The following is a 139547-nucleotide window of genomic DNA, read 5'->3' on the forward strand; positions in this document are numbered from 1 at the left end:
CATCTTCAAGCTTCTCATACTTAGGGCTGCTCATTGTGCAGATTTTTTAATTTTCCTTATCCTTCTCCTCTGCAAACTGTTGAAAGTGAAACTGTTCTTTCCTTCGCTGTTTCACTCCTTGATTTACTTTGAGGTGGCTTTCTCTTGAGATGAGTTGCACCTTTAATATTTTTACTTTCTTCCTTATATGAACTTCTATCTTCATTCGTCTAGATGCTTCCGTGTAATGCCGACTAACTGCTTTGCTTCACTGTTTATGGGACAGATGTATCCGTCCGTCTCTTCAAAGCCTGCTATTGACTTTCTCGGCCAAGAAGGATGCTGAATTCAGTAATGAATAACCCAGGCAGTCACATGGACGGTAGAAATGGCACTCATAAAGAATTTTATTACTTTCATCCTTCCCATGGGGATGGACAGACAGAATGCTTTCTCTTTGTCTCTCTCTCTCTCTCACCCCCCACACTTTCTCTCTCACACACATGTACAAACAAGGACATACCCCCATCATCATCATCATCATCATCATCATCATCATCATCATCCAGAAATAACACCATCAGAGTTACAAAAAACGGCAATATTAGGAACAGCATACATACTGCGCTGATATTTAACAGATACTTAGGTTTATGGTTACAATTTGTATCTGCTATATAATACCAGTGAATGTTTTTTATAATTTTGACTGTGCCTGGTGTTTTATAAAAACAACAACTTGCTGTCAAATCAAGTTTGACTTATGGTGATCCTTTTTCAGGGTTTTTCAGGTAGAGAATGCTCAGGAGTGGTTGACCATTCCCATGGGATTGTGCGCAGCTTGTCCAAATTGCACAGGCTGGCTCTTCTCCCATGAGGCACAGTGGGAATCAAACTCCCGACCTCTGGCTCTGCCCTCAGAGATCTAAATAACTGAGCTCTCCAGCCAGCTGGAGACAATAAACAGGCAATAAATTACAGGGAACCAGAAACATGAAATGAGAGATGTTTGAGGCAGATTGGAATGCATCTCTCTCTCTCTCTCTCTCTCTCTCCTCTTCTCTCTCACACACAGAAAGATGTGCTGGATACCTTCTCAGACAAGCGCCATAAATCTTGTTCCGCTTGAGCAAAAATGTGCAAAATTCTGTATGCTGGTCTCATGTTATGTGCTTGCTATGTAGGTATCAAGGATTAGATCTCTCTCTCTCTTTCTTTCTCTCTCTCTCTGTCACACACAGACCCAAACAGATAGAGGAATTCACTCAGATTTCTCAAGACTCAAGAACTTGTGATTTACAACTGCAGTCCTAAGCAGCTGACATGAGGAGGGCTGTTGTGCTGATGCCAGGCCAACTGAACTGTACCAAACCCAAACTCCTCTGAGCCGACAGGCATTAAAAAACATTAGTTAGGACTATCTTGTGAAGAACTAACTTTGTGCCAGTACTGTGGCTGCATTTATGGGCTAGAAACATCTCCCTGAAATCATCTGGCAGAAGGGCATTTCTGTGGCACATCAAATTTGTAACCCATTCTAAGCCTTTACAGCCAAGCCATCTTTGAGTAAGTATTGCACTTCCAGTCTTCTCTCTGTAACTCATAAACTGTAAAGTTCAACATTCTTTCCAGACCACATAGTTCTGCACGGTTGCCTCTAATATATTTTGATGTTTTGGTGAAATTCCACAGTCCTTCATAACTTATTTATTGGGAATCTTTCACGATAATGGTTTTCAACCACAGGTTCCCAGATGTACTTGGGAAAACACCCAGAAGCCTTCACCACTTAGCTGTGTTGGCCAGCATTTCCAAGAACATCTGGGGACACCAAGGTTGGGAACCACTGCTTTACAGCTCTGTGAAATTTAATCTTTAGCGTTATCAGCCTAGAAAGTCTCCTATCCAAGCATCCTCACTCAGCCCTACTTCTTTCTACCTGAATTTTTGTAGCTTTGCCATCCTATGTTGATCTCCACGTGTGTTTCTATCCAAGATGTAACAATTCCTTCAAGAAACCCCAGAAAATCTACTTCCATTCCAGAGCCTGGAAATGTTACCTCTTGGGCTGCAACTCCTAGGAAGTACAGCCTGAGAACCATATGTGGCCCCTGATGCTGTAACTTATTTTTGAAAAACATTTTTCCCCTCAAGATATCAGTTTGTACCCTTTAAAGCAGTCATTCCCAACATTGGGTCCCCAGATTTTGATGTTGTTTAGTCGTTAAGTCGTGTCCTACTCTTTGTGACCCCATGGACCAGAGCACGCCAGGCCCTCCTGTCTTCCACTGCCTCCTGGAGTTGGGTCAGATTCATGTTGGTCGCTTCGGTGACACTGTCCAGCCATCTCGTCCTCTGTCGTCCCCTTCTCCTCTTGCCTTCACACTTTCCTAACATCAGGGTCTTTTCCAGAGAGTCTTCTCTTTTCATGAGATGGCCAAAGTATTGGAGCCTCAGCATCAGGATCTGTCCTTCCAGTGAGCACTCAGGGTTGATTTCCTTCAAAAATGGATAGGTTTGTTCTCCTTGCAGTCCAGGTGACTCTCAAGAGTCTCCTCCAACACCACAATTCAAAAGCATCAATTCTTTGGCAGTCAGCCTTCTTTAAAGTCCAGCTCTCACTTCAATACATCAAGGTGATTTATCTGCTTTTTAAGATGCTGTCTAGGTTTGTCCCCAGATGTTCTTGGACTACAAATCCCAAAAATCTTGGCTGGTACAGCTAGTGTTGAAGGGTCCTGGGAGTTGTAGTCCAAGAACATCTGGGGACACAAGGTTGGGACCACTCCTTTAGATATTTCACCATGGTGTAGGCCTCCTCTATCTATCTCTGTTCCTGACCACCATATTTTGGACATTGAAGGGCAAGGGACCTCTTTGAATGTTAAAAATGACCCCCCCCCTTTTTTTAAATGATGATTGCGGTGGTGGGTCCTCAATGGCCAGGTATGGCCCTCTGTGGCTCTTGAAACTCTGGATGATGCTCCCTCCGGTCTGAATTAAAGCATATGGGCTGCAGAATTCAGTTGTGGTGGAGCTGCAGATGTTAACAAGGACCTGAAGATCTAAGATGACCCAAGCTGTAGCGCCATCACCATGGTGAAAATAAGTACCTTTAAGTAGTGAAGCCTGGGGGTATGAATAAAAACTTATTTTCCTATATGTTGGACTTTCTATGGGACATTCATACTGTGTCATTTACTGGAACCAATCAGAACCAATGTTAATGCACATCAAACTACACATTCAACAATGAATTGGTAGTATGAGTCTTTCTCTTCTTACTACAGATAATGTTTTTGTGTGGGCAATTTAGGGGCAGTGATCTATTATTAGGGTTCTTGCTCTTTGATCTTCTAAAAACCATGGTTCTCAAGCAGTGGTACATCCAGCACTGGTGGTACAGAGAAGTAAGCAAGGAAGGATGCAGTATTTTCCAATGAAATACTAAGAGGTAAGGACAACATGATTGGAATCTTCAGCTGTTGCGAAATAATGATTTTTTTGTTTTGTTATGTATACTCCCAACAGTACTGCTATAATTTTTAAATACATCATTACAATTTACAGTAAATGATCAGTATAACAACAGAATGCCTGTAGGTGTCCTTGAAGAAGAACACATTCTCTTCCTCTTTCTATCATGGCATGGCACAGGCTCTTTGACCGTGTGCCAAACGGGGAGGGGTGGACGGAAATCACAAAGGTTGAGATCCACAACTCTTGAGCTCCTTGAATCCTCTGCCAGCATGGTCAATGGCTAGGGAGTCCTTGAGTTATAAAGTCAAAGACATCTGGAAGATTGAATATTGAGAACCACTGGTCGAATAGATATAGATAGGTACGCCTCTCTGGTCGAATAGATATAGATAGGTATGCCTCTCTTTGTGACATGCACCCCAAACAGTTAAACATCCCAGATTTCTTTTTTAGTCACGTTGAGGTGGGTCTGAGCTGGAGGCACAAAACACTATAAAATCATGGACTTTCCCCTTGGAGCCAGTAGGAATTACTGCTAGCAGTATAACGTACAAGTCTGTAATAAAACACAAGTAAATGTTCACACAGACCCACTTAACTGTTTCTCTTGTTGAGAGTAAACTTGGAGAGATGATTCATAATTCTTCAATGACAAAACCCAGACAAAAGTAAAGGTTTAGCTGAATTTGAATAAATCCTTCGGTTGGTTTGAATAAAATAGTCAAGACCCTGTCCAACAGGGCTGTTTCTTTCTCAGAAGGAGTCAAAGAGTTACAAAAGGATCAGCACATTAGATTCTCTGAAAACAAACACAAGAGATTTTAGATACCTTTAATGAAGCTGACACCATCATTTCACTAAACAACAATGGAAATACATCTTTATTCTTTGCTTCAAATGACATATACACGATTCATTAAACAATGTGTGGTTCAAGGCTAAATAGGGCATCTTATTTCACAATTGTTAATCTGATGTTCTGTGATTAGTTTCCTTATTTGACACCATCCAATTTCTCACTGGCTCTCTTGACATGGCTAGACAACCCATTGCTCTCAGTGATTCCAGACTGCATTTCCCATAATCTCTACCTAGAGCTGGGAAAGTGACCTTTTCAATCTTGAGCTTCCTGTATCCCTCAGCCAACAACCGGGCATTCGAACTGGAGGGTTCTGGGAATTGTGGTCAAAAAGGTAATTTTTACAAGGCCGGTTCCCTAAGCATTGATCAAGCTAATCAGGATGACAGAAGCTTGGAGTTCAAAAGAACTGGAAAGCACTGGTTATATCTTCCAGTGCAAGTTGACGGCACTGTATACCACTGTGGTGCCATGATTAATGATTGCAAGCAATTAAAAGCAAAATATTAAATTTATATACAACAGGAAGAGGCAGAATATATTGAGTTCCCATGGTAGATCTATAGACGCACTGCAGTGGATAGTCAAGAACTTCAGACTGATATTTTAAAAATTTAAAACCCGTCTGCATTCTTTCCTAGTAATGCAGTTCCATGTATTTTTACTCAGAAGAAAACCCCACTGGGTTCAGCAGGCCTCTTGGAGAGTAACTTTTAAAAGAAGAATAATGATAGGGACATATAGTGAAGACATATGTAACTGTGCAATGATAGGATAATGCTCTGGGATCCAGCACATAATTATACCACTGCTCAGTTGATAGTTTCAGTCTGGCATTGTATTCATTTTTCTTAAAAATTCTTTCTCAAGTTCTGTTCCCTAATAAGTGCTTTCAGGATTGAGGCATCAGCTGGACTGTTTAGCTGCATGGATAGACTCCCCAGTCTTAGGGGGAAAGAGTCTTGCTCAGTGATTCCCAACCTCAGGTCTCCAGATGTTCCTGAATTAGAACTCTTGGAAATCCTGGCCAGCACAGCTAGTGCTGAAGGCTTTGGGGAAGTTTTAGTCCAAGAACATCTGGGGACCCAAAGCTAGGAACCATGGGTGTAGTTCTTCCATCTTTGTCTTTGCTTATTTTGTGTCTCTGTTGAAGCCTTCTCCAGATGGAAAGTGACCTATCGGCAAAGACCAACTCTGGTGGTCTTCTGTAAGCTCTACATTTGGTGAGTGTCTTTATACAAATCGAATTTCCTATTTACATTCTGGTAGTTTTGAAGTCTAGGGTCGGGTAGGACTCTGGTGTAAACTTTGGAAAGTCCAGACTGCAAGCTAATCATGGATGAAGGAACAGTCTGCTCTGTACTTCCAAGCAAGATTCTTTAAACATACAGCACAGAGATCTTTATCTTATTTTTACCCACTTTAATTTAAACATGCACAGTCCTGATCTGGCTCAGGGCCAGTATGTGCAGGGGAGTGAGACAGCAGAAACTGGGGGAAAAGTTTCAACTTTCTCCTCCAGGATATCCTGGTTCTCATCTGGATAATGGCTGCCCGCATTTACTCTACAGTAAGTTTCAAACCTCAAACACAGTATGGGGTTTGATTCCCAAGGTATAAGACAACACCCATCTGTCACTATTTTGTAGCTACACACACCACACTTGATCTTAGCCAAAAAGGCAGGAAGATCTGGTTGGAAAACCATGGGTTTCTCGTGAGAACAAACGGAACCTTGCAATTCTACCATCTGCCCATTTACAACAGTGGCAACGGCCAAGGGTGGAAGAGAGATCTGGAGACTGAAAAAATCAAAATAGATCCATGTTTTATGTTCCTGATAAATCAGACATGGATCCTCCACCCACAACACACAGTTAGTTGTAATTGTCTGTCTCTAAGAAACCATTCATGTTGAACTTTACAGTCCTTTGAAGAAACACATTGGACAGAATTGTCAATCAACTACAATTCATGGATCTAGATTGAAACATGTCAAGGAATTTTGCCCTGGAAGTGAAACTGGGGGTTATCATTGGCTGGACTGTGCAAAACAGACAAAGAAAGTGATTTGCTGATGTGCTCTGATGCAAAGTATGAACATGAAAACCAAAAGGGAAGGATGATGCCGAGAAGGAGCTGTTACATGGGAAGAAGTTTATTTATTCCCTTCCCTTCAAAATCAACGACTTCATATTTTTACTTCTTCAAAACATCTTGACTGCAGTACTTCCCAACCTTGGGTCCCCAGATGTTCTTGGACTAAAACTCACAGAAACCATGAACACTAGCAGTGCTGGCCAGGACTTCTGGGAGTTGTAGTCCAAGAACATCTGGGGACCCAAGGTTCGGAGCCAAAGCTCTAGAAGGCAAGGTGGAGTGTCTTCGCCTTGCCCTTAATGTATAAGCAAGTGAACAAATTCACATGAACATTAGGTAGCCATGCCCTGTAGCCTGCCATGACATGTTCTGAAACTGGGGCTTGTTTCGAACAGGCATTCATAGACGAAATCAATTAAAACTGTATATATTTTCCTGGCATTGTGTTTGTAGGGCAGCTATTTGCATTGGTGACAATGCAGAGAAAATGAGGATGGAGAATGACTGACTCTCCAGACATTGCTTGATGGCCACTCCCAGCATCTTCAAACAGTGTAGAATGATGGCAGTTGTTTGGCAATGTCAACCGGAGAGCCATCTATTGTCCATCTGTGGAACAGAACAGTGTTTAGGTAGCAATTTGTGCTATGAGAGCAGGAGTGCTGCAAACACACTTTTGTTTTCATCCGTGAAATATTGGCAAGCAAGAAGTCGTCCGAGGGAAGCCAGCGAGCCCAGACACGGGTTCAAAGAGCAATACGGGCGATCGAATACAGAGGAAGAGATGAAATACAGAAGGAGGAATCTACAACAGGAATTAATCCTGGGCAAGAGAATGAGAGAGGAGAGCCTGATCTATAAACCCATCTCAGGAATTTCATTTCAAGGGCTTGATCATCGATAGATCGCCACCGACAAGATAAGTGTCCTTAGGACTACCTAGCTGATCAAAGGGACATTGTCCAGCCACCCAGCTGGACCCTGCTTTCCCATTTGATCCTTGGTGCCCATCAATCAGCTTGTCTCCATGGGGTTGATTTTATTGGAAAGATTTAAGGGGACAAAACCACTGATTAGTTGCCAACACAGAAGTAGTTTTGAGAAGCTGTCACTTTTAGTGAACGTTGTAAATGACCACGACGAAGACGATGTAGAGAACGGTGAAGGCAAGCCCCACCCCGAGGGCTGTATGGGCCAAGATCCGTGCCATCCTGGAGTTCCGCTGTGCAGCTGCGCGATTTCCCATATGATTGGCTTCTCGGGTCTGGGGAGAAAGAAGTAACAAGTCAGAGGGGAAAAATGCAACCGGGTGGTCCTCAACCACTGTGAAACAGCTACTGATGTGTTGGTCAAGACAGCCCCGTTTTCTCTCGCAATACAGCACCTACTAGTAACCCAAGGGTCTACAGGTCGGGCCTTGGGAAATGCAGCCCCCCCCCCCCGGCTGTTTTGGACTAGGTTGCCCTTTGTCTTTAACACTCAATATATTGGCTGGAATCCCTGGAAAGCAAAGTTCAAAACATGTAATGAATAACAATTCTCTATCTTTAACAGCTGTGTGCAATGAGATATTTCCAGAAATAGAACTCGATGCACCAGTCACACACACTAAGATCTCCTTTTCTGTGTGCATTCAGTGCCATCAAGCCCAAAACAACTTACAGTGATCCATAAATAGAGCTTTCAAGGTAACTGAGATATTTAAGGAGTGGTTTTACCAGTGCCAACCACTTCCTCCTCGTGAGCTTCCATAGTGGAGAGGGGGGATTTGAACCCAGCTCTCCCGAGTCTTAGCCTGACACTCTATTCACTGCACTGGAATTATTTCTAAACAATTATTAAAAACAGAGGAATCCTGTCTTTCATCTTATGTGCCACATGAAAAATCTGAACTGTGTTCGGGGGCCGAACCAACTTTACTTAAAAATAAAATGAAACAGTGATGTTATGATTGTTTTTATTTCAAACTTGTTAATATTCACAAATACTAAAGAGGTTTTTTTGCGGTATGTTAAAGATAAGCAACTGATCAACGTTAGACAAAAAGCTATAAATGATTTTGATGTTCAAAACTGTCCGTGGGCCGGACAGGAGCGGCTCGTGGGCTGTACGTGGCCCGCGGGCCGCACTTTGCCCAGGTCTGCCCTAGTGTAAACCCTTCAAACTGAGATGTTAGCACTGGTAGTAGAGGATCTTTATGCCTTAGTTTCCTGCAATTTTTATTGCCATAATACAGTGATCCACCTGTTTAGGTGTGCCACTCTCGAGACGATAAAAACTGTGAACTGGTTCATTTTTCTGTGGGGTCCATAGTGGTTTGTGGTCCATGGTTAGCCGCAAACCACAAACCACAGGTTTTCCGGTTCATGCCGATTCCCATGTTATATTCTTGATCAAGCAGGATGTTTGTGTCGCTGTCCTTTAGCCTGCGTTAATAATCTTCTTTGCCCAGTTTCATATAAACACCTGTATTGTACGTTGGCCATTTGAGAACGTGGCTTGGCATGCACCAAAGCTTATTCTAAAATGGATCTTGGGCCAGAATTCTATACGTGTTTCCATTTGCATAATGTCTTGCAGTTAACTGATGAGATGTTGGGACACATCTCGGTTGTGCCATTGGGTGCATGGCCAGGCTTGCAACCAACATGTGCTTCAACACCACATTGATTAGTCATAGTGAACTGTGGCAAGTTCTGTAAACTTCATGCAATCGACTTCTTCCCTGTTAGTCTTAATAGTCCTGCAAGACTCTAGGGTTTGTTTGATTGAAACAAAACCATTATATACAATGAAATATCTTCCATTCACTTTCACGATGTTCAAGAACAGTACAAGAAGTATAAAAAGGCCTGGGAGAAATGGAAAAATGACTCTGGGAGCAAAACCCGGACTATCCTGCACGGCGTGCCCCAACATCAAGGAGCTGCAGAAAGTTACACAAACCTTGTGCAACTAAAAATGAGAGAGAAGTGGTCTTCTTGAGGTGGTAAATGGAGGCCTCTCCTCTCACTCCCACCCCCAATTGTGAGTTTCTTGAACTCCTGTTCAACGGTTGTTCGCTCAACACTCTCTGCTGGCGTAAATGCAAAACACAGTGGTGCCTCGCAAGACGAATTTGATTCGTTCCACGGTTAATGTTGTCTTGCGAAAAATTCGTCTTGCGAAATGCGTTTTTCCATAGGAACGCATTGAGATCTAATTAATGCATTCCTATGGGCAAAAAAAGTCAGAACAAAGTCAAATTTGGTTGACAAAGGGTTTATTAAGTGCTCTTTAAAGCCATACATATTGTGCAGATGATTTAAAAAATTTCAGTCAAAAAACCTTAACATTTTAAACATCATAGAAAAACGTTTTAAAATCAGCAAACATGAGGCAGGAACAAAAAAAAAACTGGAAATATTCCATAGGAACATTTCCATAGGCCATAGGAACATTTGTCTTGCGAGTCATCAACTCCATTGCCAAAACCATTTGTCTTGCAAGTTTTTTTTTGTCATGCGAGGCATTTGTCTTGCGAGGCACCGTTGTATTCTTACTTTCCCCACAATTTCTCCCACTCATGTTGGGCTTTATTCCCCTCCCCCACTTTACTGACTCCCTATTTCAATGCATGGCCCCCCTCCATACCAGGACTTCAATTGTGGTGGAAAGGCCCTCATTATTTCCACATAGCTGGGGATGATAGGAGTTGTAGTCCAACCATTCAGATATAAGGGAGAGGCAGCTTGAGAAAATGGCCTTTATTCCACTCCATGAAAAGTTTGGAGAGAAAGAGAGAGAGGCTGGTGGCCCCAGGGTCTGGCTGCACTCACTTTAGCCTTTGCCTTTTACTACATGATGCTCTTGAAGATCCCACCTGAAGGGAATATTAACCTTGACAGAACAGAGGTTCACTGCCGTGGACTAGATCAGTGGTTCCCAAGCTTGGATCTCCAGATGTTCTTGGACTCCAGCTCCCAGCACAGCTCATGATGAAGGCTTCTGGGAGTTTTAGTCCAAGAACACCTGGGGACCCAAGATTGCAATCCACTGCCTTAAAGAGATTCAGAAACTTTGCATCAAACTATTTGTCCTCTCCTGCCTGTCTTTTAAATACAGATGTTCACGGATCTCCCTGAAAGGTAAAGGATCTGAAATCCCCCTCGCACCCACCTGATTCCTGCGTGAGTCCCCTCCCCAGACATACACTCAGTCAGACGCCCGCAGCTACACCGAGACGTACCTGTATAGAATAAACCAAGGAGGCAATACCCAAGGGAAGGCAGCAGCAAAGCATGGTGAAGATGGAGTAGGCCAGGTAATCGGGTTCGTTGCTCGGCTGGACAGGTGTGACGAAAACAGACTGTGGAGGTTGAAGGACTGGGCCAGGTTGATACAAAGGTGGCATGGCAGGAGTCGCCCCATAGCCCACCATAGGGGCTGCTGGCTCGGGTCCCCCATAGGGCTGTTTTTCAGAGTAAGGTGGGGGTTCCGGCATGTTCAGCCCATCACTTTGAACCTTCTCATAGTTTTGGTTGCTCATCGTAGAGTCTCCTGCGTTCCTCCACTCCCTCTTGTTTCCAGCTGGGTAAGCAAAGTCTCTTCTCTTTGGTTCTTCCACGTCACTTAGGGACCTTATTCTTCTCTTCCTCTCTGCAGTTGAACCTCTGCCTTCCTCCCCGCTGGGCTGGTGCTTCTCCCACCCGTGGGCTAGATCTTTGTTGGGTTAGAGGCTTGCCTGAGCAAAACTGGTCGCCCCGCTCCGCTGCTCTGCTGGAAGCAACGCTGTGTATCGCTCCAGCTCTTGCACAGAATGCCTTTGTGCTGCCTTGCAGTCCAGTTCAACGAGGCGGTGGAATGAGTAATTGCATAATGAGTAACAGAGAAAGCTTGCATTCCATGTGGCAACTTCCGGCAAAAGTATACACTTTTCCAAACAGCAGGGGACTCTGTTTTTCCCCCCCCATTTCCCAGTTTTTGCTGTGGGAAGAGGAGGGGGCAGGGAAGGTTTTCTGAGGAAACCCCCTGTGTCTCTCATGACGGCTACTGGAGACCAAACTCAAGATCCTCCACACTATTCTATTCCTAATTACTCTATACAGGTGTGAAAGCTGGATAGTGAGGAAAGCTGACAGGGGAAAAAATCCACTCGTTTAAAACATGGTGGAGGAGAGCTTTGTGGACAACATGGACTGCTAGAAAGATAAACAAGTGGATCAAGCCTGAACTTTCTCTGGAAGCAAAAGATGCCAAAACAGAGGCTGTCATACTTTGGAGACAACATTACAAGGCAAGGCTTACTGGAAAAGGCAATAATGATGAGTAAATCTGAAGGCAACAGGAAAAGAGGAAGGCTGAATATGAGAGGGATTATCTTCATAAAGGAAACCACAGGGTTATGTTTTCAGGAGCTGAGCAGGGCTATTGAGGACAGGGCATTTTGAAGGGCACTCATTCATAAGGTCAACAAGTTGGAGATGACTTAACAAAATGTACCGTAATAACAACAATAACAGACTGCCTAAATAACTCTATCCTAGTTGCCACATGATATCCTGTCTTGGAAGAGTCTAAGAAATCTGATGGATGATAACAAAGATCTATAATGAACTCGTCCAACAGGTTTATGTCCCCTTGCTTGTCTAGGGCCTATCCCGTGGAATTCTGGGAACTGTAGTTTGGTGAAGTTCTTAGAATTGTCTGCTGTACTTCAAGGAAGGCGTTAGAACTCTGTGGCAGATAATTCTAAGTATTTCACCAAACTACAATCCCAGGATTCTGTAGGATTAAATGTTCAGACAATGTCATATAGAAATTGCCTTATGTTAAAATTCAACAGCATTGAAGAAAAACAAAAAATCTGTGTAGAGTGGTGCCTCGCATAACGAGCGCACTGTTTAACGATGAATCCGCATAGCGATGCGGATTTTGCGATCGCATAGCGATGTTTTATCGCATTGCGATGGGGGAACAGCTGTTCAGCAGTTCCAAAATGGCCACTGGAACACCCAAAATGGCCACCGGAACACCCAAGATGGCCACCGGAACACCCAAAATGGCTGCCAGAACACCCAAAATGGCCACGGCCGGATGGGGAAACATCGCAGAATGGTGAGTTTTGGGCCCATTTGGAACGCATTAAACGAAGTTTAATGCGTTCCAATGGGCTTTTCCGTTCCATATAGCGATGTTTCCCCATAGCGAAGGTTAATCCGGAACGGATTAACCTCGCTATGCAGGGCACCACTGTATATTCAAGACATGGACCACATGACTCTTTCACCTCCATTTGCATCACGATATCCTGTCTTAGAAGAATCTAAGGGTGTGACTAGATGGGAGAAGTTTGACGGATCTGGGTTGTGTTTAAATGCCCTTATCTTCAGTGTCTTCTATTTATCTCATACTAGAGTGATCCTTTCATTTCAATGGGAGATTTTCTTTTTTCTTGAGAAAGATCCAGAATTCCCCTTTCAATTATAGACATATCCCAACCCCATCTCTGTCTTTTGTCATGACTGTCATTCTGTGGGCTGCTTTGGTTTAATTTAGTGTGACACAGCGCTACAGCAGTACATCAATCTACCCTGGATACTCCCTTATAATTGAGATATTTAGAAAATTTGTGAGAATAAAGAAATAAAATAAAGGAGAGGGTTACTCTGCTGTTCTTTCTACTGACAGAACCATTGCACACATCACGAAGTTATAATTGAAGTCAACACCACCCACAGCTCTATTTGTGAGTGAATTAAACAAGCACACACAGACTGTTGAATGGGATAATCTGAAGCACTCCCAGTCACATTGAATAAAACTGCAGCCCTGGTGCTATGCCAGAAAGGAGAAGAACAGCTTGAAAAAGGGGTGTAATGGATTGCCTTTACTTAAAACACAAAAGTGGGCCACTCAGTCTGCACTAAAAGCAAAGCAAATAGTGAGCTTTATGCTCATCTGATCTCCCACGAAGAGACCTGAGGGATCCCACCCAAACTGGTATCAAACTCCTGTAACACTGCCGCGTAGAGACATTTCAGATGTGTCTGGGAAGCCTACAACCAGCACAAGAGTGCATTGGCATTCTCTATTTGTGTTCCCCAGCAGCTGATATTATAGCACATATTGCTTCCAATAGATCCTTTGTAATGATAGCTCAGTGGTTTAGGTTTCTGACTATGAAGTTAAAGGTTAGGAGTTCTGTTTCCTACTCTATCTCCTATACGTAGGGTCAGCCTGTGTAGCCTTGGGCAACCTGCACAGTCCCAGACTGCTCTCAGAAGGGAATGGTAAACCTAGAAACCCTGGAAAGGCTTGCCTTAAGTCAGAATTGACTTGACGCCACATGATGACGATGACTAATGATGGCAAAATAGTCCGTGTGAGAGGGTGATGCAGACAGTGTAGATTTCCTAAACAAATACGTGCACAATACACATATGCCCTATGGGCAGTTAAGAGTGTGGTAGAGATGCCGGTAGGTGGCCAGGCGTGAAGATCATCCCCTCCTTCATAAAATCAAAGTTTGTCCTCTTCCAGCACAGCTTGCTGTGAAATGATCTCCTTGCTTGGTGAAGAATCTCAGTTCCTGGAAGCTCCCTGAGGAGGCCCCACAACTCTAGACACAAGTAGCATTTGTAGTGTAGTGTAAAGGTCTCAAACATACACAGACCTTGTCTTTCTCTAAGGCTGAAAAGATTTAATGTAAGGCAATTTCTATATGATGCTGTCTGGATGAGTGGGGGGAAGTATCTTAAGCATTTCATTTCTTTTGAAAGAGAACATATTTTCATTGGATAATGGAATATATTCATTTGGTTCTATAATGTTTCACAAAATGTCCATTTTTCCTATCAGGGGAAGTTCTTGCGGGGGGGGGGGAGGGAAAGTATCCCCCATTTTCTACCTCTTTTCATCTCAGTTTCTTCCACCAGTTTGAACAGTCTGCAAATCTCATGCTTTGCACTGAACGCTTAATTTTATCTTTATGGCTATCCTGATACCTTTCATGATGATCACAGCAGAAAAGAGAGGTTTTACCAACTGGAGATTCAGCTGCTTTGAGAGGCACAGCTACAGGGGCCCACTTGATAAGCTGGCAACACTGTCTGTTGATACTCTTTTGCATACTTCAGTTTTTTGAGCATGTGATGTACAAAGGGGCAAATCTGGCCTTGGGAAGAGGTCACTTGTGAAGGCTTCTGTTGATTTTGTGATTTATTAATTATTTGCACATCTGTACCAACTGAGCATAAGGGGAAGTGAGGGTTGGCACATGAAATGGTGGACAGGGTTCCTGCATGTTTTCTTGAGAGAGAGAGAGAGAGAGAGAGTAGTTGGCTTGTACATTTCTTGCTCAGGACTCAGAACCTCTATCCATAAGTAGAGTTCCTTATACCATTTATGCAACTCTGACAAACCCTACCCTGACCACTGTCCATGCTTCTGTGTGAAATGAAACCTGTCACCCTCAATGTCCATTAATCATTTGCACAAATGTCGTTCACTAAACTTGATCCTCCCAACCTGATGGGTTATTATGAGTAAAACTGGGTTTGCATTAGAAGTGATGGAAAAATGTGCATTGTAGCCTCTCCAGTTGCCAGCTGCAGGAGATATAAGGTGGTTTTAAATTACTATACGCTTGGAAAAGTTCCTTTTTTGGATCCCCCAGAAGACCTCAGCTAAAGGCTATGCTGGCAATGGATTTCAGGAGCTGTGAACAAACAAAAGAAAAAAAGTTACCTCAGTATAGATATGGCTATAGATATTTACAAGTGAACATGTTGACCTGGGGAGAGAATTCTTCACATACCTGAACAACAGAGCAGGCACATGGCGCCAGCAAAATCTCAGAGCCCTGGAGCCGAGTGTCAACACTCTTGCACAGCAAAAATCTAAGATTCAGCCCCAAGATTTGCCATGCTCTGCAGGATTTCAAACAGCCGGACTGGGAGTCCATCTTCACTGGCACACTGCTCCCAGCGTTTCCCAGTCAGGGTAGCTAATATAGGCCGAGATGTCACCGTAAGACCGTCCAGTTAAACTAGTTCAGAGCAACAGTGTCTACTTTGCCACCTATGAGCTTTAAATTCTGAAAGCCATAATTTAAACGTGAAGAGAGGCAGCAAAAACAGCTGAAGGCCAGGCAGAAAGTTGGCAAGGAATTTGAACTGCTGACTGTCTAACAGGAGAATCAATTTAATAACACTCATTTTCCCCCTCAGGCATGGCTTGTAAACTGTGTGAGAGTATCTGCACGCTCTACCCCAAACTTTCAGGGGAGTGCCTGCATGATCTGGTCACAAACTACCTACGTCCTTCCCCAAATGATCCTGTTGAAATGAATGAAACTTTACGAAAAGCAGAAGTGGATTTTGTGCAAAAGGGCAGTGAGTGGCATTCTCTTTTGGCTTTCAAAACAACATTCCTGGACGCAGAGTTCTTTGCATATCTTCTGCACCAGGCTCTACCCGTTCCTGGATTTTGGGCTCCTATTAAAGAGGCCGGAAAGTTTATTTTCAGGCATGGACTTGCTCGTTCCTGGAGAATTCCTGCTCACCTGCCGCTGAGGGAATGTGCACATAATTTCGAGAGCAGGAGAGAGGGTGTTCTTCCACTGGAAAGTTTTGCTTGGTAGGTCCTCGACGGAGGCAGCCAAGCTTTGATGTTTCATTAATCAATGATTAGACTAAACTCAAGGTGGAAAGGTAAATGGGAGCTCAGCCAGCGGCTCAGGGCAGGAGAATGCCTTTTCATTTATCTTATCAACTCTATTCCATTATTGGAGCCACATGCGATTCTAGCTTAGCAACAATGCCAGGAGAGTGAGGGTTCAGGTTTGATCTTCTCTTTCAGGGTCAAGCTTTGCATTGCCGAGAGCACGTAATAACAAGATGTAATTTCTTAAGTGCTGGAAGAATTTGTAAATCACAAATTCGGAAATCCAGGGTCCCTTCACAAGACTCTCTCTCGTGCACACACATGCTTTTTCGTTCCCGAGTGTGCATGTAGACACACTCACATAGTCCAAATTATGCTTTAGCACAGAGGTCTCCAACCCCTGGATCATGGCCCGGTGCCGGGCCGTGGCTTGAGCCGGACTGGACCGCAGAGACAGACCTCCTGCCCCACCCCCGCATGCACTCACCCCCGCACAGCCTGTTTGCGCATGCATACCCGCTGCCATTTTTGCCTGCGCGCCTGCATGAGTGCCATGCTGCTGTTTGCACATGTGCACGTGCTTGTTCATGCAAGTGCATGAGCGTGGGGGTGCCCCACTTTCCCTGCCGGTCCGCGGGATGAAAAAGTTTGGGGACCCCTGCTTTAGCATAATTCTACCCTCCCTTCTCCTTAACCTGGCCTCAGCAAGTTCATTTGCAAAGCATGGGACACTGCAAACACACACACACACACACACACACACACACACACACACACACACACACACACACACACACACACACACACACACACACACACACACACACACACACACACACACACACACACACACACACACACACACACACACACAGACAGACAGACAGACAGACGGTTGGGTGGGGGAGGAGAGAAGCAAAAGCAGCCCGATGAGTGAGTTGCAGGAGGGCTCTTTTCTGGCTGTTAGTTAACATCTTGCACATGCGCAGACTGACAAAGACTGGGGTGCAGAAAGCCAAACAGCACCCAAGCTACCCTAAGCAGGCAAGCAGGCAGGGAGGCAGGAGTGTGAGAGGTTGAACTGGCTCCATCCACTATGAACGGAGCCAGTTCAGTGAAGCTGGACTAGATTCCTTCCTCATCCAAAGGGAAAGCAGTCTGAGGTGAGAGGGAAAAGCATATCCCTGTGAGATGCAAGGCCGGATTGTTCAGTGGTTTAGTATCTGGCTGCAAAGCCAGAGGTTGGGAGTTTGATTTCCCACTGTGGATTTCCATGGAGAAGAGCCAGACTGTGTGGCCTTGGAGAAGCTACACAGTCCCAGGACATCCCCCAGAAGAAGGGAATGGTCAACCACTTCCGAGTACTCTGTACCTAGAAAAACCCTGGAAAGGGTAGCCACAAGTCAGAATTGACTTGACAGCACTTCTTGTTGTTGTTGTTGTTGTTGTTGTTGTTGTTGTTGTTGTTGTTGTTGTTGTTAAAAACGCCAGGTGCAATCAAAATTATAAAAACATTGATTGGTATTACTATATAACTGATGCAAGTCTTAACCAAAAGCCTAAGTATCTGGTAAAGATCGACGCAGTATGTATGCTGTTCCTAATATTGCTGTTTTTGGTAGCTCTCATGGTGTGATTTCTGAGATCTGCAACTGCTTATAGTACTGTATGGAATTTCTTGATATTGTTCCCAAAGCCCCAATGACTGAGGGGACCCCTGAAGTGTGTTTCTTTCAGAGATGAGATGTTTCGATTGCCAGGTCTCTGTACTTTGTAAGTTTTTCCAAGTCTCTATTTTCAACTCTGGCATCCCCTGAGATTGCAATGTCAATGATCTGGACATCATCATCATCATCATCATCATCATCATCATCATCATCATCATCATAGATACAAAGTGAGGGCAGTTTTGAAGAGCCAAGAGCCTGCAGGTACCTGAGGGGAGGAAGTAGAAAGAGTGCTTAGGCCAGGTCAATAGAAAGGGACCTAACAGGCCCTGGCTTCAGGATAATGGCTAAGGCTTCAGCCCCAGGTGGAATGGCACAACTACACCACATGCTGCAGCGTCTGATTGTTTCCCCAGCAGCATTTCCCACCTCCTATGGTTTGCAATTTTACTTGCTTTTTTGTGATTGATGTTGAGGATTTAAATACAGGCTTGTCTTCAAGTTTGATTCGTTTGTCAAACATGGAAGTCTCCAAAACAAGGACACAATTTTAGCTAGAATTTAATTTTGAACTCTCCATTACTATCTGTGATGTAAAGGTTGGCTCATAATCTGCTCCGTGGACACTTCTTATTGCGCAAACCCCTGGGTTGGGCTACGCAGTGACACTGTCAGCGTTTTTTCTTTTCTTTTCTACAACTGCCAGCGTGTAGTTCCCTCTTCCCAGGAATTTCTGAAAAATCTGCTGCATGATGCATTAAGGAGAGACATTTTTAGTCATTGAAAATGTGTTCGGCTCATCTGTCTGCATAATGGAATAAACACTGCCTCTCTAGTCGGGATCGGAATAATTAAAAACCTGACTTGACAGAGGCTGGAAAATGAAGCGAAATGAATACAGTGGTGCCTCGCTTTACGATTGCCCCGCATTACAAGGAAACCGCTTAACGATGATCTTTTTGCGATGGGGGAATTTTGCTTTGCGATGATCGGTTCCTTGCTTCGGGAACCGATTCTTCGCAAAGCAATGTTTTTTGAACAGCTGATTGGCGATTTCAAAATGGCCACCGGGTGATTAAAATGGCTCCCTGCTGTGTTTAGGGACGGATTCCTTGCTGCACAGGCAGCGAAAATGGCTGCCGTATGGAGGATCTTCGCTGGACGGTGAGTTTTTACCCCATTGGAATGTATTGAATGGGTTTCAATGCGTTTCAGTGGGGTTTTTATTTTTGCTTTACGATGTTTTAGCTTAACAGCGATTTTCCTGGAATGGATTATCGTCGTTAAGTGAGGCACCACTGTACCAGGGTCAAGGCTAGTGGGAGCTGCAGTGCAAGGACATCTTAAGGGCCACATTCACCTTGAAATGGAGCAGTCTCTTGGAGAGGGGCAAAACCTGTGGAGCAATTCCTGAGATGAGAAAAAGTAACTTGGAAACCTGCTTTTTTTTAAATCTGTGATTCCTTGTGGAGTACAGACAGTACAATGAATAACTAAAGAAATACAGGAGGGCAGGAGACGGAGTAATTCAGAGAACAAGAAACAGAGAAAAAGCATGGAGGAAGGATTCCCAAACAAGTAGGACATCTAGGTAAGACAATGGCCAAAGGAAAAAGAGCAGTGGTTTCCAACTTTACGTCCCCAGATGTTCTCGGACTACTACTCCCAGAAGCCTTCACCACTAGCTGTGCTGGCCAGGATTTCTGGGAGTTGTAGTCCAAGAACTTCTGGTGACCCAAAGCTGGGGACCACTGATCTAGAAAAATGTGATCTAAAATTACCATCTAGTAATTTAAGAAGATTGCTCATGATATTTTACCATTGGCAGAAGTAAAACAATTCACATAGGTATCATTCAGCCATGAAATGGCCTCATGTTTCACTACTGGAGTCCATTCTATTCTTTGCAATTCAGTATGCAATGCTTTGCGCTCTGCGTGTTCCACTGCTGAACATCAATGCAAGTGGATGCATCAAATTCCTTAGGTGGATGGATGAGAAATCAAGTCTGAAGTGCATCCATTTTATAGGATTATCCAAACAGCGTGACGTCAACTCAGGATTTCTCTGACATGGTTTGGTGGTGCAGATTCTTAGAACATTAATGCATCCTCATGTTCTTTTCAAATTGGATGTTCTCTGGTTTCAAGGCTTCATCACAGAATTATCATGATGGACACGGTCCAGCACACAAGACCTACCCCAAAGACCATGTTGGCGAAGGTGCATGCCAGTCTGGACCTTTGCTTAACAGTGGGGATGTCTTCAAAGTTTTAATGCTTACTTATAAGGCCCTAAATGGTTTAGGACCTCGATATTTGGTGGAACGCCTCCTCCCACCAAGGTCTACCCGGATCACCCACGTGAGTCAGGAGGTGAGGCTGAGGAGCCTGACGCCGAGAGAGGCCTGGAAGGAGAAGACACGAAACCGGGCCTTCTTGGCAGTGGCTCCTCGCCTCTGGAACAATCTCCCTCCGGCGATTCGCGCGGCCCCCACGCTGCGCACCTTTAAAACCCAATTAAAAACATGGCTGTTTATTCAGGCCTTCCCTCCAGCCAACTCTTGATTTTTTCTTACTTTTCCTTATTATTTTTACTGCTGTTCTTGTTTGATTATTATGTATTTGTCTATGTTTTATTATTTGATTTATATTTGGAAGCCGCCTAGAGTGGTCCGGTGGGCCAGATAGGTGGGGTACAAAATAAATAAATAAATAAATAAATAAATAAATAAATAAATAAATAAATAAATAAATAAATAAATAAATTCGTTGCAGCTGGCTTACTTGAGTCTGGGAAGATAGAGAAAAGTGAAACAACTGAAGAAAGTACAGCAGAAAAATATTTCTTATCTTCTACTTTGGGTGAGCCCAGAGCTATAACTGAATGCCAAAATTTAGAGGGTCCAAAATTTTGCTATTGGAAATTAATGAACCCACTGCTTTCTCTTCTTCTTCATAATCTTAGAACTGCAGATTTGGAAGGGATCCTATGAATCATCAAGTCCAGCCCTGCAGGGAATCAAACTCCTAACCTCTGGCTCTGCAGCCAGATGCCTAAACCACTGAGCTATCCAGCAGTCCTTGTTGGTAGTTGTTATTAGAAGGGTGTGAAGCCATCTGACCCAATACGTATAACACCTCCAGCCACATCTCCCTAGACCACTGGTTCTTAACCTTGGGTTACTCAGGAGTTTTGGACTGCAACTCCCAGAAGCCTTCACCACCAGCTGTCCTGACTGGCGTTTCTGGGAGTGGCAGTTCAAAAGCATCCAAGTAACAAAGGTTAAGAACCACTGCCCTAGACAAAAGGCAGCACAACACAGGCAGGCTTCATGTGGAATCAATATGGTCATTGTGCACTTTGGCACAGGCATTGTTCCTCCATCCTCTTCCCACATATTTCAATGCCATGTGACCTGAGAGTAACTAATAGCGCAGCGAAGCCCTGAGCGCCAAGATTGCAAGTCACAGCACTGGGTGAACTCGTGTGTTGGCTAACAAAGATGCCCTTTGTCTCTGGCTGCTGGGCACTTTAAAAAGCAACTGATTTGTTTGCTACTGGAAGCTGGGAAAGGACATCAACAAGAAATACAGAACCAAAGCAAAGCAAAAAAAGATGTTGCGGAAACTTAAAGACTAACCGATACATTTTAATGTAAGCTTTTGTGGAACATGGTCCACTTTTTCAGATGTAAAAGTCAGAAAATACAGAGACTACATGGCAAAACATTAATGCATGGCTCTAAAATGAAAGAAGAGAGGTACAGTGGTGCCCCGCATAGCGACGATAATCCGTTCCGGAAAAATTGTTGCTATACGGATTTGTCACTATGCGGGACAAAGAAGCCCATAGGAATGCATTAAAACACGTTTAATGCGTTCCTATGGGCAAAAAACTCACCGTTCTGCGAAAATCCTCCATGCGGCCGCCATTTTCACTGCCCGGTAAGTGAGGAATCTGGGCAAAAACACTGGGCGGCCATTTTATTTACCCAGCAGCTATTTTGGAACCGCCAATCAGCTGTTTTAAAAACATTGCTATGCGGAAATTGGAAAGCGAAATGCTTACCGATCATCGCATTACCTAGTAATGATTTATGTTTGGTATTCAGATACCACAATAAACCTGCTATCGTCAAGGATCCACTGAAGACTACTATTCTGCCATGCTGAATCCGCCTCCTTACTCACAGGAAGAACCTGATCCATGGAAACCTTCTACTGTGCCAACACCTGGTTTGGACTATGCAGTGATCCTGCAGACGTAGATATGATTGGAACTGTTACCAGACACCGTAATAAACCTGACATCGTCAAGGATGCACTGAAGACTAGTTTTCAGAGCTACGCCTGGCAGTTTTGGCATTGGGGAAGTGAGTTTCATCACTTCCCCAATGATGAAACTTCCCCAAGTTTCATCACTTCCCCAGTGATGAAACGTGGATCACAGGAGACTGATGTACGAAGACAAGAGGGTGAAGGAAGGGAGAGGAACACTTGGGTCTAAGAGTGAGAATCCAGCACAATTCCATGCTGAGCCTTCCAGGTTTATCCTTCCTTTGCGCCACATGTAATGACTGGGAGTAGCATGCGCAATCAGCGTGGGTGGCTTCAACTCTTCCAGCAGCAAATCTCAACAGGCTCCAGCAGGCTCCAACCTTTTGGACCCTCTAAAATCTTGCCTCTGCCCCAGATACTTGTTTTTGTTGGACCAGGTTCCACAGCAGTTTTACCTAGATATCTGGAAAGGAAGATGAGTACTGTGCTCGGCACCTCTATTGCTAGCACATCGGACTAGGAATTGAATGTTAGAGGAATGAATGAAACGTGAATGAAACTCCAAAGCTGTAACTCTGTCCAATATTTTCTAGATTATTGCCCAACTGATAAGCTTCTAAGAACAGCCACTAATGATGAAGAAGACAGACTATCCCAAAGAACGAGATTTCGAGTCCTCTCCCCTCCCCCACATCTGTTGTGGCATTCTATCTATCTATCTATCTATCTATCTATCTATCTATCTATCTATCTATCTATCTATCTATCTATCTATCTATCTATCTATCTATCTATCTATCTATCTATCTATCTATCTATCTATCTGTCTGTCTGTCTGTCTGTCTGTCTGTCTGTCTGTCTGTCTGTCTGTCTGTCTGTCTGTCTGTCTGTCTGTCTGTCCTGTCCTGTCTGTCTGTCTGTCTGTCTGTCTGTCTGTCTGTCTACAGTGGTGCTTCACTTTACGATTGCCCCGCATTATGATGAATCCGCTTTATGACGATCTTTTTGCGATCGCAAAATGATGTTTCCTATGGGGGAATTTCGCTTTGTGATGATCGGTTCCCTGCTTCGGGAACTGATTCTTCGCAAAACGATGTTTTTTAAACAGCTGATCGGCAGTTTCAAAATGGCCACCAGGTAAATAAAATGGCTCCCCGCTGTGTTTAGGGAGATTCCTCGCTATACAGGCAGCGAAAATGGCCGCTGTATGGAGGATCTATGCTGGACAGTGAGTTTTAAGCCCATTGGAATGCATTGAAAGGTTTTCAATGCGTTTCAATTGGCTTTTTATTTCCGCTTTACAATGTTTTCACTTAACGGCAGTTTTCCTGGAACGGATTATCGCCGTTAAGCGAGGCACCACTGTGTTTATTTATTTATTTATTTATTTATTTATTTATTTATTTATTTATTTATTTATTTATTTATTTATTTATTTATTTATTTATTTATTTATTTATAGGACTTTTCTACTGCCCCATAAGTACGCAACACTATTCTGGCTATGTTGCATAAACAGAAAAATAAATAGAAATGCCTAAACAATTGGCAGAACTAATTGGATTGGGAATCATTTGCCTGTCACTTCTTGTGGGGGTGGATGAACACGCCCATGCACCCAGTGGTGTCATCTTCCATTAGAACACCACTGAGCACAACTGGGGCTGGCCTGTAATAGTTTAGAAGCATTGGCCCAAATCCTGTTGGTTATATCTGCTGGTGTAATGCAATTGGCATACATCTTGGTGATGAATTGCTTGCTATAAGCTAAGAAGTTAGCATAAGTGTTTTTATGTTGGTGCTCTTAGTTGTGTGATTTGATAGGCAACAGCAAATGCTTCTTACTCATGGCAGTTCATCACAAAGATTTATGTCAATTGTGTTAACGCTGATGCAAAACCTCAACAGGATTTTGGCCATAGATTTGTAATGCTATACATTGGGATTAGGGCAACATTCATGGGTCCATATGCAGGGCAGCTTGCAGGGATGCACTTGCTCTCAAAATTTTGGAATGGGATTCCCCCTGGTTTGACCATTGATGCCCCTTGTATAATGCTGGAGTTTATCTTTTTCAGTCCTCAAGAAATTGTAAAGTTGTTTTGTGAATACGATCAGCTGATCCCAGCAGCTGTAATCTCCCAAATGGCTAAGAAATAATTGAAAGGAAGAAATCTCTATCTTTCCCACCCACCCTGGTTGGTTTTCATTTCCTTCTTCCATCCTGCTGATTTAGGTTTTTGTAAACTAGGTGGACTGCAGTTTAAGTCTGAGTAAGGGATAAAGAAACATACAAAAGAGCTGAATTTAGCATTTGTACGTACTGTATCTTGAGAGGCTGCCTTTCTTCATTGAACTGTGTCACAGAATCAGTGAACTTGGGTTGTACAGTATTTAAGCGGTGGAGTGTTTCAGCGCTGTGTCAGCACAGAAGAGAGCACTGTAGGGCATAACATTCTAAGTTCCTCACCGCATTACTAACCTATCTTTAGGATGGAATCATGACAAGTCAAATTGTATCACACTGATATAATTGTGTAGTTCCACTCCGGAAGTGTGTGAGAGGTGCAACAGGAGGAAATGAGTGCCAACAGGACCTATCCAGTCACTTGCCCCTCAAACGAAGATCTGGCCCCAGCTAACTCCAAAATACCCTGGATGACATCTTCACATCCGACTGTCTGAGGAAGTCACACAGCATCCTGAGAGACTCTTCCCATCCTGCTTATAACTTTTTGGAACTGTTGCCGTCTGGCAGAAGATATAGAACAATTAAGACTCGGACCACACGTTTTCTGAATAGTTTTTATCCCAGAGCTATAATTGCACTTAATAATGAGCTTAAAGACCACCAGTAGTGAATAGTTAGTTGGACTGTGTTACTCGGCCTGCGGTGTAGATGTTTGTATTTTTAGTGGGGACTTTTAGTGGGTGGGGAGTGTTGGAGATTTTTTAGAAGGTGGGGAGTGTTTGAGGAATTTTATGTGTGTGCATGTGTCTGGTCTCTGGGTGTCTGTGAATTTCATTGTATGGGTATACTGTGTATATACTTACAATGACAATAAATAAATAAATAAAATAAATACTCCCCACCCAACTCCAGAACATCCTTTTATTTGAAAAGGGGTGGTTTAAATTGAAAGGCTCTCCTATGATCTCTAGTGCAGTGGTCCCCAAACTGTGGACCGGTTGGGGGTGTGCGGGGGAGACCCCCCATGCTCATGGGTGTGTGGGGCATGCTCACGCACATGCGTGGATGGATGGGGTACGCTAGAGGGTGGCAGGGTATCCATGTGGGTGGGTGGGCGGCCCTGCATGTGTGTGGGCATGGGGGGAGTGCATGCGGGGGGGGGGGATCTGTCTCTGCAGCCTAGTCCTGCCAAGGCCACAGACTGGCACCAGGCCGCGGACCGGGGGTTCGGGACCCCTGCTCTAGCGGACAAAAATATTTCTTTAAAAGATACTTAGTATGATTCAGGAGACCAGGATTCAAATCCCCATTTGACTATGAAAAATGTCCTGGTGTTTGTAGATGATAAACCACTCCCTAAACATTTCACATACTTGAAACCCCTTAGTTCCTCTTAATTCAGAAATGATTTGATTGCACAGAACAGCACAATAAATAAAAAATGATATTCATAGGCCTGAACAGAGGTTTGCTTTAATATGGTAGTTCTTTGTGTTCATTTAGCACACAATGATCCTGGGAAGTCAAGAGAAGCCTTTGGCTGACCAGCTCTGATCCTAGAAAGGAGGCGGGCAGGCAGAAAAGGTTAAGGAAGGAGAAGCCCAAGAAGGCAGACATATGCTCTTTCACTTAATGTATCAAAAAGAACTCTTATATTCATGTTTCTGCTTAACTAATGCCCATATTTTTAACCTTTTAGGAAATGCCTTCTTGTTGGTGATAATGTTGATGCTATTGCATCAACTGAGAGCGTTCAGTGGTGTAGTGGATCCAGGGCGTGTAGGATCAGAACACTAGGACTTTCTGATAAGCAGGGATCATCATCTACAACCTGTCCAGGCTGCAGTTCTCCTGGTAATTTGAGGGAGGCACAATCTGTCCTGGGTAATATATTCTCGCGGGCTGTTTCGAAAGTATTTTTTTGTTGTGTTTGATTTTTGAAGTGCAGTCAAAGTTGATTACCCTTGCAAAAGACGCAGCAGAAAGGAGAACTGCTAGAATAGGTATTGTGACATGTATCAAACTGCTGCCTGCAATTTTTTTACTTGAACTTGCTGACATGACTAGGGGAACTGTCATAATAGACGCCTGCTCTTCAGCATTTTCCATGGTGCCTGGTATTAAAATCTCTGAGGGGAAGGTGTGGTTGACTCCTCTTTTTCCAATACATGTGCAAGGGAATTCATACATGCTGTTTCTCATGCACTTTTGGCTGCAGATTTCCAAACCATTTTTTTCCAGCATCCCTGCTCATCCACGGGGGCAGCCATTTCCCCTGGCACTTAAAACATGCAGAGCAGGCTGTTGCAGATTAAAAGGACGAAGGAGACAAAGGACAGAGAGAGGTGGAATGGAGGGGGGGAGGGCTGGGCTTAGGCAGCAATTCTTGCTATGAAAATAGTGGGTGTGCAATACATGCATTTCTTTGTTTCCATCTGAAAACTGCTGGAAATTTTCGGCAGCAGTCCAAGGAAAGCCAGGGAGCCGTTGAGGGAGGGTTGAGAGATGGAACAGTTCAGAAGAATCAAAGGAACAGCAGAAAGGATTAAAGAATAGAAAGAGAGGGAGGGAAGAGAAGAAAAAGAGAAGCAGGAAGCAGCTGTTATGAACTTTTACAAGTTTAACACACCAACAAGAAAAAAGAAACAAAAAATGAGCGATGGGAAGGGAGCAAATTGGAGCCTAACATCCCAAAGTGAAGTTCTGATGTAACACAAGGCGGCAGTCATCGATTGGCACGCACACGGACCTTCAGCCCTATAAACATAATTAATAAAGTGTTTAAAAATAAAGAATAAAGGCGAAGCCCACAAGCAGTATGCTACACGAAGGCCCTCACTTCATACTGCAAGCAGGAACAATTAAATCTGTTGACCTCTTTGGATCTGTTGATAATATTCTGCTCAGCACCCAAGGAGATCCTGAATTCCCTTGAGAGGTGAAGCTATTTCTTCATACTTTGCTTCCAGCGGACTATTCTCCTTATAAGATATTGATAATTTTCTTTGCCTCTTTTTTACTCAGCTGTGCCATGTTTTTTTAAAAAATAATTTCCACATTTTTAACCCCACAAATTTTAGATTTAACATGCAGGTTCCATCCTAGGGTGTCGCTCTGTCCTGAGAGACCCTCGGGTTGTTTGCTTCACCTTGTGGTAATCCCAGAAACACACAAAGCAGCCCAGAGTTGGGTTAATGTTTCGGCATTTGGCTAATTGTGGTGCATATTCTTCCTAAAATCTTATATTCATTCTAGAAGCATCATAGAATAATTGAGGTGGAAGGGAACTAGAAAGCCATTGAACCCAACTCCCTGTTCAATGCAGGAATCCAAATCAAAGCAGATCTAATGGTTCTGTAATTTTCTCTTGAATCCTTCCAGTGTTGGAACACTTACCACCTCCCAAGGTAATTGGTCCCCTTGTTGTAACCTCCATTCCAAACTAAGCTGGTACCAGAATGTAAAGATAGGAGAGATTTACGTAGGCCTACTTCCCATTTGGTTTTGATTTGAATATGTTCATCTTTTTAACTTGGAAGTCATTTTAAGATAAAAATTAGTAGAGAAAAACTTCAAACTCCTCCCCCCTGTGAACAGAGATATCATTCTGGGTCACGTCACATGGGCTTAATTTAGAATAAAAAAGATTAATGCATAGCTCTCTATGTGTTTTTCATATGTGTAATATAATCCCCCAAATATCAATTTTGATAGCTTTGCAGATAAAAGATCTGACAAGTACCCTGTTTCCCCTAAAATAAGACAGGGACTTATATTAATGTTTGCTCCAAAAAACGCATTAGGGCTTATTTTTAGGGGATGTTTTATTGTTTTCATGTACAACAATCTACATTTATTAAAATACAGTCAAGTCATCTTCTGGTTTCTGCACAATGCTGGAGGGCCGGGTTTCACTTGACTAGGGCTTATTTTGGGGGTAGGGTTTATATTAGGAGCATCCTGCAAAATCCTACTAGGGCTTATTTTCAGGTTAGGTCTCATTTTCGGGGAAACAAGGTATCTTGCTTAGTAATTTGCATATTATTTCCTCATCTGCTAGGCTGGATGGAGAGAAGGGGAATTTCCCCTGAAGTGTGTCATACTTTGTACCTCCAGAGACAGAAGGAACATCATGGCTTCTGCTTGTAAAATGTAATGTGCACAGCTGCAAACCGGGCCCTTAGATTTTGATTCAACAAATACCATTTTGGACGACGCTTATTGGATTAGGGTGTTCAGGGGCTATCATACTGGGTCTTGAAAAACTCCCAGGGGGTTGATGTCACCTCTCAAAATTGGTGGTGAATATTGCATTTTTGCAGTCAGGTTATGTTGACTGCAGAGGCATGTAAACTTGTGCCCATTAATTTGCGCTCCTGCTTAATGAATGCATAGCCTTTTGTTTCGTGTGCTGGAGATGGGGGTCATTTTGGATCCTTGGTCACAGACTGGATGCAATCGTTTTTGTTTTGCAGATCTTCTCACTGTAACTTCTTTGGTATTTAAAAACTTGCAGGCAGGCTGATGTAACCTAAGCAGAAGTTGGCCATGCAATTTTTTAAAGGCAGCAACTCTCAAATTTCCCCACTTAGCATGGCCTGTCTGGAAGATTCTGGGAGTTGTAGTTCTGAGAATAAGGGAACATAGCAGAGTAATTGTGACAAATGGGACTGCGTGAGTGGTTCACCTTTTCAACTGCTGCCAAAACCCAGAAAAAAGAAACTTCTAGGACATACTGTACCTTAGGGCTGGCTCGGATTAGAAATACTGAAAACGGGTCTGGTTAATAAATAGGTTCACCTTTACTGTGCCGTAAAGTCAATCCTTTTTTTTTGGAGGGGGCAGCAGCCTAATACAGCAACCTGTTCCAAATTTACTGCCCAACAGTGAATACATGAGCATCCACCAGCCTTCTGTCTTTGGCTTCTTTCAGACAGAGAGCATTTGTAGTCCTTTAAATTCGTCATTAAGCACTGCTCTTAATGAGAATATCACCAGCATCTAAATGATGCTCTTTTTATCTTTGCATGTACAGGTTTTTTTTTGGTATGCATATGTTTGAGTTCCTCCCAACCCCTTTGTGTCACTTTAAACCCTTCCAAAAAGTGAACAGACCCGAAGCGAAAAAGCAGTTTATTTTGAGCTCAGAAATCATAAATGCATTCGTGGGTGCCCAAAACAGCTGGGAACCCAGAACAAAAGATAAAGGGTAAGGGTATAAAGCTGTCTTATACCCTTAGCTGGCATGATATTCAATCCTAAATCTACGTAAAGCCAAAAAACCCTTCCTGTCTTTTCTTACTTGTTGAGATTTTTTTTAAACTATCCATTAGGGGTCTGCACTATGTTACCTTGATACATGACATTAAGGTATTTCTTCTAATTAATGCAATGAGCTACCTTATCAGAAAAGACACTCCTCAAGATGTCTCTATCTCATATTCCAGTGGTTCTTAACTTTTTTGAAAGAAACGCCCCCTTGAGCCATTGAGGAAGTTATCATTGCCCCCCTCCCTGAGGTGATGATATTTTACCTACCTACCTACCTACCTACCTACCTACCTACCTACCTACCTACCTACCTACCTACCTACCCACCCACCCACCTACCCACCTACCTACCTACCTACCTACCTACCTACCTACCTACCTACCTACCTAGTCTCCCTCCCCACCCGGGTGCGAGGCAGCACTTCACGGGGCGAGGATGAGGACCCAAGAGACCCTTTCCTTCCACCCGATCCACATTCAGTGCTGCCCTGAAGGAAAAAGGCGAGACGTGGCAGGTAGAAAGAGCTGGATCATCTGGCGGCGGCAGCAGCACCAGATCTACTGCCAGCACTGCGGCTACAGTCGCCTTCACAGGTTTGGCTCACTCCAGCGCCCCCCTACTGCCCCCTCTGTTCTTTCGCCCCCACACTGCCCCTTTTCGTTCTACCGCCCCCCTGAAAAATGAAATCGCCCCCTGGGGGGCATTATCGCCCACGTTAAGAACCACTGTCATATTCTAAGAGGTAGAAACAACTACAACCAGTTTTAACCACTCCAAAGTAGGGGCTCAGAAATGGGGAAAAAAACTGTGTAAAAAGTCAAGATTTATGTATTCAGCTTGCTTATAGCTAATAGGTACCTGTTTATATATTTTGTATGTCTTATTCACTTCACAGCTTGGTTTATTTTATTCTGATTTGTGCCAAGGGTAGAGCTTAACACCTCCCTTCCCAATCCGAAGCCAAAAGGATCCTAGTGCTCTCTTGCTATATAGCTCAATATACTGTATAGCTGAGTGAGTTGGGTGTATGACTTGGGAGCCAGAATTTGGCAGTTTGACTGTGCCTCCTGGGAGAAAAGACAGCCTGGATCGTCTGAGGTCCCTTGTGCCGCTATGAGTTGCCTGCTAATTTCCAGGGAGGAAATGAAAGAAGGAACAAAGCCAGATGGCTGTCTGGAAACACAAAGTCTTCTGGCCTCCTTCAACTCCTCACAATGCCACCGTTCCCATTACAATTAATTTGTGTAATTTTCCCCATCCCATTTTGTCAAGTAGGGTAATGCACCTATGGATGTGAAATCCCAGTACATCCACCTAAATCCAGTGATCATCCAGAAAGAAGCAAATCAAAGGAAGGAGAGGAGGAGGAGCTATAAATGACCCATGTGCAACAATGACCGACTTTGCCCTTAGTTCTTTCTTCCCCCATTAGTGACCCCTGTTCTTTTTGCAGCACCCTTCCATTAGCACATCACATAAAGAACCTTGAAACTCATTGGTGACCTTGGACCTCTCACTGTTCTCTGTTTGACTTAACCTACAAAGTTGTTGTGATGGCTAGGAGGGGAGGAAGAGACCTCTGTATATCCCCATAGGCTTATTGAAAGAAGAAACCAAGAGATAGATAGATAGATAGATAGATAGATAGATAGATAGATAGATAGATAGATAGATAGATAGAGAGAGAGAGAGAGAGAGAGAGAGAGAGAGAGAGAGAGAGAGAGAGAGAGAGAGAGTCATTGCTCATGTAGAACGCCCAAGCCATTCAACAAAGAAAACATGAACAAGAATATGGTGATCATGTCATATTTATTATATTCCCCCAAGAGGCTTTCAAAACAAAATAAACAGAATCAGGAACAGCAATATTACAATGTCCACATGGTGGCATTGGCAGGATCACAGAGGCAGATAGCAGTTCACCCTCTGTTGTGGCCAAATTGAGTTTGGAAATTATAGTGTTGGCTTGATGAGACAGACAGGACTGAGGTGAAAAACAACACCATGAGGATGATGTACAGAATGATGAAAGCAATGCCCAATCCCAAGGCAGTGTGGTTCAAGGTCTGGGCCTTCCTGGAGTTTCTCCGAGCTGCTACATAGTCTCTGTTGTGGTTGTCTTGTCGGGTCTGCAGAGGAAAAGAAAGAAGAAGTGGAGGAATGAGAGATGGGGGGAAAGCAACAGAAGAACCTGTCTGATGGCATGCAGAAGTGGCCAGTCTGAGAAACAGATGCCCTTTCATCTCACACTTAGCAGTGATTGTGGGGAACCTTGAAGAACCTATCAAGACTTGAGTGCCAAGCTTGAGTTTCTGTGTGAAACTCAAGGATTCGTTGGGGCCAAAGCTTGAAAAAGTTCCTTTCTTTGGATTTCAGTTTCTGGAATTCCCCAACCAGAATAGCCGGGGAATACCAGGGGCCAAGATTTTTTTTTTAAAAAGAGGAACTTTCCCAGGCTTTGCCGAAATTAATCCTTGAGCTGTACAATTTCTTTGTTTATCTCAGCCATGCAAGATGGGGGCTGTCTATAAAGTACAACACGTTTTCAAAGTGGTTCCGTTATTTTATATATAGGGCTGATACGAGCCTTCGCAAACACACTCCTAAAAACCATAGGTCTACAATCACAAATCATATCTCACAAAATATCTTAAAATGCCGATGACAACAGATGACCAAAAATAACAGCAAACTCACAGTTGGTCCCACCATGTATTTTAATGTGTCACTGGAGAGTTTCCAGTGGAGACCAAGATCCACACTATCGTATTTCCAGTTGCCATTTAGAGGTGTGAAAGCTGGACAGTTAAGAAAGCTGACAGGATACCTTGGACTACCAGAAAGACAAATCAGTGGGTTCTAGATCAAAGCAAGTCTGTACTGTCTTTGAAGGCAAAAATACTAAAGCTGAGGCTGTCCTATTTTGGGCACATCATGAGAAGGCAGGATTCTCTGGAAAGACAATAAAGGTGGGAAAGGTGGAAGGCAGCTGGAAAAGAGGAAAACCAAATACAATGGTGCCTCGCATTGTGACGTTAATTCGTTCCAGTGAAATCGCTGTTGAACGAAAACGTCGCAATGCGAAATAAAAAAGCCCATAGAAACGCATTAAAACGCGATTAATGCTTTCCTAGGGGCTTCAAACTCACAGTTCAGCGAAGATCCTCCATAGCGTGGCCATTTTCGCTGCCTGTTAAGCGAGGAATCTGTCCCAGAAAACAGGGGGCGGCCATGTTTTTTCCCCCGGTGGCCATTTTGAAAACACCAATCAGCTGTGCGAAAATGGTCGCTTTGCGAAAATACCCCATGGGGAACATCGTAAAGTGATCGCTTTTACGATCGCAAAAAGTTTGTTGCAAAGCGATTTCGTCGCTAAACGGAGCGCTTGCTAAGTGAGGCACCACTGTACAAGGTGGACTGACTCGCTGAAAACTTGTGTTTGCAACAACTGAGGATGGCTGTTGAGGACAGGACACTATGAAAATCACTTGTTCATAGGGGCCCCATAAGTCAAGCACATAACAAAAAATATTTCTGGAGTCATCAGTGCAGGACTGGGTTTGTTGAAAAACAAATATTCCATCTGTTCAGTTGGTTGCTAAATATGAGTACTAGTGAGCTAAAGTAGAAGGGACTTCACCTATAGCATGATGAGGAGCTACACCCTGGTGTGCTCTCACTTTGTCACTTTTCCTCACTGAATGGGGGAAGAGTGATTAATTCTGGATCCTCCCATTGTCCTTGATGTTTGTCATAAAAGGTGGAGACAGAAGCCTTTGAATTACGAGAGGGTGTGTGCAATGGTGGGCATTGTGTAACCCTTGAGCTGTTGCGGGAATCCAACTCCAATCAGAATGAGCCATAATAGCAAAAGATGAGGGAGTAATGGGAACTGTAGTCCTGCAACGGCTGGAGGACCACACTGACATTTTCCAGGCGATTAATAAATGAAAATCTACCATAAGCTCATCATTTGCAGATGCAAGCCATACTTCCTCCATCTTGATCTTCTAATTTGCTGATTTAATTATGCAATTGTTTTATATATATTTTGATGATTCTATTTGATTGTATTTTATAATGTTTTATACTTGTTTGTATGCCGCCCCGAGTAGACTCTGTCTAGAGGGGCGGGGTAGAAATAAAATAAAATAAAATAAAATAAAATAAAATAAAATAAAATGAATGAATGAATGAATGAATGAATAAATGCGGATGATAGTGAATGCCTGGTTACTGCAAATATGGCTTTTTAGTTTAATATACTGTATAATATAATATTCACATCATATTTTTGCCTCTTCTTGATAATGATTTTGGTCAGTGGTGTGGCAGGATCCATAGCAGCATTGATAAATAACCATTCAGTGAATGAAGATCAAATGATAAAACACATGCCATCAAGTCAATTCTGACTTACAGTCACCCTTTTTCAAGATTTTTCAGTTGGAGAATACTCAGAAGCAGTTTACTATTCCCTTCTTTTGGAGATGACGTGGTACTGTGCAGCTTGCCCAAGGCCACCCAGGCTGGCTCTACTTTCAGGAGACCCTGTGCGGAATCGAATTCCCAACTTCTGGCTCCACAATCAGATACCCAAACCACTAAATAGTTAATTGAGTTAGGTATCTCGCTGAGGAGCCAGAGATTGGAGTTCAGTTCCCCTCTGTGCCCCCCAGGAGAGCAAGCCTGCGCAACCTATAAGTCAGAATTGACTTGACAGCACACAACAACAACAATATGAAGCAGGCAAAGACCTTTCTCTTGAGGCAGGCTTTTCCTTAATGACTAGTGGCCAGAGAGGGCTTTTTAAATGGATTGTTGTGCTTTGTTGTTTTAAATACTGTATATTTTAGTATTGATTTCATTTACCGTTTCTCATATAATACTTGTTTAATCCTTTTTTACTATGTGCATCCTTACTGTTTTTAGCTTTTAAACATTGTCTTTTTAACAATGTAAGCTGCCCTGAGCCCTTTTTAAGAAGAAAAGTGGAATAATATATTTTAACTTACTTGATAAATAAATAAATAAATGGTGATCTAATTCATCCCCATTCTTATTTGCAGTGAATGTCTCCCTATCGCCAAATTCCAAACGTAGAGAAGGTCGCAACAACGCTTGAATTCCAGGATAAGTTGTGCTCAAACAACACCCCGTCATTTGTTTGTGAGACAGGGTTTATTTTTGCACAACCTTGTATTGATTCTTCTTTTGAAATTCTCGTCCTTGTTCTGTGCTTGATAATTTTACCTTTGCCAAATGGGGTTTTGTTTTGGTCTGTTTACTTAGGACAGAGGTCAAGCCGATGAACCCCTCAGCATCTGTCATAGCCAATTAACTGAGATGGGCCTCTTTTTAAGAAATGTTTATCAAGTAAACCCTGGAAAGAGTTGCTATAAGTCAGAATCAACTCGACAGCACACAGTTGTTATTATTAAATAATAATTATGAGATTCAACTGAGAATTTAGTGAGAGGTTCCAGCCATTTGGGAGTACAAGGATTCAGTTCATCGTATGGTATCGCTCTGCAACACATACCATCGCTGGGTATCTGCCACAGACCAATAGCTTGTAACAGTCAGATGGTATATTTTCAGCAGTTATTTGGCTTTAAGGAATGGGAATGGAAAGAATTCGCAGTAACTAGCTGGTTGTGTAGGTGACAGGGACCGGCTACTTTCAAAAAGCCACCTCTCCAAATTTTCATTTTCACCCCTGCTCCAAAACTGGGCTTAGTTTTCTCTCAGGTTTTACTGCAACCACCCAAGGCCATAAGAACCATATTTTTCTACAGAACTATTCACTCCAGGATTCTGGCCCAAACCTATACATTTCCATCAGATCTTAGGGGGAAAAAATCATTTTTTTAAAAAAACTAGAACTCCCAGAACCCACCAGCAGCTTGTAGTTCAAATAGGCACCTTCTCTAAGCTGTGGGCCTTGCACATTTGAAACGTTCCCACCACCAGCACTTAATTCCTGACCTGAAGATTTCTCCAAGATGGAGCCTCCATCATCTGACACTGCTATAATAGTATCCTACTGTTTTCACTTTGCGCAATGTTTAATAAACAAAATTGATCTGTACTAGTTATGTTCTCTTTACATGGAAAGGCAGCTGGCTGGCCCGTCATCTTGCTTAATGTACTCACCTGTATAGAGAACACCAGGGCAGCGATACCCAAGGGTAAGCAACAGCAAATCATGGTGAATATGGAATAACCCAGAAAATCAGGGGAAGGAGTGGGCTCGGGCTCCGGGACGATGACCGTCAGTGGTACATGATGAATGGGAGGACCTTGGTTGCCTCCTGCACCAGGTTGGTTGTAATAAGGAGGATATTGAGGAGGTGGTCCGTAGCCCATGGAGGGGGTTGGCTCAGTCGGAGGTTGTAGCAAACCGGTTGTGGCCGAAGGATGTTTTTCATAGTCAGGGGGAAGATTCATCTTGTAGGTTCTCACTCCTTCCTTCCACCTGCAGTCTGTCCTCCTTTCTTAGTTGTCCTCGTCTTTGCTGGCAGAAGCAGCCTCTCTCCTTCTCTCTCTGTGGCAGGATCCGTCTTTTTCGTTTGCCTTCCTGCCCCAGGAATCCACAGGAAAGCTCTTGGTGATCTTCTTTCAGGTTGATGCTTGCTTGCTTTAGGACAGCAGCGACTTGGCTGTGGTTAAGGGACTCTTGTCAGGGGGACTTTATAAGTGGCTAGAATTAGGCAATGAATAACCCTTATAGATGGATTGAGGATGGGTGTGGCTGCTCAGGTTGAAGAAGCAGGAGGAGGTTTTCCTGAGCACGAATCCTTTAATCTCACTTCCACTAGGAATGCCTTCTCCTGCCATCTGCTACTTCACAGCTGGACAAAATAAACAGGCTATTGTTTGTTGTTTCATTTCATTTCAACTTATATACCAGACCATTGAGTCTCTGGGCAGTGTACAATAAGCAGGCAACAAGAAAAATAAATAAATACAAACAATACATACATACACATCAATAGACAAATTATTCAGCCAATCGGTCAGTCAAACAACTCTCCAGCTGATCTATCCTTAAAGGCAGCTTTAAACAGTTCTGTTTTCACTGCCTTCTTAAAAACTGCAAAGGAAGGAGCTTGGCCAACCCCTGCTGCACGTTTATTCCAGAGGTTTGGGGCCACATCTCTGGAATAAACTGGAAATAAGTACTGTATTCATAAAATGTGCAAGCTTCCTCAGTTACGTATTCTCAAAGGCTTTCACGGCTGGGATCTGATGGTTGTTGTGGGTTTTTCAGGCTCTTTGGCCATGTTTCGAAGGTTCTTCCTAACGTTTCGCCAGTCTCTGTGCCCGGCATCTTCAGAGGGCAGGAGTCAGAACTCTCTCTGCGCTCTGGTGCAGTTTGTTCAGATAGATGAGTATGTATAGGTGTGGGATCTGCTTTTGTCCTTTTCAGGAGATGGGTGCTTGTGGTGATCAGTGTTTTTTTTGTTATATGTGTATTGTTGTGATAAGAGGGAGATATTATTTGTCACTGTGATTGATGGGCATCATTAGCTGGTCACTGCACACAAAAGACCAACTAACGACACCCATCAATCACAATACACAATCACAAAGCTTCTTAGGGCAGCACTAAATATAAAACTCTACAATAATTGGACTGTACCTGCTGTATCTCCCAAGTATATTTTCCTCCTTACCAAATCCACTTTTGAAGGTAACCAGAGAGTCTTCACTCATTATCATGTTGTTCCTGCTGTCATCTATTACTGGAGATGATTCGCCCACCATTGTTGCTGTTTAGAAACTATGCCAGGGGCTCCAACACCCTTTTTCTCTACTAAGCTTCAATGCAAAAGATCTGAACATTGAACAGAAGTCACTGCCCTGTTGTGAAATACAGATGGACTCACACAATTTGCAACTTACTAACCAAACAACCACTATCTCTATATTTGGTGGACATGTATAAATGTATTAAAAATATTTGCCATTGTACGCCATTACAAAATGCTGTGCTTTCTGTTTTTTTTAAACCCGATTGTTTTGGTTTTTTAAGTAAGTAACTAGCTCACATTAAAATGTAACCGCTTTTAAGGTACCACAAACATTGTGTGTGTGTGTGTTTTAAATCTTTTGTTTTTGCCTGGAATTCTAAAAGCTAGTGAATTTTCAAGTAATTTTGTCTGAAACAGGTGGATTTTTCATGAAAATTAATCTTTCGGAATTTGGATATCCTGATTGGGTAGTTGAATTTTTCTTTCTAGAAGTCAGAAAGTTCATTTACACTCAGGAAACATTATGCCCGTTTCCTTGATTTGAAGAATTTTAATCTGTATTATCTGCATTTAGAAAACAATGGATGGCAAAGTGGACAACCATCAATCCCACACTTGTGTGGTTGGCAGAAAGGAAGGAGTGTTTCTGACGTTTTGTGTATCCAAACTCTTTCCTCCAGAGTATACACCCCCCCTTTTTTTAAAATAATGCCTACCCTTTAATTCAGCATAAGGCTGGCTGGATACTCAACAAGTTAGGTATCTGGCTGTGCAGTCAGAGGCTGGGAGTTCGATTCCCCAGTGGGCCTCCTGGGAGAATAGCCAGCCTGGGTCACCTTGGGCAAGCTGCACAGTCTTAGGGCGCCCCCTGGAGGAAGAGAATTGTCAACCACATCTATGTATTTCCTACCTGGAAAGCCCCAAAAGGTCACCATAAGTCAGAACTGACTTGAAAATGTATGATTGTTACTATTAGTTCAGCATGGCTGTCCATTTAAGCTATCCAGAGATGAGGTGTTTAGATCAGGGACACAGCTGGGGCATTTCTGAAGGTACATCTTTTTATTCTTTTTTTCCCCAAACTCTTCACTAATGTTTGCCAATTTTTAACTTATTTGCCAGAAATCTACACTGGTATTGTTCAGAAATAAAGCAGACGCCTTTAAAGCATGCCGACTTGCGAGCGCCAGTTTAAGTCTAGATTTTCCTAGTAAGCCTATCACAGCAAGCCAATTAAATTAAAAGGATTGTATTCTAAGAGGTACAGATGCATTTATGTACATTCACAGGCGATTCATTGTTTTTATTGATGCACACCCTTCCTTCTATTCAAGATTATATTGGAGTGGGAATAGCAGTATAAGTACCTGGATGGGAGGTGGGGCAGTTGAATATACACTGTTACACATATTCCATATGCCACAAAGCACAGGACAAGAGGGTTGTAAAAATCTCATTTAGATCACGGCCATGCCCATCCTTCCACCTTGAAAGTAGAAGGAGGTAGAATTCAAGGATACAGGGTGGGGAGGAAGATCCCATGATTCCACAGATTTTGCTGCAGTCAAATTCCCCACAGTGACTTGGGATAATGGGCACCGTGTTCTGAAAACATCTGGAGAAACACTGATTTTCCTCCTTGACCTCTCTGGGCAATATCCCATGAAACTTCCTGGGATACTCCAGGACTCTGTTCTAAATGCATTAATTTTCATCACTGTGTTCACAGGCTTAAATATCGGAATAAAAACAACCTTCATCAGGTTGCAGAACTTAGAAACAGAACAATGGCCCAAGTAGACCAGCATTCTTTTCACAGAGTGACCCACAAACAATGATGATTCCTGGGAAGCCACTGAACCAGTAGCCATGCCATTTTCCTTAGGTTCGGCAACGTCGTGGAGATAGCACCTTCCCGAAATTCTGTTGCACCCCTGTTTGAAAAGGAGATGATCCGCAGCCAGTTTGTAACCCAGCATTCTGCAACTTTATGCCTTCTCATTGTGCTTGATGACAACGTGCACCAGCCCCCATCAGCATGGTCAATTCCTATGCTGACTGGGGATGATGAGAATTGTTACCCAATGCATCTGGAAGATGGAAGGCTGGAAAGACTTGCCTAACCACTGAGCTTCCCTAGAAGAAACAGGTGTCTGCAAATCCCTAGGAAGGGTTATCTTCCAGTTGACCACTGTGCTGCGTAAGCTACCGTACCAGTGGGAAATGGGCTTGTGTGTTTAATCACCGATTATTGTAAAGGTTAATCATATTTAAAGGGAAACGTCAATTGGAATACATTGTTCCTTAGGCAACAGTCTGTGGTCACGCTGAGAAGTTGCTATTAATGTATGCTGTACTACCAGAAGTTGGAAAAGTTATTTTCCTTCCCCTTCAGGGGACTTTGAGAGATTTTGCAGATCAAAATGATAATCTCCCAGCCTACATGTTACTTATGCTTCTGCCCTATAGGGATCCTTAATTCTTCTGTGGATCCAGAATGTTTTCCAGCTGCTCTTTGTCCTGGAGGCAGCCGTCAGGCAGGGGAAGGGGTGGAGCGGCTGTGTCGTGGCCTTATTTACAGTGGTTAAACAAAAATGAATATGGCAGCCAAAATGCTAGAGAAGGGAGCAAAGAGCAATGCTGAAGTCTTTGCTTCCTGTTCCGTCTGCAGATTCATATAGGAGATGGAGATGTTACACAAGAAAGAGACTCATGAACTTGCTTCTGGTCGTATTGTCTTCCTGGAACACCAGAGCTACTGGACATGAGTCATACCACTTTCATCCCCCAAATTCCTGGAACCCAGGAGCTACCAAACTATGAGCCATTCCTCTGTTAGGGGAGAGTCATCCTGAAACTTTACAGAGTGACAGGTGGAATACCTTAAAAAGCATCCAAAGACACATAGGTAGGGTCGATAAAACAATTGGCAGCTCTCCTTCTACAAGGACACTAGATAAGGCCAACTTTTCTCAACCCAGCACCCTCCCGATGCTCTCAGCTACAAGATCCACCATCCCTGCCAGTTAGGTTGCTGCTGAAAATGATGGGAGTTGTATTACAAGAAGTCTGGAGAGGGCTGGGTTGGGGAAGGTTGATACAGACCACCATAATAGAAAAGAGAAGGGTGGGGAGGGGTCTTCTTTATCAGTATTTGATCAACTCAGATCTATAGGCATGTTTGTTGGCAACAAGATTCCAGATTGGAAAAATGGAAAGTGTGGAGTGTTGTCATTTATAGGTTATGGAGAGCAAGTATATATGTGTACACGGTAGATATCCCAACCTTATTCTACTGATGTTACTGCAAAGTTATAACACTTCCTAGCAAAATGATGGACAGTGGATCACATAATGTACTTTTTGTTCTGTCGACTATTAACTCGTCTTCTCAAAATCCACACAAGTAGCTCTTTGTGATCAGCAAATGGGCCAACATCCAAGGACATACACATAAACTTTTGGTCTACAGTATTTGTTCTGTGACTCCTCCATAGCACTCTTCAAGCCAAGAGGTGGGGAAGGGAAGGGCATCCCTAAGGGACTGCCCTTCTTTGGTTTCCTCTAATCTTGTGCAAATCGCTTCCTCCCTACACAAGTTTCTAAAAAGAATGGCTGGATGGCTAGTGTTCTTCTATCAAAACTTGGCAAAGTTTCTTTTCCGAAAGGAAGCACTCCAGAGCCTTCAGGCAGCATTGGAATTTTCTGAACTAGGGGATTCTGGAGGTTGCAGTCCAAAGATGCTTCTCTGCCAACCTCCTGGAACAACATGATGCAAGCCTGGGCTGTGCAACCCTTGTCACATTTCCAAGCGCCTTTGGGTGCGAGAGGATCTATGGGGGTTGGGTGAGGTGGTCACATACTGCCAGGTATGCAACAAGAGACAAAAGGAGGTGAGGTTTGGGTAAGACCACCTCCCAAAGTGAGCATCATCATCTTTGGAACAATAAAAAAAGAGATGCACACTTGTGATTGTTTTGGGGTTTTATGTGTGTATTATGTAGTGTCAAATTGGAACCAATTTGTAAAGACCCTAAAAGGGCTTTCGGGGTAGGGTTAGAGATTTAAGGAGTAGTTTTACCAGTTCCACTCATTCCCACTGAGTTCCCATGGCCATGCTAAGATTTGAGTCCACATCTCCCACTGTGTCTGTTGCTCTATCCACTACACCACAGTTCCCTGCTTTTCTGTTATGTAGGCAATATAAAACATTCCAATCACCTTGTGCGATGATAGAGTAATTTCCAGTACTCTGTCTCCAAGCCAGGAAATGATTCTTTGGGCTTCCCCTCTTCTGTCAGACTATTGCTCAAGATAAAGGATAGAGAGGCCAGGAAAATCCCAACCAATCAACTAAACACACTGTTGCAAGTGGAGACTTAGAGACAAATAGTAGTATTGCAAAATAAAATGAAGTTATACCCTTTCCATTTGTGGTTTGAGGTCTGCCTTCCTGCTGGAGTTTTGTTTGTAACCTTGCATGCTGTTTGTCGTTTGAGTTAATGGAAGGGACTTTTTGGGATGATGTTATTGTCTGTCTATCCAGCACTAATCAATTGTTCTTTCCAGCCTTTGAATTTGAAGAGAGACCACCTTTCTTCTGAGTGCTCTTTCCTCTCTCTTTCCTTGGTTGGAGGTAGTTGTTGGTTTGCTGCTGATCTGTTCAGTTGGTTGCTAAGTATGAGTGCTGTAAAGAAAGCACTATATAAAAGTTTGTAATTTCAAGCAACTGTAAGTAAAGAAACCTTTTTTATTCCTTCTCCTCCAAAACTCAGAGTGAGTTTTTGAGAATGTAAGTGCCAGTTAATAAGAACTATGGGATTCTGGAAGTTCTGGAATTCTGGAGGATTCTGGGGAACGTGTAGCTGTTTTCCTGTTTGGGTCTCTGTACTTCTGCAGAGCAAAAATAAAGTTTACAAGAAATTAAAAATTCTGCAAGACTTCCCTTGAATAACAGTCTGTTTAATGCAGACACAGATGTGTTTAACACTACACTGACTCAAAGCCTGTGCAGTTTAGCATCGACACTACTCCAAGTTACTGCAACACCTCATCATTATCCTATAGTCATACAAGCAATTCAGGAAACCAGCCTTTAACACAATGAACAGAGAGCCATCGTTTTTATACTGGAATGAGTCTATCAGTGACCTGGTGACCACAAGAGCTTTTCTGGTGAGGAAAATACGAAGCTTAGAGGCCATCACCAAAAATGCTTGGTGCTTGGTCTCTCATAGCTGCCAAGCCAATGAATCATGATGAGCATGTCCTTTGTACTCCTTCTTAAAATATGAACAGAGTTCTTATTTTTAGATCCTCCCTTTCTCCCTAGGCTGTTCCTTAAATGTTTTAGTCATCATCACCATTGTCATCACCATCACCATCACCACCACCACCACCACCACCATCATCATGTTGGAACTGCAGAGCTGGGAGGGATTCTAAGGCTCATCCAGTCCAGCCCCTATCAAGGAGGCACAGTGATGAGGATGCTGTGTCAAACGGAGTTAGCAGCACTTTTGTCACTGGCTTTAGCAGAGGGGTGAACAAAATGTGACCCTAGCACTGTTTTTAAGGCTTTCAGCCCCCACCTCTGACCCCCATACACTCTTCCCAAAGTTTCCTACCCTAATCGTGAATTTCTGAGCAAATTCACTTTTTAAAATAGACCGTATGTCCTTTCTGCTCTGTTTAGCATTACAAATTGGGACGTCTGAGTTATAGCCCCCCCAAAGCTGTTCCTGTCACAGAGGCAATGTGGCTAGAAATACACTTTTACTAATTTATAGCAATCTCTAAGGAGTGCAAGGCCTAAGAACCAGCATAAATGGTTACTATACCTTTTTTTTATTGCAACGACAATCCTGTGAGGTAGAGTTAGCCTGAGAAGTGTCACCCCTCTCTAGACTACCCAGAACACTTTATGGCTGAATGAAGATTTAACCTGGACTTCTCCCTTCCTCACTGGACCCTTAGCTGAACATTCCCCAAATTTTTGTCCTCCAGATGAGTTGGACTACAAATTCCAGCATCCATACAAGCATGGTATAGCTAAGGATGATGGAAGTAACAGTGCAACCCAAGCAGAAGGCCAAAAGTTAGAGAAGGCTGCTCTAATTCCTAGACCACACCAGCTGGCTTCACCTGTTCCCCATATGTCAGATTCTCTCATGAGCATAAGAGCAATGCTGGAGTTAAACAGTTGGCTGCCTTTAATTGCCACACTGAAAATGAATGACTGCCTGAAATAAATTACATCCTCTTGCAACAAACAGGTTCCCCTCTTCCTGCTTCTCTTCCACATCGCAGGAATGCTTGACATAAACCAAAGAGCCAGAAAAATCTAAACAAAGCCAGCTTTTTACAGCATTTTCGGGAAGCCTTGCTGAATCGTATGATTGATTACTTTCTTATGCAAATGATTAGCAAAAGCAAAGACTCCAGGACCTGCAACAATCCATGTGATATGTACGCCTTCCTATGCAAAGATGCCTTGAAGCACAAGGGTACAGAGAGTGAAGGAAAAAACGATCTTGGATTTTTAGGGCTCACTTCTGTATCTAACATTGTCCTTGAATATTGCTCAGCTGGACTGGTCTAAAACAAGGTCAACAGGATCGCATTTTGTGTTGGAGAACCATAATGTTGGATATGCTACAGTAATGGCTGTTTTATGGTTTATAAACACTCTTTTATGAGCACGTCTTAGAATTTATGAAGCCACAATCTGTAAACCTGTTCGATCTTCTAAGCATTCCCCAAATAAGGGTGTATTTCTCTCCTTTCCTTGTTTAATCACCCAACAGCTTACATTTTGTAAAGCAGGGAAATCACATGGTAGTTGCAATCTTGAGGTTATGAATCAAGTGAACACTTCCCAGAAATTTTCAGAAATTCAGCAGTATTTTACAAAGTTGGTGCAGTGGTGTTCATGGTCACAACTGACATACAGTGTCAAGTTAGTATCTAACAATATTTATGATTATGTGCAGCACAAACTAACATTTCACTACAGGTGGCAGGGAAAGCTAATGTGTTGAAAAACCAAAACGACTATATAGTCTTAAAATTTTATTTAAAACAAACAGACTCAGGTTCATACTGATCTGGGCACTGATCAGTTTCTAAAGTGATGTTGCTTCCCTTCGTCCTGGAACCAAATCTAATCATTTTAACAAAATCTGAATCCAGACCTTATGCAAATAGGTTCACATCAAGGCAATTAGGTTTAGGCTTCATGATTTGTCTAAATCCACCATACAGCCATAGATTCTAGGTATTTAAAAGGATCTGACATCAAAGCAATTAGGTTTAGGCTTCATGATCTGTCCGAATCCGCCATATAGCCACAGATTCTAGGTATTTAAAAGCATCTGACATCAAAGCAATTAGGTTTAGGCTACATGATTTGTCTAGATCCGCCATACAGCCCTAGATTCTAGGTATTTAAAAGCATCTGACAAACATGGAGTGGTAGGTAACTGTATTAAGACAGCTGCCAGCTTCTGAGGTCCCTGATTTTCTTACTTGCCAAGCAGAAGAATCAGGAAATTCTAAAATAACAATTAAAAAATCTCAGTGTTGGAAATTTACATTGAAAATGTAACTATGGCTTAAGTGAAAAATTCCCATGCAGACCCTTGAGTGGAAAATGGGAAAAGGATCACCTTATGAGTATTGTTAAATATTTATCACACATCGGGATAGCATGTAATGGGCAGGAAACAAACTATGAAGCAAAAAATCCCATGAATGGGGCCATTCTGTGATGTGTTTTGGGAAATGTTCAGGGAACGTTCCTTTTGAGAATGAAATGGAAAGCACTGGCAATTCATACACTTTGGGATTTGTGCAATTTGAGACTTCCGGGAGCAGTGGAATGGCCCCTGTGTGAATTAGAGGTGCCAAACTCACAGAGAGTCTTCAGCTGACTCTCCTCCCCACTCCCTCCAAGTTTGGTGAAGATTGGATTTGGGACGTCTGCATTATAGCCCCCTCCCCCCAAAGTGGTACAGCACTTTGCAGCACTTTCCTGGGCCACCTACTTTGGAGGGGTGGTATAACTTGGAACTCCCAAATCCAGCATTTGCTAAAAAATGGAGGTGATGGGGAGGAGAGTTAGCTGAAGACTTGTTTTGAGTCTGGTATCTCTAACTCACACAGGAGCCATTTTACTGCTCCCAGAAGTCCTCAGTCACCCAAACCACAAAATGGTTCATATTGTCAGAAAGTTTGTGGTTCATGGTTAATCAATAGCTAAGAACCAACACGAGCCACCATTTTCCCAGTTTGTGCCAATCTCTAGTGGCACTCAGATTCGTTGCAAATCTTCTTGCTAGTTCTGGTCTAGTGGTGGCGGCTTACCCTTGTTGTAATTCATTAAACCCAAAGCAGACACGGATTGGTTTTTGGGACCATAACATTTGTAGACATCTTTGAACTCCTCCCTGGAACGAGCAATGATTTTCTCTACCCAAGTACCTTCCAAGGGGATTGGACTACAATTCCCATCACTCCTAGCCAGCATGGTCTGAAAGTATGGGTGTTGGAATTCAACAGCATCGGCAAGGAAAGACTGGCTTCAAGAAACTAAATGCAGTTTCCATGCTGGTGCCCTTTGGTGCTTTTGATTCATTACTTTGCTGTAATTAATGCGAACAAGGCTTCAAAACATTGGTTTTTCACTACACTTAATTAAGCTTATTGATTCCTATGCTCCAGCAGGGCTGTGTAAGAGTTATTGCGCACATTATGGAGGGCCAACTTTAAATATCTACTATGGTGAATCTGAGCTGATTTTTAATTTCTCATCACAAACTACCTCACAGGGTCATTGTGAAGATGGAATGTGGCAACGGGGGATGTTCTACACTCATTTGAGTTTATTTAGAGGAAAGGTTGGATACAGACTAACAAAGAGATGCATACACAAGATAGTTTACAGTAAAACTGAATGCCAGCAATAATCTGCAATAATGAAAAGGGTGCTGGTGTGTCTCTTTATCTGTCTTTCTGTCAGAGCCATTGCTGCACGGCCATGAAACCTAGATATCTTAAAACCAACAAGTATACTAAAGGAACCCCAGGGGCATACACACAGGGGTTTTTAACAGGGATACTTTTAAGTTGAGGTTGTTCATGACTTTGTGTACCTTGGCTCAACGATCTCTGACACACTCTCTCTAGATGTCGAGCTGGATAAACGAATTGGCAAAGCAGCTACGAGTACCATGTTCTCTAGACTCACAAAAAGTGTATGGCTCAATAAGAAGCTGACGGCATACACCAAGATCTAGGTCTATAGAGCCTGTGTCCTGAGCACACTCCTGTACTGCAGTGAGTCCTGGATCCTTCATGCACGGCAAGAGAGGAAGCTGGACACCTGCCATATGCGTTGTCTCTGACAGATTTTTGGTATCACCTGGCAGGACAAAGTTCCAAATAGTAGTCCTAGAACGAGCTGGAATTTTTAGCATACAATATATACATTACTGAAACAGCAACTTCTACATTGGCTTGGGCATGTCATGACAATGGCTGATGGTTGGATTCCAAAGGATCTCCTGTATGGAGAATTAGTGCAGGGAAATCGCCCCAGAGGGAGACCACGGCTGCGATACAAGGACATCTGCAAGCGGGATCTGAAGGCCTTAGGAATGGACCTCAACAGATGGGAAGCCCTGACATCTGAGCTTTCAGCCTAGAGGCAGGCGTTGCATCACGGCCTCTCCCAATTGATAACCTTGTCCCAAAACTGGGAAAATCAGGGATCTGGACAGGGGACAGATTGGATTTGTCTTCAATGTGGAAGGGATGGTCACTCTCGAATTGGCCTCCTCAGCCACACTAGATGCTGTTCCAAGTCCTCCATACAGAGCACGTTACCATAGTCTTTTGAGACTGAAGGATGCCTAATGTGTTTTAAGTTGTGTCTATGTTTGGGGTTTGCAGTATCAGTGTCAGTTACTAGGTGGTGGACTTTTCTAAGTAGCTGATAAAGGTAAAGGTAAAGGTTCCCCTTGACATTTTTAGTCCAGTCGTGTCCAAGTCTAGGGGCAGTGCTCATCCCGTTTTTCAAGCTGTAGAACCAGCGCTTGTCCAAAGGCAGTTTCCGTTGTCATGTGGCCAGCATGACTAGGGAGCGCCGTTTTACCTTCCCACCGAGGTGGTACCTATTTATCTACTCACATTTACATGCTTTCGAACTGCTAGGTTGGCGAGGAGCTGGGACAAAGCAACGGGAGCTCACTCCGTCGCGTGGATTCGATCTTACGACTGCTGGTCTTCTGACCCTGCAGCACAGGCTTCGGCGGTTTAGCCCACATTTAAGTCAGAGGGAATAACATGAACCTCAGAGGGTTCATGTGAGTAAGCCTATAATGTTAACCTTCAATACCACAATTTTTAGGTGTGTGTAAATCCCTCCCTCATGAGACTATGAGATGCACCATGGCTGGGGCCATCCTTAAGAAAGAGCAGTTATGGCTCCCCTCAGAAGGAGAGAACAGTAACAGTTGCCACATAGTCTTCCTTGTTCAAAAATATGTCAACACCAGCTTCTGAATCACATCTATATCTAAATATCTATTGCAACTTTACCAATAGGTTGCAACTTTTTTAGAGGTTTTTTGTCCTTTTATCACTTCCTGTTGAATACTGGTGGTATTCATGAGAGATAACTAAGGATATGTGCCATTATTGCCTTATATTAAATGGCATTGCACAATTTTTTGCCCTAGAGTGTATTGCTCTCTGTTCTTCTTGTGTTTTTAAATTTATGTACCTCATCTATTTGAGGTCCAAAGTTACTGTGAGTCATTGTGGGCTTTACAACATCAGACTAGGAACTGGAAGACATAGGTTTGAAGTTTGAACCCATACATACTCTCTCTCACACACACACTACAAGCCAAGGGAAGAACAACGAGTCACCTGCATTCTTTTATACTAACCTACCTCATGTGGTTCATGGGAAGATACTTTTCATGGAGGTAAAGAGAGGCTAGAACAATGATTCATATGTGCCACTCTGAGCAACTCAAGGGAAAAGTGAGATAAAAATATAATTGACAACTGAAGCCCTTTGTAGGCTTCTGACGAATTTTATAGCTTCCCTTCCCTCAAGAAAACAGCTTTGCTCTTTGAACTTGTTAGTTGCTCATAGCCTACGAAATGAAATGATACCTAGGCAAACTTCCTGTTTATATTTTAGTTTAGGCAGCAGGGACCATGTGTGTTCTTCAAAGACTTGACGACAATGTATTGTCGTAACTTATAATGATAAATTTCCTGGTTAGGATTCAGACTCGTGCCGTTTGAGAAGGAATAGAAAAGAAGGTTCAGAAGAACAGTTGTCTAGCTTAATATGTATTGTAGCTGTATTAGCAAATGGTTATAAGCAGAACCCAGGAGACATGATGTTAAATAAGCACATATGGATTTTAATAATAATAATAATAATAATAATAATAATAATAATAATAATAATAATAATAATAATAATAATAATAATAATAATAATAATAAGAATAAGAATAAGAATAATAAGAATAATAAGAATAAGAAGAAGAAGAAGAAGAAGAAGAACAACAACAACAACAACAACAACAACAAAAACAACAACAACTTTGAATTAAAAAAAGAAAAAGAAAAATAGTTGTCGAACTTTCATCATCATTTCTGTCCAGCCCATGTCCTAGCAAGAAATATTCACCGTTTAATTAACTTGGAACTTAGAACGTTCCCTCTTGCAAGGGAACTGTTGCATCACTCATTACATCTTGACAGCTAGGTTGTCGTTGTTGTTATTGTTGCAGTGTTTGTCCACCAGCAAAACTAATTGGACATAAAGCTGTGCTCCCAAGGGTGCCTTGTTCTAGTGCAAAAATAGGCTCTTCTGCAGGTTATATAACAGCAAGGAGCGTCAATCAAACCAAATAAGCTTTCCCCCCAGAAAAAAGGGAGAGGTGGGTGGATGTTGAGTCCCAAGTCTTGAGTTGCCTGTGTGGCTTTAATTAATTAATTAATTAATTAATTAATTAGTTAATTAGTTAGTTAGTTAGTTAGTTAGTTAATTAATTAATTAAAGCCACACAGGCAACTCAAGACTTGGGACTCAGCATCCTCCCACCTCTTCCTTTTAATCAATCAATCAATCAATCAATCAATCAATCAATCAATCAATCAATCAATCAATCAATCAATCAATCAATTAGACTTCTACCGCACCCATCTAGACCAAAGGTCTACTCTGGCTAGCATTACAATCTTAAAAAACAGTGAAACCAATAAACGTATACTATGAATCCAAGATGGCAAAAAATGTCATCTTAGGTTCCACTTGGCAGTGAGTCCTGTGACCCAAGTCCTCCTCCCTGCCTATTAGGGTCATTAAATGCTGCTGTTATTTATATGCCACATTTTTCCCAACACGGGACCCAAAGCGGCTCACAACCTTAAAATCCACACAATTTAAAAATATAACATTAAAAGATAAATTAAGCAATGTATGATTTAAAATACAATTAAAAGATTAAAACCCGAAGACATGGAAAAGATTAAAATTATCTGCTAAAATGGGGTTCAGTTATAATTATGTTGGTTCTGACTTGGCACATAGCAACAAAGAAAGTTTGAGAAGCCTACGGAGGGCATATCTTTGGGCTAAAATTGGGCTAGAGATGGGCAATACTGTAGGTATCTTACTCAAAGGGCCCTTTCTCTCTTTGCTTTACTGAGGAGTCCAAGGTGTTAAGTTGCACCAAATGGAACAGGAAGAACCCCCTTCTCTGTATTCCCTGTGAGCACAGCAGTGCTATGTTCCTGGCTGAAGGCGGCAGTAGTGGTCAAGAAAAGGCCACGGCAGGAGGGACGGTGGAATGTGGTCAGAGGAACCGTTCAGATATAGAGACCTGTTTAGCCGAATGGTTGCACAGCTCTTTGGTAGACCGCATTGCTGGCTCTGAGCCAAGGAAGAAGGCTACGTCCTTCTGGGCGTAATGCCAGCTGACAGCTGGCTAGCTTTTTCCTGCAAGATGCCAGAGCAAGGAACAAAATCCAGGGCCCTCCCCGATTTCTTGATCCCGCGGTTGAATGCCGAAACGTCATTCTCCAGCGCTAGGATTGATTGTGCTCCCCCCACCCTACCCTGAAGGCTGATTTTCCATCTGATCTAGCCCTTCCTTGCTTATGGCTAGACCCCCCTGCCCCTCCCTTGTTTAGGAGTCCCCTTGTCTCCCTCCAAAAGGGACAGGAAAGCTAAACAATTTACGTCGGCTTGGACTCTGTGTTCCTTTTCCTCGCCCTGGTCCACTTCTAGAGAATCTGCGATTCACAGGGGCTTAATAGGGATGACGGGGAGGAGGATGCAGCTGGGCCGGGAAAGGTCACGTTTCTGGAAATGCTATTTTCGGATGCACATTAAATGCAAAAGGGTGAAAGGAAATTTAGAAAGTGCCCAACAAACAAGCCTGGAGGCTTAAGAGGGTAGAAGCCAGACAAACCGGGGCCAGAGTGGGGAGGGGCATGGATGGCTTGGAATTCAGCAGGTATAAACTGCCCTTGTTGAATTCCTGCCTGCATCCAGAGAAGGGGGAAAGTGGCAAATTTAGTGAGTGAGAAGGGGGTATTGAAATAAATGATTTCAGGTACACCTTTCCACATTGGATTCTGAAGATAACTAGGGTTAGCAAATGTCCTTATCTTCATCATCATCACCAGCCCTACCACCACCACCATCATCCTCATGTCTGCTCCTGTGGATGGTTCAGACCTTGTCTATAGCTTCCGTTTTCAGAAAACCTTTTTCAAATGTTGGAGGAGTTTCCTTGTTTCATTTTTCTGTGTCTTTAGCAAAGTTCTCTTATAGCTTTTCCAGAGTCTCTGTAAGATTCGGTAAATAGTTATATCCATTTTTGTTGTACTGCTATCAGATAGGTAGGTTCAGCAGCTGCATATTTTTTGGGGGGAGGGTACCACTTGGCAAAATGAGTCACAGGTAGCAGGAACACCTTGATAAACCATCTCTTTTTCTCTCTAGTAGAGATAGAAATCTTTGTAGACAAATACAAATATCTCTGTCCCAGCTGCACCGAATGCTGGTCCAGCCCCTGAAGCCGTCCTGTCCACTCAGGTGTCCTGATGTCACGAATGTCCCGGGGATGTGAGGACGAGTCTCTCTGCACAGCTGCTGAGTGACCAGCTGAGCAGGGTGACAGTGGAGCAGCTGCCTCAATTGGTGGTAAGAGTGGGACCTTCGTGGCGCTGGGATGCGTGGGTGGATGGGCTGGTTCTAGGGGCCAGACCCACATTAAATGTAGCTGGGATGGGAGATATTTGTATTCGTTTATGAATATGACTATCCCCATCTCTATTCTCTAGTCATGCCAGTCTCATATTTACTCAATTATAAATCCATTCCATCTAAAATCAGAGCCCATTTACTTTTTTAAAAACAAATGCATTAAAATCACAATCATTTTTCTCTGCAGCTAATTCATTCCAGATCACTTCGAGAGATTAATCTGGGTAGAAAAATGAGTTTCACTACAACTTTTTTTAAGCAACCAGGAGCAGGCAGCTTTTCTGGATTTATGGCAGATCCCTAGTAGATCCCAAATTACCTTTTGCCTGTGTGGGGGGTCCATGTTGTCAAGTCAGAACGGATTTCTAGTGACCCTAATAAAGCTTTCAAAGATAGCTAAGGAATCATTTTACCAGTTTTACTCCCCCACTGAATTTCCATGGCTGACTGGGGGTTCAAATCTGATCTCCAGAGCCCTCCTCGCCCATCACTCTATTTACTACACCACATTGAGAATCACATTATGCCCACCCATGGAAGATAGATCAAGCATCCAGGGACTTGGGATGGAACCTTTAAATACATGCTGGGTGGCTTCCCTATTCAGACCATGGACAGCCTATAGCTGCACTTAAACCCAGAGCCTGTTCAGGATCTGTTCTCTTCCAAAGATCTCTACATTTTTATTAAAAAGCATTAACATCTCCTGTAGAGACATCTTCATTCCATTAACATAAATGGCAGGAGGAAGCGTTGAAATGTGACTCCAAACATAAGGCAGGGATAACTGTACAGTCACCCTATGTGCCAACCACATCTCACAGGACATCCTGTTCAGCAATATTCAATATTCACATAGTAAAGGTAAAGGTAAAGGTTCCCCTTGACAATTTTTGTCCAGTCGTGTCCGACTCTAGGGGGCGGCGCTCATCCCGCTCTTCAAGCCATAGAGCCAGCGTTTGTCCGAAGACAATCTTTCCGTGGTCACATGGCCAGTGTGATTTAGACACGGAACGCTGTTTACCTTCCCACCGAGATGGTACCTATTTATTTACTCGCATTTGCATGCTTTTGAACCGCTAGGTTGGCGGGAGCTGGGACAAGCAACGGGCGCTCACTCCGTTGCGTGGATTCGATCTTACGACTGCTTGGTCTTCTGACCCTGCAGCACAGGCTTCTGCGGTTTAGCCCACAGCGCCACCACATCTCATAGTAGTCAAACCCATTTGAGGGTGTCTAGGAGCCAGCTGGATAACTCAGTGGTCTTGGTATCTCTTTTGGTGCCAGAGGTTGGTGTCCAGTTCCTCACTGTGTCTCCTGGGTATAGACCCAGCCTGTGTTGCCTTGGGTAACGTACAGAGTGTCAGGGTGTCCTCAGGGAGTGGTAAGCCATGTCTGAGTATTCTCTACCTGGAAAACCCTGAAAAGGGTAATCATAAGTCAGAAGACCTAATAGCATGCAATTAAGATCGGGCTGGATAGTTCAGTGAATTAGGTACCTAGCTGCAGAGCTAGAGGTTGGAAGTTAAGTTCCCCTCTGTACATCCCAAATTAGACAGCACGTGTAGCCTTGGACGAGGTGCACAATTCCATGGTGCCTCCAGAAGAAGGGAACGTTAAAGCATTTCTGTTTATCCTCTGCCTGGAAAACCCTGAAAACAGTTGCCGTAAGTCAGAATTGACTTGGCAGCACAGGAAAAAAAGAGGTTTAGGTATTATAGGCGTTGCTAGATAATAATGAATTATGATTGCCAGGTCAACAGCATCTCACTCGCAGAAAGTGGATGCCTGCAACATCTCAGGTGTGGGACCTGTGATTTCACACAGATGGACAGAAGATAAAGATTTCCCTGCTCCCAGGTTTTGTCCCACTGTTGCCACAGCTTGTGCAACAAAAAGTGTCACAGTGTCGGTGCTCTACTCTTTGTATTGCTCTAAATCAGCCCAACTTCAGCATAACCTGGAGACCCATCACAAGTGATGGAGACTTCGTCGGACGCCCTGAAACCTGGCAACCTTACCGGGAACAGTAACTCAGTACTGTACCAAGGCTGGCCCTACTATTTGACAGAATGAGTTGATTACCGCAGGCAGCAGATGCTATGGGACAGTGGTGATCGCTTGTATTGAAAGGATGGCTTGGGATGCCATACAGTCTCCCTAGGCCTCCGTAAATGAACCCTCATGTTTGGTGGAAAATACAGTCCTATATCAATTGTTGAAGTATGATTCCATGCTAGCCCAGTCAATTTCTGCTGGCAGAATGAGGAAGGGAGTGTCATCTCAAACTCTGCCCCAGGCAGCAAAATGTTTTGGGCTTGCCTGGCACACTACCTCAAATTTAAGATAGATCTATGTGGAAGAGTTGCTACGGCAGTCTAAGATGACCACATTGTGGATGTGTTAATTGAAAGCACAGAAGGGAGGGCCAAGTCTCTTTCAGATCCTTGGGAGCTATTTAAAACTGCAAGGAGACTCTAAGATAGAATGTATTGCCAGAGATTAGGGAAGTACACAGACAAACAAGCAGAGCCAAGGAAGCCATAAAATAAAATAAAAGGCTTCCTTTAAGACAGGGGTGGGGAGTCTGTGAATAGCAGACGTCGTTCAATTGTACCTTGTCTCACCCCTGGCCATTGGCCATGCTGGCTGGAGATGAGTGGAACAAGTGTCTATGAATATCTGGAGGGGCTGCAGGTTTCCCACCTTTGAGCAGTGGGAGTCTCTTTAAACCGAAAGGAGCCACAATGAAAACAGGTGTAAAAAAGAGAAGTGAAGAAACAATTGTGAAATGTATTGCTAATTTTTTTCCTGCAGTTCTTGGGATTCAAAGGTTTTCAGCCAATGCTGGCCGATGATTTCAACTGAAGACATGAAAATAAAAAATGTCTAGTAGACTGCGGGCATTCACGGCTAAACCCCGATAAATCCCAAGGCCTTACCCTGAAATTCCAACCACTGAGCCACGAGTCTCAGACTGAGGCCATCACATAATGTATTTCTTCCAGCAGCCACTCTGCCAGACACTTTATGTGAAAAGATCGGGAATGGTTTTATTGTTGTTAGTGTCTGTATCCATGTTGTTGCTCATGATCTAGCATTTGATTTTTGTTTTCTTTCTTATTTGTACTAATCTGTTTACTACAGGGATTTAGTATGTGTGGATGAATGCCTGCATTTCTCTTGTGGGCTTTGATTGGTTAGGTCAGAAATAGTGTGCAGTGGCCTGCCTTTTCTACCCCCCTTTCTGCCTTTTCTCTCTTTGTGATGGCCCACATCTCAATACCTGCGGACTGGTTTCCAAATCTTTCCCCATCTTTGCTACCCTTCTTTGTATTATTGCTATTATTGCTCATAGATAAAGTGATGGCGTAATTGATAAAAACAAAATATATTAAAATAACCAGGCCTATATTGATATACACTGGCTGGATAGCTCAGTGAGTTAGGTCTCTGGCAAAGAAGCTAGTGGTTGGGAGTTCAATTTTCTTCTAGGACTCCTTTTTAAAATAAGTTATCCACTGCTTAACAGAAACACAAAGCAACTGTCATAGCTGTTTTTCAACAAGTTCTCTAGCTACTGAAGCCTTGGGGCATAAAGCAATTCAAATGGGATTATAAAATGGGAAAATCAGGTGATATCTCTTTGCTCATTAGTCAAATGCTTAGATCTCTCTATTATCATTTTGACAAGCACTGTAATGATATTTCATCACAGTAACCATTAGTGAGTTAGTCTCTTATCATTTGCCAATTAAGAAGGAATGCATCCCATAATGGGAATTGATAATAATAACAGAATGGCAGAGATGGAAGGGACCCTATGGATCATTAAGTCCAGACCCTGTCAAACAGGCACAAGGGGGAAGTGCACTCCCAACCATTGGCAGATACCAAAACCACAGAGCTATCCAGGCATCTTTAACCCCAGGCCATGGTATCCAGCAGGTCCTCTGTGGCTTGCCTTTGCAAAGGGAAATAAGACTAGAAATACTGCATGCAAATTGTATAAACCTTGAGGTCTTGCTTGGGGCTGGGGGTGAGCAATCTTATTGGGCTTTGATACTCTTCCTGGAGGTGTTGGAATTTTTACAGCATTGTATGCTCTCTGGAAGGACAAACCCTGAAGCTGAGGCTCCAATACTTTGGCCATCTCATGAGAAGATTCCCTGGAAAAGATCCTGATGTTAGGAAAGTGTGAGGGCAAGAGGAGAAGGGGACAACAGAGGACAAGATGGATGGACAGGGTCATCGAAGCGACCAACATGAATTTGACCCAATTCTGGGAGGCAGTGAAACACAGGAGGGCTTGGTGTGCTCTGGTCCATGGGGTCACGAAGAGTTGGACACGATTTAGCAACCAAACAACAATGCTGTCTGTGATTTGTATGGCTGGGAAGAACTCATCTGGGCTAGGGTGATTGTCAGTCTACCGATTACTAACAAATTGCTCCTTCCTGCCTCTGAATTCAAAGACAATCCCACCTTTTTGCTGAGTGTTTATTTTTCTCCCTATTTTTAGTCTGTTGCATGTCAGTTTGTTGTTTGTTTGCTGTTAATCTGTTCTTGTAAGTAATCTTGTAAGTACAAAAAAGTTTTTTTATTCTTTCTACTATAGATGTCTCAAAGTGAATTATTGAGACTGTAAGTGCCAGCTAATGAGAAAAGGGGGTGGGCTATTGGGGGAATTTGAAGCTGTTCTACTCTGTGAGCCTCTGTATGTCTACAAAAGGAATTTAACAGAAATCCAGAACTTTGCAACAAGAGAAATCTCACCCAGTTGAAATGGATAAGAATGAAAAATTTAGATAGGTCTGTTTTTCACCTCTTCTGTGTGCTCAACTTAACATATGTGGTTTCACGTCAATATTGTTTGAAAAAGAAATTCACTAGCTTTCCAGCTCTACCTACAAAAATACACGTAGGCTGATTTCATATGGAACTCCTTCGGGAGTGGCTGTTATTAGGGCTGAAGATTCAGAAAACAATGAGTGATTGTTGTGATGCAAGCATTTTGTCTCATCTGTCCCAGGCGATTGGGGTGGGGGCTCCCTCAGGCTTGGATGCAGGACAGGTTGGAAAACCATTATCAGCATTTCTGGGTATGGTAAACACAGAGCAGAGGACAGCAAAGATAAATAAAGCATCTTAACACAATGGGCTTTGTCAGAAGAGAGAAACATCCTGTACTCTTCTCTTTTTTTAACGGTGCAATAACCTTGGTTTTATTGTCTTATCTATGAATCCACCACCAGATGTAAATGGACAATGAAACAAGGACCTTGGTGACACAAGGAAAAATGATGCCCTTGTAAATAAAGCTTGGTTTCAAATCTTCAGGAGGGGAAAGCTAAAAGTCTTGCTTCACCATCCTTGGACCTGTTTCTTTGCAAACCTGGAAACAAACTCTAGAATTCAAAATGGTGAAGGTCACCCTTGATTGTTCAAATGGCAATGCATATTTCTTGCCTTACTTCAAAATTCAGTAAGCCAGCACTGTTGTGCTTGGGAAATGTCCGGCAGCTTCTGTTGAGAGGAATCCTGAGCTTCTTCCCCCAAAGCACTCTCCTTATGCACTGACAACCACAGCGATTTCTGCCTAAAGAAACTTAGAAAAATATGGGGTCAGGGGACTGTGGCATTTTAGACCTGAAAGGGACATGAGGTGTTCTTCATGTCCAGGGAAGTAACATAGCTATCGCGTCCCAGACAGATGGCATCTGATCAGTGAACAGGCTGTTTTTCTGAATGTTTCGTAGATATATTCTTAATATCAATTAGGGGTTCTCAGACTGTTTTAAGATCAGCCAGCATTGGGGATTTCTAAGGTGGCTGGTGTTGATGATCTGTCTTCTCTTACATTTTGTCTCTTTCTTGCTCTGGAAACATTATTGTCAGAATACTTCTGTGGGCTGTTAGAGTCAGCAGCCTTGAGATCCAAAGTTTTCTGTATCCCAAGTGTACAGCTGAGCAAGCCTAAAGGTTCGACCAAAACGTACATTAAAATGTTGTGCCCTTGCTCATCCTTCTGTGTGTATGCGTGAAGAGTTAGTATTTGAAAATTTACACTCAGATGTATTTACTTCTGGGTGTGAAGTTCATCAGAAATCAAGCCTTACAAGGCAAAATGGCCAGCCATTTTCCACCTCAGCCCCTTCCACCCAAAGCAGAGAGCTGCTCTTTGGGCTCCATCTAGCTTGTCCCTTCAAGGAAAGCTTTCCTTTTCCACATTGCGTTCTATGGTTCTGGACAACAGCATATGCTCTGATTTGAGGTTCTGCAAGCCGCGGGGTTCACACTGAGTGCTGATGCTTGTTCACTCCCATTTTCAAGTGTTTTGCTTAGAACATAAATCTGTTGGCAGAAAGGGGACACTCTAGCTGCCTCCCTTACAGCTTTTTTAAGAAATCAGAGATGTTTTTATTAAAAAAAAATAGACAGGGAGTTCCTGATTAGCTTCTCTAAGCCATTGCAAATGAGCTGGTTAGACCTGGAGACTTGCCTTCTCTTGCCCTTCACCCCCCCCCCGCCTTTCCCTCCCCTTCTGGCTCCCAACTGCCACTTTCCAACTGTAGCTCTTTCCTCACCAGTGGCTGAGGGGAGATCAGGCTGAGAGGTGGTGGGGCAGCCCAGAGGATCATGAGGATCATGATCATGAGGAGGAATGAGGTGGTCCTGGGTGTTTAAATTGAATATGATCCTTTTCTCCCTCCCCAGCACCACAAAAATCAACTCAGCCTTGGGGCAGGAGAAATAAGGGCATCCATGGTGCAGATTATTTTTACAATAAGGGCATCCATGGTGCAGATTATTAGATCCCAGAAGAAGTGGATCTGGTTTTCTTTACAGTGGACCCTTGACTTACAGACGCCTTGACTTACAGACTTTTTGAGTTACAGACTTCTCTGGCTGCAAAATTTAGGTTTGACTTGCAGACTGAGATTTGACTTACAGACCAGAAAAAAACCAAAATGGAACAAAAACGGCCTGTTACGGGATTAATCGGTTTTCAATGCACTGTAGGTCAATGGAGACTTGACTTACAGACTTTTTGACTTGAGAACCACCTTCCAATACGGATTAAGTTCTCAAGTCAAGACCCCACTGTATACGGATCACCTGGAGGAGAAGGTGGCTGTTATTTGGGGGTCCCTCACTGCCTTTCCTGACACAACCCATGGACAGACCCTGTGATAACTGACAAACCACTTGCTTCCCTTTTAAAACAGCCAAGTAGTCATTCTGAACATTGTGTGTGCTTTGCATCCCAAAGGCTTTCTGTGCGTTGATCATTTATTCAAATTATCGGGACCTAGATGAGAAAAACTATGTGTTCTCCCACATGGAGATGAGGAAATGAACATGCTTTGGCTTTCAATGAATTGAGACACAATTCTTGGCATCTCTACGCTGGGACTCATAGCCCCCTAAGCTTGTTGGGAGAAGAATTAAATTGAGAAAGACAGAAATCTAGGGTCTTCTGTCCAGACTTGAAGTGATACATATAATTCAGAGTGGACAGTTTCCAGAGGGAGACCAAGAAACAGAGTAAATGAGATAAAAGGATTTGGGAATTTGTTGCCCCCATTGTAAACATCTAGTGCTAGAACCAAAATATATTTGGAAAACAACTCTCGGATTATCCAAAACATCTTTAAAATATTTCTTTTCTTTTTTGCACTATTAAGGATGGCTTCCCTGGCCAAGAAGGGCAAGTACTATCCCTCTGTCTCCTCCTTGGTTGTCAGTGGCGTGCTTTGGATTAAGCAAATTTGCAGCTCTCAGCCAAGGTAAAGGAGGAGGATTATTTCTCTTCTGCCACAATGCACTAAGCCAGCACTGTTGTACTTGGGAAATGTCCAGCACCTTCTGTTGAGAGGAATCCTGAGCTTCCCCCAAAGCCCTCTCCTTATGCACTGACAACCACAGCGATTTCTGCCTAAAGAAACTTAGAAAAATATGGGGTCAGGGGACTGTGGCATTTTAGACCTGGAAGGGACATGAGGTGTTCTTCATGTCCAGGGAAGTACATACAGTAGCTATCGCGTCCCAGACAGATGGCATCTGATCAGTGATCAGGCTGTTTTTCTGAATGTTTCGTAGATATATTCTTAATATCAATTAGGGGTTCTCAGACTGTTTTAAGATCAGCCAGCATTGGGGATTTCTAAGGTGGCTGGTATTGATGATCTGTCTTCTCTTACATTTTGTCTCTTTCTTGCTCTGGAAACATTATTGTCAGAATACTTCTGTGGGCTGTTAAGAGTCAGCAGCCTTGAGATCCAAAGTTTTCTCTATCCCAAGTGTACAGCTGAGCAAGCCTAAAGGTTCAACCAAAACGCACATTAAAATGTTGTGCCCTTGCTCATCCTTCTGTGTGTATGCGTGAAGAGTTAGTATTTGAAAATTTACACTCAGATGCATTTACTTCTGGGTGAGAAGTTCATCAGAAATCAAGCCTTACAAGGCAAAATGGCCAGCCATTTTCCATCTCAGCCCCTTCCACCCAAAGCAGAGAGCTGCTCTTTGGGCTCCATCTAGCTTGTCCCTTCAAGGAAAGGTTTCCTTTTCCACATTGCGTTCTACGGTTCTGGACAACAGCATAAGCTCTGATTTGAGGTTCTGCAAGCCGCGGGGTTCACACAGAGTGCTGATGCTTGTTTACTCCCATTTTCAAGTGTTTTGCTTAGAACATAAATCTGTTGGCAGAAAGGGGACTCTAGCTGCCTCCCTTACAGCTTTTTTAAGAAATCAGAAATGTTTTTATTAAAAAAAATAGACAGGGAGTTCCTGATTAGCTTCTCTAAGCCATTGCAAATGAGCTGGTTAGAACTGGAGACTTGCCTTCTCCTGCCCTTCCCCCCTCCCCCCCCGCCTTTCCCTCCCCTTCTGGCTCCAACTGCCACTTTCCAACAGTAGCTTTTTCCTCACCAGTGGCTGAGGGGAGATCAGGCTGAGAGGTGGTGGGGCAGCCCAGAGGATAATGGGGATCATGATCATGAGAAGGAATGAGGTGGCCCCAGGTGTTTAAATTGAAGATTATCCCTCCCTCCCCAACACCACAGAAATCAACTCTGCCTTGGTGCAGGGGAAAGCCAGTGGGTCCTTTTCTTACAATAAGGGCATTCATGGTGCAGATTATTAGATCCCAGAACAAGTGGATCTGGTTTTCCTTGTACAGGATCACCTGGAGGAGAAGGTGGCCGTTATTTGGGGGTCCATCACTGCCTTTCCTGACACACCCCATGGACAGACCCAGTGATAACTGACAAACCACTTGCTTCCCTTTTAAAACAGCCAAATAGTCATTCTGAACGTTGTGTGTGCTTTTCACCTCAAAGGCTTTCTGTGTGTTGATCATTTATTCAGATTATAAGGATTTAGATGAGAAAAACTGTGTTCTCCCACTCTCGTGGAGATGAGGAAATTAACATGGTTTGGCTGTCAATGAATTGAGAGACAATTCTTGACATCTCTACGCTGGGAGTCATGGCCCCCCTGAGCTTGTTGGGAGAAGAATTAAATGGAGAAAGACAGAAATCTAGGGTCTTCTGTCCTGTCCAGACTTGAAGCAATACATATAATTCAGAGTGGACAGTTTCCAGAGGGAGACCAAGAAACAGAGTAAATGAGATAAAATGTTTTGGGAATTTGTGCTGTCACCATTCTAAACATCTAGTGCTAGAACCAAAATATACTTGGGAAAAAAATCTGGGATTATCCAGAAGATCTTGAAAGTATTTTTTTTCTTTTTTGCACTATTAAGGATGGCTTCCCTGGCCAAGAAGGGCAAGTACTATCCCTCTGTCTCCTCCTTGGTTGTCAGTGGCATGCTTTGGATTAAGCAAATTTGCCAGCTCTCAGCCAAGGTAAAGGAGGAGGATTATTTCTCACCTCTACCTGCCCAAAAGGAGAGACCTTTCGAGTGGCAGTTGGGTTTTCTTCCATCTTCTGCCAAAATGGCTTGAGTCATTTATTTATTTATTTATTTATTTATTTATTTATTTATTTATTTATTTATTTATTTATTTATTTATTTATTTATCGAGGCGGTTTACAAGAATATCATAAAAATATCATAAAACGTCATAAAAACATTAAACAGTTAAATCAATCATTTAGTATATTCAAGACGAGAAAATGAAAGAAATAAAGGGAAAATAGAAATCAAGTATTGACAGGAGGGAAGGCCTGCCTAAAGAGCCAAGTTACCCACAGAGGGGTCAGGGGGGAGCAGGGCTTGGTTTTCCTGCTGGCCCTGTCTTTTGCCAGTGAGAGGGAGATTGCCTTCTCCAGGCAGCTGGTTGGGGTGTCCCCAGAGGACACCCCAAGAGGGATTGCTTTCCTGACATCTTCCTTGACAAGGAATGGAGAAAGAGGGGCTCAGAGGACATGCCACCCATGGGCTCTACTTGGGGACATGAATGGGGGGGCCCTGATTTGAAAATTGCATGGCACGTTCTGCGCTCCCCCCCGACTCCCCTTGCCGCTGTGTCCACATCTCTTCCTCCTTGGCTCTTCTATTCCTCCCCTCATTTCTTCCTCACAATCTCCACCCATCTGCTAATCCCGATGACTGGGGAGAGACACCACTTCGCCCCCACTATCCCAGTCGCCCGACCCCACTGTTACTCCCAGAGTTTGGTGTCTCAGCTAATTCTATTAAACTAAGGCCCAAGCAATAATAATAAGCAGACAGCTTTTTGGAGGAAAAGGTGACAGGTTTATTCATATTTATTAGAAGAGCCTCGTGGCACAGTGGTTAAACTGCTGTACTGCAGCCAAAACTGTGCTCACGACCTGGGGTTCAATCCCAGGTAGCAGCTCAAGGTTGACTCAGCCTTCTATCCTTCCTAGGTTGGTAAAATGAGTACCCAGCTTGCTGGGGGGGGGGGGCAATGTGTAGCCTGCATAATTAACTCGTAAACCGCCCAGAGAGTGCTTGAAGCACTATGGGGGCGTTATATAAGCAGCACGCTTTGCTTTGCTTTTAGATAAAACAAGTGTGCACTCGGGTGCCCATCAGGGTGGGGACCCCGAGATCAACAGGGTTAACGTTTTTATACATTTCTGAAAAGGAAAGAAAAGTATGCAGCAGTTCATTGGTCCTTGAGGACTATGTGCATTGGTTACAATTTCTCGCATCGCAGCAAAGCAGTTAGTTGGGGGGGGGGTCTTAATGGTGCTCCATTGCCTCCTCAATCTAGGAGTGAGAAGGAGGGAGAGTTTGAGGGTCAATCAGATGCCAACATGTTGCTTGGGAATTAACCTCACGAATATATATATACATGTTTTGTGAGTTGCCCAGAGTAGACTGTCTAAATGGGCAGCATATAAGCTGAATAAAAAATTAAAAAAAAATCCTCTGCTGCCCTCCCTTTCCAGCTGGTTTCCATCCCTCAAGGGCTGGCCGGTTGCCTCCTCCTGCATCTGCTCCTGCCCTTCCCCCCTACCCTTCTGGCTCCAACTGCCATTTTCCAACAGTAGCTCCTTCTTCCTCACCAGTGGCCAAGGGGAGCTCAGGCTGAGAGGCGATGGGGCGGCTCAGGGGGATGACCATGAGGAGGGAGAGCCCCAGGGGTTTAAACTGAAGATGATCTCTCCTTCCCTCCCTCCCTCCCCACCACCACAGAAACCGATCCCCCAGACTGGCTCATCGGATATGTCAACTGAATCCAAGAGGGAGTCCTCAGATGCCAATAGGGAGTGACACATGAAGTTGGAGTGTTATGGCCTCTGATGGGTCCTATCTGTCTCACTGGAACAGCCTGTGGAGGCTCTCGCGGGCCTGACAGCTGACCTCTTTTTTGGCATCTCCAAAGAGGATGCTGAGTTTGGGCACATACTGGCCCATCTGATGGACTTCCTCCCTTAGCTGGTAGAAAGAAAAAGGGCCCTTTTAAAGCACTTGGGAGGATTATTGCAAATCTCCCCCCTCCTGCTGCCGAGTCCTGTATACTTTCAGCAGCCTTAGGGATGACTGGGCTCTGAGAGGTCCCATCCGCCTCGAACCCTGTAGCCCTTCGGAAAGGAAACTACGCTGATCCCTCCAGTACTTACATCAAAGTCCCACAGCAGAACTGCTCGCCTGAGCAGTGTAGCCATATTCTGCATTGCCCAGGCCCTCTCTGTGCCTTTTTCTGACTGAAACCAAAGACGCAGATGCTGCAGGAAGCAGATGTGTCTCAGAAACAGGTCCCTGGACAAACACATGGCTTTCTGAAACCACATGTCTTCTGCTTTGATGCCCCCCAGTGCCAAAGGGGCTTGGAAGGGAGAGGGAGATCCAGACTCTGAGGGAAAGACTGGTGAAGGCTTATGTGCAAAAAGAGGAATTAAGCAGTCAGCTCTCTTGATAGGCTTGAGCAGTGGGGTGAGAACCACAGAGTGAATTTTTTAAAATAAATATTTTATTTTTAACAAAGGGTAACAGGAAGGAAAAAGGGATTGAGGTTAAAGGGAAGAGGAGAAACAATGACATACTAATATCCATTCTATGCATATTGCCATATCAACATTCCAAATTACTCTTTTTGCTCTTTTCTGCCTTCCAGATTTAAGTTCTCATTCTAATGCATGTTCTTCAAGCGATCTCTAATTACTGAAACCATTTGTAGAATAAGTCCCATCTTTCAGTTGTGTTTTGTAGAGGACAGTCCTTCATCACTTCTGATAAAATGTCCATTTCTGCTGTTTCCCGTATCTTCTGTATGAGATCTTCTTGTTTCGGTACCACTGGACTTTTCCAGTTTGTGGCATAAAGAATTCTAGCTGCAGTGATTATGTATATAACTATATACTTCTTTTCCTTATCTATGTTATCAGGCATCATACTCAATAAAAACAGTTCTGGGGTTAGTGGAACCTTACAAAGCGATATTTGTTGCAGCACAGCATATGCTCTTTTCCAATACTGTTTCGCTACTCTACATGACCACCACATATGGTAATAGATTCCCACATGTGCTTCACATTTCCAACACACATTTGATATATCTGTATACATCTTCGACATTTTTTCTGGAGTCATATTCCACCTGTAAAACATCATATATATATGCTCTTTAAAATCAACCGATCTTGTAACCTTTATATTATTTTGACATATTTTCAACTATTGATCAATATCAATATTATGCCCTAAGTTTTGTGCTCACTTAATCATACATTCTTTAACCATTTCATCTTGCATTTTGATTTGATAAAGAGCAAAGCATTTTAATTTACATATGATAAGAAGAGCTTTATTGGAAACTTGGAAAAAGATTATACAACAAATTTATCAAAAAACACCAGTATGGGTATCACCTATAGAGGCCTTTACACAACCGAATCTTATGATGAAAGCAAAACTTTTAAGATACCAGAACCACAGAGTGAAATTTGACAGGGAGAAGTGCAAAGTTATACACTTGTGGAGAAAAACTGAAACCCTCAGTGACAAGGAGGGGGAAACCTCGCTGAAGAATACTCTGAACAAGAAGGAATTGGGGCAGGCCACAAGCAACCCTGTCAGCCAGAAGTGTGCTGGGCTGAAGAAAAGAGAATTGCTTGGCTGTGGGTGGAATCATCCATGGTTGCCCTTAAATTCTTGCTGACATGAGCACTAGAACATGACAAAGAAAGATGGGAGAAGGGCTGAAGGAACCTCTCCTGGCTTGCTTCTGGTCGCCACACTGTGGTCCTTCTCCCCAGGGGCTTCTTGTGTGTACTGAATCTGTTTTAATACTTGATGGAGGTGTTGTTTTTAGCGAACCTTTTTAATGAGGTAAGCCACCTTGTCTCCTTTTCTGGAGAAAGGAAGGTGAAAAGGTTTGAAAGGACCCAATGCTTTTCCTTCCTGGGGTTCCAAAAGAGAAGGAGCCCTCCCCCGGAGAAGGGGAGAGGTGAGGAAGGTTTGGCCTCCCCAAGCTCTTCATCTAAACCCCGGCAGAGTCTGACCTGCCCGCCCCCTTCTGCCTGCAGGATGGTTCCCTTTTCAGCAGGATCCCTTACCTGGCCTGGCCTGGAGGCACTGGAGCGCCACCGGCTGTTTTGCACTGCCCTGGAACTTGGGCAGGTGGTCGCGCAGCTCGGCCTCGCTCATCCAGACCTGGAGAGAGAGGAAGGTTTCTTCACTGTCAGAGGTTTCCTTTTCACCCTTTCCCAAACGGACCAGCCCAAAGTCATTCTGCAACTTACCTCTGCCCCCAACAGGTCGTTTGCCATTCCAATGAAGGAATGGAAGAGGAGGAGCACAGGGTTGGAGGTGGGGGGAGCGGGCAGGGGGAGTCCCTGCCGGGCAGTCTCCAGGAAGGATGACTTCTCCACTGGAAACTGCTCCCCAAACACCTAGAAACAAAGAGAGGCAATTGGGGCCAGAGGACACATTAAGCCACACAGAGGTGGCCGTTATTTGGGGGGCTCTCTTTGTCTGCCTTTCCTGAGATGCCCCAAGGACAGACCCCGTGAGGGCTCTGGAGGAGAGGGGAAGGTCCGGAGATGATTTCACCTTCCCCTCCCACACCCTGGGAACCCCGAGGGGGGATTCCTAGTACAGCTGTACCTGCTGTCTCCTGCTGGCCATGAACTAGTAGACAACCCACCCTGACTGATCGTCGATGTCAATGGAATCCTGCCTCGCTCTGCCTCCTGTCCCCGCTGTCCTCTGCCTCCCGTCCCCAATGCCCTCTTGTTTGGACCAAAGAAATGATAGATAGCGTATCTATGAGATACTAAAAAAGGGTTTCCTGGTTGAAAAGATTTCATCTAGACAAATTAATGAAAGAAGGGGGAACAAAAGAAGGACAAGTTAGAGTAATGACCAAACTTGAGGAGAGCTTGAGGCCAATGTGGAAAATGGCAAGCAACGATAAGTTAAGATGTGAAATTAAGATTAGAAAAGGAATGATGGAGTGCGATGATTTTAAGCCAAGACGGAATTCAGTTTTGGTCCTCTAGAGAGGAGAGGGGTACGCATTGGGAGAAGAATCCATGTATTCCTGGATAGAAATGCAGTGTTTGGAATGATCAGAATGAAGAACATGGAAGTAGACCTGGGTGGGAGAGCAACAGCCAAAGTGGAGAAGAGGGGTTGGTATGCCATAAGGGGATCTAGGATAGCAATTTGTAAAATGTTAATTTTTCTACACCTATTTCCTCTTCCATTCAATAATCTTTTTAAAAAATATTGTTTTGATGTGTGCTCTCACACCAGATTAATTTAAGCATCTGTTTTTCTTAACCTGAGCTGAAATTTGGAAGCAGTTCTTCCTTCTCTGGCTAGTTTCTCTGGCCAGTGCATCTTCTTGCAGAGGTGGCTTTAAAAAAAGCTGCAGCTAATTGAAAAATGCAGGATTCATGCCTTGAATTCGTGCAGATGAGGGTTGAAGAAAAAAAAAATCAAGCCTTCCTTGTTCTAGGAAAGCATACCAGCAGGAGCCCTAATCCATTTCTCCAATTGATTACGAGTTTCTTCATAAAAATTATTGGCTAATTAGGCTCTTCCTTCTCATCAAGAAGGAGAAGAAGAGTTTGATGTATTCTGGTAGTTTTCCCTGTGGCCAGGGCATCTCCTCTGTTGTTTCTGGTTGAGCATCCAGCTAGCCATGGCCCCCTGCCACCCTGATGACCTTGCGGGTCTTACCTGGAGATTTGTGCTCCCCAACTGCTTGGGTGATGGGGGGGCAGCAGTGGGGAGGCCTCTGGTAGTTTTCCCCTTCAACCGATTTGTAGGGTGGACCCTCCTCTTCCTCCTGAAGCAGGGCAGCCTCTCCCATAGCCTCCTCGGTCCTTCCTCTCCTGATTGTTCTCTCCCTTTAAAAAGAGTTTTCAGCTTGGAAAACCTAGAACGGAAGAGGAGAAGAGGAGAATGAGGGTTAGGATTGGGGGTCCCTTACATTGATAGAGCCCAAGGCTCTATTTCTAAATTTATTTATTTATTTATTTATTTTATATCCCTCCTATCTGGTCGGGTCAGGACCAGTCTAGGCGGGTTGGATCTCTCACCACAGCGCCTTCTGCCACAAACATTTGAGGGTTTTTTTTAGATCAGGGGAGGGGGTGACCCCTTACCTTTGCCTGCCACGAGGCATCTGTACTCCACCGGCTGTTTTCCACAATCCCTGAACTTGTGGAGCTTTTGGGAAATGTTGGCCTCTGTCGCATGAGCCTGGAGAGAGTGGAAGAACTCATCACTTTCAGAAGCGCCTTTCTCTTCCCTCCCTATCTCCCTCCCTTCGTCCCACCCTCTCCCCCAAATGGACCACCCAAAGTCAATCGAAGGACTTACATCCATCCCAAGAAGCTCCTCTCCAATTCCCACAAAGGAATAGAGGAGGAGGAGCCCAGGGATGGAGAGTCGGGGAGACCGCTGGTGGACGGCCTGCAGGATGGTCTCCAGGAAGGAGGCTCTCTGTGGTGCTGAGAAGAGCTCTCCAAACACCTAAAAGGAAAGAGAGAAGGTTGAAAGTGAATTTCTCTTTCTCTCTCTCGGTGAATCAGCCTCTTTTGGCCCTGCACTCCAGCCTTGAGAAAGCGAAAGGAAGTTGAAGGGAAGGTTTGGATCCTTTCCCCCTCCATAAATTCGGGTACATAAAGGCACATGAATGTTGAAGCAGAAGGAGAAGAACCTGGCTCCAGCCCGCCCCAGAGCCAGTCAGGGGCAGCATCCGTACCTTTCCGACTCTGCCAATGTTTTTGTAAGAGGCCATTTCCCGATCCAGCTGCTTCTCGCTGCACCAGAGACGAGGGGCCTCCCGGGTGTTGATGCCTGTTGGAGAGAGAAGAAGAATCATGGCTGGTCTCACCGCAAGGCAGGTGGAGGGCAGGGTTTAGGCTACACGGCCCTTCCTGTCCTTTGACTGCCAGGGAACGAGAGGGATCCCAGCCAGCTTCTCTTCCATGTTCTGGCAAAATGCCTTGGCTCGCCTACAGAGAGGTGGGGGAGCCGCGCTCCTTTTCCTGCTGGCCCTGTCTTTCGCTTGCGAGAGGCAGATTGGGGGCCTCCAGGCAGGTGGTTGGGGGTCTCCCCAGAGGGCACCCAAGGAGGGATCTTCCCCGCCCAGGAAGAGAAGGAGAGGGGCTGAGAGGATGGGCTGCCCTGTGCCCAAATAACAAGGACACCTTTGTCTTGTCAAAGCCAAGACCAGCCACTAGGATCCTATATCCCTGGAAACGAGGGCTATTTGGGGCCCCACCACTTCCACGCAAGCCCCGCAGGCCCAGCCTTCCCAACGTCTGTACCTCTCTGGCGCAGGAGCAGCTGGAACAGCCTGTGGAGGCTCTCCCGGGCCCACCAGCCAACCTCCATTTCGGCATCTGCCAGCAGGATGCCGAGGTCGGCCACGTACTGGCCAACCTGATGGACCTCCTCCCTGAGCTGGTAGAAGGAAAGAAAAAGGGCCATTTTAAACCCATACAAGGTTTAATTTAAATCTCCCCCCTCCTGCTCCCGAGTCCTAAATCCTTTCAGCAGTCTTCAGGACGACTGGGCTCTGAGACGTCCCATCCGCCCCAAGCCCTGTGGAAAGGAAACGGCGCCGATCCCTCCAGTACTTACCTTGAGGTCGCGCAGCAGAACTGCCTGCCTGAGCAGCGCAGCCATTTTTTGCATTGCCCAGGCGCGCTCCGTGCCCTTTTCTGACTGAAGCCAATGATGGAAATGCTGCAGGAAGAAGAGGTCTCTCAGAAACAGGTTCCCGGACAAACACGTGGCTTTCTGCAAGCGCATGGCTTGTGCTGCAATGCCCTCCAATGCCAAAGGGCTTGGAAGGGGCAGGGAGACTCTGAGGGAAAGACTGGTGAAGGCGGATGCTCAAGAAGAGGGACTAAGCAAGCCGCTCTCCTGAGAGGATTGAGCAGTGGGCCGAGAACCACAGAGTGAAGCTTGACAGGCAGAAGTGCAAAGTGCTGCAACTTGGGGAGAAAAACCCGAAACCCTCAATGACAAGGGGGGGGGGGAAACCTGTGTGAAGAATACTATGAGGGAGAAGGAACTGGGGCAGGTCACAAGTGGCCTGTCAGCCAACAGTGTGATCGGGTTGCAGCAAAGGGAATGGCGATTTTAGGGCGCCTTAAGCGAAGGATAGCTTCCAAAGCCTGGGAAGAGTTCCCCTCTATTTGGCACTGGTTTGGCCTCCTCACCTGTTAAGATGGCTGTGGAGGAACTGGAACAGGTTCAGAGGAGAGAAAGAAGGAGGCGCTGAGGGGAGACCGAACGCCCTGGGCAGGTCTACCATCTCCCGGGGGCTTCTTGGGCCCCCACCTCCTCTCTTTTGTAGTTACGTCCAGGAGGGAAAAGAGGTGGCCGATGGTGGGGTCCTCCCGGAGCAGGCTTTGGAGAAGAACCTGCCAAGTTTGTGTGGTGTTTTCATAGAAGGTCTGCAAGAAAACAAAGGTGCCTTTGTGACATGGCTGGATTTGCTGCTCCACAAAGTATTCCTGGCCCAAGGCAGTGATGGGATGGCTGCTTTTCTCTGGAACCTGCCCTTCCCAGACCCAGGCGGTTTTGGGCTCTAGCCTGGCTGGGGGTGGAATCAGCCATGGTTGCCCTGAACGAGGACCTTCACTGAGGGACGGAGGAGAGAAGGCAACCCTTTCCCCCCCCCCACCGCTTTGATTTCTCGCTGACCTTGGCTTTAGCGGATGAAGGGAGAGGGATGGAAGGAGCCTCCCCGGCATTCCTGCTCAGGAGCCCAAGGACTCACCTGTTCCTCAGGGTCCTGGCTCAGCTCCTGCAGGCTGGCCAGAACAGGGAGGGCCAGACGAAGGAAACAGGTCTCCAGCTCCCTCGGGGTTTTGGGCTTCAGTCGGCTGTGGGGATGAATAAGAAAGGGTGAGACCATGGGCTAGGAGGGGGACGCCACTCACGGGTGAACGCTGGCCCCACAACTGGCAGGAGGCTGCTTTCCAGCCAAGGGGCAGCCCAGGGCGGCTTCAGGTCCCACACATCCCTACACATCCCTCTCCCCACCCCCACCCCCACCGCATCCACACACATCGCATTTGGACTACCTCAGATGGGAGAGAGCCGTCAGGGCGGAAGGCAGGATGCTTCCTGGCTTGCAGGGTGATTGATGGCGCTCCACCACCTCCTAAAAGTGACCAAGGAGAGAGAGGGAGAGAGAGGTTGATGTCCTTCGCCCAAGGCTTTCAGGGGGAAGACTCCTGCCCCTCCGTTCAGGTGCCCATCCTCACTTTCCAGCTGGTTCATCCGCTTTCTTCCCTTTCAGAAGCCGTTGAACCAACTGCAACTACAGATCAATCCCACCACCGGCCTTTTTGGGCTGCCCTGGTAAGGGGGCTGATGGGAGGGATGGTCAGGAAGAGGGCCCGGAAGCTCCAATGCAACAGAGACCCAAATTCACTCACCACAAGCGCAGAAACCATCTCCGCCTTCGAAAAGGCAACGTCAAGCTGGGCTTCCTTCTTTCTCTGGGCCTCCTTGCAGCTGGAAATCAGGCATTCCAGGAAATAGAAGGAATACTCAATTCCCAGCTGAACCTGGAGGTAGGAAAAGAGTCCGGTTGTTATTCAGAAGGGCTTTCTCCCTCTGTCCCTCTCTCTCCCTTTCCTGCCAAGCCCCAAGGAGGCATCCCGTGGGGGGGGGGGCTCTGGAGGAGAGACTGGAGAGGGCATCCCGGTCCCCTCCTGCCCCTGGAGACCCCAGAGCGGAGCCTGGCAGGGAGGAGTCCAAGGTGGTCGTACCTCATCTCCCTTCCCTCTCTTGTCCATGAACCACTGGACGACGCCGAGTGAATTCAGGGACTCCAGGGAAGGGTGCAGGGTGGACGTGCAGGAGCAGTCCACGGAGGAGTCCAGGGAGGTGTCTGCCGAGCCTGTCAGGGAGCACTGGAGGAGGCTCCTCTCCCCCACTGACCTAACACTTGGCATCTGTCCCAAGAAGGTCTTCTCCAATTCCAACCAAGGAATACAAGAGGAGGAGCCTAGGGGAGATGGCTGGTGGACTGCCTGCAGGATGGTGTCCAGGAAGGATGATTTCTGTTCTGCTAGAACAGAGAGAGAACCTAGAGGAGAGAAGGTTGGGTGCAAGTATGTTTCTCTCTCTCTCTCTCTCTTTCTCACTGTGTGTGTGCTAATGAGCCTCTTTTTGTCCCTCCCTCTCTCTGTCTCTCTGTGCAAATTAGCCTCTTTTGGTTCTCCACTCCAGCCTTGAGAAAGCTAAAGGAAGTTGAAGGGAATCCTCAAGTTTGGATCCTTTTCCTCCCCTCTCACTCTTCTTTCTCTATTGGTGCATCATCTCTAGCAGTGAAGTCAGGAGCTCCCCTTTAGGGCAGGAAGATTCCTGTCTGGATCCTCTGTGGAGGGCTGCGTGGGTGGCCAAGAAACTAAAAATTCTCCCCCTCCTCGTCCTCCCAAGCTATCCTGAAACCAAAGCAAGGAGCCTTTCCAGGAACGGCCTTCCAGAGTGAGCCCATTCCCCAGAAGCCAACAGTTCCCAGGGCTGACTTGGTTGCTTCCCAAGAAAGGAGAGGAGCCAGGATCAAAGATCCACACACCCAACCCTCCCCCAGTTTTTTCTCTCGTTTGGCAGAGGACACGTAATCTATGGAATGACTGAATGCACTGATGCCACCTTCTTTGCCCTTTCTCATTCAAACACCTAAAGCCACGTGAATGTTGAAGCAGAAGGAGAAGAACCTGGCTCCAGCCCGCCCCAGAGCCAGTCAGGGGCAGCATCCGTACCTTTCCGACTCTGCCAATGTTTTTGTAAGAGGCCATTTCCCGATCCAGCTGCTTCTCGCTGCACCAGAGACGAGGGGCCTCCCGGGTGTTGATGCCTGTTGGAGAGAGAAGAAGAATCATGGCTGCCCATGAAGCAGATGGAGGGCAGGGTTTGGGGGGCTGGAGGTCTAAGTGGCCCTTCCTCTCCTTTGACTACTGGGGAACGAGGGAGATCCCAATCAGCTTCTCTTCCTTGGCTCGCCCGCAGAGGGTTGGGGGTCTCCCCAGAGGGCACCCAAGGAGGGATCTTCCCCACCCAGGAAGAGGAGGAGAGGGGCTCAGAGGATGGGCTGCCCTGTGCCCAAATAACGGGGACGCCTTTGTCAAAGCCAAGACCAGCAGCTAGGATTCTATTTCCCTGGAAATGAGGGCTATTTGGGGCCCCACCACTTGCACACAAGGCTCGCAGGCCCAGCCTTCCCATCATCCGTACCTCTCTGGCACAGGAGCAGCTGGAACAGCCTGTGGAGGATCCCCCGGGCCTGACGGCCAACCTCCTTTTCGGAATCCGCCAGCAGGATGCTGAGTTTGGCCATGTACTGGCCCACCTGATGGACCATCCTCCCCAAGCTGGTAGGAAAGAAAAAGGGCCCTTTTAAGCACATGGCAAGGTTTATTTTAAATCTTCCCTCTCCTGCTGCCGAGTCCTGCATACTTTCAGCAGTCTTAGGGACGACTGGGCTCTGAGAGGTTCCCTCCGCCCCGAGCCCTGCAGCCCTTCGGAAAGGAAACGACGCTGATCCCTCCAGTCCTTACCTTGAAGTCCCGCATCAGAACTGCCCGCCTGAGCAGCGCAGTGATGTTTTGCGTTGCCCAGGCGCGCTCTGTGCCCTTTTCGGACTGAAGCCCAAAACTCAGATGCTGCAGGAAGAATAGATGTGTCAGACACATATCCCTCGGATCTGCGGAGGTTTCCAGGGAGCATCGGAGAAGGCTGGAAGAGGATGCTAAAAGGGCTGAAGGGAGACTGAGAGTTTGGTGAGGGGGCCATGGCTTTCTGCAACCCCACAGTTTCTACTTTGATGCCCTCCAGTACCAAATGGGCTAGGAAGGGGGGGGGAGGCAGAAAGAAGGATCCTCTGGAGAGTAGAAGCCAAGCCCTCAGAGGAAAGACTGAACGCCCTGGGCAGGTCTATCACCTCCAGGGGCTTCTTGGTCCCCCACCTCCTCCTCTTTGTACTTGCGTCCAGGAGGGGAAAGAGGTGGCCTCTGGTGGGGTCTCAGACTGCTGTTCCCAGACTCTCCCATTCCCAGACCACTACGGTATTGGGATATAGTCTGGCTTTGGGTGGAATCAAGAAAAGTTTCCCTGAAGGGGGACCTTCACTGGGAGAGGAATGAGGGAGGGCAACCCATTCCCCCCCCCACCTTGACTTCTGGCTGACGTGGGCACTAGTGTATGACAAAGGATGATGGGAGAGGGACACAAAGAGCCCCCTGTGCATTCTACCCTAACCCCCAAGTCACTGCCCAGAAGTGCCGAAAGAAACGATGCCTTTGGATAGTGCACATCCAGCAGTGGTTGTGTGCTGAGCTGGGCATCCAAGCAGAAGTTGGGGATGCAAGGGAGGAAAGGGATTTCATTTTTCACAGCCAGCTCAACCTAGAAATGGATAAAGAGCATCTCTCGGTGATTTTTGCTTTATGTTTGATGGCCCTTCTTTCTGCTGTGCCAATTCTCTCTCTAATTAGGTTCTTCCTTCTCATCAAGAAGGAGAAGAAGGGAAGTCGTCCTGAGTTTGATGTATTCTGGTAGTTCTTCCTGTGGCCAGTGCATCTGCTGCCAGAATGTCGTGTGGCCTGTGGGCTCTTCTTTGTCCAGTTAGGTGACTCAGAGTCCTGTTGAATTCCATTTGAGCCTAAGGGACTTTCTTAAAACTCGTAAGGGTTTTCTTTTCATCCTCTCCAGCCACTGTGGTGCCATGTTTGTGGTGTCCTTAGAGTGAATGGTCATGCATAAAAGATCCAGGAAATATGTGTTGTTCGAAGGATGAACTGATGGATGTCTCTTTGGCTTGAATGTAGCTGGTCTATTTTCTACATTGCTGACGTATTCCGAAAGGAACAATTGATTTATTCATCCTCGTCTTCTAGATCTTCGATGATGACATCACCTGAGTGGAGAGGAAAAGGAAGAGGGGGCCTCATTAGAAGAACTTAATTTCACAGAGGAGATGACTCCAGAGCAGTGTGTCTCACCATGCCTTCTGATCTATGACTGAAACGGAGACTGAAGTTCTTTAGTGTCAAATTTTCTATGGCCAGTGACTTTTTGGGAGTTCATCCCTGTCTTTTTAAATAATGTAAATGTAAATATTGTTAATGTCGATAATGTAAGAATAATGTATTGAGAATGATGGGTAAAAGGCTTTTAAATAAGCCAAGGAACACAACGTTGTTTGGGGTTCAAAAAGATAAGGACCCCCTCATCCAGGGCCGGAGGGAAGGAAGGCCTGGCTTCCCAAGGCTCTATTTCTAAATTTATTTATGTATTTATTTATTTTATATCCCTCCTATCTGGTCGGGTCAGGACCACTCTAGGCGGGTTGGATCTCTCACCACAGCGCCATCTGCCACAAACATTTGAGGGTTTTTTTTTTAATCAGGGGAGGGGTGACCCCTTACCTTTGCCTGCCACGAGGCATCTGTACTCCACCGGCTGTTTTCCACAATCCCTGAACTTGTGGAGCTTTTGGGAAATGTTGGCCTCTGTCGCCTGAGCCTGGAGAGAGTGGAAGAACTCATCACTTTCAGAAGCGCCTTTCTCTTCCCTCCCTATCTCCCTCCCTTCGTCCCACCCTCTCCCCCAAATGGACCACCCAAAGTCAATCGAAGGACTTACATCCATCCCAAGGAGCTCCTCTCCAATTCCCACAAAGGAATAGAGGAGGAGGAGCCCAGGGATGGAGAGTCGGGGAGACCGCTGGTGGATGGCCTGTAGGACGGTGTCCAGGAAGGAGGCTCTCTGTGGTGCTGAGAAGAGCTCTCCAAACACCTAAAAGGAAAGAGAGAAGGTTGAAAGTGAATTTCTCTTTCTCTCTCTCGGTGAATCAGCCTCTTTTGGCCCTCCACTCCAGCCTTGAGAAAGCGAAAGGAAGTTGAAGGGAAGGTTTGGATCCTTCCTCCTCGATAAATTCGGGTACCTAAAGGCACATGAATGTTGAAGCAGAAGAAGAGAAAACCCAGCTCCAGCCCGCCCCAGAGCCAGTCAGGGGCAGCATCCGTACCTTTCCGACTCTGCCAATGTTTTTGTAAGAGGCCATTTCCCGATCCAGCTGCTTCTCGCTGCACCAGAGATGAGGGGCCTCCCGGGTGTTGATGCCTGTTGGAGAGAGAAGAAGAATCATGGCTGGTCCCACCGCAAGGCAGGTGGAGGACAGGGTTTGGGCTACGTGGCCCCTCCTGTCCTTTGACTGCCAGGGAACGAGAGGGATCCCAGCCAGCTTCTCTTCCATGTTCTGGCAAAATGCCTTGGCTCGCCCACAGAGAGGTGGGGGAGCCGCGCTCCTTTTCCTGCTGGCCCTGTCTTTCGCTAGCGAGAGGCAGATTGGGGGCCTCCAGGCAGGTGGTTGGGGGTCTCCCCAGAGGGCACCCAAGGAGGTATCTTCCCCGCCCAGGAAGAGGAGGAGAGGGGCTGAGAGGATGGGCTGCCCTGTGCCCAAATAACAAGGACGCCTTTGTCTTTGTCAAAGCCTATATCCCTGGAAACGAGGGCTATTTGGGGCCCCACCACTTCCACGCAAGCCCCGCAGGCCCAGCCTTCCCAACGTCTGTACCTCTCTGGCGCAGGAGCAGCTGGAACAGCCTGTGGAGGCTCTTCCGGGCCTGCCAGCCAACCTTGTTTTCGGCATCCGCCAGCAGGATGCCGAGGTCGGCCACGTACTGGCCAACCTGATGGACCTCCTCCCTGAGCTGGTAGAAGGAAAGAAAAAGGGCCATTTTAAACCCATACAAGGTTTAATTTAAATCTCCCCCCTCCTGCTCCCGAGTCCTAAATCCTTTCAGCAGCCTTCAGGACGACTGGGCTCTGAGACGTCCCATCCGCCCCGAGCCTTGTGGAAAGGAAACGGCGCCGATCCCTCCAGTACTTACCTTGAGGTCGCGCAGCAGAACTGCCTGCCTGAGCAGCGCAGCCATTTTTTGCATTGCCCAGGCGCGCTCCGTGCCCTTTTCTGACTGAAGCCAATGATGGAAATGCTGCAGGAAGAAGAGGCCTCTCAGAAACAGGTTCCCGGACAAACACGTGGCTTTCTGCAAGTGCATGGCTTGTGCTGCAATGCCCTCCAATGCCGAACAGGGCTTGGAAGGGGCAGGGAGACTCTGAGGGAAGGACTGGTGAAGGCGGATGCTCAAGAAGAGGGACGAAGCAAGCCGCTCTCCTGAGAGGATTGAGCAGTGGGCCGAGAACCACAGAGTGAAGCTTGACAGGCAGAAGTGCAAAGTGCTGCAACTTGGGGAGAAAAACCCGAAACCCTCAGTGACAAGGGGGGGGAAAACCTGTGTGAAGAATACTATGAGGGAGAAGGAACTGGGGCAGGTCACAAGCGGCCTGTCAGCCAACAGTGTGATCAGGTTGCAGCAAAGGGAATGGCGATTTTAGGGCGCCTTAAGCGAAGGATAGCTTCCACAGCCTGGGAAGAGTTCCCCTCTATTCGGCACTGGTTTGGCCTCCTCACCTGTTAAGATGGCTGTGGAGGAACTGGAACAGGTTCAGAGGAGAGAAAGAAGGAGGCGCTGAGGGGAGACCGAACGCCCTGGGCAGGTCTACCATCTCCAGGGGGCTTCTTGGGCCCCCACCTCCTCTCTTTTGTACCTACGTCCAGGAGGGAAAAGAGGTGTCCGATGGTGGGGTCCTCCCGGAGCAGGCTTTGGAGGAGAACCTGCATACTTTGTGTGGTGTTTTCATTGAAGGTCTGCAAGAAAACAAAGGTGCCTTTGTGACATGGCTGGATTTGCTGCTCCAGAAAGTATTCCTGGCCCAAGGCAGTGATGGGATGGCTGCTTTTCTCTGGAACCTGCCCTTCCCAGACCCAGGCGGTTTTGGGCTCTAGCCTGGCTGGGGGTGGAATCAGCCATGGTTGCCCTGAACGAGGACCTTCACTGGGGGAGGGAGGAGAGAGGGTCACCCTTTCCCCCCCCACCACCACCGCTTTGATTTCTCGCTGACCTTGGCTTTAGCGGATGAAGGGAGAGGGATGGAAGGAGCCTCCCCGGCATTCCTGCTCAGGAGCCCAAGGACTCACCTGTTCCTCAGGGTCCTGGCTCAGCTCCTGCAGGCTGGCCAGAACAGGGAGGGCCAGACCAAGGAAACGGGTCTCCAGCTCCCTCGGGGTTTTGGGCTTCAGTCGGCTGTGGGGATGAATAAGAAAGGGTGAGACAATGGGCTAGGAGGGGGATGCCTCTCACGGGTGAACGCTGGCCCCACAACTGGCAGGAGGCTGCTTTCCAGCCAAGGGGCAGCCCAGGGCGGCTTCAGGTCCCACACATCCCTACACATCCCTCTCCCCACCCCCACCCCCACCGCATCCACACACATCGCATTTGGACTACCTCAGATGGGAGAGAGCCATCAGGGCGGAAGGCAGGATGCTTCCTGGCTTGCAGGGTGATTGATGGCGCTCCACCACCTCCTAAAAGTGACCAAGGAGAGAGAGGGAGAGAGAGGTTGATGCCCTTCGCCCAAGGCTTTCAGGGGGAAGACTCCTGCCCCTCCGTTCAGGTGCCCATCCTCACTTTCCAGCTGGTTCATCCGCTTTCTTCCCTTTCAGAAGCTGTTGAACCAACTGCAACTACAGATCAATCCCACCACCGGCCTTTTTGGGCTGCCCTGGTAAGGGGGCTGATGGGAGGGATGGTCAGGAAGAGGGCCCGGAAGCTACAATGCAAGAGAGACCCAAATTCACTCACCACAAGCGCAGAAACCATCTCTGCCTTCGAAAAGGCAACGTCAAGCTGGGCTTCCTTCTTCCTCTGGGCCTCCTTGCAGATGGAAATCAGGCATTCCAGGAAATAGAAGGAATACTCAATTCCCAGCTGAACCTGGAGGTAGGAAGAGAGTCCGGTTGTTATTCAGAAGGGCTTTCTCCCTCTCTCCCTCTCCCTTTCCTGCCAAGCCCCAAGGAGGCATCCCGTGGGGGGGGGGCTCTGGAGGAGAGACTGGAGAGGGCATCCCGGTCCCCTCCTGCCCCCGGAGACCCCAGAGCGGAGCCTGGCAGGGAGGAGTCCAAGGTGGTCGTACCTCATCTCCCTTCCCTCTCTTGTCCATGAACCACTGGACGACGCCGAGTGAATTCAGGGACTCCAGGGAAGGGTGCAGGGTGGACGTGCAGGAGCAGTCCACGGAGGGCTCCAGGGGGGTGTCTGCCGAGCCTGTCAGGGAGCACTGGAGGAGGCTCCTCTCCCCCACTGACCTAACACTTTGCATCTGTCCCAAGAAGGTCTTCTCCAATTCCAACCAAGGAATACAAGAGGAGGAGCCTAGGGGAGATGGCTGGGGGACTGCCTGCAGGATGGTGTCCAGGAAGGATGATTTCTGTTCTGCTAGAACAGAGAGAGAACCTAGAGGAGAGAAGGTTGGGTGCAAGTATGTTTCTCTCTCTCTGGAGGTCTAAGTGGCCCTTCCTCTCCTTTGACTGCTGGGGAACGAGGGAGATCCCAACCAGCTTCTCTTCCATGTGCTGGCAAACTGCCTTGGCTCGCCCGCAGAGGGTTGGGGAGCAGGACTTCTTTTCCTGCTGGCCCTGTGTTTCACCAGCGGGTTTGGGGACATCCAGGCAGCTGGTTGGGGGTCTCCCCAGAGGGCACCCAAGGAGGGATCTTCCCCACCCAGGAAGAGGAGGAGAGGGGCTCAGAGGATGGGCTGCCCTGTGCCCAAATAACGGGGACGCCTTTGTCAAAGCCAAGACCAGCAGCTAGGATTCTATTTCCCTAGAAATGAGGGCTATTTGGGGCCCCACCACTTCCACACAAGGCTCGCAGGCCCAGCCTTCCCATCATCCGTACCTCTCTGGCACAGGAGCAGCTGGAACAGCCTGTGGAGGATCCCCCGGGCCTGACGGCCAACCTCCTTTTCGGAATCCGCCAGCAGGATGCTGAGTTTGGCCACGTACTGGCCCACCTGATGGACCATCCTCCCCAAGCTGGTAGGAAAGAAAAAGGGCCCTTTTAAGCACATGGCAAGGTTGATTTTAAATCTTCCCTCTCCTGCTGCCGAGTCCTGCATACTTTCAGCAGTCTTAGGGACGACTGGGCTCTGAGAGGTTCCCTCCGCCCCGAGCCCTGCAGCCCTTCGGAAAGGAAACGACGCTGATCCCTCCAGTCCTTACCTTGAAGTCCCGCATCAGAACTGCCCGCCTGAGCAGCGCAGTGATGTTTTGCGTTGCCCAGGCGCGCTCTGTGCCCTTTTCGGACTGAAGCCCAAAACTCAGATGCTGCAGGAAGAATAGATGTGTCAGACACATATCCCTCGGATCTGTGGAGGTTTCCACGGAGCATCGGAGAAGGCTGGAAGAGGATGCTAAAAGGGCTGAAGGGAGACTGAGAGTTTGGTGAGGGGGCCATGGCTTTCTGCAACCCCACAGTTTCTACTTTGATGCCCTCCAGTACCAAATGGGCTAGGAAGGGGGGAGAGGCAGAAAGAAGGATCCTCTGGAGAGTAGAAGCCGAGCCCTCAGAGGAAAGACTGAACGCCCTGGGCAGGTCTATCACCTCCAGGGGCTTCTTGGTCCCCCACCTCCTCCTCTTTGTACTTGCGTCCAGGAGGGGAAAGAGGTGGCCTCTGGTGGGGTCTCAGACTGCTGTTCCCAGACTCTCCCATTCCCAGACCACTACGGTATTGGGATATAGTCTGGCTTTGGGTGGAATCAAGAAAAGTTTCCCTGAAGGGGGACCTTCACTGGGAGAGGAATGAGGGAGGGCAACCCATTCCCCCCCCCCACCTTGACTTCTGGCTGACGTGGGCACTAGTGTATGACAAAGGATGATGGGAGAGGGACACAAAGAGCCCCCTGTGCATTCTACCCTAACCCCCAAGTCACTGCCCAGAAGTGCCGAAAGAAACGATGCCTTTGGATAGTGCACATCCAGCAGTGGTTGTGTGCTGAGCTGGGCATCCAAGCAGAAGTTGGGGATGCAAGGGAGGAAAGGGATTTCATTTTTCACAGCCAGCTCAACCTAGAAATGGATAAAGAGCATCTCTCGGTGATTTTTGCTTTATGTTTGATGGCCCTTCTTTCTGCTGTGCCAATTCTCTCTCCCATCAAGAAAGATGAAGTGCTCTATGTATATTTTCGGGTGACCATAGCTGGAGGATTCTCTGAGGTGCTCACCAACTGTCTTTCTCCTCCTCGTCTTGAAGATCTTCAAGGAGGAGGTTGTCTGAGTGGAGAAGAGGGGGACCTCGTTAGAAGAGCTGTCCCAGGTCTGTCTTGGGACAGGGCACAGCCAGTTGGTAGTTCTTTGCAGCCAAGGCATCCATGCTGAAGGTTTTTACATCCTGGAAGAACCTGATGGTCAGTTCTTCATCCGGGATCACCTGGAGGTGGGAGGAGGAGAAGGTGGCCGTTATTTGGGGGGCTCTCTTTGTCTGCCTTTCCTGAGATGCCCCAAGGACAGACCCCGTGAGGGCTCTGGAGGAGAGGGGAAGGTCCGGAGATGATTTCACCTTCCCCTCCCACACCCTGGGAACCCCGAGGGGGGATTCCTAGAACAGCTGTACCTGCTGTCTCCTGCTGGCCATGAACTAGTAGACAACCCACCCTGACTGATCGTCGATGTCAATGGAATCCAGTGAGGAGGACATGGAAGGTGAAAGGGAGCACTTCATGAGGCTGTCCTCGGAGGAGGAATCCTGCGATGCTTCCAGGGAGCATCTGGAGGAAGATCCTGGTGGGGTTGAGGAAGAGACCCAAAGGGCGCATTAACCGGCACAGAGCATCCAGCTAGCTATGGCCCCCCATTACCCTGATGACCTTGTAGGTCTTACCTGGAGATTTGCACTCCCCAACTGCTTTGGTGAAGGGGAGGCATGGAGAGCCCTCCGGTGTTTTGGCCATTCGCAGGGTGGACCCTCTTCCTCCGGATGCAGGGCAGCCTCTCCCTTAGTCTCCTCAGTCCCTCCTCGCCTGATTCTTGCCTCCCCTTAAAAAGAGTTTTCAGTGTGGAAAGCCTAGAATTCAAGAGGAGAATGAGGGTTAGGAGTGTCCACATGACCTCTGGAGGTAGACAGTGGGGTGATAGGGCCCATCCAGCAGTGGTCGTGCCCTGAGCTGGGCATTCAAGGAGAAGGTGGGGATGCAATGGAGGAAATGTATTTCATGTTTCACTCCCAGCTCAACCTAGAGATGGGAGGAGAGTCTGGCTGGTATTTGGGGTTTTTTTTCCCTTTCTCTGCTTTTCCTGACATGCCTTATGGGTAGAGCCCATGAGGGCTCTGGGGCGGGGGGAAGGGGACGGTCAGGAGATGGTATTGCCTTCTCATCCTGCAGACGGAGACACCCATAAAAAGGAGGGGGGTATTCCTAGGATGGCTCTACCTGCTGCCTCCTGCTGGTCATGAACCACTGGGCTACCCATCCTGGCTCATCAGGTACATCAGCTGAATCCAGCAAGGTGTGGATGGAAGCCGATATGGAGCAGCTCATGAAGGTGGAGAGAGTACCTGACAGGGGGAAGACCCCCGCCCCTCGATTCAAGTGCCCACCCCTACGTTCCACCTGGTACAACTACCCTCTTTCCATGCAGAAGCCTTTGCACCCACTGCAAGTAGGGATCAATCCCACCCACCCCCTTTTTCGGCTGCCCTGGTGAGGGGAATTCCAAGAGGGATGGTCAGGATGAGGGCCCGGAGGCTCAAATGGAAGGGAGACCGGAAGTCACTCACCACAAGCCCAGAAATCATCTCTGCCTTTGAAAAGGGCACGTCAAGCTGCGCCTCTTTCTTCCGCTGGGCCTCAATGCCGCTGGAGATGAGGCATTCCAGAAAATAAAATTGGTGGTGTATTTCCAGCTGAACCTGGAGGCAGGTGGGGAGTCTGGCTGTGATTCAGGGGGGGCTTCTCTGTCTCTCTCTCCTGCCATGGCCCAGGGAGGCATCCCTTGGAGGCTCTGGAGGAGAGACCGGAGCGGAGCCTGGCAGGGAGGAGTCCAAGGTGGTCGTACGTCGTCTCTCTTGCCTCTCTTGTCCATGAACCACTCGACCACGCCGAGGGAATTCAGGGACTCCAGGGAAGGGTGCAGGGTGGAGGTCCAGGAGGAGTCCATGGAGGGCTCCAGGGGGGTGCCTGAGGATGCTGCCAGGGAGCATCGGAGGAGGCTCGAAGAGTTGGCAAGAAGGCCTGAAAGGAGACCGAGAGTATAGTGAGGAGGCCATTTAGGTCCAGCGAGTTGTGGCCCCTGGCCCCCTGGGCCCCCTTCATGGCCTTGTGGGTCTCACCTGGGGCCCTGCGCTCCGCCACTGATGGAGCGATAGCCACCACAGTGGGGAGGCCTCTGGTGTCTGCTACCCCGGACACTTTCGCTGGGTGAGGCTATGCAGCTGGTGATCAGGCAGCAGAGGAAGTAGAATTCGTGTTGAATCCCTGGCTGTACCTGGAGGCAGGTGGGGAGTCTGGCTGTGATTCAGGGGGGGCTTCTCTGTCTCTTTCTCCTGCCATGGCCCGGGGAGGCATCCCTTGGAGGCTCTGGAGGAGAGACCAGAGCGGAGCCTGGCAGGGAGGAGTCCAAGGTGGTCGTACATCGTCTCTCTTGTCCATGAACCACTCGACCACGCCGAGGGAATTCAGGGACTCCAGGGAAGGGTGCAGGGTGGACGTGCAGGAGGAGTCCACGGAGGGCTCCAGGGGGGTGCCTGAGGATGCTGCCAGGGAGCATCAGAGGAGGCTCGAAGAGTTGGCAAGAAGGCCATGAACTAGTAGACAACCCACCCTGACTGATCGTCGATGTCAATGGAATCCTGCCTCGCTCTGCCTCCTGTCCCCGCTGTCCTCTGCCTCCCGTCCCCAATGCCCTCTTGTTTGGACCAAAGAAATGATAGATAGCGTATCTATGAGATACTAAAAAAGGGATTTCCTGGTTGAAAAGATTTCATCTAGACAAATTAATGAAAGAAGGGGGAACAAAAGAAGGACAAGTTAGAGTAATGACCAAACTTGAGGAGAGCTTGAGGCCAATGTGGAATATGGCAAGCAACGATAAGTTAAGATGTGAAATTAAGATTAGAAAAGGAATGATGGAGTGCGATGATTTTAAGCCAAGACGGAATTCAGTTTTGGTCCTCTAGAGAGGAGAGGGGTACGCATTGGGAGAAGAATCCATGTATTCCTGGATAGAAATGCAGTGTTTGGAATGATCAGAATGAAGAACATGGAAGTAGACCTGGGTGGGAGAGCAACAGCCAAAGTGGAGAAGAGGGGTTGGTATGCCATAAGGGGATCTAGGATAGCAATTTGTAAAATGTTAATTTTTCTACACCTATTTCCTCTTCCATTCAATAATCTTTTTAAAAAATATTGTTTTGATGTGTGCTCTCACACCAGATTAATTTGGGCATCTGTTTTTGTTAACCTGAGCTGAAATTTGGAAGCAGTTCTTCCTTCTCTAGCTAGTTTCTCTGGCCAGTGCATCTTCTTGCAGAGGTGGCTTTAAAAAAAGCTGCAGCTAATTGAAAAATGCAGGATTCATGCCTTGAATTCGTGCAGATGAGGGTTGAAGAAAAAAAAATCAAGCCTTCCTTGTTCTAGGAAAGCATAGCAGCAGGAGCCCTAATCCATTTCTCCAATTGATTACGAGTTTCTTCATAAAAATTATTGGCTAATTAGGCTCTTCCTTCTCATCAAGAAGGAGAAGGAGAGTTTGATGTATTCTGGTAGTTCTCCCTGTGGCCAGGGCATCTCCTCTGTTGTTTCTGGTTGAGCATCCAGCTAGCCATGGCCCCCTTCCACCCTGATGACCTTGCGGGTCTTACCTGGAGGTTTGTGCTCCCCAACTGCTTGGGTGATGGGGGGCAGCAGTGGGGAGGCCTCTGGTAGTTTTCCCCTTCAACCGATTTGTAGGGTGGACCCTCCTCTTCCTCCTGAAGCAGGGCAGCCTCTCCCATAGTCTCCTCGGTCCTTCCTCTCCTGATTGTTCTCTCCCTTTAAAAAGAGTTTTCAGCTTGGAAAACCTAGAACGGAAGAGGAGAAGAGGAGAATGAGGGTTAGGATTGGGGGTCCCTTACATTGACAGACCCCCACTGAGAGAGAGGTGACAGACTGCAACTCTTTCCCCCACCAACCTTAAGTTCTTGCTGACATGGGCACTAGCGCATGCCAAAGAAAGATGGGAGAAGGACTGAAGGAACCCCCCTGCATTCCTACCCCCAAAACCCAAGGTCAGGAGATGGTCTCGCCTTCCCCTCCTGCAGACAAAGATGGAATCCTATAACCTGCTGTCTCTTCCTGCTCATGAGCCAGTCAATCATCCATCGTTTGAGATGTGTCGAGATTGCTGGAGGTCTGCCTGCAGGGCAGTCTCCACAAAGGTTATTCTCGTTTATTCAAGGAAGATCTCCCCAAACTCCACTGTCTGTTTTGCACAGTTCTGGAGCTTGTGCTGGAAGTGGGAAATGTTAGCCTTGGTTGTCTGGACCTGGCGAGACAGGAACATTTCCTCACCATCAGAAGGTCCCTTTCCATCCCTTCCTTCCTTCCCCACAAAATGGAGGAGCCCAAAATCATTCTGGCAACTTAACGTCCGTCCCCAACAGGTCCTTCGCCATTCCAGTGAAGGAATGGAAGAGGAGGAGCCCAGGGTTGGGGTGGGGGGAGCGGGCAGGGGGAGTCCCTGCCGGGCAGTCTCCAGGAAGACGGATTTCTCCTCCCCAAACACCTAGAAACAAAGAGAGACAATTGGGGGGAGTGAGTTGTTTTTGGGTGTGTGTGAGAGTTGTGAATGAGCCTCTTTGGGTCCTCTACTCCCACCCTGAGAAACCCAAAAGATGCTTAAGTGGATCCTCCAGTTTTGATCCTCTCCCTTCCCTTTCCCTGCTCTTTCTCCAGCAGTGAAACCAGAAGCTCCCCTCACGGGGCAGGGGTCTTCGTGTCTGCGTCCTCTGTGGAGGCCTGTGGGGGTGGGTGGGCAAGTGAAGCCAGGCAGGACTAAGCTACAGGCAAGGTCCCCCCTTCCTCTTTCTTCCAGGCAATCAGGCTGCCAAGACAAGGAGGCAGGAGCCTTTCCAGGAAGGGCCCTGCAGTGTGAGCACGAAATTGGAAGGTGGTGGTGGTGGGAGACACAAGTGGAGAGGGAAGCACCACAAGAGCTCCTCCTGGCTTGCTTCTGGTCGACACACTGTGGCTCCCCTCTCCAGGGGCTTCTTATGTGTACTGAATCTTGACGAAGATGTTGTTTTTAGCGAACCTTTTTAATGAGGTAAGCCATCTTGGCTCCTTTTCTGGAGAAAGCGGGGTGAAAAGAACCCAATGCTTTTCCTTCCTGGGGTTCCAAAAGAGAAGGAGCCCTCCCCCGGAGAAGGGGAGAGGTGAGGAAGGTTTGGCCTCCCCAAGCTCTTCATCTAAACCCCGGCAGAGTCTGACCTGCCCGCCCCCTTCTGCCTGCAGGATGGTTCCCTTTTCAGCAGGATCCCTTACCTGGCCTGGCCTAGAGGCACTGGAGCACCACCGGCTGTTTTGCACTGCCCTGGAACTTGGGCAGGTGGTCGCGCAGCTCGGCCTCGCTCATCCAGACCTGGAGAGAGAGGAAGGTTTCTTCACTGTCAGAGGTTTCCTTTTCACCCTTTTCCAAACAGACTGGCCCAAAGTCATTCGGGCAACTTACATCTGTCCCCAACAGGTCCTTCGCCATTCTAAGAGGAGGAGCCTCAGGTTGGAGGTGGGGGGAGCAGGCAAGAGGAGTCCCTGCCGGGCAGTCTCCATGAAGGATGCCTTCTCCACTGGAAACTGCTCCCCAACCATCTAGAAACAGATGGTTGGGGGGGGAGGGAGTTGTTTTTGACTGTGTGTGTGTTATTTAGCCCCTTCCTCTTCCTCCCAGGCAAGCAGCCTTTGTCCTTACCTCCACGATAGAAAGCAGGTGGTCTCTGCTTGGGTCCTCCTCTATCAGCCCCCGAAGGAGATGTTCTGCCATGTTAGTGGTGTTCCTGAAGGCCTCCTGCAAGAGAAGGAAGGTGCCTTTCTTGAGCTTCCTGGAGTGGCTCTTAGGTGGCATCTTTCCACGCTGAGGCAGCCGTGCGAGGGCTGCTTCCCAGAGCCCTGTGGTGTTGGGCTCTAGCCTGGCTCTGGGCAGAATCAGCCGTGGTTGCCCAGACCTTCCCTGGGAGGGAGAGGAGGGGGGCAACCCTTGGGTTTCCCCTTGATTTCTCAGGAGCCCCTTCCAAGGAAGGAAGGAAAAGGGGCTGGAAGGAAGCCAAGGACTGACCTCTACCTCCGGATCCTGGCTTGGCTCCTCCAGCATGACCCAGGCACGGAGGGCCAAGTGAAGGAATTGGGTCTCCAGGTCCTTTGGGGTCCTTGGCTGCATTTTGCTGTGGAGAGGAAAAGGAAAACATGAGATGGGGGGCTAGGAGGGAGGGAAGCTCGTCCTACAACAATTTCAACATTTCAGAACCCGGTGGAGCGCAGACTGTCTGCTTCAGCTTCCTACCATATGGTAACCCATCTTCCTGAATTTCACATAACCTTAGTAGGCATTTAGTCTCCTATTTGACAGTTATTTATTCTCAAGTTGATGGGAGAGGCGGAGCTTGTCACTGCATCAAGTCAATTCTGACTGAGGGGAGCCCTTTTCATGGGTTTCTGGGTAGAGAGGACTTAAAGTACCATTCCTTTCTTTTGGGGGCACCCTGGGACTGTGCCGCTTGCCCAAGGCCATGCAGGCTGGATCTTCTGACCGGAGGCACGATTGGGAATCGAACCCCCAAACTCTAACTCACCGAGCTATCCTGCCAGATGGACTGTCGGAGGGGATCCCTTACCTGGATTGGCCTGGAGGCCCTGGAGCGCCACCGGCTGTTTTGCGCTCCCCTGCTCAGCCTCACTCATCCAGACCTGGAGAGACAGGAAGGTTTCCTCACCGTCAGAAGTTTCCTTTTCACCCTTTCCCAAAGCGACCAGCCCAAAGTCATTCTGCAACTTACCTCTGCCCCCAACAGGTCCTTCGCCATTCCAGTGAAGGAATGGAAGAGGAGGAGCCCAGGGTTGGGGTGGGGGGAGCGGGCAGGGGGAGTCCCTGCCGGGCAGTCTCCAGGAAGACGGATTTCTCCTCCCCAAACACCTAGAAACAAAGAGAGACAATTGGGGGGAGTGAGTTGTTTTTGGGTGTGTGTGAGAGTTGTGAATGAGCCTCTTTCGGTCCTCTACTCCCACCCTGAGAAACCCAAAAGATGCTTAAGTGGATCCTCCAGTTTTGATCCTCTCCCTCCCCTTTCACTGCTCTTTCTCCAGCAGTGAAACCAGAAGCTCCCCTCACGGGGCAGGGGTCTTCGTGTCTGCGTCCTATGTGGAGGCCTGTGGGGGTGGGTGGGCAAGTGAAGCCAGGCAGGACTAAGCTACAGTCAAGGTCCCCCCTTCCTCTTTCTTCCAGGCAATCAGGCTGCCAAGACAAGGAGGCAGGAGCCTTTCCAGGAAGGGCCCTGCAGTGTGAGCACGAAATTGGAAGGTGGTGGTGGTGGGAGACACAAGTGGAGAGGGAAGCACCACAAGAGCTCCTCCTGGCTTGCTTCTGGTCGACACACTGTGGCTCCCCTCTCCAGGGGCTTCTTATGTGTACTGAATCTTGACGAAGATGTTGTTTTTAGCGAACCTTTTTAATGAGGTAAGCCATCTTGGCTCCTTTTCTGGAGAAAGCGGGGTGAAAAGAACCCAATGCTTTTCCTTCCTGGGGTTCCAAAAGGGAAGGAGCCCTCCCCCGGAGAAGGGGAGAGGTGAGGAAGGTTTGGCCTCCCCAAGCTCTTCATCTAAACCCCGGCAGAGTCTGACCTGCCCGCCCCCTTCTGCCTGCAGGATGGTTCCCTTTTCAGCAGGATCCCTTACCTGGCCTGGCCTAGAGGCACTGGAGCGCCACCGGCTGTTTTGCACTGCCCTGGAACTTGGGCAGGTGGTCGCGCAGCTCGGCCTCGCTCATCCAGACCTGGAGAGAGAGGAAGGTTTCTTCACTGTCAGAGGTTTCCTTTTCACCCTTTTCCAAACGGACCGGCCCAAAGTCATTCGGGCAACTTACATCTGTCCCCAACAGGTCCTTCGCCATTCCAAGAGGAGGAGCCTCAGGTTGGAGGTGGGGGGAGCAGGCAAGAGGAGTCCCTGCCGGGCAGTCTCCATGAAGGATGCCTTCTCCACTGGAAACTGCTCCCCAAACATCTAGAAACAGATGGTTGGGGGGGGAGGGAGTTGTTTTTGACTGTGTGTGTGTTATTTAGCCCCTTCCTCTTCCTCCCAGGCAAGCAGCCTTTGTCCTTACCTCCACGATAGAAAGCAGGTGGTCTCTGCTTGGGTCCTCCTCTATCAGCCCCCGAAGGAGATGTTCTGCCATGTTAGTGGTGTTCCTGAAGGCCTCCTGCAAGAGAAGGAAGGTGCCTTTCTTGAGCTTCCTGGAGTGGCTCTTAGGTGGCATCTTTCCACGCTGAGGCAGCCGTGTGAGGGCTGCTTCCCAGAGACCTGTGGTGTTGGGCTCTAGCCTGGCTCTGGGCGGAATCAGCCGTGGTTGCCCAGACCTTCCCTGGGAGGGAGAGGAGGGGGGCAACCCTTGGGTTTCCCCTTGATTTCTCAGGAGCCCCTTCCAAGGAAGGAAGGAAAAGGGGCTGGAAGGAAGCCAAGGACTGACCTCTACCTCCAGATCCTGGCTTGGCTCTTCCAGCATGACCCAGGCACGGAGGGCCAAGTGAAGGAAGTGGGTCTCCAGGTCCTTTGGGGTCCTTGGCTGCATTTTGCTGTGGAGAGGAAAAGGAAAACATGAGATGGGGGGCTAGGAGGGAGGGAAGCTCGTCCTACAACAATTTCAACATTTCAGAACCCGGTGGAGCGCAGACTGTCTGCTTCAGCTTCCTACCATATGGTAACCCATCTTCCTGAATTTCACATAACCTTAGTAGGCATTTAGTCTCCTATTTGACAGTTATTTATTCTCAAGTTTTCTATGGCCAGTGACCCTTTGGGAATTCCTCCTCCTCCTCCTCCTGTGCCATCAAGTCAATTCTGACTGAGGGGAGCCCTTTTCATGGGTTTCTGGGTAGAGAGGACTTAAAGTACCATTCCTTTCTTTTGGGGGCACCCTGGGACTGTGCCCCTTGCCCAAGGCCATGCAGGCTGGATCTTCTGACCGGAGGCACGATGGGGAATCGAACCCCCAAACTCTAACTCACCGAGCTATCCTGCCAGATGGACTGTCGGAGGGGATCCCTTACCTGGATTGGCCTGGAGGCCCTGGAGCGCCGCCGGCTGTTTTGCGCTCCCCTGCTCGGCCTCACTCATCCAGACCTGGAGAGACAGGAAGGTTTCCTCACCGTCAGAAGTTTCCTTTTCACCCTTTCCCAAAGCGACCAGCCGAAAGTCATTCTGCAACTTACCTCTGCCCCCAACAGGTCCTTCGCCATTCCAATGAAGGAATGGAAGAGGAGGAGCCCAGTGTGGGGGGAGCAGGCAGGGGGAATCCCTGCTGGGCAGTCTCCAGGAAGGATGACTTCTCCACTGGAAACTGCTCCCCAAACTGCTCTTTGTTGAGCTGTCCTGAGAACAATCCTTAGATACTTCCAGGGAGCATCTCATAAGGCTTCAGGAAGATCCTGCTGGGGCTGAGGAGAGACTCAGAGGGCGCATTAACCTGCAAAGAGCATCCAGCTAGCCATGGCCCCCTGCCACCCTGATGACCTTGCGGGTCTTACCTGGAGATTTGTGCTCCCCAACTGCTTGGGTGATGGGGGGGCAGCAGTGGGGAGGCCTCTGGTAGTTTTCCCCTTCAACCGATTTGTAGGGTGGACCCTCCTCTTCCTCCTGAAGGAGTGCAGCCTCTCCCATAGCCTCCTCGGTCCTTCCTCTCCTGATTGTTCTCTCCCTTTAAAAAAGTGTTTTCAGCTTGGAAAAGCTAGAACGGAAGAGGAGAAGAGGAGAATGAGGGTTAAGATTGGGGGTCCCTTACATTGACAGACCCCCACTGGGAGAGAGATGGGAGAGGGCATCACTCCCCCCCTCCCGACTTTGTTTTCATGCTGACATGGGCACTAGCGCATGACAAAGGATGAAGGGAGAGGGACGGAAGGAGCCTTCCCTGCATTCAATGGAGGAACTCAAGAACTGATCTGTTCCTCAGGATCCCGGTTTGGCTCCTCCAAGCTGACCAGAGCAGGGAGGACCAAATGAAGGATCTCTGGGGTTTTTCGGCTTCACTCTGCAGTGGGGATGAAAAGGAAAGCATGAGATGATGGTCCAAGAGACAGGGAGGCTCTGATGGGCTGAACCTTACCCTACAACTGGCAGGAGAGGCTTTTCCAGCAGGGGCCAGGGCATCCATGCTGGAGGTGGACAGGGCTGGTCATGGGGCTCTTTGGCAGGGCGTGAGTGCTTGCCACGCCATGGAAGCTCCTTGGACATGTGGACCCCGGCCTGAGGATCATGTGGTTTTCTCTGTTCTCCTCTCCCCCACTGACCTAACACTTTGCATCTGTCCCAAGAAGGTCTTCTCCAAACACGTGGCTTTCTGCAAGCGCATGGCTTGTGCTGCAATGCCCTCCAATGCCAAACAGGGCTTGGAAGGGGCAGGGAGACTCTGAGGGAAAGACTGGTGAAGGCGGATGCTCAAGAAGAGGAACTAAGCAAGCCGCTCTCCTGAGAGGATTGAGCAGTGGGCTGAGAACCACAGAGTGAAGCTTGACAGGCAGAAGTGCAAAGGGCTACAACTTGGGGAGAAAAACCCGAAACCCTCAGTGACAAGGGGGGGGGGAAACCTGTGTGAAAAACACTATGAGGGAGAAGGAACTGGGGCAGGTCACAAGCGGCCTGTCAGCCAACAGTGTGATCAGGCTGCAGCAAAGGGAATGGCGAGTTTAGGGCGCCTTAAGCGAAGGATAGCTTCCACAGCCTGGGAAGAGTTCCCCTCTATTTGGCACTGGTTTGGCCTCCTCACCTGTTAAGATGGCTGTGGAGGAACTGGAACAGGTTCAGAGGAGAGAAAGAAGGAGGCGCTGAGGGGAGACCGAACGCCCTGGGCAGGTCTACCATCTCCCGGGGGCTTCTTGGGCCCCCACCTCCTCTCTTTTGTACTTACGTCCAGGAGGGAAAAGAGGTGGCCGATGGTGGGGTCCTCCCGGAGCAGGCTTTGGAGGAGAACCTGCCAAGTTTGTGTGGTGTTTTCATAGAAGGTCTGCAAGAAAACAAAGGTGCCTTTGTGACATGGCTGGATTTGCTGCTCCACAAAGTATTCCTGGCCCAAGGCAGTGATGGGATGGCTGCTTTTCTCTGGAACCTGCCCTTCCCAGACCCAGGCGGTTTTGGGCTCTAGCCTGGCTGGGGGTGGAATCAGCCATGGTTGCCCTGAACGAGGACCTTCACTGAGGGAAGGAGGAGAGAGGGCAACCCTTTCCCCCCCCCCACCGCTTTGATTTCTCGCTGACCTTGGCTTTAGCGGATGAAGGGAGAGGGATGGAAGGAGCCTCCCCGGCATTCCTGCTCAGGAGCCCAAGGACTCACCTGTTCCTCACGGTCCTGGCTCAGCTCCTGCAGGCTGGCCAGAACAGGGAGGGCCAGACCAACGAAACGGGTCTCCAGCTCCCTCGGGGTTTTGGGCTTCAGTCGGCTGTGGGGATGAATAAGAAAGGGTGAGACCATGGGCTAGGAGGGGGACGCTTCTCACGGGTGAACGCTGGCCCCACAACTGGCAGGAGGCTGCTTTCCAGCCAGGGGGCAGCCCAGGGCGGCTTCAGGTCCCACACATCCCTACACATCCCTCTCCCCACCCCCACCCCCACCGCATCCACACACATCGCATTTGGACTACCTCAGATGGGAGAGAGCCGTCAGGGCGGAAGGCAGGATGCTTCCTGACTTGCAGGGTGATTGATGGCGCTCCACCACCTCCTAAAAGTGACCAAGGAGAGAGAGGGAGAGAGAGGTTGATGTCCTTCGCCCAAGGCTTTCAGGGGGAAGACTCCTGCCCCTCCGTTCAGGTGCCCATCCTCACTTTCCAGCTGGTTCATCCGCTTTCTTCCCTTTCAGAAGCTGTTGAACCAACTGCAACTACAGATCAATCCCACCACCGGCCTTTTTGGGCTGCCCTGGTAAGGGGGCTGCTGGGAGGGATGGTCAGGAAGAGGGCCCGGAAGCTCCAATGGAAGAGAGACCCAAATTCACTCACCACAAGCGCAGAAACCATCTCTGCCTTCGAAAAGGCAACGTCAAGCTGGGCTTCCTTCTTCCTCTGGGCCTCCTTGCAGCTGGAAATCAGGCATTCCAGGAAATAGAAGGAATACTCAATTCCCAGCTGAACCTGGAGGTAGGAAAAGAGTCCGGTTGTTATTCAGAAGGGCTTTCTCCCTCTGTCCCTCTCTCTCCCTTTCCTGCCAAGCCCCAAGGAGGCATCCCGTGGGGGGGGGGCTCTGGAGGAGAGACTGGAGAGGGCATCCCGGTCCCCTCCTGCCCCTGGAGACCCCAGAGTGGAGCCTGGCTGGGAGGAGTCCAAGGTGGTCGTACCTCATCTCCCTTCCCTCTCTTGTCCATGAACCACTCGACGACGCCGAGTGAATTCAGGGACTCCAGGGAAGGGTGCAGGGTGGACGTGCAGGAGCAGTCCACGGAGGGCTCCAGGGGGGTGCCTGAGGATGCTGCCAGGGAGCATCGGAGGAGGCTCGAAGAGTTGGCAAGAAGGCCTGAAGGGAGACAGAGAGTATAGTGAGGAGGCCATGAAGGTCCAGCGAGCTGTAGCCCCTGGACCCCCTGGGCCCCCTTCATGGCCTTGTGGGTCTCACCTGGGGCCCTGCGCTCCGCCACTGCTGGGTCGACAGCCCCCGCAGTGGGGAGGCCGCTGGTGCCTGCTGCCCCAGACCCTTTCGCCGGGTGGATTTTCCTCCTCCTCCAGCAGGGCAGGTGGTTCCTCCAGGAACGCCAGCCGCTCCTGCCTCCCTCCTCTCTCGCCTCTGCCTTTCCCTCCAAAAGCTTTCTGAGCTTCGCCAACCTAGAACGGAAGAAAAGAAGGTGAGAAAGAGGGCTTGGAGTGCCCACCGGGCCTTCTTCCTAAAAAAAGTCTAAAAGCGTATTTGTAACTGGAGGGAGGAGGTAGCGTCTGTATTGAGCTCCGCTCCCTATCTAAAATAGTTCTAACAGTTATAAATATTTGGAAGGCCTTATTTATTTTTATTTTAAATCAGTCCGTGTTTTATAGCTTTTTATAGTTAGCCAGTCACGACGGCAGTGGAGGCCGGGGCAAGATCCGTAGAAGGTGGTGAGCTTTTACTAGAGCATTCCTTCTCAAGGAGATGGGTGGTGGGGGTGATGCTGATAAAGAGGATTTGCTTTCCTTTCCTGCTTCAAAACAAACCAAGATAATGGACTTTTTGTACTGCAGAGCCTGAATTTACACTCCCCACTCACATATCCAACTCCTTTTCTCCTTTGGTGGAAAGTGATAACGAAGGTAATCAAAAGGGAGAGAACAACACTCAAGCAGCAACCTTGTTTGATATAGAGACGGGGCAGTTTCATGAGGAGGTAAACTCTCAAGAAGGACTCAAGACAACGCAAGAGGAACCCAAGGTAGGGATTGAACCAGCTGATATAATAAAACTGATGAAGAGAACTATGGAAAGAACTATAGACTTTATCCTGAACGCTGTTAAAGATCTATCCATATTTTTGGAAAAAGTCTCCTCTTTGGGGAAGATCTTTGATGGAAGGGAGAGCCTAACATCTGTGGGTAACAGTGCAGACCTCCTTGGAAAAATACCAGAAGTGACAAGGATCAAGAGTAAGGCATCCTCTACAACAATACCCTCCAATGTTCAACAGATTGGGCAGCAATTAGATGGAAGTCTAAGAAAAACAGGGGAGGAATTTAAAACATTTGCTCTCTCTTTGCAATCCCGGAAAATTTGCTTAACTGTCTGCCTCTATAAAGGAAAAGAAATAAATTGGTCTACCAAGAGCCAAGCAGCAAGACATCTAAACTTTCTCCTGAAGACTCCTCCCTTACTAAAGGACCTAATCTCAGTTGAACCCATAAACAAATCTAACCAGATACAAAAAGTAGTGCTACTGTTTCAAACCAAAAAAATATCATCGTTGATACTGAGGAAGAGACCCTTATTAAAGAAATTTGGAATTTTTCCAACTAGAATGTTCCAAAACACCAAGATTTATCCCCTCCTCCCAAATCTTACTCACAAGCCTCCTGATAAAGAGCCGGCAAGAATAACATTGCTAACACCGAAACCAAGGACAGAAACAGCCATGGAAACTGAACTAATCATGTGGCCAGACCTAACGGATACTGCACATAAAGAGGACAGCTATAGGGTAGATCCGGTGGAAACAGGGACATCTGCAGTTTTCCCAGGTCCGTCAAGGGAAGCACAATCAGAGATTCTGGACAGGCTAAAAGATCTGCGCTCATGACTCCAGAACCCAGTAAGACCTGTTAATGCACCAGAGGGAAATATACAGGACAATGTGGGCCCATATGACACAGAGGAGATCCCTTTAATCGATATGGACCAACTTTCAGCTAGCAGCGGGGGAGACACCCGCATGTTAGCAAATGGCACCACATGTGGGTTGGAGTTGTCAAACGTAAAGGAGGATAGGATACCGTTGTCCACACCATCGACAGCTATACTAGGAGCTACAGATCAAGAGTTAAATGGACAAACAGCTAGAATGGTGTCTCCTCCACCACCTCTTGTATTAAAACACAGCGACCCCCTCAACCGCAATGGATGTGTATTCAACGATGCCAAAAAAATCCTGGATAACATTGATAAAACAGAATGACAAATATTGACCTCCACGCTTAAGATACTCTCATGGAATGTTGCAGGATGGTTTCGCTGTTTAACAAACTCACATGATAATCCCTTTGTCTGCCAGAAATGGGATATTATAGCAATCCAAGAGACTTGGACCAACCAAGAAATCGCCCTGCAAGGGTACAATAACTATTGGGTGAAAGCCAGAAGGGGAGAGGCTCTAGGAAGGATGAAAGGAGGGTTGGCAATTTTAATCTCAGATACCCTAAATTTCAAATGTCAAGAGAAACCTCCCATGGATTCAAGGGCTATGGCAATACTCCTGGAAAGTAGGGAAGATAGCCTAATTTTAATAAATGTATATATCCTCCCATTAACTTTAAAACTACAAATAACTGAAGCATGGTGCTCTCTAGAAACATAGATAGCAAATCTATTAGTAGATCACCCTAAGGCAAAGGTGCTACTCTTAGGAGATTTTAATGCACGCCTTGGCCCTGATGGTACTAATCTTGAATCCAAGTGCAAGGAATTTTTCAGTGATCTGGATGATTTTCATAAACTTCTTCCCATCCCTAGGCTTTTCAAGGATTCATATTCAAACCTTGCAGGATTGTATTTGGCCAAGACAGCCTCCAAGATGGGTTTGTACCTTCTGAATGGCACTTTTCCAGAGGATCATCCCGCGGAGTTCACCTACATGTCAGGCCAAGGTTCCAGTACTATTGACTATATGCTAGTTTGTGCCTCTCTAATTCCGCTGATAACCAGCTTTCAAGTGTTACCTTATCTAGAGAGTGATCATTTCCCCCTACTGCTTCAGGCTAAACCTTTATTTACAACTCAAACTATGACTGATCAGCCTTCACATGAAGGCTCACAAACACTAACTCGTAGGGTGAGCTGGTCTCCACTAGTGCAACCCAGGTTCAGAGAAGTAATAGCTGTCAAAAATCACTGTACAGTGGTGCCTCGCATAGCGAGGTTAATCCGTTCCGGATTAACCTTCGCTATGCTGAAGCATCGTTAAACGGTACAGAAAAGCCCATTAGAACGCATTAAACATGGTTTAATGCGTTCCAAATGGGCCAAATACTCACCGTTTAACGAAGCTTCGTAATGGCCGGCAGCCATTTTCGCGCCCTCGCCTCGCTTAACGAGGGCGCGAAAACGCTGCGGGCGGCCATTTTAGGCCATTTGCCGGCTTCCGGCGGCCATTTTGGCCGCCGAACAGCTGATCGGCGGGGGTCGTTTTGCGAAGATCGGTAAGCGAAACGCTTACCGGTCTTCGCAAAGCGAATTTTTCCCTATGGGAAAAACGTTGTGCGATCGCATTAGCGATCCGAAAAAACGGATCGCTACGCGATTTAATCGTTATACGGTGCGCTCGTTAAGCGAGGCACCACTGTATTCTTAAATTTGAAAACCTGGACTATAATATACAGAATGATCCCATTAAGACTTACAACAGTCTAGTACAGGAACTAAAAACAAATTTAAATGAATCTAAAGACCAACCATTAACAACCTATAGGAAATCCAAACCCTAGTTTGATAAAGATTGCCTAGGAGCAAGAAAAGCCCTAACAGCTGTCTATTATCAGTTTAAAAAAGCAAACAACAAACAAAGACAGGAAATTCAACAGAAGCTTAGGGTTCAAAAAGCAGCATATAAACATCTAATTTATCAAAAGAAAAAAGAATATACGCACTCGCTATGGGCAGAAGTAATCCTAGCTGCGAAACAGAAAAATTCTTCCAAGTTCTGGCAATTGGTTAATGTTAAGAAACAAAACCTCTCTTGTCAAATTGATCCTCCAATCTCCCAGTGTAAATGGGTTGCCTTTTATAATCAGCTTTATAAAGACTTTCCTCCAATACTAGTCTCAGCTGGTGAATTTGATGTTCTACCAGTCTGGCCACCAGTTTCCCAAGAGGGAATTATATCCCATACAGTTGGCCCTCGACTTATGAACTTAATCCGTTCTGGGAGCAAGTTTGTACCCCGGAAAGTTTGTAAGTCAACCTACCATTTCCAATTGAAATGCATGGGAACAGAATTAATCCGTTCCAGCATTAAAAAAAACAAAACAAAAGAAAAATTAAAACAAAAAGAGCAAGTCCCACGTTGGGACTGCAAACACACACACACACACACACACACACACACACACACACACACACACACACACACACACACACACACACACACACACACACACACACACACAAACCACAGAAACATAAACCCCCAGTCCAAACCCTCCCTCCAAAACCCACACAGAAAAGATTAAAAAAAAGAGGACTTACCAGTTCGAAGTCGCGCGGTGGTCCCCTGCCTCCACGCGGCCGGGGGCGAGGGGCCAGGCGCCCAGCCTGCTCTAGCCGCCCGGCCCTCCACTGGTTCTGCTGCCTTTGGAGCTTCCAAAGGGCTTCCTCCGATGTCGGGGAAAGCCCTTTGAACCCTCTCAAGGCACTGATCGCGGCGGCGAGGACCCCCAGGAAGGCCTCCCATGGTGGCGTGCAAGCCCTGGGAGACCTCCCTGGAGGTCCCCACCACCGCGATGGGCGGCTTCGGAGCTCTCTGAAGCCAAAAAGGCTGGGAGAAAGCGTGGAGGGAGAGGGGAGGGCAAGAGACTCAGGCTGCCACCCGCCATCCCCCCTCCGAGGGCTCCCCTTTCCCTCAGAACCCCCCACCTCCACCCCGGGGAAAGAGCCCCCCTGCCCAGCTCCCCTCAGGGGCCCCAATTAAAGGGAAAAGAGCGAGAAACAGGGGGCCTCCCCGACTCACATGTCTCTCGCCTGCTGCGCCAACACAGTAGCCAGCAAAATGGAGCCTCTCAGGCCCACTCAGGGGAGGTCAGTCCGGACGCAGAACGTGTCACAATGGCTGAAGCTCCCTTAGAGTCCAGGTAGAGCCACCTCCATGCCCAGTTTTTGGGGTGGGTGAGCCATAACTCTTCTTAGTCTTTCAGGCTGGAAACGGTTTTTGGAAACTGAATATTGGTGTCTGTGTGGGGAATGTCTGCCATTTGGAGATTGCTAAAGACCAATATTCCTAACAATGCGACGATGGAATGAAAGCCAGTCTCTGGGTGGGGGTCTCAGTTCTCAGAGCCCCTTCCTGCTGAGCATCATCTGAACTTTCCTTGCGCCCATCATCCTGGTTCTGCCTCCATTCTGTCCACACAACAGAAGGGTTGACAGAATCAAAGCAGGTCAAAACACGGAACATTTCTGGATATTTTTGTTCTGCTTTGCTCTGATTTTCTCAGCCCTGGATCTGTTCACATGGGCCATGAGGGTTCCATGCATTTGGGAGGTGGGCGTCATGGGACGATGTTTCCTGAGGGCATGGCTGTCATTCTCCTAACACCCCTGAACCCCCTTTGGATGAGTAAAAAGAGGGAAGAGTGCCACTCTTGGCTACTGCTAAAATTTGGACCTCCAGGCTCAGTGTTCATGTAAAAAGAAATCCAAGTTCCTAGTCCACATGGATAAAAAAGCAGTGGACGGGACATTTCTGGATGTTTTGTTTTGAGTAAAAGGAGGGAGGAGTGCCATTGGTGGGAAAGGGCAGAGAAGAAATGCAAGAGGGGATGGCGTTTTACAGACCAAGTTGCTCAGATTCGCTCTCTTGTGGGCACTTTATTTTGCTGCTGTTTTGCACTTAGTCACCAGTGAAGCCTCGCTAAGCCAAAAACAAAATGACTTTATGTCTTGGGGAGAAAACCCAGGTCTGGATGGAATGGAATATCAGAGAGGAGGAGGAGGAACTAAACAAAAAAAGATCCATACTGCCACATTTTGTTGCAGTTCTAACTGATAGATATGATATTGGTAGAAGATTAGATGTTTAGATGAGAAAGAATTTTGTTGGACTCCATTGTCCTGACAAGAGTAGCCTTCTTACACCTCCTGCACTGATTTGAAAAAGAATGGTCCTCATCTTGAGTTCATGGGCGTTTCAGAGAGAATGCATGCAAAACAACATACTCCTTTTAAAACGTGAACAGCAAAAATGCATACCATTGGAAGAAATTGCACAAACATGGGTTAGTTATAGGAGGGAAAAACATGTTTAGGAAATATATGCACATGAAAAAAAATGTGTAAAAAACCACAGATTTCAATGCAGGAAGAATTGCTGGATAGCACTGTGGTTTTAGGGCTGTAGGGAGTTCAATTCCCCACTGATCCTCCTTGACAGGGGCTGGACTCGGTGATCCCGAGGGTCCTTTCCATCTTTGCAGTTCTAAGAGGTTGATGATGATTAAAATGAATGTGGGATCTGTGGAATGTGATAAAATTGACTCAGATATTTCCACATCCATATTTGCATGCAGGGCTACAAAATCTCTTGCGATCGAAGTAATGGAGAAAAATCTAGGGAATTTCAACTTGAAAATGCATAGACAAACGGATGCACAAGTGACAGCTCCCTTCCCCTTTTCTGACAGGTCATGCTTATAAAGCTTTTCTTTTCTCCTTTTCTCCCCCTCCCCACCCAGTATAGTTTCCTGCTCCAACCCCTTCTCCCCCTTATTTCCTGCCAAAGGGGTACAGAGGCGGATGGGAGGTTGAAATAAGAAGGGAGCTGCTCCGGATGGTGAGAGGGAAGCCTCAGAAGCAGCCCGAGAGGACCCGTTTCAGACGTCTGGTGACAAGTCCCAAGGAGCCCAGTTCCTCTACCCGACTTCATAAGATGGGGCCAGGGAGAGTCTTCATTCTGATTTTCCTCGCAGGTAAGGCAAATGGAGCAAAGAGTTCAGAACAGGTTGCCGAGAGCATTTCCAAGCTGCTGCCTAAGAGTCACCTAATCAAGCTGTGCCATTCCTATTGATTAATTTCAGGCAGGTTCCCCTGACCTGAATCCCTTCCATAGGCAGCAGGTCCTTTAATCTATGCCCACTTTGATCGCTTTGGCTGGAGCTGGCAGTGGTGGGGATGATGGGAGATCTGCAAGATCTCAAAAGGCATCAGGTTGGAGGAAGCCAATTGAAGACATCCAGTGGGAACTGCAACAAAATTTTTCAGTCTGCTCCATTACTTACTTTCTCACTCCAATAGATAGCAGAATAAATCTTGCTCATGATGACTCATAAGACTTCTATGTGCCTTGCAAATAATTTCTCTGCCTCCTCTCCTAATAGTTAATTAGTTAACAAAGTGACAGTATTTTGCTTGTTACAAATGGTTATAGATCTGGGTTTTTTTAATAATAGATTTTGGAGAAAAATGGCAAGGTAATACATACCTTCTCAGTTATTTGGGATCTTTCACTGCCGGTTTCTGGGGGGTGAGTGAAAATGTGTTTTGATTCTAGTAGGAATTTAGTTTCTTCTTGTTTTTGAATATGTTCTGTTTTGAGCTGCTGTTTAATTGTGCGGCTTAGCTTTGTTGTGAGGTAACATCATTGTTCTGTTTGATGTGCTCATGTACTGTAACTTGGAAATGGAAAATGCTGAGTTTACTTCTAATAACTTTCTTTCTCTTGCTGCTGCTAAAACTGGGAATTGAAATGATTTGTGCAACAATGCAGTGTCTCTTCTAACGGAAGGTGATGACTACACACATTAAGCTGACCAGACAAGACTTTTGAATAGGAACAGCTTGGTCCAGTTTTCTAATCTCAGATTTTGGAATCAGGTAGCTCACAAGCTTCCCCACATCAAGATGGAAGGCTTCTCAAATGATCCAGTCCTTCAGCTATTCTGCAGCTCAGTGGCTCCTAAACTTGGGTCTCCAGATGCTTTTGGACTAAAACTCCCAGAAGCCTTCACCCCAAGCTGCATTGGCTCGGATTTCCCGGAGCTGTAGTCCAAGAACATCTGTGCACCCAAGAGTAGGAACCACTGCGCTTGCTCTTGCCCTTATAAACTATTGTAGTTGCTGATTTGTTCATTTTGGGTGAGCTGTGATGATCTCAGAGGAAAAGACTTTACTTTTTGTTGAGAGCTAAACTTTTCCAACAGGTCTTTCTTCTTTCTCCTAGAGACCGCCCGCTGTTCCAGAGAAGATTTGGAGATTATTCCAAGCACGGGGGATGTGGAATTGGGCAAGAAGTCATATTTTCTCTGCAAAGGTAAAGGCAGATAATTGAACGTGTAGAGATGAGTGAGTTAGTTACCTGGCAATGATGCTAGAGGTTGAACCAGCTTATGTAGTCTTGGGCAAGCTGCACAGTCCAAAATTGCCCTCAGAAGAAGGGAATGGGGAATGTCTTTTGAGTCTTCTGTGCCTAGAAAACCCTAGAAAGGGCCCCTATTAAGTTTAAATCAACCTGATAAATGGCAAGTAAGTATTATCATAATTGTCATTATTATCCTTATTATTACAAGCATTCCTAAAAGCAGCTGTCTTGTTTTGCTCTTGTGGGTAGAGCAGAGTAGCAAGATATATGTTTTGCAGGTGGGGTTGGTTGACTACAAGGTGGATGGTTCTTTTAATTTCAGTTTCTCAGTTTTACAGTTTTACATCCATTTCCTCTTGTTTCTGTCTGTCTGTCTTTTCTATCTTCAATCTTACTTCTCTCTTCTTCCTTCTTTCCTGTTGCCAAATAAGACACCTGCAATTATAACTATGCATGATTTAAACTCTTCTATCTAACAGTGAGAAATGGTGGGGAAGCTACGTTGACGTGGCTTGACCCCAATGACAATGAAATTGATGCTGATTCCGAGCCCTACTATGAGAAAGCTGTTGATGAACTGTCCAAGGGGCTGGAGATGACCCTCTATGACCCAAATCTGGGAGGAATCTTCACGTGCACAGGACAATTTGATCAATCTGGAGCTACTGCTAGAGCCCAGATTAGAATCCGTGTGATCGGTAAGTGGCATTCTGTTAGGGACTCCGCAGTTGTCAAAGGGCCCTGTTGATCACAGTGTAGACCACGTTGCAGACAGACCTGGATATCCCAATATGGATTGGAATTCCAGGACTGAGAACTCTATATGAACCATGTGAAAGTCAAGTAGGTGGAGAAAGTTTTGGCCCTCACGCTCTCTCTCTGTATTTATGCATGCTAATGACCCGTCATAGCTTCTCTCAGTCGTAATGAGGTGATGGTGCTTGGACATAGGAATATAGCCCAATGTGGCCTATGTGCTTTAAATGCAGAGCCACAGTCTCAGTCCATTTCCCAAGTACAAATCTATAGGGGCCTCACCAAGTAGAATATCCTGGTTTCCCCCCCCCCCAAAGGGGGCATTTTCAGCCATTTAAATATGTAACATATGTGTATTTACTTTGCTCAATACTTATTCATTTTGGAGTGTTTAAAATAAATACAGTTATCACCCCTGCAGTTCAGGAAGTACAAACAAGTTTGAACTGGTCAGAGCTTGATTCTACTGGGTTTCCCCAAAAGTAAGCAGGATCTTATATTAATTTTTGCTCCAAAAACACATTAGGCCTTATTTTCAGGAGATGCTTTATTTTTCTGTGTGTGTACAACAACCAACATTTATTCAAATACAGTCATGTCATCTTCTTCTGGTTGCTGCACAAGGGTGGAGGTTTCACTTAACAGGGGCTTATTTTGGGGGTCGGGCTTATATTAGGAGCATCTTGAAAAGTCAGGTTCAGTTGTATTTTCAGGAAAACAGGGTACCAGAATCCTCCTGAAAGTGTGGAATTGTAGTATGAAAATTTCCCCCCATGTTCTGGATCTGTTGCTAGGCAACTTCCTACCTTCTCCCACTTGCAGTAAAACTAGGCCTTGCCTGGCGGTTAGTCTCCTGAGAATCAAGAAGCAAAGGAAGCATTGAAAAAAAAAGTAAGGAAACTAGCCCAGATCCCCCTCCTACCATCTTCACTGGACACCCCCTCAACCCATTTCAGCACGATACCCTGATTTCATACTGTAGTGATCCCTAACTGCAGCCTTTCAGATGGTGATTTTTTTTGTTAACCTCTGGGTGTGCTTTCTAGAGAGACCCACGTTTGTGACCCAAATGGAGCCTGTGAAGGACGTTCTTGAGGGCACCCAGGTGGATTTCAACTGCCAGGCTAAAGGCATCCCACCACCAATGGTCAGGTGGATCTTTCAGAATCAAGCTCTCAGTAATACTGGCGATGGTAAGTAGGAGATTTTATATAGAGGGACTGATAAACGAGGAGTGGGCAACGAGACCAGAGTCTTCTGACGCCATCTGCACTGGACCACCTCTAAACCATCCATGGACTTCATTGCGAGAAAAGTTTTAGTGGTGATTGGTTTTGCAGTTATAAACACAACAATTGTGACCTTACTCTATAGTACAGGAAATACCTGAGTGTTCTATAACTCCCAGAAGCCTTCACTGTTAGCTGTGCTGGCAAGGGCTTCTGGGAGCTTTAGTCCAAGAACCTCTGGAGACTCGAGGTTGGCGACCATTGACCTATACCACAGAGCAATGATTCCCAACCTTGAGTCTCCTGATGTTCTTGAACTAAAACTCCCAGAAGCCTTCACCACTAGCTATTCTGGCCAGGATTTCTGGGAGTTGTAGTCCAAGAACATCTGGGGATCCAAGGTGGGAAACACTGCCATAGAGCCATGCCAATGTACAATTCAGAACATTTCCTTCCCTTCTGGAAGGAAATTGTGGGAGGGAGGGGAATGTCCAGTGGTGGTGGTGGTGGTGGTGACAGTTTTGGTAGTTCAGTTGATCAGCAGTGGTAGTAACAAAGGCAGCCACGGAGATCGTGAAAGGCTGTATGTGGACCATGGACAATGGGCCATGTGCTAATGACCATCTCTCCTACTGATACAACATATCTCCTTTCTGCCTGGCAGGACGAATCTCCGTTGAAAAAGGAGCACTGGTGATAGAGAACGTCCAGCCCTCAGATGCTGGCGTCTACAGCTGTGAAGCCAGCATTAAAGAGCGGAATGAAGTGGCTTTCACAAATGTCTCTCTCAATGTTAAATGTAAGCACTGATCTGGCGTCTTGCTGTATCAACATAGTATATTAGTCTGTGTTGATTTGTGCTCAGGAGTGTAAGTGAGGAGGGATACAGATATATTCCATGTATGGCAAATATAGAATGGGTCAGTCTATTTACCTGAAAAAGAATGATATTAAGGTTGGGGGATCGGATGACAAGCCCAGATACCACTTGGGTGCCTGTTCCTTGCTGATGTGGTAGAAGGTATGTGTTGGGCATACCTTCAGCAGTCCGGGTGTTCAGGTCTACAACTTTCACACTCTCTTGCCATTGACACAGTACTATAAGCAGTTGCAGATCTCAGAAATCATAGCACCATCAGAGCTTCCAAACAGGGCAATATTAGGAACAGCATACATACTGTGTCAATATTTAACAGATACTTAGGTTTTTGGGTAAAACTTGTATCTGTTATATAATACCAAGGCCACATAGGAAACACAGTGGGGAATTGAACTCCCAACCTCTCACTAGGATGCTTCAACCACTGAGCTATCCAGCCAGCTCCATTGACCTTACTGTGTATGAACTTGAGTGAGGATATGAATTTCAAACAGCTGGAAGGCCGTATATTACCAGCCTGATATGGAAACAGTTGAATAATGGTGTGGAAAGGAACCAACAAGAAGGAAGTCATAAGAGGAAGAAAGACAGGTCTTCCTATCCATACCATTGTTCAATATGGAAGAAAGTTGAAGGCACCACACGGGACCTGCAATATATCCCTGATGTCTCAATCCAAGCCATCATTTTTTCCTTAACATCCTACATGTATGGACACATCAGCCACAAGGAAAGCATGTTGGCTAGGATTTACTCTGACATTCCCAGGGGAAATTCCCATCTTCTAGCTCCAGGTCTTAAAACCCAATTTCATGAGAATATTCAATAGTGGCTTCCAGTCTGTAGACCTTCAGGGGACCCTCGGTGTGTTTCTTTAAGTCCCTTAGCTTTTTGACCATCCGGCTCTTGCCTCTGGGTTTCCCATGTCAGAGTCATGACAGGGTTTTGGAATACATCGTCCTCCCATTCATTAATAAATCTTTCCAAAAAAGATGAGCAGTGGTGGGAAAGTTATATTCTAGAAGGTTGCTTTTGTGCCACTCCTGTCATTTTGTTTGGAGAACCTGTAAATGTTTGAGGAACCTCAGATTTGGAACACAACTTGAGAACTGGTGACAAGGATTCTTTTCGAGTAGCATTCTATGTCTAGTGGCACTATCTGTCTATTATAATACACATTTCATATATACTATACAAAGTGCAAGCAGCAGGTATACACAGGAAAGGAAGAACAAGACGTGAAGGGGAAGATGTCTCCTCAAATGCCAACAGCTAATCTGGTCTGCTTTCTCAGTCACTCCCAGGATACAGCTCCCTATGGCTGAAGTGTTGGCCACCCAGAGTGGGAATCCCACTCAATACAACTTCACCATATTGGCGAACCCGTCTCCTTCTGTCACTGTTTCCTGGAAGGGAAAGGTTTTTGAAGGTGATGATATCAAGGTGGTGGAAGAGGACCAAGGTACATATATGGTGTCTATACAGGTGAGATGTGCCTCTCAGGTAAAACCACAGGGATGGGGATGGGGAGGAAAGATCGTTAGATGCTAAAAGAATGGCTTCTACTTTCTATTTCACGCTAACAACAATCCCATTAGCCTGAGGCCAGTCTAGTCCCTAGTTAACTGAAGAGATTTGCTCATCTAATTCACAATCAGCTGATGATCAGAAAATGAGAAACGATCATTTGTGAGATGCAGAGATAGACAGATTTTTCCATTAAGAAAAAAGAAAACACCCACATAAAACTGGCAGGCAATGGACTTGCAGCTGGGAAAAAGCAAAAAGTCGTGGCAATGGTCTGGACAATTCTGCTTCTTCCTACTTCCAATTCCATTTATGAAGAAAAATGTGATTTTTTGGTAAGCCCATTTAACCCACAGATCATACCACATCCTCATCTATCAATGAGAGTTAAGTGGGAAAACTTATATGAAACCCATGAAGTTAATGAGTCTACTCTAGTTGGAACTAGAAATAGGTTACTGGCCAGAGGGCTGCGAGGCCATAACGATTTGGGTGAACTACAATGCAGGGGGAGATCTTCTCATATTCAGTGGATGCAATATCAGTCAGAAGAACCCTTCTGTCAGCAGAAGGCAGTTCCTAGATCCTCCTGGGTCTTCAGAGAAGCTTCTGCATAACGATCATTTTATGGAAATATCCAGGGATCTTGTTACTGGCTTCAGGGACGTTCCTGAGTACATGCTACAAATATATAAGTGGACTTTGAAACTTGTTTTTGCATAGTTTGAGGTCCCACATAACACACAGTCCTGTGTGTTATATGCTAACATTGAACCCCTCTTCCTAATTACAGTCTTTGGGTATCTAGAACGGTCTCATCTGCAAACAATAAAGAGGCGTGAACAGAACGAGCAATTTGAATAGAAATTCCCCTGATTTATAACCCCCCAAAACCAAAATGCACTTGAGCATAGTAGCCAGAACTTTAGAGAATTTGGTGATGCAGAAAAATAAACCCACTAATGTTGCCCTATTCCACAGGGATAAGGCAGTAAATATTTTTTCCTAAATGTTTGTTTCAGTTCATGCCAACATCACAAGAAGATATTTCTGAACTTCTCATAACAGCCATCAATGAGTTGGGCAACACTACGAAAAAGGTCACTCTTAAAGAAGGTAAACTATGAACAGGTAGCCTTCAACCAGTTGGCCAGAAGTCAGGCTGTCAGTCCCAGCAAGGTAGTGGAATCAGGGCTGGCAGGATCAGCTCCCTGGGACATACTAAGTACCAGGGACTACGACATCCCCTTGAGCTTCCCTGTTCCTTCTGAGCCCAGCTGCAATTCTCCCAGTTGCTGGGAAATTAATTGCAAGCCATCCCTGTTTGTAAAGCAAAGTATTTGAGGGTGGGTTGGTCCTGAATAGACCATGACAAGCCCTTAACGTTACAAAAAGCTTGCTCCTCAATTACTGATACAGACTGATCGAGCAGCCTGCATGTGTCGACTCCACTTATGGGGCAGGAATAAAATACCACAAAGGCTGAATTCATGTTGCTTAGTGTGGTAAGTCATACTAGTGAATGCTCATTAAATCAATGGTGAGTCAACTTCTCCAAAGTTCTATTGATTCAAAGGAACCTACTCTAGTTGTGACTAACTTTAGAACAGTAAGTTACTAAAGTAGAACTCTATGAAACAATGGAAGGTATGGAGGAGCTAACTAACTAGATTCCCACTTATTCCTGCACCTATTCAAGTGTGATTTACTATGCCAAGCAACAGGATTTCAGCCTAGGCATAAGACTCAGGCATCCTGGCCCTTCTTCCTTGGTATCTGCAGAAAAAAGTTATTCTCTTTCAGATTCTCCTGACAAAGGTTTGGGGACAGGCAGCATCCTGGCCATCATCTTAGCCATCCTCCTTCTATTGGTCTTGTTGGTGGTGGATGTCTCGTGCTATTACAGACGCCAACGTGGCTTCCTGATGTACTGCCGGAACAACATCCTGGGCAAAAATTCATCTCGGACAGGCATTGAAAGCAACGGGTGAGTTTGTGAGAGAGAGAAAAGGGCAGGCCTTGGAGATGATGCAAACCAAGGATTGATGATCCATGGATTAAGAATTTCAACTGATGTCGCTCACCAATGGTGTACACCTCTCCCTCTGTCTCTCTCCTCCTTCCATCAATCTAATCAATTGATGGGGCAGTTGGGTAGCTGCATATCAGTCTCATTGTTGTAAGATACAATGGAAAGATCAGGAGATTTCAATATGTGCCTCTTGCAATCTGTCACACGGCTCTATGCTACTGAAACTGGAACCTTATTATGAAGCTAATAATATTCTACAACTATTGTAGACAAAATGGGTTCAGCTGAAATTCATTCATTCCAGGAGTAGATTAAGGAGATTGATGGGTTACGTTCTAAATATGTTGGTCTAGATCCAACCCAAAGCTTTTAGGCAGGGTGTTCAGTCCAGCTGATCATCTTGTAGAACCAGTCCCATGGATTTGTTCTTCTCACACTTAAAGCTGAGTTGTTTTGTGGGGCAAACCAGAGAAAGAAACTGAGGAGGAGCCGGAGTCAAAGCATCTTCTGAAGAACCTAATTATTTCCCTCTTTCTACAGGAAAATGCTTTCCAAGTCTGGAAAAAATACAGTGGTCAATGTCTCTGGCATTGAGGCTTGATGAGTCCGAAGCTGTGACCTTGGACGATGAAGTCATCGGGACTATGCAGCAGGGGATAAAGAACTCCAAAGACCACTTCCACCTTACCACGTCCCCTTGACCCTTTGTTATGATTGTTAAGTGCCCAAGTAGACAATAAGAAGGAAAGCAGATCACCTGTGACTGACCGGTTTTATTGTTAGAATAGGATTTTTTGTTTCTGAAATGCACATCTCAGCAATTAAACTTACAAATGAAGCTTGTGTTTACCTTTCAGGGACCAATCACAGAAGAGAGCATACTAAATGCAAAATGCAGAGATGAGGCAGCAGAGATGCAAAGTGTATCATCGGGGTTGATCCGGATGCGCCCTGCCGTTCTAGAAACAGGGGCCGACAAAACCTCCGACATCCCAATTCCCAGCATTCCCTACAGCGATCGCCTTTGGTTGTCCTCTTTTTTTGGGATAATACTAGAATGCTTCATGTCCCCGTTCATCTGCCATTCCCTCGCTTCACCTAGGGTGCTTCTTTAACAATAGATCTTTACCATTGTGTGCTGTGTTCTCTTTGAGATTCCATGATTTCATTCACGGGACAATAAGGATATTCTGTGGCCCTTTCCCCAGTTTCTCATCAATCTATTCTTTTTTAAAAATGTAGTGTTTGGATGGAAAGTCCTCACTGTTCTTATTGCAACAATCTATTTCCTCATGATGGGCTTCAGATTGGAGGGCATGCAAGCCTGTAAAGTTATTGTGGAAGCAATTTGCTAATCAACTAAAAATTATAGGAAACGTGATGTGAACAAGTGTTTATGAAATGGCAAATACCATATATATATATGGTATAAATGTGTAATCCACACACAGTCACTATCTCATAACCTTTTGCCATAGGATAGTTAAGAAATTCCCTTTGAAAACTGGGGCTGAAATCAAGTGCTTTTCCAAGAATCCTGTGGGGGCAATTTGTGGCACATGATCTTGTATGTTTTTGATGTCCGTGTTTGCAGCAACCTTTATTAAGGTACTTGATCTGTACTTCTGTCATAGCTGGGGGGCAGTCTGGGTTCCAAGAAAGTTTATAATCCTCTGCCCCCCCACCCCACCTTCCCTTGTTCCACTGATTTTTTATCAAGTTCTCACAGCAATTGTGGATCCTGATGGCAATTTTTAGAGTGTATATTGTATTTTTCATTGTTTTATCTTTTTAAACTTTTATTTGTTGTAAGCAGCCCAGAGACCTTTGGGTAGTGTGGGCGGCATATAAGTTAAATAAAATAAAATAAAATAAATAAAATTCAGAGACAATGGACTTTCTCAGCAATAGTATATTGTTCTGAGCTATTCCTTTTGAAGTGTGAGATATTTAGGAGGTAAGTGCTTTGGTAGTGAACGGGAAATTAAGATCTGGGAGCTTTATAAAAGAGATGCTGGGGCTGGTGATGAAAACAGCTAGGTGTGGACATGGCTGTCCTTTACATACAAGATCTGTTACAAAACAATATAGTATATGGCCTACAATTTGTCATGAACCTATCCGAGATCTCCCTACACGTTATAAATCCCACCGTTTACCATTCATGTTCCTTTTATATCCTCATTTGCACCTCACCGCCCTCCAGGAGTATCACTATGGAATCGATAGGTCCATGTCAACCTCAACCTGTGGTTCAAAGCATCTGAGAAGCACCAGATTGACATACATGAACATTATGTTTCTAGTGGAGCCTTTCCTCGATCTGGTCCACAAATTCAGAATGGCCTGTTTTAATCAAAGCTGGTTGGGTAGCCCTTTGGGTTAGGCATTCGATTCCCCATCGTCCCTCAAGGGAGAAGAGCCAGCCTGGGTGGCCTTAGGCAAACTGCATGGACCCAGGGCACCCCCAGAAGAAGGGAATGGTAAACCTCACCATCAGATTAAAGAATAAGAATCATGGCTGGCCCCACCACAAGGCTGATGGGGGGCAGGGTTTGGGGTGCTGGAGGTCTACATGGCCCTTCCTCTCCTTTGACTGCTAGGGAATGAGAGGTGTCCCAGTTGGCAATTTGCCCTAAATTGTGGGCGTGCACTCCTGGCTACTGCTAAAATTTGGACCTCCAGGCTGAGTGTTCATGTAAAAAGAAATCTAAGTTCCTAGTCCACATGGTTAAAAAGCAGTGGATGGGACAATTCTGGATGCTTTAGTTTTGAGTAAAAGGAGGGAGGAGTTTCATTGGTGGGAAAGGGCAGAGAAGAGATGCAAGAGGGGATGACGTTTTACAGACCAAGTTGCTCAGATTCACTCTGATGTGAACCCCCTGTTTTCTGCAGGTCCGGTGGGTGCAGCTTCTGCTTGTTCCTTCAGGATAGAAAAAAGATGCTACTTTTCATTTTGTGCATCCAGAGGATGTGGCAAAAATGGACGGCAATTGTGTTAGGTGTGAGATACTGGGTGGCAATTCCAATAACGCTTGGAGAGGTGGTACTGGGGAAACCCAGTGCCTTCCAGTATAGCCGGTCACAAAGATCTTCCCCGTGCGTGGATGCTAATTGTAGGGTGACCTATTCCAGTCTGTCACCCAAAGTACCAGAATGACACACAGCCACCCCCAGAACAACTGGAGAAATGGCCACTGCATGGATGCGTCTCTCGTCTTGCATCAAGAAGAACAACCAGGAAATGGTGGCTGCAACAGCTTTCCGGCTGGACGTGGAAATCCACTCTGCAAAAACACTGTCGCTGGTGTCCTTGGAGGTGGTTCCTCTGTCGGTCCCCCTGTCTCTCGACCTTCCAGATGACCCAAGGTTGCAGCCCCTTTGCCTAACCCAAAGCTAACTCTGACCTCAGCTCCCACCCTGACCCTGACCCGGACTTCAGCCTCCGTCCAAACCCAAACCGAGACTCCAAACCCAGGCTCAGCCCATTGTGTCCTTTGGAAGCCCAGCCCTACGCCCTCCCCAAACCCCAGCCCTGACAGCCAGGCAGACTCCAGGGGATCTGGACTTGCTCCCCGGATGCCAGAAGACGAAACATGACCTCTTCTCCACTAAGGCAGCTGCGCATCCCTTAGAGAGCAATTTTGGGGTTATCCGGGATTTCAATGTACACCAACCGCTGACCTTGTGCTGGAGGTTTTATGAGAGCAAGCTTTGGGTGGGTTCTCTTTACAGCCGATCCAATTTCTTCTGTCTTGTTCGGCTCAGCTTTGGGGAAATATTCATACAGCTCACCTTTAGCACAACTTGCGTCCAAGCCCTTAACGGCTCGCCTGTCCTCTTCCTGGAGGCGAGAAGGACCACGGAGGGCTGGGCGTGTGGGGCAGCCTTTGTGGCTCTGTTGAGATGCCCTCTGTGAGGAGCAGCGACTCCCTTGATCTTCATCAAATGGATGGCCGCTTCCCTTATCCAAAGAGGAAAGGGACCCGTTCGTTTCTCTGTTCCTCTCAGGCTTTTGAAAGAGTCCACTGGGACCAGGGAGAATATTAAGAAGGTGGGTGGAGATGCCTCTGAAGCCCCCGAATCATGTGGATAACCTTTTAACCATCCTGGCTTAGTGGGAAGGCGTGGGAGGGCCAGAGTGGCTTTGGCCACGGGTTCAATATAGTTACGGGTGAATCAAGCCCATTGATGGGTGTACCAACTTCCCAGCTGTCTCTTGAGGGCCGTCACTCAAAGGGAAAAAGCGGTGTGTGATGGGCTTTGAGGCATGTGTGGGAGGGAGGGAGGGAGGGAGGGAAGGAGGAGCGCAACAAGACTCACGTGGCCTCAGTTGAAATCCTTGCTCAGTCATGGAAACTCCCTGAGGGTGTGGAACTGATAAAAGCGCTCTTGAAGTACCTGGAGATTTCTATTAGGGTTGCTAGAATCCAGTTCTGACTTGATGTGATGTAAAAACAAGACACGTGAACTAAACAGCTGGTACTTTTCGATCTTTTTCCACACTGGTGTGGCACTTTGGGGATGCCGAAATGGCTGAAATTTCATTCCTTAGTGGAACTAGAGCCTTAACACTCAAGTCTCCTTCTAGCCAGCAAATACAGAGCACGCTCCGGGGTTCTTGAGTCCATTCTTGGCCAGCCTGTGGATGTGCCCCTAAGAACTGCAGTGGTGGCACTTCCTTTGCTGGCTAGGACCAGACTCAAAGGTCAGCGAGAAGACCCATTGACCTCAGGAACGTTCAAAGTCTCTGGTCTCTAGGGATGACAGATGTGTGTTGATGGGGAACCTTTACTGGACTTGTTGCTACGTTCCTCCAATTGAGAACATCAAAGCAACCTTTCAGGGAAGGATTACAAATGCCAAGAAGTCCTTCCAAAGATTTTCAACGTCATACTTTGAGTGTCACCTCTACCCTTTCCATCCATAATGGCAGGCATGTTTAAAAAGCTCTTTCTGGGACACACACAGCTATCTTAGTGAAAAGCCTACATCTCCAGCCAGGTCAAGAGCAGAGACAAATGGGCACTGATACAAAGGGGCCAAAATGTATGCAAAATCTTTAATAAGAAGGCATTGAGGTGTGTAAAAAATGGGTTGATGAAAGAAACCGTCCTCACCTGAATCGTAAAGTAAAGTTTAGGTGCTTAAATAACAAGCCAAAATGATGTGATCTCTATGGAAAGCTTGATGAATGTGTAAAAATGTCAATTTCTGGCACACCTGGTGTTACGTGGATGTTGAAAAAATTTTCTTCATCAGAAACTTAAGTATTTCACCTCTCTGACAGCAACATTAAAATAAAAACCTCAACAACATTAGGTTTTGTTTTCAATATTGATAATATTTATTTATTTTATTTATTTAATTTATATCCCGCCTATCTGAATCACATAGGACCACTCTAGGCGGCTTACAGCAACAACAATTTACAATAAAATTAATACAATTTTAAGATAGAGGAAAGGCAAGAATGAAGACACAACACCAATAGAGATTTGCAACATGCATTTATATAAAGCTCAGCTCTGTAATTCAGACAGGTTCTTGAAAACAGGTGCTAACTGATGACATCTCTTTCCAAATACTCTTCAGTCAGCGTGACTGGCTGCACTATTCTGGAAGGGAGCATCCAAGACCGTCGAGGTTCCGGCCACGTCTTTCGTTTTTCAAAGGAATGCAGGTGCAAGTATCCTGATGTCTTGCCTCTGTGATTAAACAAATGTCATTGAAGAACAGAATACATACATTTCACGTACAGCTCAAAGAGAAGAGGATGCATTGTGTTGCTCTGATTAAACTACAATGAAACTTGTATTTTCGAAGGCTTTCACGGCCGGGATCCGATGGTTGTTGTGGGTTTTCTGGACTGTTTGGTTGTGTTCTAAATAATAATGGTTTGGGAGGAAAGTAAGGCATTTTTTTTAGGGGAGTAGCTATAAGATTTGCAGCAAAACAAAAAAAGAGAGAGAAAAAAGATAAGATTTTGGAAAATTGATTAGCCTCAGATGAGTTACAGTTGAAACAAATCCCGAGAAATACAGAATTGAAAGAGAAGATAAAGTTTGTACAACACCAGACAAATATATTGCTCACCGAAAAAACTGCAAAGAACCTTAAATTTGTAAAGCAAATTTTTTTTTGAAACCACAAATAAACTGAGGAGATGGTTTGCATATAAATTAAGGAAAGAGAAGGAGAAAACAATAATAACAAACATTGAAAGATAAAACAGGGATTGAGAAATTTAAATAAGAAGAAATAAGAAAGATTGCTGAGGATTTCTATTGGAATGTATACAATAGAAAGGAAGTTCAGTGGACCCTCATCTTACAGATGGCTCGACTTGCAGACTTTTTGAGTTACAGACTTCTCTGTCCGCAAAATTTAGGTTCAACTTGCAGCCAGAGAATCGGCCTGCAAACCAGAAAAAAACCAAAGTGGAACAAAAATGGAACAAAAACAGCCAGTTACAGGATTAATCAGTTTTCAATGCACTGTAGGTCAATGGAGACTCGACCTACAGACTTTTCGACCTGCAGCCACCGTTCCAATACGGATTAATTCCATAAGTAGAGGGTCCACTGTAGATAAAGAATCTGAGAAAGAATATGCATGGAAAGACAGCAAAATGAAACTGACTTGCCATCAGCCTTTGCTGATGACCTAGTCATTATATTGGAAGACCCAATGGACTCAATTGAAGATCTGAAGGAGATGCTGAAAAACTTAGGCGATATGGCAAGAATAAGAATAAACCAAAAGAAAACAAAAATACTTGTTAAAAATCTGAGAGAACAAAAACGACAGAAGCTAATAGAAAAGACGAACTTCCAAGAAGACAAGAGAGTTAGATACTTAGAGATCCAAATCACAAAGAAAACGAGCACATTATTCAAAGATAATTATATGAAGTTGATCAAAGAGATACAGATCAACCTTGAAAGATGGGACAAATTACAGTTATTATTGATAGGAAGAATAGCAACCATTAAAATGAATATTCTCCCTAAAATTTTATTTCTATTTCAGACAATTCCCATAATATTAAAACAGTTCTTTTTCAAGAACTTACTAAGATAATTATGAGATTTGTGTGGCAAGGTAAAAAACGAAGAATCAAAATTAAAGGAATGCAAGATGCCAAACAGAGAGCGGGTTTTGTTCTTCCAGATTGGGTTTTATATTACAGATGCTGTGTATTAGACTGGATAAAGGAACGGATAACCTTGGAAAAGGATAGACTACTCAATTTGGAGGGATATGATTTGCAGCTCAGGTGGCATGCTTTTCTGTGGTATAAAAAAGATACAGAGCAAAACATTTCAATTCCCATATGATAAGAAGAGCGCTATTAGGAATTTGGAAATAGATTAATCAAAAATTTACCAAAAAACACCAGTCAAGGTATCACCTATAGAGGTCTTTACACAACCTAATGTTATGATGGAAGCGAAGCTTCTAAGATATCAAGATTTATTGAAAAAAGACTGTGAGTTAATGTCTAAAGAAGAGTTAGAGACACAAAACATATATATAGACTGGTGGCCCAGAGCATAGGGGGAATCCAGGTACAGAAAAGACAAAATAGAGGGGTTTTACACAGAACAAAAAATATTTGATAAACTCCTGTTAGGCTTAAAAGATAAGAAAATGTATAATTATTTGTTAGAAATTCAAATGCAAATCGAGATCGTTAAAGAATAAAACATAGGGCATAATATTGCTATTGATCAATGGTTGCAAAAATGGCAAAATAATATAAAGCTTGCAAAATCAGTTAATTTCAAGGAGAACATACAGAACATGTTTTACACAGCCGGGATCCGACGGTTGTTGTAAGTTTTCCGGGCTGTTTGGCCATGTTCTTAAGATGTTTATTTCTAACGGGGAGGGTGCATCGGGGTCAGCTGGTTACATTGGGACGACCTTATGTCCTTCATCTCCTTTTCCCAAGCATGAGAATTTGTAGGTGAGGAAGCTCCATATTTCTAGGAGAGAAAAGAAGTTGTAGAGAAAATCAAACAAAGCTCAGCAAATGCTACTTATGCACAGGAAATTCAGCAATTCAGGAAATATTGCATCAGGAACACTTTGGACACATGAATAACCCTTTGCATGCACCATTCCCAAATGCTGAGTCATTCAGACCAGACGGGAAAACGACCTTTCGTTCAAGATGGCTTATCCCTAACTAATTATATTTTGGACTACAGAATGAAGGTCCCCCATTCATAGAGCATATACCTCTCTCGGGTGTATAGAGGTCTCTTCTGGCTACTAATAAGAAGAACTTCCACTGACTGAAAATTGAAAATAGAAGCAGAGATTTCCAAGAAGAGTGCCCCTCACATTTACCTGTTGCAAAATTGAGATCACAGTTAACAAAGCGTAGCAAAAAGGACCAACTTTCAGAAAGAGTGTCTGTCTCTGGTTCCAGTAACTCGCTAAAGTGGAGTTGAAAGATCCCCAAAGCAGTCAGCAAAAAGATACCTGCAAAGAAAGCACAATCAGGAAGTTTAGCAATCTCTCCAAATCAAATTCTTGACAGCAAGAAATGTGGCCATTCTCAAAAAACCGTAGTCCTTCTGCTTGGGCCATTCTGGGAACTGTAACAGAACTGCATCTACGGGCTGGCTAAACTGCTCAGGGGTTTTGGCTCCTGGCTGGAGATTCTGAGGTTGTGGGTTTGATTCCCCACTGTGCCTCTTAGGGAAAGAAGCAGTCTGTGTAGGTATGGGCAAGCTGCACTGTCCCAAGAGGTCCTCATTAGAAAGAAAGACCCATTCTGTGTATTCTTTACCTAGAAAACCCTGGAAATATTTGCTGCCATTGCCTTGAGAGCCTACAATTATTTTATTATAAAACTGATCGGCCATGTCTTCTATATTATATGGCCTGCACTCCTGGTACTTACCAATCTTGGTTTGAGATAACTAGGAAAATCCGGATGACAAAATTTCTACTAGGGGAGAAGCTGATCCTTCTATTCCCTATCTTGTTTTCATGATATTCTTCCCTCATATACTCGTAGCTTAGTATATGGTGAACAAGCCAAGGATGGGCTCCATGGCTCGTGGCAATTTAGCTTCCAAATGTGCATTGTTCAACTTTCGTATTGTTGACACCATTGCATCAGATGTTATGGTATTTCAAGCTGCCTTGGTCATATCACGTGTTGTACATGTAACCTATATGGTGAGAGAAATAGGGAGATGGACAGTTAAAGAGACAGAAAAAACAGACAGAAAGCTGAACTGATGAATACGAACTGCAGACAAACCATCGTCCTGAATTCTCCTGTTCCCATCATCCACAATTCTCACGTAGGATGTCGGTGCAACAGCTGTTTAGGACACTCAGCAATTTCTATTGGGAGAGTTAGAATTTCATCTCTCTGGCAGGAAGACTCCAAAGGAAATATTGGCTTCTCCGTTCAGTATTGTAGAAAGGCTCCACACCTGCAGAGGATTATATATTGCATAGGTATGAAGGTGAGCTCTGTAATTCAGACAGGTTATTGAGAATACTCGCTACTTAGAGCTGAGAAATGTAACTTCTTTGTTTTCTGTTTCCAAATACCTGATAGGGTTCAGTAGAAGACGCACCAGGACCCAGTCCAGAGCAAGGCCACAGGAACAAGGTAGAACCAGGCCCACAGTCCAAGCCAAGACCAACCAGGTAGGGTCTTGAGTCCAAAGAGAAGCCGAGTAGAAGGATAATGCAAATTGTAGCCAGACAGTCCAGGGATCAAAGCCAGGAGGAAACATATCAAGGCAGGAGCGTCCAGGGATGAAAGGAGAGGCAAGGCAGGAACCAGGTGGCTGGCAGGCCAGTCAGGAACAACCAGGCAATCGAAGGATCAATACCACAGTGTGGCTGGAGATCTTTGTGGTTGAGGAAAAGGCCGGCAGGGAAGGTTTGTTCTTATATAGCTAAGGCCCCAGCTTTCACAGGTGGCATTCCTGAGGAGCGGAGCAAAGCAAGCATGGACTCCATCGATTGTGGCAATTTAGCTTCTGAAATTGCATTGTTCAACTGACATTTTGTTGATACCATTACGCTGTATGTTATGGTATTTCCAGCTGCCTTGGTCGCATCAGATGTTGTACATGTAACATATATGGAGAGAGAAATAGGTAGATGGACAGTTAAACATACAGAAAAACCAGACAGAAAGCTGAACTGATGAATAAGAACTGCAGACCAACCATCGTCCTGAGTTCTCCTGTTCCCATCGTCCACAATTCTCACGTAGGATGTTGGTGCAACAGCTGTTTAGGAGCGCCAGAAACTTCTTTTGAAAAGTAAGAATTTCATCTCTCCAGGAGCAACCCCCCCTAGGAAATACTGGGTTCTCCATTTAATGTGGTAGAAAGGCACGGCACCAGGAGAGGAGTATAACATGCATAGATAATGCAAACCGTAGTCAGACAGTCCAGGGACCAAAGCCAGGAGGAAATATATCAAGGCAGCAGCATCCAGGGATGCAAGGAGAGGCAAGGCAGGAATCAGGAGGCTGGCAGGCGAGTCAGGAACAACCAGGCAATCGAAGGATCAATACCACAGTGCGGCAGGAGATCTTTGTGGTTGAGGAAAAGGACTGCCGGGAAAGCTTGTTCTTATATAGGCAAGTCTCCAGCTTTCACAGGTGGCATTCCTGAGGAGCGGAGCAAAGCAAGCATGGACTCCATCGATTGTGGCAATTTAGCTTCCGAAACTGCGTTGTTCAACTCACATTTTATTGATACCATTATGCTGTATGTTATGGTATTTCCAGCTGCCTTGGTCATATCAGATGTTGTACATGTAACCTATATGGAGAGATAAAAAGGTAGATGGACAGTTGAACATACAGAAAAACCAGACAGAAAGCTGAACTGATGAATACGAACTGCAGACCAACCATCGTCCTGAGTTCCCATCGTCCACAATTCTCACGTAGGATGTTGGTGCAACAGCTGTTTAGGACCGCCAGAAACTTCTTTTGAAAAGTAAGAATTTCATCTCTCCAGGAGCAACTCTCCCAAGGAAATACTGGGTTCTCCATTTAATGTGGTAGAAAGGCACGGCACCAGCAGAGGAGTATAACATGCATAGATAATGCAAACCGTAGTCAGACAGTCCAGGGACCAAAGCCAGGAGGAAACACATCAAGGCAGGAGCGTCCAGGGATGCAAGGAGAGGCAAGGCAGGAACCAGGAGGCTGGCAGGCGAGTCAGGAACAACCAGGCAATGGAAGGATCAATACCACAGTGCGGCAGGAGATCTTTGTGGTTGAGGAAAAGGACTGCCGGGAAAGCTTGTTCTTACATAGCTAAGTCCCCAGCTTTCACAGGTGGCAGTCCTGAGAAGCGGAGCAAAGCAAGCATGGACTCCATCGATTGTGGCAATTTAGCTTCCGAAACTGCATTGTTCAACTCACATTTTGTTGATACCATTACGCTGTATGTTGTGGTATATCCAGCTGCCTTGGTCATATCAGATGTTGTACATGTAACCTATATGGAGAGAGAAATAGGTAGATGGACAGTTAAACGTACAGAAAAACCAGACAGAAAGCTGAACTGATGAATACGAACTGCAGACCAACCATCGTCCTGAGTTCTCCTGTTCCCATCGTCCACAATTCTCACGTAGGATGTTGGTGCAACAGCTGTTTAGGACCGCCAGAAACTTCTTCTGAAAAGTAAGAATTTCATCTCTCCGGCAGAAACTCTCCCAAGGAAATACTGGGTTCTCCATTGAATGTGGTAGAAAGGCACGGCACCAGCAGAGGAGTATAACATGCATAGATAACGCAAACTGTAGTCAGACAGTCCAGGGATCAAAGCCAGGAGGAACCATATCAAGGCAGGAGCATCCAGGAATGAAAGGAGAGGCAAGGCAGGAACCAGGAGGCTGGCAGGTGAGTCAGAAACAACCAGGCAATGGAAGGATCAATCCCACAGTGTGGCTGGAGATCTTTGTGGTTGAGGAAAAGGCCTGCAGGGAAGGCTTGTTCTTATATATCCAAGTCCCCAGCTTTTACAGGTGGCAGTCCTGAGGAGTGGAGCAAAGCAAGCATGGAATACATCACTCATGGCAATTAATCTTCCAAAAGTGCATTGTTCAACTTACATATTATTGATACCATCACACCGTATGTTATTGTATTTCCAGCTGCCTTGGTCATTTCATGTCTTGTAACCTACATGGAGAGACAAATTGGTAGATTTGCAGTTAAACAGACAGAAAAAACAGACAGAAACCTGAACTGATGAATACAAACTTCAGAACAACCCTTGTCCTGAGTTCTCCTGTTTTGATCGTCCACAATTCTCATGTAGGATGTTGGTGCAACAGCTGTTTAGGACACCCAGCAATTTCTATTGAAAAGGAAGAATTTCATCTCTCCGGCAGCAACTCGGCCAAGGAAATATTGGGTTCCTCATTCAATATTGTAGAAAGGTACCGCACCAGCAGACGAGTATAACATGTATAGATATGAAGCTAGTCTGTGTAATTCAGGTACCCAAGGATACTTTCTGCTTGATTGCATGATAGTCTAGAGCCGAGAAATGTAACTTTTTCGTGTTCTGTTTCCAAGTACAGTGTTGCCCCACATAGCGACGATAATCCGTTCCAGAAAATTCGTCACTGTACGGATTCATCGCTATGCGGAACAAAAAAGCCCATCGGAATGCATTGAAACACGTTTAATGGGTTCCTATGGGCAAAAAACTCACCGTTATGCGAAAATCCTAAATACGGCCGCCATTTTCACTGTACCGTAAGCAAGGATTGGGTGCGAAACAAAGTGGACGGCCATTTTTTTTTACCCGAAACAGCTTACCGATCATCACAAAGCGATGCTTTACCATTTAAAACATCGGAATGCGATTGCAAAAACTATCGCCCCAAAAAATCGCTATGGGGATTCGTCGTTGTTAAGCGCGGCACCACTGTACATCACAGGGTTCGGTAGAAGGGGCACCAGGATCCATTCCAGAGCAAGACCATAGGAACAAGGTAGAACCAGGCCCACAACCCAAGCGAAGACCAACTAGCTAGGGCCATGAGTCCAAAGACCAGCCATGTAGAAGGATAATGCAAACTGTAGTCAGACAGTCCAGGGATCAAAGCCAGGAAGAAACATATCAAGGCAGCAGCATCAAGGGATGAATGGAGAGGCAAGGCGAACCAGGAGGCTGGCAGGCGAGTCAGGAACAACCAGGCAATTGAAGGATTAATACGACAGTGCGGCTGGATATCTTTGTGGTTGAGGAATAGGCCTTCTTGTTCGTATATCGCCAAGTCCCCAGCTTTCACAGGTGGCACTCCTCAGGACTGGAGCAAAGCAAGCACGGAATCCATCACTCGTGGCAATTTTGCTTCCAAAACTGCATTGTTCAATTTACGTATTGTTGATACCACTGATGAATACGAACTGCATCAAACCATCGTCCTGAGTTTTCCTGGTCCCATCATCCAGAATTCTCACGTAGGATGTCAGTGGAACAGCTGTTTAGGACACCCAGCAATTTCTATTGAAAAGTAAGAATTTCATCTCTCTTTTGCAGCGACTCCCCCAAGGAAATACCGGGTTCTCTATTTAATGTTGTCGAAAGGCACTGCACCAGCAGAGGAGTATAACAAGCATAGATATGAATCTGGCTTTCTAATTCAGGTTCCCGAGGATACTTGCTGCTTGATTGCATGAAGATCTAATGCCAAGAAATGTGTTCTGTTTCCAAATACATCACAGGGTTCGTTAGAAGAGGCACCAGGACCTAGTCCAGAGCAAGACCACAGGAAAAAGGTCGAACCAAGCCCACAGCACAAGCCAAGACCAACCAGCTCGAGTCTTGAGTTTAAACAACAGCAGAGTAGAAGGGTAAAGCAAATTGTAGTCAGAGAGTCCAGGAACCAAAGCCAGGTGGAACTGTATCATGGCAGAAGCATCCAGGGATCCAAGGAGAGGCGAGGCAGGAACCCCCCAGGAAAGTATGAACAAGGAGGCTGGCAGGCGAGGCAGAAACCTCCTTGGAAGGCAAGCACCCGAAGGCTGGCAGGCGAGGCAGGAACCTCTTTGGAAGGCAGGCACCAGAAGGCTGGCAGGCGAGGCAGGAACCTCCTTGGAAGGCAGGCACCAGAAGGCAAGCGAGGCAGGAAAACCCTTGGAAGCCAGGCACCAGAAGGCTGGCAAGCGAGGCAGGAACCTCCTTGGAAGGCAGGCACCAGAAGGCTGGCAAGCGAGGCAGGAAAACCCTTGGAAGGCAGGCACCAGAAGGCTGGCAAGCGAGGCAGGAACCTCCTTGGAAGGCAGGCACCAGAAGGCTGGCAGGCGAGGCAGGAACCTCCTTGGAAGGCAGGCACCAGAAGGCTGGCAGGCGAGGCAGGAACCTCCTTGGAAGGCAGGCACCAGAAGGCTGGCAAGCGAGGCAGGAACCTCCTTGGAAGGCAGGCACCAGAAGGCTGGCAAGCGAGGCAGGAACCTCCTTGGAAGGCAGGCACCAGAAGGCTGGCAAGCGAGGCAGGAAAACCCTTGGAAGGCAGGCACCAGAAGGCTGGCAAGCGAGGCAGGAACCTCCTTGGAAGGCAGGCACCAGAAGGCTGGCAGGCGAGGCAGGAACCTCCTTGGAAGGCAGGCACCAGAAGGCTGGCAGGCGAGGCAGGAACCTCCTTGGAAGGCAGGCACCAGAAGGCTGGCAAGCGAGGCAGGAACCTCCTTGGAAGGCAGGCACCAGAAGGCTGGCAAGCGAGGCAGGAACCTCCTTGGAAGGCAGGCACCAGAAGGCTGGCAAGCGAGGCAGGAACCTCCTTGGAAGGCAGGTACCCGAAGGCTGGCAAGCGAGGCAGGAACCTCCTTGGAAGGCAGGCACCAGAAGGCTGGCAGGCAAGGCAGGAACCTCCTTGGAAGGCAGGCACCAGAAGGCTGGCAAGCGAGGCAGGAACCTCCTTGGAAGGCAGGCACCAGAAGGCTGGCAAGCGAGGCAGGAACCTCCTTGGAAGGCAGGCACCAGAAGGCTGGCAGGCAAGGCAGGAAAACCCTTGGAAGGCAGGCACCCGAAGGCTGGCAAGCGAGGCAGGAATCACATGGCGAAGCAGGCAGTAGGAGGCTGGCAGGCAGGGCAAGAAACACCTGGGAAGGCAGGAACAAGGAGGCTGCCAGGAGAGGCAGGCACCACACCAGCAGAGGATTATAACATGAATAGATGTGTAATTTAGGTTCCTGAGGAGACTTGTGGCTTGATTGCATGATATCCTAGAACCGAGAAATGTAAATTCTTTGTGTTCTGCTTCCAAATACCTGAAAGGGTTCAGTAGAAGAGGCACCAGGACCCAGTCCAGAGCAAGACTTCAGGAACAAGGTCGAAACAAGCGACAGCTGAAGTTAAGACCAAACAGATAGTATCTTGAGTTCAAAACACAGCAGAGTAGAAGTACAATGCAAACCATAGTCCGACAGTCCAGAGATCAAGGCCAGGATTAACTGAATCAAGGCAGGAGTGTCCAAGGATGCAAGGAGAGGCAAGGCAGGAGCCACCAGGCAAGGCAAGAAACAGGACGCTGGTAGGCGAGACAGGAACCCCATTCGGAGGCAGGCACCACAAGGCTGGCTGGAGCTGGAGGAACCACCTTGCAAGGCAGACACCACGAGGCTGGCAGGTAAAGCAGGAAGCCCCTTGGCAGGCAGGCAGCACAAGGCTGGCTGGAGCTGGAGGAACCACCTGGCAAGGCAGACACCACGAGGCTCTCAGGTGAAGCAGGAAGCCCCTTGGGAGGCAGACACCATGAGGCTGGCTGGAGCTGGAGGAACCACCTTGCAAGGCAGACACCACGAGGCTGGCAGGTAAAGCAGGAAGCCCCTTGGCAGGCAGGCAGCACAAGGCTGGCTGGAGCTGGAGGAACCACCTGGCAAGGCAGACACCACGAGGCTCTCAGGTGAAGCAGGAAGCCCCTTGGGAGGCAGACACCATGAGGCTGGCTGGAGCTGGAGGAACCACCTTGCAAGGCAGACACCATGAGGCTGGCAGGTAAAGCAGGAAGCCCCTTGGCAGGCAGGCACCACAAGGCTGGCTGGAGCTGGAGGAACCACCTGGCAAGGCAGACACCACGAGGCTCTCAGGTGAAGCAGGAAGCCCCTTGGGAGGCAGACACCATGAGGCTGGCTGGAGCTGGAGGAACCACCTGGCAAGGCAGACACCACGGGCATGGCAGGTAAAGCAGGAAGCCCCTTGGAAGGCAGACACCATGAGGCTGGCTGGAGCTGGAGGAACCACCTGGCAAGGCAGACACCACGGGGCTGGCAGGTAAAGCAGGAAGCCCCTTGGCAGGCAGGCACCACAAGGCTGGCTGGAGCTGGAGGAACCACCTGGCAAGGCAGACACCACGAGGCTGGCAGGTAAAGCAGGAAGCCCCTTGGAAGGCAGGCACCACGAGGCTGGCTGGAGCTGGAGGAACCACCTGGCAAGGCAGACACCACGGGCCTGGCAGGTAAAGCAGGAAGCCCCTTGGGAGGCAGACACCATGAGGCTGGCTGGAGCTGGAGGAACCACCTGGCAAGGCAGACACCACGGGGCTGGCAGGTAAAGCAGGAAGCCCCTTGGGAGGCAGGCACCACGAGGCTGGCTGGAGCTGGAGGAACCACCTGGCAAGGCAGACACCACAGGCCTGGCAGGTAAAGCAGGAAGCCCCTTGGGAGGCAGGCACCACAAGGCTGGCTGGAGCTGGAGGAACCACCTGGCAAGGCAGACACCACGGGGCTGGCAGGTGAAGCAGGAAGCCCCTTGGGAGGCAGGCACCACGAGGCTGGCTGGAGCTGGAGGAACCACCTGGCAAGGCAGACATCACAGGCCTGGCAGGTAAAGCAGGAAGCCCCTTGGGAGGCAGGCACCACGAGGCTGGCTGGAGCTGGAGGAACCACCTGGCAAGGCGGACACCACGGGGCTGGCAGGTAAAGCAGGAAGCCCCTTGGGAGGCAGGCACCACGAGGCTGGCTGGAGCTGGAGGAACCACCTGGCAAGGCAGACACCACAGGCCTGGCAGGTGAAGCAGGAAGCCCCTTGGGAGGCAGGCACCACGAGGCTGGCTGGAGCTGGAGGAACCACCTGGCAAGGCAGACACCACGGGGCTGGCAGGTAAAGCAGGAAGCCCCTTGGGAGGCAGGCACCACGAGGCTGGCTGGAGCTGGAGGAACCACCTGGCAAGGCAGACACCACGGGGCTGGCAGGTAAAGCAGGAAGCCCCTTGGAAGGCAGGCACCACAAGGCTGGCTGGAGCTGGAGGAACCACCTGGCAAGGCAGACACCACAGGCCTGGCAGGTAAAGCAGGAAGCCCCTTGGAAGGCAGGCACCACAAGGCTGGCTGGAGCTGGAGGAACCACCTGGCAAGATAGACACCACAGGCCTGGCAGGTAAAGCAGGAAGCCCCTTGGGAGGCAGACACCACAAGGCTGGCTGGAGGTGCAGGAACCACCTGGCAAAGGCAGACACCACGAGGCTGGCAGGTAAAGCAGGAAGCCCCTTGGAAGGCAGGCACCACAAGGCTGGCTGGAGCTGGAGGAATCACCTGGCAAGGCAGACACCACAGGCCTGGCAGGTAAAGCAGGAAGCCCCTTGGAAGGCAGGCACCACAAGGCTGGCTGGAGCTGGAGGAACCACCTGGCAAGATAGACACCACAGGCCTGGCAGGTAAAGCAGGAAGCCCCTTGGCAGGCACGCACCATGAGGCTGGCTGGAGCTGGAGAACCACCTGGGAAGGCAGACACCACGAGTCAGGCAGGTGAAGCAGGAAGCCGCTTGGGAGGCAGGCACCACGAGGCTGGCTGGAGCTGGAGAACCACCTGGCAAGGCCGGCATCAGGAGGCTGGCAGGAGTGGCAGGAAGCCCCTTGGAAGGCAGGCTCCACGAGGCTGGCTGGAGCTGGAGAACCACCTGGTAAGGCCGGCATCAGGAGGCTGGCAGGAGTGGCAGGAAGCCCCTTGGAAGGCACCCACCACGAGGCTGGCTTGAGATGCCTGAACCACCTGGCAAGGCGGACATCAGGAGGCTGGCACCTGAGGAAGGAAGCCCCTTGGAAGGCACCCTTCACGAGACTGGCTGGAGATTCCTGGACCACCTGGCAAGGCCGGCATCAGGAGGCTGGCAGGAGAGGCAGGAAGCCCCTTGAAAGGCACCCACCACGAGGCTGGCTGGAGATGCCTGAACTACCTGGCAAGGCAGACATCAGGAGGCGGGCAGGAGAGGGAGGAAGCCCCTTGGAAGGCACCCACCACATAACTTGCTGGAGATGCCTGGACCACCTGGCAATGCCAGCATCAGGAGGCTGGCAGGAGAGGCAGGAATCCCCTTGGAAGGCACGCACCACGAGGCTGGCTTGATATGCCTGAACCACCTGGCAAGGTCGGCATCAGGAGGCTGGCAGGAGAGGCAGGTAGCCCCTTGGAAGGCATCCACCACGAGACTGGCTGGAGATGCCTGAACCGCCTGGGAAGGCAGGCATCAGGAAGCTGTTAGGTGAGGAAGGAAGCCCCCTGGAGGGTACACACCATGAGACTGGCTGGAGATGCAGGAACCACGTTGCAAGGCAGAGACCTGGAGGATGGCAGGAGAGGGAGGAACCACCTGGAAGGGCAGAATCAATCAGTTTTAAAAAGGAAGCCAAAAATAGTGTGATGACACAGGTGGGAAAACATATTTCCACTGGGAAGTCGCTCCTGGAACTTGGGTGTCCCCAAATTTATTCTCTTCAAATCATGACACTGGAGTCAGCAGAGAGCAGAGAGGAAATTGGCACTCGCGAACCTTGATCGCGGCTTGTGGCGTCATCTCTGCTCCGGTCATGTCGGTGGCGGAAAGCGATGTGAATCTGACTGTCCCAATTCTGCAGCACTTGTCAATAGCATTTGTCTATATAGCAGTGATGCCAAAACTGGTGGGATGCAAGAGAGACACATGAGAACAATATTTCAGAAAGGAAAGGTACGAAATAGCACTCTTCCATTTGCCTTGTAATTCTTCCTTCCAGCCGGTGCCGGATGCAAGGGCTGGGAATGGAGACATCGGAACAGGTAGAACAGCCCCACCGGGTTCACAACCCACGTGACTCAGGGTGGGAACAGCTGGGGACTTCGCCTGCTGTTTGGTCCTCGGAGGCGATAGACTTAGTTCAAGGAAAGAACGAAGGAAAAAAGGAAAGCAGGGACCATCTCGCTTCTGGACGGTAGAAGCCTTTGATGGCGAGGAACAGGCAAGGTTAAGAATGCTGCTTGGCCTTCGGGACTGAATGATTAGGCAAGAGAAGTTTCGAAGGGATATAGGATTTATTTTAAAATCAAGATGACTTTGCTGACCGGATATCATGAAGCACAGAAGTTCCACCTAAATGGCATCTGAAGGAATTTCGGAAATGACCCTGTGAGGGGGTGTCGACCCACACCCATAGCGAGCCATCTGGGCCCAGCAGGCAGGAGGGTACATGTCCGTGTGTGTGTGTGTGTGTGTGAGAGAGGGTAACCTTTGTCAGGATCAGGCCAACAGGTGAGGGAGAGCCAGTTCCCTGCTGAGGAAGAGCTGGAGGAGAACAGAAGAGCAGGACTGGGAAAGCATGGAGTCCTCGCCCCTCTTGCGTGGCAGGGAGGAAGCTGCCTGCCCTTGTCAGGTTTGCTTGCTTGGAAAAAGAGTCAGACGCCAGAGGCGGGTCCCTGGAGAAGGCTACGCTAGCCTCCTAGCCTCGACATCACCACTGCCCTGGAGAGGCAAATGACAGGCATGCCCCAGGAGGCGATGGGTAGGTACAAGCTGCAGAGCCCAACGTCTTCTGCTAGGCTGTACAAGCCTTCCCTCGAAAGGGGGGCTTCCTGGACCCAAGCTTTTCTCTCCTTCCTGCTTTCCAGAACCTGGACTCAATGGATTTCCAGTGAAGTTAATGGGGTCCCTGACAATGGCAAGAAGCACCCTAGGGTTTCAGCCCTATGAGAGTGTGGGATAAAAGGCAGGGGAAAGTGACCCTCTAAGACGAGGGGCATCATCTTTAAGGGACGGTTTAGGACCTCAATATCTAGCGGAACACGTCCTCCCGGCTAGATCTACCGGAATCCCTCATTCTAGCCAGGAAGGGCGGCTGAGGGGCTTCAGGCCAAGGGAGGCCCAGAGAGAAAGAAAAAGGAACCGGGCCTTCTCGGCAGTGGCCCCTCGACTCTGGGACAGTCTGTCCCCAAAAATGGGTGAAAAGAAATTGTAGAGGGAATTTTGATATTGGAAAATGAAACACTTCCTTTAATAAGGGTTTTTTTAAAATCTCTACAAAAAAAAAACCTCTACAATAACAGGGATGTTACAGTGCCTGACCTTGAAAAAGATAAAGGAAAAAATGAAAAAAAAACTTCCTCCTGGAAGCAGAAGTCAGGAGCAGGCAAGAAGGGGGATTTTAGAAACAGCAACATAGGAAAAGGCCTAATAAAGAAAGAAAATTGAAAGTAGAACAGGGGAAAGAAGTGCAACCGTTTAAAAATGAATAAGGGCTACAACTTCCAGAAATCCAGGTGAGAACACCTAGTGAGGAAGGCTTTGGGGAGTTTTCCTCCAAGAACATCAGGATAAGGAAAAGAAAGCATTACAAAAAAAGTAAGTCTATACAGTGGGGCCTCTACTTACGAACGTCCCTACTTGTGAAAATTTTGAGTTACGAAAAGCTCAGGCCACACAATTTTGCGTTGACTTACGGCCGGAGCTTTGAGTTAGGGATGAAGAAAGGCGGGGGGAAAGGGCAGGGAAATCAAACCGTTGGTGGCGAAGAGGCTGCTTCTTCAACCCAACGGTTAGGAAAAGGCTCAGCCTCCTGGGCCTCCAACACCGCCCCGACCACTGCACTGGATGCCGGTGCTTTCAAAGCCTGGAAAGCTGGCACCCACTGCGGCGGTTGAGTCAGCTTTCGAAGCCCAGGAAGGCGGCACTGAGCGCGGAGGTCGGAGAGGCTTTTGGCTTCCCAGGCTTCCTAAGCAGCACCCGCTGCGCTCTGCCTCCCATCCCCAATGCCCTCTGCCTCCCGTCCCCAATGCCCTCTGCCTCCCATCCCCAATGCCCTCTGCCTCCCGTCCCCAATGCCCTCTGCCTCCCATCCCCAATGCCCTCTGCCTCCCGTCCCCACAGCCCTCTGCCTCCAGTCGCCACCACCCTCTGCCTCCCGTCCCCACGGCCCTCTGCCTACCGTCCTCACCGCCCTCTGCCTCCAGTCGCCACCACCCTCTGCCTCCCGTCCCCACTGCCCTCTGCCTCCCATCCCCACGGCCCTCTGCCTCCCATCCCCAATGCCCTCTGCCTCCCGTCCCCAATGCCCTCTGCCTCCCATCCCCAATGCCCTCTGCCTCCCGTCCCCAATGCCCTCTGCCTCCCATCCCCAATGCCCTCTGCCTCCCGTCCCCAATGCCCTCTGCCTCCCATCCCCAATGCCCTCTGCCTCCCGTCCCCACAGCCCTCTGTCTCTCATCCCCACGGCCCTCTGCCTCCCATCCCCACGGCCCTCTACCTACCGTCCTCACCGCCCTCTGCCTCCAGTCGCCACCACCCTCTGCCTCCCGTCCCCACCGCCCTCTACCTCCCGTCCCCACAGCCCTCTACCTCCCGTCCCCACAGCCCTCTGCCTCCTGTCCCCACAACCCTCTGCCTACCCTCCCCACCGCCGTCTGCCTCCCATCCCCACCGCCCTCTGCCTCCAGTCCACGCCGCCCTCTGCCTTCTGTCGCCACTGCCCTCTGTCTCCCATTCCCACATCTGTCTGCTTCGCATCCCCACCAACATCTGCCTCCCCTCCCCACCGCTATCTGCCTCCCATCCCCACCTCCTTCTGCCTCCCATCCACAACCACATCATCCCATCCCCATCTCTCTCTGCCTCCCATTCCTATCTCCCTCTGCCCCCATCCCCACCTCCCTGTGCCTCCCATCCCCACTGTCCCCTGCCTATCCCCATCTCCCTCTGCCTCCCATGCCCTCCTCCCTCTGCCTCCCATCCCCACTGTCCTCTGCCTATCCCTACCTCCCTCTGCCTCCCATCCCCACATCCCTCTGCTTCCCATCCCCACCTCCCTCTGCCTCCCATCCCCACCTCCCTCTGCCTCCCATCCTCACCTCCCTCTGCCTCCCATCCTCACCTCCCTCTGCCTCCCATCCCTGCCTCCCTCTGCTTCCAATGCCCACCTCCCTCTGCCTCCCATCCCCACCTCCCTCTGCCTCCCATCCCCACTGCCCTCTGCTTCCCATCCCCACGTCCCTCTGCCTCCCATCCCTACCTCCCTCTGCCTCCCATCCCTACCTCCCTCTGCCTCCCATCCTCACCTCCCTCTGCCTCCCATCCCCACCTCCCTCTGCCTCCCATCCCCACCGCCCTCTGCCTCCCATCCCCACCTCCCTCTGCGTATCCCCACCTCCCTCTGCCTCCCATCCCCACCTCCCTCTGCCTCCCATCCCCACCTCCCTCTGCCTCCCATCCCTACCTCCCTCTGCCTCCCATCCCCACCTCCCTCTGCCTCCCATCCCCACCGCCCTCTGCCTCCCATCCCCGCCTCCCTCTGCCTCCCATCCCTGCCTCCCTCTGCTTCCCATCCCCACCTCCCTCTGCCTCCCATCCCCACCTCCCTCTGCCTCCCTTACCCCTCCCTCTGCCTCCCATCCTCACCTCCCTCAGCCTCCCATCCCTACCTCGCTCTGCCTCCCATCCTCACCTCCCTCTGCCTCCCATCCCTACCTCCCTCTGCCTCCCATCCTCACCTCCCTCTGCCTCCCATCCCCACCTCCCTCTGCCTATCCCCACCACCCTCTGCCTCCTATCCCACCTCCCTCTGCCTCCCATCCGGACCTCCCTCTGCCTCCCATCCCCACATCCTTTTGCCTCCCTTCCCCCTCCCTCTGCCTCCCATCCCCACTGCCCTCTGCCTCCCATCCTCACCTCCCTCTGCCTCCCTTCCCCCTCCCTCTGCCTCCCATCCCCACCTCCCTCTGCCTCCCATCCCTGCCTCCCTCTGCTTCCAATCCCCACCTCCCTCTGCCTCCCATCCCCACCTCCCTCTGCCTCCCATCCCCACTGCCCTCTGCTTCCCATCCCCACGTCCCTCTGCCTCCCATCCCTACCTCCCTCTGCCTCCCATCCCTACCTCCCTCTGCCTCCCATCGTCACCTCCCTCTGCCTCCCATCCCCACATCCTTTTGCCTCCCTTCCCCCTCCCTCTGCCTCCCATCCCCACTGCCCTCTGCCTCCCATCCTCACCTCCCTCTGCCTCCCTTCCCCCTCCCTCTGCCTCCCATCCCCACCTCCCTCTGCCTCCCATCCCTACCTCCCTCTGCCTCCCATCCCCACCTCCCTCTGCCTCCCATCCCTACCTCTCTCTGCCTCCCTTCCCCCTTCCCCCTGCCTCCCTTCCCCCCTCCCTCTGCCTCCCATCCCCCCTCCCTCTGCCTCCCATTCCCACCACCCTCTGCCCTCTGCCCGCTGCCCCCTGTCCCTGCCTCCCTCTGCCTCCTGTCCCCCTGTCCTCTGCCTCCCGTCCCCAATGCCCTCTTGTTTTGACCAAGGAAATGCTAGATAGCGTATCTATGAGATACTAAAAAAGGGATTTCCTGGTTGAAAAGATTTCACCTAGACAAATTAATGAAAGAAGGGGAAACAAAAGAAGGACAAGTTAGAGTAATGACCAAACTTGAGGAGAGCTTGAGGCCAATGTGGAAAATGGCAAGCAACGATGTGATATTAAGATTAGAAAAGGAATGATGGAGTGCGATGATTTTAAGCCAAGACGGAATTCAGTTTTGGTCCTCTAGAGAGGAGACGTGGTGGCGCTGTGGGCTAAACCGCAGAAGCCTGTGCTGCAGGGTCAGAAGATTCAGCAGTCGTAAGATCGAATCCACGCAACGGAATGAGCACCCGTCGCTTGTCCCAGCTCCCGCCAACCTAGCGGTTTGAAAGCATGCAAATGCAAGTAGATAAATAGGGACCACCTCAGTGGGAAGGTAAACAGCATTCCGTGTCTAAATCACACTGGCCATGTGACCACGGAAAAGATTGTCTTTGGACAAAACGCTGGCTCTATGGCTTGAAGAGCGGGATGAGCGCCGCCCCCTAGAGTCGGACACGACTGGACAAAAAAATTGTCAAGGGGAACCTTTACCTTTACCTTAGAGAGGAGAGGGGTACGCATTGGGAGAAGAATCCATGTATTCCTGGATAGAAATGCAGTGTTTGGAATGATCATAATCAAGACCATGGAAGTAGACCTGGGCGGGAGAGCAACAGCCAGAGTGGAGAAGAGGGGTTGGTATGCCATAAGGGGATCTAGGATAGCAATTTGTAAAATGTTAATTTTCCTACACCTTTTTACTCTTCCATTCAATAATCTTTTTTTTTTTTAAAGTATTGTTTTGATGTGTGCTCTCACACCAGATTAATTTGGGCATCTGTTTTTGTTAACCAGAGACATGTCAATTCCATTCTGCCCTGTTTGGGCTTTTCTCTGATTCCGGAAATTGATGTAGTTCCTAGATAGTGGTTTGAGTCACAGGCCTGTTGCTTTTCATCTGAGCTGAAATTTGGAAGCAGTTCTTCCTTCTCTGGCTAGTTTCTCTGGCCAGTGCATCTTCTTGCAGAGGTGGCTTTAAAAAAAGCTGCAGCTAATTGAAAAATGCAGGATTCATGCCTTGAATTCGTGCAGATGAGGGTTGAAGAAAAAAAAATCAAGCCTTCCTTGTTCTAGGAAAGCATACCAGCAGGAGTCCTAATCCATTCCTCCAGTTGATTAAGAGTTTCTTCATAAAAATTATTGGCTAATTAGGCTCTTCCTTCTCATCAAGAAGGAGAAGAAGAGTTTGATGTATTCTGGTAGTTCTCCCTGTGGCCAGGGCATCTCCTCTGTTGTTTCTGGTTGATCACTCAATAGATTATGATGTGTAGAAGTTAAAAAATACAGTCCTTTCATTTCAGGTCCTTCCACTTGAAGTTTGGCAACCTGCTGCCAGAACGTCGTGTGGCCTGGGGACTCTTCTTTGCCCAGTTAGGTGAGTCAGGGTCCTATTGGATTCCATGGGAGCCTAAGGACCTTCTTAGAATTCATAACGGTTTTCTTTTCTTCCTCTCCAGCCACTGTGGTGCCATGTTTGTGGTGTCCTTATTGGTCATACATTAAAGATCCAGGGTATATGTGTTGTTCGAAGGATGAAGTGATGGATATCTCTTTGGCTTGAATGTAGCTGGTCAGTTTTCTACATTGCTGACATACTGATTCATTCATCCTCGTACTCTATATCTTCAATGATGACATCATCTGAGTGGAGAGGAAAAGGGAGAGGGGGCCTCATTAGAAGAACTGAATTGCACAGAGGAGATGGCTCCAGAGCAGTGTGTCTCACCATGCCTTCTGATCTATGACTGAAACGGAAACTGCAATTCTTTAGTCTCAATTTTTCTATGGCCAGTGACTTTTTGGGAGTTCATCCCTCAAGTCAATCCTGACCTCTGGCAAGCTTTGTCAGGGTTTCCTAGATAGGGAGGAGTCAGAAGTGGTCTACCATTCCCTTCTCCTGGGATCATCCCTGGAGGTCCAGTGGGCAACTGAACGCCCAGCCTCTGACTCTCCAGCCAGATCCCTCACTCACTGACTGGTCCAGCCAGCTTGGCTTCCGAAGAGGAGTTTTAAAAGCAGGATAGTTTCTATTTTGTTGCCTTTAATTTGTTTTAATCACACTTTTATTCAACAATTTTAATTCTGTGTTTATTGATTCTCTTTTAATAGTTGAATAATGTGTTGTTAGCAGCTGTCTTTTTAAATAATGTAAATGTAAATATTGCTAATGTCGATAATGTAAGAATAATTTATAGAGAATGATGGGTAAAAGACTTTTAAATAAGCCAAGGAACACAACCTTGTTTGGGGTTCAAAAAGATAAGGAGCCCCTCAAATGCAGGATGAAATGGTTAAGGAATGTATGATAAAGTGGGCAGAAAACATAGGGCACAATATTGATATTGATCAATGGTTGAAAATATGGCAAAGTAACATAAAATTTACAAAATCGGTTAATCTTAAAGAGAACATATATAAAATGTTTCATAGGTGGCACATGACCCCAGAAAAACTGTCAAAGATGTATACAGATGTATCAAATAAGTGTTGGAAATGTGAAACACAAGTGGGAAGTTATTATCACATGTGGTGGTCATGTGGAGTAGCGAAAAAATACTGGAAAAGAGTACATACTATGTTACAACAAATAATCCTCTGTAATGTGCCATTAACTCCAGAATTGTTTTTATTGAGCATGATACCTGATAACATAGATAAGTCAAAGAAACATATAGTCATGTATATTGTTACGGCAGCTAGAATTTTATATGCAAAAAATTGGAAAAGTCCTACGATACCGAAGCAAGAAGACCTTATTGAAAAAATACGGGAATTAGCAGAAATGGACATTTTATCAGAAGTCATGAAGAACTACCCCCTACAAAAGGCAACAGAAAGATGGGACCTATTCAAAAAATGGACTAAATTAACAGGCAACGTGTAAATAGCTTATACTGAAATGAGTGCTTCATCTAAAAGGCAGAAAAGAGAAAACAGAACAATTTAAAACTATGATATGGCATTAAGTTTAGAATGGTTGTTATGGTCTCTCTTCTTCCCCACAAATTCCCAAGTCCCCTTTTCCTTTTTGTCATCCCTTATCTTAAAAATAAAATTGTTAAAAAAAAAGAAAAAAAAGATAAGGAGCCCCTCATCCAGGGCCGGAGGGAAGGAAGGCTTGGCCTCCCAAGACTCTATTTCTAAACCATAGGAGGGTTGGATCTCTCACTGCAGCGCCTCATGCCACCAACATTTGAGGGGTTTTGTTTTTAATCAGGGGAGGGGGTAACACCTTACCTTTGCCTGCCACGAGGCATCTGTACTCCACCGGCTGTTTTCCACAATCCCTGAACTTGTGGAGTTTTTGGGAAATGTTGGCCTCTGTCGCCTGAGCCTGGAGAGAGTGGAAGAACTCATCACTTTCAGAAGCACCTTTCTCTTCCCTCCCTCCCTTCGTCCCTCCCTCCCTCCCTTCGTCCCTCCCTCTCCCCCAAATGGACCACCCAAAGTCAATCGAAGGACTTACATCCATCCCAAGGAGCTCCTCTCCAGTTCCCACGAAGGAATAGAGGAGGAGAAGCCCAGGGATGGAGAGTCGGGGAGACCGCTGGTGGATGGCCTGCAGGACGGTGTCCAGGAAGGAGGCTCTCTGTGGTGCTGAGAAGAGCTCTCCAAACACCTAAAAGGAAAGAGAGAAGGTTGAAAGTGAGTTCCTCTTTCTCTCTCGGTGAATCAGCCTCTTTTGGCCCTCCACTCCAGCCTTGAGAAAGCGAAAGGAAGTTGAAGCGAAGGTTTGGATCCTTTTCCTCCCCATAAATTTGGGGAAGGAAAAGGATCCAAAACCCGGCTCCAGCCCGCCCCAGAGCCAGTCAGGGGCAGCATCCGTACCTTTCCAACTCTGGCGATGTATTCATAGGCGGCCATTCCCCACTCCAGCTGCTTCTCCTTGGGCCAGAGACAAGGGGCCTCCCGGGTTTTGATGCCTGTTGGAGAGAGAAGAAGAATCATGGCTGGTCCCACCGCAAGGCAGGTGGAGGGCAGGGTTTGGGCTACGTGGCCCTTCCTGACCCTTGACTGCCGGGGAACAAGAGGGATCCCAGCCAGCTTCTCTTCCATGTTCTGGCAAAATGCCTTGGCTCGCCCACAGAGAGGTGGGGGAGCCGCGCTCCTTTTCCTGCTGGCCCTGTCTTTCGCTAGCGAGAGGCAGATTGGGGGCCTCCAGGCAGGTGGTTGGGGGTCTCCCCAGAGGGCACCCAAGGAGGGATCTTCCCGCCCCCCAAGGAAGAGGAGGAGAGGGGCTGAGAGGATGGGCTGCCCAGTGCCCAAATAATGGGGAGGCCTTTGTCTTTGTCAAAGCCTATATCCCTGGAAACGAGGGCTATTTGGGGCCCCACCACTTCCACGCAAGCCCCGCAGGCCCAGCCTTCTCAACGTCTGTACCTCTCTGACGCAGGAGCAGCTGGAACAGCCTGTGGAGGCTCTCCTGGGCCCGCCAGCCAACCTCCATTTCGGCATCTGCCAGCAGGATGCCGAAGCTGGCCACGAACTGGCCAACCTGGTGGACCTCCTCCCCGAGCTGGTAGAAGGAAAGAAAAAGAGCCCTTTAAAACCCATACAAGGTTTACTTTAAATCTCCCCCCTCCTGCTGCCGAGTCCTAAATCCTTTCAGCAGCCTTAGGGACGACTGGGCTCTGAGAGGTCCCATCCGCCCCGAGCCCTGCGGAAAGGAAACGGCGCCGATCCCTCCAGTCCTTACCTTGAAGTCCTGCATGTCAACTGCACGCCTGAGCAGCGCAGTGATGTTTCGCGTTGCCCAGGCGCGCTCCGTGCCCTTTTCGGACTGAAGCCCAAACTGCTGCTGCTGCAGGAAGAAGAGGTCTCTCAGAAACAGGTTCCCGGAGAAACACGTGGCTTTCTGCAAGCGCATGGCTTGTGCTGCAATGCCCTCCAATGCCGAACAGGGCTTGGAAGGGGCAGGGAGACTCTGAGGGAAGGACTGGTGAAGGCGGATGCTCAAGAAGAGGGACGAAGCAAGCCGCTCTCCTGAGAGGATTGAGCAGTGGGCCGAGAACCACAGAGTGAAGCTTGATAGGCAGAAGTGCAAAGTGCTGCAACTTGGGGAGAAAAACCGAAACCCTCAGCGACAAGGTGGGGGAAAACCTGTGTGAAGAACACTATGAGGGAGAAGGAACTGGGGCAGGTCACAAGCGGCCTGTCAGCCAACAGTGTGATCGGGATGCAGCAAAGGGAATGGCGATTTTAGGGCGCCTTAAGTGAAGGATAGCTTCCACAGCCTGGGAAGCGTTCCCCTCTATTCGGCACTGGTTTGGCCTCCTCACCTGTTAAGATGGCTGTGGAGGAACTGGAACAGGTTCAGAGGAGAGAAAGAAGGAGGCGCTGAGGGGAGACCGAACGCCCTGGGCAGGTCTACCATCTCCCGGGGGCTTCTTGGGCCCCCACCTCCTCTCTTTTGTACTTACGTCCAGGAGGGAAAAGAGGTGGCCGATGGTGGGGTCCTCCCGGAGCAGGCTTTGGAGCAGCACCTGCCAAGTTTGTGTGGTGTTTTCGTAGAAGATCTGCAAGAAAAACAAAGGTGCCTTTGTGACATTTGCTGCTCCAGAAAGTATTCCTGGCCCAAGGCAGTGATGGGATGGCTGCTTTTCTCTGGAACCTGCCCTTCCCAGACCCAGGCGGTTTTGGGCTCTAGCCTGGCTGGGGGTGGAATCAGCCATGGTTGCTCTCAAGGGGGACCTTCACTGGGGGAGGGAGGAGAGAGGGCAACCCTTTCCCCCCCCAAACCACCGCTTTGATTTCCCAGTGAGCTTGGCTTTAGCGGATGAAGGGAGAGGGATGGAAGGGGCCTCCCCGGCATTCCTGCTCAGGAGCCCAAGGACTCACCTGTTCCTCACGGTCCTGGCTCAGCTCCTGCAGGCTGGCCAGAACAGGGAGGGCCAGACCAAGGAAACGGGTCTCCAGCTCCCTCGGGGTTTTGGGCTTCAGTCGGCTGTGGGGATGAATAAGAAAGGGTGAGACCATGGGCTAGGAGGGGGACGCTTCTCACGGGTGAACGCTGGCCCCACAACTGGCAGGAGGCTGCTTTCCAGCCAAGGGGCAGCCCAGGGCGGCTTCAGGTCCCATCCCAGCCCCAGGAAGACTGGGGAGCAGAGGTGGGGGAATCCCTATCGGAGGAGGACAGGGCTGGCCAGAAGTCCTGGCTTGTTGGGACCTCTTCCTTCTGCTGCAAGAGCTGCTAGCCCACAGGCTCTCCTTGGGCCTTTCCCCTGGACTGAAGGTCAGGTGTCTGTCCTCCCCTCCACTCCTGACCCCCTACTCTGATTTCCGGCCCTTTCCCCCTCTGCCCTTTTCCCCCCTCACCTTCCTGACCTCCCTTCTTCCTCATAACCCCCACCCACCTGCTAATCCCAAGGGCTGGGGAGAGACACAACTTTACCTACACATCCCTCTCCCCACTCCACCCCCCACCCCATCCACACACATCCCATTTGGACTACCTCAGATGGTATAGAGCCGTCAGGGTGGAAGGCAGGATGCTTCCTGGCTTGCAGGGTGATTGATGGCGCTCCACCACCTCCTAAAAGTGACCAAGGAGAGAGAGGTTGATGTCCTTCGCCCAAGGCTTTCAGGGGGAAGACTCCTGCCCCTCCGTTCAGGTGCCCATCCTCACTTTCCAGCTGGTTCATCCGCTTTCTTCCCTTTCAGAAGCCGTTGAACCAACTGCAACTACGGATCAATCCCACCACCGGCCTTTTTGGGCTGCCCTGGTAAGGGGGCTGCCGGGAGGGATGGTCAGGATGAGGGCCCTGAAGCTACAATGCAAGAGAGACCGAAAGTCACTCACCACAAGCGCAGAAACCATTTCTGCCTTCGAAAAGGGCACGTCCAGCTGCGCCTCCTGCTTCCTCTGGGCCTCGACGCAGCTGGAGATGAGGCACTCCAGGAAATAAAACTGGTGGTGGATTCCCAGCTGAACCTGGAGGTAGGAAGAAAGTCCGGTTGTTATTCAGAAGGGCTTTCTCCCTGTCTCCGTCTCTCTGCCTTTCCTGCCAAGCCCCAAGGAGGCATCCCGTGGGGGGGGGGCTCTGGAGGAGAGACTGGAGAGGGCATCCCGGTCCCCTCCTGCCCCTGGAGACCCCAGAGCGGAGCCTGGCAGGGAGGAGTCCAAGGTGGTCGTACCTCATCTCCCTTCCCTCTCTTGTCCATGAACCACTGGACGACGCCGAGTGAATTCAGGGACTCCAGGGAAGGGTGCAGGGTGGACGTGCAGGAGGAGTCCACGGAGGGCTCCAGGGAGGAGTCTGCCGAGCCTGTCAGGGAGCACTGGAGGAGGCTCGACGAGCTTCTGAAAAGGCCTGAAGGGAGACCAAAAGTTTAGTCAGGAGGCCATGAAGGTCCAGCGAGCTGTGGCCCCTGGACCCCCTGGGCCCCCTTCATGGCCTTGTGGGTCTCACCTGGGGCCCTGCGCTCCGCCACTGCTGGGGCGACAGCCCCCGCAGTGGGGAGGCCGCTGGTGCCTGCTGCCCCGGACCCTTTCGCCGGGTGGATTTTCCTCCTCCTCCAGCAGGGCAGGTGGTTCCTCCAGGAACGCCAGCAGCTCCTGCCTCCCTCCTCTCCCGCCTCTGCCTTTGCCTCCAAAAACTTTCTGAGCTTCGACAACCTAGAACGGAAGAAAAGAAGGTGAGAAAGAGGGCTTGGAGTGCCCACCGGGCCTTCTTCCTAAAAAAAGTCTAAAAGCATATTTGTAACTGGAGGGAGGAGGTAGCGTCTGTATTGAGCTCTGCTCCCTATCTAAAATACTTTTAACAGTTATAAATATTTGGAAGGCCTTATTTATTTTTATTTTAAATCAGTCCATGTTTTACAGCTTTTTATAGTTAGCCAGTCACGACGGCAGTGGAGGCCGGGGCAAGATCCGTAGGAGGTGGTGAGCTTTTACTAGAACATTCCTTCTCAAGGAGATGGGTGGTGGGGGGTGATGCTGATAAAGAGGATTTGCTTTCCTTTCCTGCTTCAAAACAAACCAAGATAATGGACTTTTTTACTGCAGAGCCTGAATTTACACTCCCCACTCACATATCCAACTCCTTTTCTCCTTTGGTGGAAAGTGATAATCAAAAGGGAGAGAACAACACTCAAGCAGCAACCTTGTTTGATATAGAGACGGGGCAGTTTCATGAGGAGGTAAACTCT

General features: G+C 47.3%; 6 protein-coding genes across 15 annotated transcripts in view; 1 reads left to right on the forward strand and 5 right to left on the reverse strand.

Annotated features, from left to right (window-relative positions):
* Window positions 1-4276: 4276 nt before the first annotated feature.
* LOC110089087 (proline rich transmembrane protein 1B) lies at window positions 4277-11263 on the reverse strand. The gene is made up of 2 exons (XM_020811882.3): window positions 10647-11263; window positions 4277-7682 (listed from the first exon to the last, which is right to left on the reverse strand). Exons 1-2 carry the CDS (start codon window positions 10944-10946, stop codon window positions 7533-7535), a joined length of 450 nt encoding a protein of 149 aa, XP_020667541.1. The 5' UTR covers window positions 10947-11263; the 3' UTR covers window positions 4277-7532.
* A 52659-nt stretch (window positions 11264-63922) lies between these two features.
* On the reverse strand, window positions 63923-90916 carry LOC140701940 (uncharacterized). 10 transcript variants are annotated; one of them, XM_078380268.1, is made up of 8 exons: window positions 89808-90916; window positions 89646-89718; window positions 89066-89171; window positions 88703-88798; window positions 88466-88602; window positions 88279-88375; window positions 88049-88082; window positions 63923-65288 (listed from the first exon to the last, which is right to left on the reverse strand). In XM_078380268.1, the coding sequence occupies exons 3-6, from the start codon at window positions 89165-89167 to the stop codon at window positions 88366-88368; spliced, it is 345 nt and encodes a 114-aa protein (XP_078236394.1). In that variant the 5' UTR covers window positions 89168-89171; window positions 89646-89718; window positions 89808-90916; the 3' UTR covers window positions 63923-65288; window positions 88049-88082; window positions 88279-88365. The 10 variants fall into 10 exon arrangements, 9 of the variants coding, with proteins under 9 accessions (XP_078236394.1, XP_078236393.1, XP_078236396.1 ...); XM_078380267.1 differs by lacking the exon at window positions 88049-88082 and having other exon boundaries at window positions 63923-65322; XM_078380270.1 differs by lacking the exons at window positions 88049-88082; window positions 88279-88375; window positions 88466-88602; ... (2 more) ...; window positions 89646-89718; window positions 89808-90916 and adding exons at window positions 85879-85975; window positions 86066-86202; window positions 86303-86398; ... (1 more) ...; window positions 87222-87294; window positions 87384-87979 and having other exon boundaries at window positions 63923-65322.
* Window positions 67495-72129, reverse strand: LOC140702039 (maestro heat-like repeat-containing protein family member 7). Its single transcript, XM_078379974.1, has 10 exons — window positions 71219-72129; window positions 70883-71014; window positions 70526-70605; window positions 70219-70324; window positions 69797-69892; window positions 69072-69176; window positions 68756-68891; window positions 68188-68282; window positions 67803-67955; window positions 67495-67682 (listed from the first exon to the last, which is right to left on the reverse strand). Exons 1-10 carry the CDS (start codon window positions 71402-71404, stop codon window positions 67557-67559), a joined length of 1215 nt encoding a protein of 404 aa, XP_078236100.1. The 5' UTR covers window positions 71405-72129; the 3' UTR covers window positions 67495-67556.
* LOC144584318 (maestro heat-like repeat-containing protein family member 7) lies at window positions 72690-94464 on the reverse strand. Its single transcript, XM_078380266.1, has 13 exons — window positions 93198-94464; window positions 92923-93098; window positions 92588-92719; window positions 92231-92310; window positions 91924-92029; window positions 91502-91597; window positions 76349-76453; window positions 76033-76168; window positions 75484-75578; window positions 75099-75251; window positions 74882-74978; window positions 73013-74370; window positions 72690-72826 (listed from the first exon to the last, which is right to left on the reverse strand). The coding sequence occupies exons 2-12, from the start codon at window positions 92947-92949 to the stop codon at window positions 74330-74332; spliced, it is 1068 nt and encodes a 355-aa protein (XP_078236392.1). The 5' UTR covers window positions 92950-93098; window positions 93198-94464; the 3' UTR covers window positions 72690-72826; window positions 73013-74329.
* Window positions 94465-99698: 5234 nt separating this feature from the next.
* LOC140701938 (neural cell adhesion molecule 2-like) lies at window positions 99699-109640 on the forward strand. The gene is made up of 9 exons (XM_072979447.2): window positions 99699-99934; window positions 101185-101274; window positions 101802-102020; window positions 103125-103271; window positions 103972-104106; window positions 105482-105672; window positions 106737-106830; window positions 107518-107701; window positions 108287-109640. Exons 1-9 carry the CDS (start codon window positions 99796-99798, stop codon window positions 108345-108347), a joined length of 1260 nt encoding a protein of 419 aa, XP_072835548.2. The 5' UTR covers window positions 99699-99795; the 3' UTR covers window positions 108348-109640.
* A 22528-nt stretch (window positions 109641-132168) lies between these two features.
* The window catches only part of LOC140702038 (maestro heat-like repeat-containing protein family member 7), an 11654-nt gene continuing 4275 nt past the window's right edge, over window positions 132169-139547 (reverse strand). The window contains exons 1-12 of the mRNA XM_078380277.1: window positions 138809-139547; window positions 138534-138709; window positions 138199-138330; window positions 137852-137931; window positions 137238-137343; window positions 136820-136915; window positions 136096-136200; window positions 135780-135915; window positions 135228-135322; window positions 134866-135018; window positions 134637-134733; window positions 132169-133040 (exon numbers count right to left, since the gene is read on the reverse strand). The exon at window positions 138809-139547 is cut by the window's right edge and continues 4275 nt beyond it. Coding sequence (XP_078236403.1) covers window positions 133000-133040; window positions 134637-134733; window positions 134866-135018; window positions 135228-135322; window positions 135780-135915; window positions 136096-136200; window positions 136820-136915; window positions 137238-137343; window positions 137852-137931; window positions 138199-138330; window positions 138534-138560 — 1068 coding nt within the window. The 5' untranslated portion in view covers window positions 138561-138709; window positions 138809-139547 and the 3' untranslated portion in view covers window positions 132169-132999. The remainder of the gene's footprint in view (window positions 133041-134636; window positions 134734-134865; window positions 135019-135227; window positions 135323-135779; window positions 135916-136095; window positions 136201-136819; window positions 136916-137237; window positions 137344-137851; window positions 137932-138198; window positions 138331-138533; window positions 138710-138808) is intronic.

The sequence above is a fragment of the Pogona vitticeps genome, chromosome 9 (genome assembly GCF_051106095.1).
Source record: "Pogona vitticeps strain Pit_001003342236 chromosome 9, PviZW2.1, whole genome shotgun sequence".
Taxonomy (NCBI): Eukaryota; Metazoa; Chordata; class Lepidosauria; order Squamata; family Agamidae; genus Pogona; species Pogona vitticeps.

Coding starts and splice junctions, on each gene's coding strand:
- LOC140702039 (XM_078379974.1), bottom strand. CDS start 71,404: ATGCCAAGTGTTAGGTCAGTGGGGGAGAGGAGCCTCCTCCAGTGCTCC. Junction 71,015..71,218: donor AGAGAGGGAAGGGAGATGAG/GTACGACCACCT, acceptor TCCTACCTCCAG/GTTCAGCTGGGAATTGAGTA. Junction 70,606..70,882: donor AGATGGTTTCTGCGCTTGTG/GTGAGTGAATTT, acceptor GGTCACTTTTAG/GAGGTGGTGGAGCGCCATCA.
- LOC144584318 (XM_078380266.1), bottom strand. CDS start 92,949: ATGGACAAGAGAGGGAAGGGAGATGAG. Junction 75,579..76,032: donor GCTGCTCCTGCGCCAGAGAG/GTACAGACGTTG, acceptor TCTCTCCAACAG/GCATCAACACCCGGGAGGCC. Junction 74,371..74,881: donor ATGCCTCGTGGCAGGCAAAG/GTAAGGGGTCAC, acceptor CTCTCCACTCAG/GTGATGTCATCATCGAAGAT.
- LOC140701938 (XM_072979447.2), top strand. CDS start 99,796: ATGGTGAGAGGGAAGCCTCAGAAGCAGCCCGAGAGGACCCGTTTCAGA. Junction 99,935..101,184: donor CATTCTGATTTTCCTCGCAG/GTAAGGCAAATG, acceptor TCTTTCTCCTAG/AGACCGCCCGCTGTTCCAGA. Junction 105,673..106,736: donor CATATATGGTGTCTATACAG/GTGAGATGTGCC, acceptor TGTTTGTTTCAG/TTCATGCCAACATCACAAGA.
- LOC110089087 (XM_020811882.3), bottom strand. CDS start 10,946: ATGAGCAACCAAAACTATGAGAAGGTTCAAAGTGATGGGCTGAACATG. Junction 7,683..10,646: donor CCTTGGTTTATTCTATACAG/GTACGTCTCGGT, acceptor CTTTCTCCCCAG/ACCCGAGAAGCCAATCATAT.
- LOC140701940 (XM_078380267.1), bottom strand. CDS start 89,167: ATGCAGCCAAGGACCCCAAAGGACCTGGAGACCCACTTCCTTCACTTG. Junction 88,799..89,065: donor GCCAGGATCTGGAGGTAGAG/GTCAGTCCTTGG, acceptor CTTCTCTTGCAG/GAGGCCTTCAGGAACACCAC. Junction 88,603..88,702: donor ACCTGCTTTCTATCGTGGAG/GTAAGGACAAAG, acceptor ATCTGTTTCTAG/ATGTTTGGGGAGCAGTTTCC.